Source organism: Mesocricetus auratus, unplaced genomic scaffold, assembly GCF_017639785.1.
Source record: "Mesocricetus auratus isolate SY011 unplaced genomic scaffold, BCM_Maur_2.0 Super-Scaffold_100707, whole genome shotgun sequence".
Taxonomy (NCBI): domain Eukaryota; kingdom Metazoa; phylum Chordata; class Mammalia; order Rodentia; family Cricetidae; genus Mesocricetus; species Mesocricetus auratus.
This window is the reverse complement of record NW_024429269.1, coordinates 2,757,248-2,901,426: the sequence shown is the minus strand read 5'-3', so window position 1 is coordinate 2,901,426 and position 144,179 is coordinate 2,757,248. Positions and strand designations below refer to the sequence as shown.

The following is a 144,179-nucleotide window of genomic DNA, read 5'->3' as shown; positions in this document are numbered from 1 at the left end:
GAATCCCTCTGAGTAATTAAGACAAGCTGGTGGTTCGTGTGAACTCTCACCCTTCATTTGGGTGCTTTATCTGTTTCTTTGTGTCTGTGCTCAAGCCCAGGGCTTCTGTCTTGTGTTTAGATTTTTGTATAACACCTGCCAAAGGCAACAAATAAGAACTGACACTCTGGCTCATCCAACCATTTTCAGACTGGAGCGGGCACGCAGTCTACCTTCCAAGTTACCCAAGTGACAGTTTCACCAAATGACTTGCCAAAGGTTGCCTTGGCCTGTGATTTCTATTTTTTCACAGCTTGCCCCTCAACTGTCAAATTGGTTTTTATTATTGAGGCTTATCCTTCATACTTAGCAATTTCTTATTAGGGAAAATGCTACTTGCTGAACAGGTACACCCCAACTTTCCATGGTGTGAACAATCATTTTTTTGTTCTGTAACAGTCTAGTTCTTAATGATCATGTAGCTTCTGTTTGATGGATCTGGGATCCCCTCCCCCCACCACCACATGTGCCCCCAGAGACTTTGGGTCTCTCTGTTCCATTCAGTGGACAGAGATGGAGAATGTAGAAAGAATAAAAGCTCATTAAAAGACTTGATCTGAGCCGGGCGTTGGTGGCGCACGCCTTTAATCCCAGCACTCGGGAGGCAGAGGCAGGCGGATCTCTGTGAGTTCGAGGCCAGCCTGGTCTACAAAGTGAGTTCTAGGACAGCCTCCAAAGCCACAGAGAAACCCTGTCTCGAAAAACCAAAAAAAAAAAAAAAAAAAAAAAAAAGACTTGATCTGAAGGTTGGGGTGATGGCACCAGCATGAAGACCTAAGTGGGATCCCCAGCACCTATGTGAAAAACCAGGCAAGTGTTGGTGATCCCAGTGATTGAGGAGGGAGGAAGAGACAAGTAGGACCCCTAAGACTTGCCGACCACTTAAAAATTAAGAGAATGCTGGATTGAGAAAGAGAGAGATAGAGATAGAGAGAGAGAGAGAGAAAGACAGAGACAGAGAGACAGAGACAGAGACCTTGTCTTAAAATATAAAGGGGAGAGCAATAGAGGAAGACATCAACATCAACTCTGGTCTCTGCATGCGTGCACGCACACACGCACGCACACACGCACGCACGCACACACGCACACAACCTAAGGAACTTGGGAGCACAGATATCCTCCCGATCAACCCTGGTCCAGGACTGTGACTGGTGCTCACATCACAGTGCTCAGAGCACAAGTCCCCCAGACACACATACCTGAGGGAAGTCAGAAAGAGAATGAATAAGCTTTGCTGCACACATTCATACCACAGAGCAAGGGTTACCATGACTTTCCTTTTTCTTGTGTTCCTTCCCTGGGGTTTGATGTTTGGGTTAGTTGAGGTTAAGCTGTCGATAAAAGTATAAGATTTGGGTGTGCTTCTCCTTTTCCCCCTTTCTTTGAGGTGTTTGGATAAGATAAAATTCATCTACTCCCTAAAAGATCAGTAGATTTTTTTTTATCGATGCTGACTGTTTCTTCTTTTTCCTTTTGATTCCGTTACTAATCAAGCAATGCTTCATTTTCTTTTATATCAGTTTGGTGGCCCCGCTTTCCTTTAAGGGATTGGTTTGTTTCAGTGAAGCTTTTAGCTCAGAGGGTTTCTTACCAGTACCTGGTTCACACTCATTTTGTTGCTGTCGTCCTGGCCATTGTACTGTGTTCTTCTTTGTTATTTGTTTACCTATTTATTTTACAGGAAGTTACTCCAGGGTGTGCTCTAGAAGAATGAAAGGGTAAACCAGGGAAGAGAAAAACATGCAAACAATGAATTCTGACCCTACATGGCAGAGCAGGAGAGTTCAGGGACAGCTTCGTGGCCCTCGTGAGATAGCTTACTGGGTGGAGCAAGCCTAAGTACCCTAGTTGGCTTAGGGAAACCTACACGTGAAAGGAGACCACGCATTCTTGAAAGTCATCCTGCGATCTCCACACTTGTGCATGGCACGCAGTGACACCTACACATCACAAATAATGAGAACAATAAAGAAAATGATAAAACTGAAAATTTCAGTCATGAGGGAGAAGAGGAGGGTGTGGGGGGGTCTTCTTCAGAGCAAAAGAAGGGGGGAGGGGACGAAACCATGAACACAGAGTACAACCAAAAGGTTGAGGAAAGAGAAAATAGAAGGAAGGATAATTAAGTAAAAAAGGAAGGGAAGTTAGAAAGGAGAACAGAAAAGCCGGCCAGGAAATGTGTAGGTTAACACAAAGTTGGGGCTGGAGAGATGGCTCAGAGGTTAAGAGCATTGGCTGCTCTTCCAGAGGTCCTGAGTTCAATTCCCAGCAACCATCTATAATGAGATATGGTGTCTTCTTCTGGTGTTCAGGCAGGAACAATGTAATCATAACAAATAAATAAAACTTTAAAAAAAGTTAACACAAAGTGTGGTATTATTTTTAAGGAGCTTCTTGTGTACAAGAAGACCTGTTTGTCCTTATAGACCTGTTTGTCTTTATGAAACTAGATCCACGGAGAAATAAATATCAGTTAAACATACCAGTGGCCCAGCATAGGACAGATTTGCATAGAATAGTAATGAAAAACATTTTTACATGATATTCAACGTGTAGAGGGAGCATTTGAGTTAGAAAAGGCTAAAGGACAGGGGTGAACTTAGCAGGCCTTGGAAATATAAACAGGTAGGAATGCAGCAAGGGTCACAGCGTCCTTGTCTACGCGTCCTTTCTTCCTTTAGGATAAATCCCCGGTTTAGTGGGAGGCTGTCAATCTGTGTGTGCGCATCTAAAATTAATAAGCTGTCATCTGGCCCCCTGGGAAATCACATCTGTGTAAACCCTGCTGGGCCGTTTCCCTGCTCCCATCTGCTTCCGCTCCCCCAGAAGTCCTCACACTTCTCACCCATTACGGCATCCTTCTCCAGCATCGGGCTCAGCCGCGGACAGTCCCTCTGTATTACTGCTTATCACATCCGTTTCCCCCCATTGGAGGGAGAGAGAAAGCGCATGTCCTCCATCTATTCTTTTTAGGGACTGGAGGAGAGAGCTCGGTGGTTAAGACCTCATGCTGTTCTTGCAGAAGACCCAGATTTGGTTGCAAACACCCCCCACACTGGTCTCCTTACAATGGTAACTCCAGAACCACGTGATCTGACGCCATCTTCTGGCCTCTTTAGACATCTGCATTCACACATGCATACACACATACAATTAAAGATTTTTTTTTAAATCTTGAGATCGAGGGCCTCCTGATAGATTTTTTTCTTACTTTTAACTTTACGTATAAGGGTGTTTTGCCTACATGTATGTATATCTGTGTATCATGTTTAGGCCTGGTGTCCAAGAAGGATCTCTTTGGACCCGAGTTATGAATGGTTGCGAGCCTCCGTGTGGGTGAGGGAATCGATCCTGGGTTCTCTGCAAGAGAAGTCGACAATCTTCACTACCGAACACCCTTCCAGCCCCTCCTGATGGAGTTTTAGATTATGGCTTCCCCTTGGTTATGAAAGTACTGCATGCTCCCTGCAGAAATAGTCGGAAGCACAGAAAACATGCAGCGGCTGTCAGCTTTTGGGAAGGCTGAAAACACTGGCTACAGCCTTTCAGTGCCCGATCAGCCAGAGCCGAGAAGGAAAAGACAAGAATGTGTTTTCTCTCCGTGTTCACTGCTTGACAGACAAGCATTGGTTTCTCTCTATGATTTTCCCCAAGTGGAGCAACAAGATTTTCCCAGGGTGTGTGTGCCATCGCTGGCACACTTACCGTCCCATTTTCGGCACCATCTTGCCTACCCTCCCTTCTGCCATTGAGCAGCCCATCAGTCACCCGGGACCCACTGTGTGCTGCTTCCTCATGCAGTGAGATCGTTTGGCTGTTTAATTTGGAAGCGTTAATGACTTAAGGATCCAGGGGAAAGTACTGCACTGATGGTGGGTCAGCCGGTGACACTCCATGGCCCCCCATTGTGCAGGAACAAAGGATGCTGCGAAGCCAGGCTCCTAAACACCAGATGGCATGGAGGTACTCCCGCACCCTTTGGAATTGGGCTGAACTTAACCCAAACTCCTTTCCATAGCCAGAGGTGCTAAGCTTCCTCACACTGTCCATCTTACTTTCCTCCACCCGTGACCCCACAGCTCTCACACAAGTGCAACCACTCCGTACGCAGGGACAGGAGCTCTGGTCTTCCAGGCTCCTGCGGGACTCTTGGGGGTTTACTGGCCCTCATTGCCAGACTACCAGTGAGTTACAAAGTGTCTGTCTTGTAAACTGTCCTTCACTGCTAAAAGTCAGAACTCCTCTGGCTAGCTGTGTGTGGGAAGCTGGCAAGGCCACAGCACTTCATTGTTTGGTCAGCCATGAATCTAGGTGCTGCTGGGAGGGATTCTATAGGCCTTGCTGACATCTGTGGTCAGCTGACTGTATTTATTCATGGTACTAGGAATCAAACCGAGGGCTTTGTGCCTGCTAGGCAAATGCTCTATCTACCATAGCGCTAACTTCAAGGTGATTATCCTTGATAAAGGGCAGGCCTCGGCTAACCAGAGACAAGGTGGACTATGCTGTGGGCAACAGAGGTGGTTGTCACTAAAGAGTGTTTAGAGAAACTGAGTTGAAAAGCAGCAGTGGTTACTCACAGCAATAACATGACATTCTATCTGGAGTAAAAATCTGGTAATATGTACTGCAGTCATTTCTTCCAGGCGAACCTGACGGTCACCATCTTGAATTAGAGTGACTGCGATTGCCTTCTGGAGATGTCAGGAGCCTGAGACTGCTAGCTTTCTCTCCCAGAGGGGGAAGAAAGGAAAAGGGAAGAAGGAGAGAGAAAGAAGAAGTAGGAGGAGGTGTAGGCTCACAAGGTCCGTGTCACTCATGAAGGCTTCTGGAGAGCCCCAAGATTGCCTCAGGTAGGACTCCTCTGTGGTAACTTGCTCCACAACTCACCCAAGGGGACTTTTTGGTGATGTAGCCACCCAAGAGTCACCTATGCTCACAGTATCCCCAGTGAGCTGGATTTGGGTGGAGTCCTCTTCCTCTCCTTCCTTCCTTCCTTCCTTCCTTCCTTCCTTCCTTCCTTCCTTCCTTCCTTCCTTCCTTTCTTTTCTTCTTTCTTCCTCCTCCTCCTTGTCCTCCTCCTCCTCCTCCTTCATTTGTTCATTTGTTTTCTGAGACAGGGTTTCCCTATGAAAATTTGGCTGTACTGGAACTTGCTCTGTAGACCAGGCTGGCCTTGAACTCAGAGATCTGCCTGCGGAGGTCTAGGATCAAAGGTTTGCGCCGCCGCCACCTCCACTCTTTATGCCTCCCTAGGAAAAGTCGCACAATAACACAATCTGAAAATAACAAATAATCTTTAAAGGCAAATATTTTAGATAGTAGGAAGAAAATAAATCACACCTCAGCTGTGCTGTGCACAGGTGAACACTGTGAATGCTCTTGGGAACTTCCTTCCAGGTGGTTCAGTGTCTAGTTCCTGTGTTGCAAAATCATGACTAGTGTCTCTACACAACGGTTTCTCTAACACCGCATTATAGACATCATGTGTGTTATTGTAGTTTCCACACGTATCATTTTGAAATTCATAATAACCTAACAGATGAGAATGGCCCTGTTACTGAACACAGGAGTTGCCTTGGATCTCACTGTAGAATGGTCTTTCAGCAAGGCACACCTCCTACAAGTGAAAATTGTGGTGGAAAATTCTAGATGGATGTGGTTGATGCTCCCTGACACTCTTGGATGCTCTTGGATAAAGACGGGGCCAGAAAAGACCCCCTCAGTGGGCCTGTGATGGAAATTCTGGAAATAGTATTTGGAGGCCAGTGGGTATTGGCAGGTCTAAGCTGCACTTTGTTGCAACAGCCAGATAATAACCAGAAATAAAGTAATCAGGATAATTCTAGGCTGACAGCACTTCCAAACATCTCCAGGCCAATTTGAAGGAGAGACTCTTAACACACCCACATTTGCCTTCTCAAAGGCTTTCAAAATGATCACTCTTCCCGAATGCTGAATTTGCCTGATCTTCCAGAGGCTTTCAGACCAAACCTTTCGTGCCCCATTTCCTCAAGGTGAATCACCCAGTGAGCATCAAAATTCAAATTCCCAGACCCACATGCAGGGTGTTGGATTCAAATAGAGCACACTGACCTAACTCCAATGGACATATGATCTGCCTAGTGGGCCATGTGTGGGTGACCTACTATGTAGACTTGGCGGTTCAATTCAGTTCTCCCCTGATGTCTTAGTTAGTAAAATCAATCCAATCTCTACTCACAGAAACAGACTTCAATGAAACATACATTTTTTATCAAGATTATGTTGTGCATGATACTAAAAATTACTGGCTGCCTCTGTGATAGGTATAAATTTTTAATTTCTTTCTTTTTTTAAGCAAAGTTTGCTTATTGAAAGGGGAGGTTTAAGACCTTTTATTTTACAAAATTAATGATAATCTCCCTCGCATCAGACTCTATTCATGGAGTGATTATGCATTGACTAGATCCATCCCTCTCTGGCACACAGGGTGAATATTCCTCTGTTTCCAAATGACATTAAGGAGGACAGAGCTTGTCATCAGGAACAGCCATGTAATACAATGTGGCAGCACTGATCCAAACTGGATGGGTCCTTGTCACTTAGGTACAACATTGGGGATATGAAATTGAACTCTGTGCTGGCTGGTTTTATGTCAACTTGACACAAGCTAAAGTCATCTGAGAGGAGGGAACCTCAGTTAAGAAAAAGCCTCCATAAGATGGGGCTGAAGGCAAGCCGGTAGGGCATTTTCCTAATTAGTGATTGATGGGGAAGGCCCAGTGCCCCAGGGATGGGGCTACTCCTGGGCTCTAGTCCTGGGTTCTATAAGAAAGCTGAACAAGCCATGAGGAGCAAGCCAGCAAGCAGCACTCTTCCATGCCCTCTGCATCAGCTCCTGCCTCCAGGGTCCTGCTCTGTTTGAATTTTCATCCTGACTTCCTCCAACAGATGAACGGTGTAAATAAATAAATAAAAGTGCAAATAAATAAAGTATAAATAAATCGTTTTTCCCCCAGTTGTTTGGTCATGGTGTTTTATCGGGGCAATAGGAGTCCTAGGACAAACCGGAATGGCTAAGTCTTACTAACAGATGAAGACAACTGGGATGAAAATATTCACTGAAGAAACAAATGAACCAAAGAAAGACAATGAACCTAGCTGAAAATGGATGAAGGACTTGTGTAGATCCTTCCCCAAAGAAGCCAAGAAGCACATAAGAGCTGCTACATATCTTAGACTTAGGGCGACCCAGACTGAAGCTAAAGGGAGAGATCATTTTATACCATGAAGATGGCTGCCATTGTCCCACTGAAGAAGGGAAGGAGCCAGTATTGTTGAGGATATGGAGAAAGTGAATTCGTCACTGTTAGGGATGTACTATTATGGAAAACAGCTTGCTTGATGAGTCTTCAAAAAGCCAACTGCAGAATCACCATATAAGCCAGGAAACACAGATTCAAACACATACTTGTATGCCCATGTTCATGGCAATATGGTTTATAATAGTTAAATGATGCCAAAACCCAAGTGTTCATGGAAGAGCAGAAGGAAAAAATACAATATATGCATGTAATGAAATACATTATTTAACCCTATGTACTGATGCTTGCTCCACTGTGGATGGACCTCAGTTACAAAACACCATGTGCTATATAATCCTTATAAATGAAATGCCCTGACTAGTCAGGCCTATAGACAGAAAGTAGATTTGTGTCTGCTTAGGACTAGAGGGGATGTGGGAGATGTGTGTCAAAAACTTTCTGTGTTAGTTTTCATTGTTAACTTATACCACCCCGAGTCACGTGGGAAGAGGGAACCTCAACTGAGAAGTAGTCTCAACCAACATGGTCTGTGGCTGCGTCTGTGAGAGATTATCTTGACTTATGATTGATCTGGGAAGGCCCAGCCCATTTTGGGTGGTTCCACCCTTAGGCAGGCAGGCCTGGGCTTTAAATGGAAGTCAGCAGAGTATGATCCAGTGAGAGAGCCAGAAGCAACATCCTCCATGGTTTCCTTTTCCTTACAGGGCTTCCACTCAAGTCACTGCCTTCAGGTGCCTGCCCTGATGCATTGTGGCCTGGAAGTGTAAGATGAGATAAACCCTTTCCTCTTCGTGCTCTTTGTCCTGGTGTTTATCATAACAACAGAAAGCAAACTAGGACAAGAACTAAGCGGTATGGCGTTTCTGAAATGGGTTGTGCTGATGGCCACACACTTGGACTGTAATAGAAACCACTGAGCTGTGCAAGCCAAGTGGCTGAGTTGTATAGCAGCTAAGTGATATCCCAATAAAACCGTTTTTTACAAAAGAAGATAAAAAAAATAGTATAGATGCAGTTCTAGCTTACATTCCAGAATCTGAAAGACTGACAGATTCAGGCTAATTATTCACATGGCGCTTGGTCTGATTTTACATGTAAGAACAGATTCTTCAAGAAAACAGAACAATAAAAACCTCTGCATCGGTGCGCACCCAACCGTCACCCAAGAAGCAGCAGCTGATGCTGTGTTTCGTCTCTGTGCTCATTAATATTCATATCCTGAGAACCGTGAGGGGAAATGTAAGGCATTTGCATTCCAGCTAAAGGCACACATCCAGGGGGACGTTTTTCTGGCCTTTTATTTCCAGGTGTGCCTGAGTATGTCTCTACGTGTGCTGTTTACATGTACAGCCTGAGCGTCATACAATGTGCACAAGAGTGTGCGACCCTGTGTGTCCTTTAGTTTATTCACATGCATGCATCTACTGCCAGAGACTCTGTCCTTCCTTCAGGGGCATGCTTGTTCTCCTCACTCGCCTCTGACCACGAGGAGATACACCGCTTACCAGATGATTCAAACGCCTGGTTAGAATTGGGGTCCTCTGCCTGAGGTGTCCAAGAAGAATGGATACAAAGGCTCTCAGTCATTAGTCTGCTCTTGCCTCTCTGGTCTGGTGGTTGGTCCTGTCTCTGAGATTCTTGGTGTGGAGCTCTTTTTTTTTTTTTTTTATCACCTCTCTCTGTGTTCATGGGTGTCTAGCATACACCATGGTTATCTGCTCTTGAATACCTCGTGAGTCCCTGTCTGGGTTATGTCGAGATCAAAGGTTGACTTAGAATAGTCAGATAGTAGCAGTATTACATGTTGGCTTACTTACAATGTGCAGGTGCTTCTCCACAAAGGGCCGTACCAGCGTGTTCTCATAATACAGAACAGCGAGCAACTCCTACCTGCTTCTCGTGCACAGCATGCTGAGGTCTCTGGGTTTCATCTCCCGTTTCCCCACGTTTTCTTTAGTCTGGCCAATGTACTTGTTAATCCAACATCAATAACAAAAAAAAGAAATGGTGATAAAAGTTTATACCCTGAGACTAAGAATGGGGCCCAGGAGCCCACGAGCCTGACAGAAGAACAGGAAGAAATATAGAGGACCAAAATCTCAGAAACAAAGACCATGCCCCACACTGAAGGTTTGCTTCGAAAGACTGGGGGACAGCACACACACACATTCTCATGGAGCCAAGCAGTGGAGATGTCCCACCCATGTGGAGAGCAGCTGCATTTGTCTCCACCCCAATGCTGTGGTCACAGGCATGTGCAGCTACGGCCAGCTTTTTACATGGGTGCTCGGGATTTGAACTCAGATCCTCACAGTTGCTTAGTGGCATTCTTATCACCGAATCATCCCCCTGGTTTCCTGTTACGGCTTGTGCCTATTAGCAGTAGTTATTGTCGATGTTTTGGATTTGGTAGTGTCTTCATGTTGGACAGTTCTGTGTGGCTGCCTACCCCAGAGATGGACACTTGGGATTTTTGTTGGAAGGACAAACAGGACAGGTGAGACGGCTCAGCTAATAAACATGCCTGCTGTGAAACTTGATGATCTGAATTTAATTCCTAGGACCCACATGGCGGCAAGAGAGAACTAACTCCTTCAAGTTGTTCTCTGGTCTACACACACACACACACACACACACACACACAGAGAGAGAGAGAGAGAGAGAGAGAGGCACATGTGCCCCTCCTCCACATACACAAAGGAAAAAAGCAACAAAAACATCAAACAATCCTCCTTAATCCCCCTATTCACTCTCCCCAACCCTAACCCCCTGCCAGCTTTCACTGTCTCCTGAGGCCTATCTGGCATTGTCAGCCTATCATGGAGTTGGACTGCCACCTTATGCAGCCTTCCCAGGCTCGTGTTGGGATTTTCTGACACAGTCCCCTTCTCGTTCCCACCAGCCACAAATGAGCTCCCTATTGTTTCCCATCCCCTTAGGTTATTGTCAGTGTTTTGGATTCTGGCCATGCTCACAGGTAAGTGGTGACATCCTTTGCCATTCTGATTTGCAGTCCCGGGAGGATACAGGATGCTAAGCATCCTTGCAGGTGCTTATCTATCGTACATCCTATTTGCTGAGGTATCTGCTTAGTACTTGGTCTGTATTTTAATGAGGCTTTTCTCTTTCTTGTTGCTTGTAGATTTTGGACCTAAGTCCTTGATCAGGTAGCTTTTTGCAAAATGGTCTCTTCCCATCTTGAATTATCATCTGGACATTATCATTTGCAGACCAGAAGCTTTTAATTTTAGCAAAGACTAGCGTATCAACTATTTCCTCTGTGGGTTGTGTTTTTGCTGACGTATTTGGGAAGCCAGTACCACAGTCAAGGCTATCTGCTTTATCTCCTAGGAGTCTTCCTTTTATGTCTTGTGTTTAGCAATGTGGTTTGTTCTAAGCTTACTTTTTATGAAGGGAGGAATGTCTGGATTTGGTTGTTTGCATGTAGATTGCTGGGCATCCTTAACAATTCATGGCTTCAAGGAGGCTTGAGCTTCCCCCATGTGGGCCTTTGCCAAACCATCTTTTCCTGTATCACTCTTAACCAGTTTTCAAACACAGGGAAAGGGCTTTGGTTTCTTTGCCGAGCATCTCAGATGTGGGGCATGAACATCTTGCTTATCTGTAGAAACAGCATGGGCCTGAACCCAGCCCAGATCTGTTTTGTTTGTTGCTGTAGTTGATGAAGATCTGATTTTCTTATCTTTTCTTCTCGGTTAGTAGCCAGGAGAGGAATGGCATTTATCAGTGACAGTCCGCTTCAGGTAAACAATGAGTTAGGGAAAAGGTTAGTGTAGGTGGCAGCCAGTCGCTGTATGGGGGGGGGCAGGATCACAGAAACAGATCCTAAATTGCCCCTGGAAGGGAAATACAAAACAGCAGGCACCAAGCAGCAGGAGCGAGACTGGGTGATTGAGTGTTTTAGGGTTACTTCCGTATGAGTCATCTGCAGAGGCAATGTTCTCCTGGAGATGGAGAGGACTCACGAGAGAGAACAGGACCTGGAAGGTCAAGATGAGCCTACTTCTGCAAAGTTAGTGACACCCAGAGCAGCTGGGCCAGGCCAGAGCCCCTTCCTTGTGCTTGGATGGGCCTAGTGAGGAGAATGGGGTTGTCCCGTGGTGGGCTGTCCTTGGTCAGCAAAGCATCTGGATTTATCTCATGACTCTCACCTTTCTCTGCAGGCTCCTTTCTCCATTTTTCCCTGAAGGGAGCAGATCCTTACCTAACCCCCTGCTTTAGAGGCCCTGGCAAGCTGCAGAAAAAAACTCAGCAACATGTGCTTGCCTGACCTTGCAGGACCTGCCCTAGTCACTAGGAGGTCAGATCCACATGGCAGGGAACCAATCAGATGTTAACTGATGGGTTCTGGATGTGCCTTATGGCAAAAGTGGCCTAACAGTGATGTGCAGAGCATAGCAACTGCTCTGGGAGGGCCTATAGGCCATAACAACCAGTTGACCAATCAACACAGGACAGCTTGCCCAAGCCCAGAAGTGCACCAATCCTGAGACTGTTGAGTACCCTAGACACTCCCCTTCATCTGCCCAGTAAATTCCCCACCTCACGCCCCTGTTGGGGTCTTTCTCATTCCACCCACCATGATGAATGAAGGGCCAGAGTTAAGGCAGTTATCTCGTTAATAATAAAAGACTATTGGCTTTTGCTTTGGAATGGGTCTCTTGGTGATTTTGGGGTTCAGAATTTGGGTACAATATCCCCTCTCTTTGACCCCCTCCATCTTAACCAGTGTTTACTCAGCCCCTCCATGGAGACTGGGATTTTGCCAGAGTCCTCTTTAGACCAGACAGTTGAGTATGCTGACTCTGGGACCCTAGACTAGTACTGGGCCCTAGGGAGAGGGAGCAGAAAGAGAGAAAGAAATGGATTATTATCTCTTTTCACAAGTAGCTGGGAGACGTGTGTATGGTATATTCATACAGTCACTGTTGACATCAGAATGGTGCTTGGGTAAGTGGGTGGGGGTTTTGAGGCAGCATTTGGATGCATAGCCAGGATGGACCCAGCTTGAGATGGTCCAGCCTCAGACTCCTGAGGGCTAGGATGACAGGTCAGCTATCAGGATGATTCTCAGTGTGTATGTGCCGACCAGCACGATGCCAGGAAGCATACCACAAGCACATATGTTATTATGCTTTTACATGAACTCAACAGTTCTGAGAAGACGAGCAGGTGGGGCTCTAGTGTGGGGGCGATGTAAAGGGAACACCCCATGATCAAGCTTTTGCACCTTCGGGGTTTAGTACCAAGCATGTCGGTATTAACTCTTCTTTATTTTGGTTTTTCAAGACAGGGTTTCTTAGCTGTCCTAGAACTCATTCCGCAGAGCAGGCTGACCTTGAACTCACAGAGTTCTGCCTGCCTCTGCCTCCCAAGTGCTGGGACTAAAGGCGTGAGCCAGCACCACCTCCTGGACCACTCCTTTTTGATTGCTGAGACAAAGTACCCAAGCAAAGCAACTTAATCGAGGAAAGATGCATTTTAGTTCATGGTTTGGAGGAAAGTGGTGGGGAAGGCATGGCCACGGGAGGGGGAGGCTGATGGTCACATTGTCCTACAGCCATACGTCTACATTTAAGGTGGGTTTTCCCACCTCAATTACTCTAATCTGGAATATCTCTCACAGACATGTTCAGAGATTTGTGTCCAAAGTGACTCTAGATCTTGTCAAGTTGACAATTTATGTAAAGAAGCACAATGTCTGAGTAAAGAAATAGTTGAGGAAATAAAAGGTTAAAGTCTTACGAGCCACTGATCTGCTCTGTTTCTGAGCATCAACCACTCTCAAAGACAACGAAGGGACAGTGACAGGTCCTGGTAACTAAGAATAAAATAAAATGTGTTGGGCGGTGGTGGCACACGCCTTTAATCCCAGCACTTGGGAGGCAGAGGCAGGTGGATCTCTGTGAGTTCAAGGCTAGCCTGGTCTATAGAGCAAATTCCAGGACAGGTTCCAAAGCTACACAGAGAAACTCTGTCTGGAAACTGCCCCTCCCCACACACACAAAGGAAAGAATCAATGCATTTACATCTTGACATGACTGCAGCCTGCCATGTTAACATGTCACAATACCATGTGAATGGAAGAAAGGAAGAAAGGAGGGAAGGAAGGCAAATGACGTGTGTGTTAAGGATCACACAAGGCCAATAACTAAACTAAGAGATTAAGTTTGTAGAGTAAAAGGTAAATCAGACTAAATTATCTTGGGCTTGCCATACTTGTGTCTGACGTAGCATTTTCATAACTATCAAAACCTTACAATGTATTCTTAGCAGACCACTGACTGTCATCACATATTGACCTATAATGGAGTCTCCCCTACTTTGCTATAACCCACTCATCTGTGGCCCCCACCAATGTATATGGCAAATACTTTGATTTATGACTTTTTTGGCCCATAGATAATGAAAATCTCATGCAACCACTTCTGTAGTGGATCATGGTATTTTGATGGACCCAAATCTGTATTTCTAGGCCATGGCTACTTAAATTTGCTTTCAGGATAAACTCTCTCTTGCTCCCTTTGAGGTGAAAAGTATGCTTCTGTATCAACAAGCACGATGACTCCATCAAGTAAGCCATGCCAGAATGCCACATGTACCTCAGAAGTAGAGGCTCTACTTACACCCCGAGGTTCTGGGAAACACTGAGGGTGTTGTTGCTTTTGCTGCTCACATATATTCACCTGGAGGATGCGCCTGTAGGTGTTTGCACTAACGGAATCCATGTCCCCAAGTCTAGTCATCTTGTCAGCTAACAGGAAAGGGGCCTGATGAATGCAGTCAACAGGAATTGAACCCATCATCTCAAATGGATGGCACTGCCTCAAGCTGGTCAAATAGGAGTCTAACCATCTCCATAGACTCCTCCAGTGATCTGGAACTTTGCTTTATGTCTGTTCCGGCAGTGTTTTGGGCATGCCTGCTAAGAGGGGACAGGAAACGGAAGCATTATGCTTAAACTCAGCAAGATGAAAACCAAAAAGAGGTGGGAGGCAGTTGTCTGCAGCGCAGGGGCTGGGTGAACTACAGAACCAAGCCGAACTTTCCATGTTTGACATGGTGGCAGCTCACAGCCTAGACAGCAGTGAAACCCTACACCTCCATTTCCTTCCTTGTGAGTTTCATCTGTAGAGAGTTGCAACTGTACAGTTAGAGGTGGTGGAGGTCAGGGTGAGCTCAGCTGGGCCCCCAAAGGGCCTGGGTGGGGTTGATTGGGTTGTCCTTAGAGGACAGTGTTGTGGGCTGTTTTTACAATTGTGAGGATGCATTGCTGTGATTGGTGTAATAAAAAGATGAATGGTCAACAGCTAGGCAGGAGGTATACATGGGACTTCCAGGAAGACAGGAATGCTGGGAAGAAGAAATGCAGAGTTGCCAGCCAGCCGCAGAGGAAGCAAAACACGCAGGAGGAGAGGTAACAGCCATGAGCCACATGGCAGGACTTAGATGAACAGAAATGGATTGGTTTGAGTTTTAATAGGCAGTCTCCATGTCATTATTTGGGAGCTGGCTGGCGGGATAGAGGAAGACTTGTTACAGAACAGGACAGGAGGCTGGGGACTTGGGGAGGATTAGTGAGCACTGAGTGCAAGCATGCATGTAAAGATATTAGCTGTTGTACAGCTGCATTCGCTACTCTCACCGGAAGATGGGTCTGATAGGCCCAATTAAAGGCAAGAGGAAATGGAACGGATCAGCTAGGAGGAGCAGGGCTAGTGGAATATAACGTTAAAGTGAGAAGCCAGAGGAAAACCAGAGAAAATGTGAGCTTAGTAATTGGCCACCCACTTGGGGAGGGCGAGATGGGAGCAGAGCAGAGGTGTCTTGGAACTTGGGCACTGGCTGGCAGGAGGAAGTTAGAGCCATTAGCAGCAGTGGGAGTCATGAAGGGCAGTGAGTTTGTGGGGGTGGAGGGGACAGAGTTTAATTTTAGATGACTTTGAGGTGACAGTAGAAATGTCAAGTGTGCAGGTGGAAATGGGTGACTGGCACTCACGCTGAGGGGACAGAGTTGTCACTGGTAGATGGACGATTCATCCTGAGGTGGCACCATCCAGGTAGCAAGGAAGGCAACCTCTTGGTAAGGAGAGATGAGGGAAGGGGGAGCTAGCAGGAAGAGGGGGAGGAGGAGACAGGCAGAGGACGAGAAGGGAGAGGAGCGGGACGAAGAGGGGAAGGAAATGAGAAGAAAGCTGAGGGGCAGGAGGAGGAGAAGGGGGTAGGAGGAAGAGAATAGGAGAGGGAGAAGACGAGGTGCTCATGAGTAATGGTACACACACCAGAAGGGGGCAGGAGCAGCGGGGACACTTGAGTTCAGAGGTCCAGGAGAGTCAAAAACCAGAGGACAGGCCCTGGGCTTTTAAGCATTAGGCTGCTATCAAGTTTTAAAGTACAGAAAACTCGCTTGTTTGGACATTTAAGGTAAACGTTAAAGGCAAGCTAACAACGCAGAACCGGGCAGGGGGACCTGCACGGAAATGACGTAAGCGGGGCCACAGCACACACCACCCTGGTGGAGCTCAGCTTTTCCCTCACTGGGCTGCATCCACCACAGGAGAACAAGGCATTTTCTCTAGATCCTTCCATTTGCCGTCTTCCTCCAAGCCTTCTCAGACTGCCTGATGGGAACCAGAGCTAAGGGGAACAGGTGACCCCCGGCTGAAGCAGCTGTCACAGGAGGCCTGGGGTCTTTCTCATCTGTGCCACTCTGGGCCCTGGTCTCAGACTCTTGTACTCAGTTCTAATAGCCCAGGCTTCAGGGCACTGCCCACTGGCCCTCCCACCTCCCTCTTGCCCATTTGCTGCCCTATTTTGTATCTCTTGGAGCCCCTCACCTCTCACCCTGCCATACTGGGGAAGGAGTGTTAGCACACTTGTCTTTGGGCGTGTGAGCCACATCACCGGCCTTCCCCACAGAGGTCTTCTGGTTCCTTCGCTGAGTGAGCATCACTTCCCTTCTGTATGTGCTCTCGCTGTGGTCAGTTCTGGGTAATTCCTAAGTGGAGTCCATGAGCCTTCACCGAGCAGGCATGCCATGCGGCTTTATCTAGAGTGGCTAGCCTTGCTGGTTGCCTCTCAAGGCCTGAGAAAGACACAAACATAACCAGAACCTACAGTGCTGTGGTTCCCATACCTCCTTAGCCTTGGCATGAGTTATAAATCAACCCCATTTTCAATGTAGTTAACACATTTGCTAGAATGTTTCAAAGCACACTAATAGATTCCTCTCAATTCTGTATGCATAGCTTTGTTTCCAGCACTTGTGATGATTGATTGGGCTTATATGACTTCAATAAGCAAACTGTTTTTGTTGTTGCTTTTGTTTGTTTGTTTTTGAGATAGGGTTTCTCTGTGTAGCCTTGGTTGTCCTGCAACTTGCTTTGTAGACCAGGCTGGCCTCAAACTTACAGAGATCCACCTGCCTCTGCCTCCCGAGCGCTGGGATTACAGGCGTGTGCTGCTACCACCCGGCTTCAATAAGCAAACTGCTACTCAGTAGTTTTTCATGAACTTTCTAAATCAATATATCAGCATTCTAAATATGACATAAATCCCAAGTTTCCTTGACACCCCAGCATTGTTTACAGATATTAAAATCCCTTAGACTTTTCAACTTAAAAGGCTGTCTCTTGCCACTTTGATGACTTTGTTCTGGAGGGACCCTGGCTATATCCAGGAGGGAGATTCACCACACAGAGGCCAAGAAGAATCCTACAGGCAGGCTTTCTGGGGTCCAGCAGCTTCTGACCACAATGTCACACCTCTAGTCTAATTACGTCTCTACATGGCTGTCCATCTTCCATCAAGTCAAAGTGTAAAAAGCCTTCCTCAGTCTGTGGGTCTGCACTATGTGTAGTGACAGGGTGTCTGCCCCCCACAAATAAATACCAAAAATGTCAAATGCCACGAGCTTTATTTGTTGGTGGTTTGTGTTTGTGAGTGTGCTGGTACACCTGTGTGTGTATGTGTGCACTTATGTGTGAGGTTCACATAGAGCCAGAGGACAGCCTTTAGTATTGTTCTTCAGGAGACGTCCAACTTGCTTTTAAGACAGGGTCTCTCTCTGGCCTGGCATGCCAAGTAGGCTAGTGTACTGGCTACCCCGGGGGTCCACCTATCCTCTGCTTTCCAGATGCACATCACCCCTACTTTTGGCTGTTTAATGCAGGCTTGGAGGCTCGAACTCAGGTCCTCATGCCTGCATGACTGGCACTTTACTGACTAATCGTCTTTCCAGCTTCCGAGGGACACTTTAAACACCAATACATATGATCCCTGGGTATTGTGGGAATCTCTGTGATGCTGGGACTCTCTCTTCATTCATTCAGAACTCTCCTAGGTTGAGAACATCACCTACTGTACAATTCCAGGTGAAGAAGTTTCGGCCCCTCTAGTCCCCAGAGAAAAAAATACCAAATCCCATCTGCACCCAAACCTGATAACAGAAGAACCTGTGCATCTTCAAGTGGGGTTACACATTGCTAAAACAAGAAAAATTCGGTATGATTCCATTTATTTTCAATTTGAAGTAGAATCCAGCCTTGTTCATGTGGATGCTGTTGACAGGGCAGGCTGAGGGGACGGAAGGCACACAGCATGCCACTGCTGTTGAAACAGACCCGGCCCATGCTAGGTTCTTGACTCCACTGGCTCCCCTGTGTGGAGGCCATCGTCCTGTGTGCTTTGGGAGGGAGCAGAATATGATGTGTGTTCACTTCCCAGAAACTCCCGTCATTCTGAGACAAGGGCTGCAGAGTCAGTTATCGGACCAGGCCAACTACTCACCTCTGAGTGCTCTCTGCCTTGCCCCACCCACCATACGCACTCAGCTGCTTTTCTTGGTGCAAGTCCTTATGCAGGGGTTCTTTGAAGAATGCATGGCACAGATTGTGCCAAGTGGGGCTTGGACAGGGGGAAGGGGGTGATCTGGTCAGCCAATGTAAGTTCCTTTCTAACCCAGTGGCCAGCTCTAACCCGTGCTGTTATCAGTTCTAGAGACATCATGACTCACAGGTGTGGGTGCCCTTTAACATCGTAAGTCTGACAATGCCAACTTGTTGCCCCCACACCCAACTCCTCAGTGCCTAGTTTGGGGGTCTCAGGTAACCTGCTTCCTGTTTTGAATGGCAGGTTCTCATGTGTCAGGGAGACAATTCCTACTGAGCAGATTCAGCTGCCCAACACACTTCCTTCAGCCCCTCCCCCCCATCTTTCTTCAGGTAGACATGGGTGGGCCAGCAGTTTGCACACCAGGTTGTTCTTCCCAGAGTGGGGGTGGGGGTCCTGGTGCTAAGAGCCTGTGCCCTGCTTGTGGTGGCTGCTGGTGCTGTCAAGTTTCTCTGCAGCTCAGTTTCCAATCATGCAGACAAGAGAGGGGCCTTGAGACAGGAGGATGAACTTCTCTTCGGGGCCTCAGCTGGTGTGGACTATGCTTCCACGAAGCACCTTACATCAGGGTGGGAGAGACAAGGTATGGTCACCTCCGACCTCAATAACAGATCTTCACGCTCCAGCGCCTCCAGCGAACAGGCAGCTTGACATTTTGTATGATGAGATTGTTCACAATTGAATGTGCCACTACCTCAGAATGAAAAAGGCCAAACTCTAGACAGGTCTCCCCCATAACCTTCACAGGGGTGGCTCATGGGTGGGAAAGCGTGGTGGTGGAGCCACTGGGGGGGGACTGTACAGCCCCACGTTTAATGGCCAATTCTGCACACTAATGTGCACTCGAAGGATTTCACACGCATAAGCCTGGCTTACGTGGATCAGAGCACCTTGTCCCAGTTTGTTCTGTGTCCTGTAACAGAAGACCTGAGGCTGGGCAGTTTATTAGTAGCGAAGATCTAGGTCAGTGGTTCTCAATCTGTGGGCGGCAACCCTGTGGGGGCATTGAATGACCCTCTACAGGTGTCACCAAGACCATCAGAAATCACAGATACTTCCATTCAATTCATAAACGGCAGCAAAATTACAGCTATGAAGTAGCAAAGGAAGTAATGCTATGGCTGGGGGTCACCACAACATGAGGAACTGCATTAAAGAGTCACAGTATTAGGAAGGTTGAGAACCACTGGTCTTCGTGTTTGTTTCTTCTTGGTGGTGTTGGGAATCAAACCCAGGATGTTACATATATGCTCTAGCACTGAGTCTTACCTCCATGCCTAGAGATTTCTTATGGTTCTGTTGGCTGGTATGCCCAAGGCCGGAGAGGCCTTCGTGCAGGAAGTACCTATGTGAGAGAGATCCAGCTAACCTGTTTTACCAGGAACTATTGGTGTGATAACTAACCCACTTCCATGACACTAATCCACTAGAAATACAGCCCACATGACCAAGCCACCTCTCACAGGCCCCATCTGTCAACACTGCTGTGTCGGGGATCCTGTTTCTCACAAGTGTCTTTGCGGAACGCAACAGAAGCACACTGGTGGTGGGCAGATCTCTACCGTGGAGCAAGGCCTTAATAAAACCCGCAGAAGAGTCGGATGGGTCCTGTCAGGAATTTTCACAAGCTTAGTTCAGATTTTCCGGACAGACAGCTCTCCCCTTCATCCGAACTGCTGACTGGGAATGCTATAACCAGGTGACAAGCAGGACCTCCCTGATGGGCATGGTGGCGATTGTGGAATGGGAAATTACGTGCACAGTGGGCTGCCCTCATTCACACGGTAGGAATCACAGGTCAGAAAGGAACTCCCTGAGCAAGTATAATACTTCTTCAAAATGGAGATCCCTGCAGCACACTACCTCACCGCACACAGTTCCTGTGTTACTGTCCGGCCCTCTGTTCCATGCAGTGTACTCAGGAAAACTCACTTTTCTTCCTATTTTGCTCACAAGGCAATTCATTTACAACCACTGACCTTTTCCCCACAACCAAGGTGTCCATTCCACATCTACTACATAGAAATGTTTGCTCCAATCATGAAAGGCTGTCAACTTCCTTAAGGGACTTCCAGGGACACTCCTACCAGCTCCACAGCAGACACCCGGCAGCTTCCTAGGCAGCCCTCAGAATGACAGTGGCATTTTCAAATGCTTCTGCTGCTCCTCTAGTTATCTTGTCCCCTATGGCACAAGTGAATGAAAGAGAGGATGCGTCTGGATGACTGAGGTAGTAGCTTGGATGCTAGACACACATGTAGATACTATCTTTGTGACACTTGGAGAATTTCAGAGCCCTTCCAGCAAATGTGGGAGTCCAGGGCCAGGTAAGAAACTCTTGTTGGAGACAGGGACCTGACAGTGTGCCTTCCTAGACATTAGGAACGTGCTTCTAAGAGATTGGCCAACATGGGTTCATCTGAGCCTCACAAACACCCTGAGGGAGGCCAAGTTACTCCCATGTGGTTTCCAGCCCAAGGCACCCATGGTAGGAAAAGCCACTTCATCTGCAGTGACTGTCCTCATGATCCCCGGCTTCTGTGACAGACAGGACCTCCCCTGACTCTTACGCTGTCCAGCAGCAATGGCCACTTAACTGAAACTCAGGAAGTTGAGGGCCTCGTCCTGAATCCTGCAGCTCTCAGCAGTTTCCAGACCAGTTCAGCTCCTCCCATCAATTCAGGCTCCCTCTGGGAGTCAAGGACAAAGTTTGTACTTCTAATTGGGTGATAACCTTAAAAAAAAATACCTTGAGCATCTTTGATGAGAATGGATTTCTTTTAGTATACTTCGTTCTGCAGGGGTGGGAAACAAAAAAAGGGACTTTCCCCCAAATTTAGAAACATTGAGCTGTACCAGGCTCTGTGACAATGGCTTTAATGTATTTCTCTTCAGATAAATTTCAGTATGTTTTTGATACTTGATTTTTAAAAAGTATACGTGTGTGTGCATAGTGCATGCGTACCATGGTACATGTGTGGAAGTCAGAGGCAATTTGGAGTTGTTTCTCACCTTCTGACTTGTTGAGGTATGGTCTTTCTGTCTTTCTGGTTATTTCTGCCGTGCGGCATACTCCTGACTGGCTAACCTGAGCTCCTGTGTAGTTCCTGCCCCTACCTTCAAACACAGTGGGCGTGCTGGGATCGCGGATGCAGGCTGTCCAGGCTGTCCATCTGTTTACCTAGGTTCTGGGGTTCCAATGTCAGCGTTGCCAAGTGCTGCTTTACCCTCTGTGGTGGATTGAATGTAATCGGCCCTCACCAGCTCATAGGCCATGGCACTATTAGGAGGTCCGACATTGTTGGAATGAGTATGGCCTTGTTGGAGGAAGTGTGTCACTGTGGGGGCAGACTTTGAGGTTTCCTATGCTCAGGATACCGCCAAGTGTGTCAACCGACTTCCCGTTGCCTGCAAGATGTAGAACTCTAAGCTACTTCTTCAACACCATGTCTGACTGCAATCCTGATAATGGACTGAACCTCTCAAACTGTAAGTTAGAAACAAGTCACAGATTCGGCAGGTCTGTGAGCCAAGGTGGCAGCTGTTCTTCCTCCCAAGGTGACCTTGGCTTAAACAATAGAGGTCTCAGAAAGGCTGGACCAGTCAAAGTGGCAGCTACACCAAGAGCTCCACAGGCCAGGCACTCTGGTGGTCACAAGAGACACCAGGTCAGAGCCGGCGTTGGTGGCGCACACCTTTAATCCCAGCACTTGGGAGGCAGAGGCAGGTGGATCTCTGTGAGTTCGAGGCCAGCCTGGTCTACAGAGCGAGTTCCAGGACAATCTCCAAAACAATACAGAGAAACCCTGTCTCAAAAAACAAAAACAAAAACAACAACAAAAAAGGGAACCAGGTCAGGAGCTGTAACGACTAGAGGCTTGTGCAGTCTCCAGAGGCTCGTGCCCAGGTGGGTTGAGGGTGAGCTGGGAAGGTCACCTTGGATGTGGGGTTGAATGTCGGATGGAACATTGGGGTCCACAAGAAGGTAGGGTGTCAGAGGACCCTCGGCAGGCTTGCTTTAAATTCTGGCTCTAAATGGCCATCTTTTAAAAGCAAACATGGTATGTGCTTGCTGTCTGGTGGCTTCCTTGAGGTTCTGACTCACTTGGGTGAATGGGAAAGATGAGCGAGCAGAGGCCCAGGAACACTCGGGTGCCTAGTCACGCTGCAGGTAGGGAGCCACAGCCGTCTGCTGGCCCAGCAGGCACCGTCTCCTGTAATGTGAGTGTGAAAGCTGGGGGTGTGCGCTTTATTAGCTTAATACTTTTATATGTTATGGGGGAAATGTATAACTAGAAACAAATTTCCCATCTACATTCTCAGAAAGTGGCTGAGTGCCGTGGAGTGCGCCCGAGAAAGCTCTGCCACTTGCTTTCAGCAGCCTAATGAAATGGCGAATGGCACCCGGGGGAAACACACGGTGTCAGAGTGAAACCTGTAAATTCCTGACAAATGCCATCACATTTATTGGGTAAGGGAAAAAAAGCTCCACACGACTCCTCTTTTATGCTACAGACTTTATTTTCCAGACCTTTCAGAGAACAGCTTTCATTAAACACTGCTGGAAATGGCAGATGCCCAGGTGAGGCAGGCTCAGAGCCTACACTCCTCAGTGAACTAGCTGGATGAAGGAGCCAGGGAGGCTCACCATCCCTCTGCGCAGGTCAGTCTGGTCTGCTTCCACACACTAGTCAAATTCCTACTGTTTCCACACAGTACTGTCAACACCCACCTACAGGATTAGCATGCAGAGAGACACTTCTGAGGATGGACTAGTCTTGATCAGGGCCCTGAGGCTCTGGCTATGCACACTGGACCATGTCCCCCTGGACAGAAGAGCTGGTTGGCGCAGAGCTAGTCCGGCACACGGGAGGTAGCTCATGCCACCCTGCGATGTCAGGGGTGTGGGTGTGAGACAAAGGCTTCTGTGACAGCCAGGGTCAGGGCAGGCCCCTGACAGGAAGGCTGGTGATGGCTGGCGCCAAGCTTATCAATACAACCCACAACCTCAGCTCTTCTTTTCCTAAACACAGCCCAATTCAAGACATGAGCACAGTCACCAAATGATTCCCAGTGCAAATCTCATTTTCTCCATCCCAGGGTGAACGTGCCTGTGGTTAAAGGGCAGAGAGTTCTGTCCACAGCTTTTCTGTGCTGCGGTCGGCTTTCATCTTCCCAGTATATAAATCATCTTCTCCTGAGGCTGCCCCTCAGATGACAATCACAGGTGATGATGGCCAAAGGAGGTGATTTGCTTTTGCCACAGTGTCTGAGCCCAAATGGGCCACCTGCAGCCTTCATGCAGAATTTAGAAACTGGGAAATCGTGTAAGCCTAAAAGCCAGAAGTGACTCCATGGGCACAAGGAGGGAAGGTAGCAGAGGCTAGAGCCGGGAGCTAGCAGTCACAGGGAGGGCAGAGGACTTCACTTGGGGGTGGGATGCACGGGACATGCAGGTCCATCTACTTGCTCAGCCTCTGCTGGGTATTCAAGAGACCCTACTTTTGGTCTTCTGCCAGGGAGGATGCTGCGGCCACTATTTTAGCATCTTTACCATGTAGGGGCCTTGCAACCTGTAGCCAATCTTTCGGTAGTAGTTCCGGGTGCCAACCCCTGCAAGAGAGACAAGGTAAACAGAGCTTTAGTCAGCCTAAGTTTAGTAGCCCTCAGGAGCCAGCCACGGCTCCTCAGCCTCGTGCCTGTCTCTCACTCATACTGCACAGCTGTCCAAACTGAATCTCAGTGTAGCAAATGTATCCCATTTCTATCATGCTCATGTCTAGCTGTATGAACATACAGACTCTGCTGTGTGGGGTGAACACCCTTTCCCAACTGTTAACATGGGATCAGGGCACACGGCATGCACATTTATGTAAGCCACAACAGATGTGCCTAAAGCATGTTTCAGGGTCTGTGTGTACCAGTGTCGTTTAGCACTATGGGAGGGAATGCAGGAGAGGAGAGTTCACATTCGGGAGGCTTGTATTCCGAATGGCTTTCTGGAGGTGAACGAGAAGCTTGTAAAGCAAAAATACGCACAGCTAAACACGCCCCCTGTCCGACGTGCTCAAGTACACAAGGGTCACACTTCAGCTATCACCAGAAGTGGGGTTGATGGAATGGCCCTGGCTCGGGGAACACATGGTTTGTGAAGAGAAAGGTAGGCTTTCTTCCCAAACAACTCTCCAGTTCTCTGTAGATGCCAATTTGTTAGCCCCAATTTAACTCAGTTCTGACAACTACTAAGTTACAGCAGATGATTTGGGGTGAGGGCCCAGCTCCCAGGAATGGCTCAGTCTCAGACATCAGTTGTAAGTACTCCAGTCTTAAACCAACAAAGGACAGAACTCCCCACATTATTGCTCTCCACCCACGCTGGAGTGTTTTAAGTGTTAGAACAGCTGAAGACTGTATGATGGAGGTACAGAACTGATGGATGTTCACTCAGACTAACCCTAAGCAGGGGAACCACGCTGTCTTGCACATTTCTGCTTGCCATGCTATTATGATGACTTCAGTCCAACATGGGCTTGGTGCAGAGCAAGGAGATGGTGGATGTATGAATAATGGGTCGGCTTCCCAAGTTCTGTAGGCATACTGCATGATCCAGCAGTTATCCCCTCAGTGAAAAGAGGGACACTAGACCCAGTGAGTGACATGACATGACATGACATAACATAACACCCCAAGACAAGAGAGAACCCAAATATCTATCAGTAGCAGGTGGCTACAGTCACAAGGGAATATAACATAGCAGTGGAAAAAAAACCAATCATGCCATCTGTATCCATATGGAGAAATTTCCCAGAACTGTGTGGATGGAACCAGATAATGAAACATTCCATTTACTCAAAATTCAGACATGGGAAAGACTCCACAGTTTAGTCAGGTAACAGTTACATTTGAAAGATGGTAGGAGTTCAGGCCTCCATGGAGTTGAATGAAGATGCTGTCACTCATCAGGCAGTGGTTACGCGGGGACACACACTTGCTCCAGAGCTACCTGCTTGACACTTCTGTTCACTACAGGTATATGACACACCTCATTACAGAACCTCAATGGGTACAGCCATTCAATACATACTTTAAAGTGTTTCCAGAGTTCAAACTTGTCTGGAGGAGTCAGCAAAATAAGGCAGAATGAGTGGGGCAGGAGAGGAGGCAGCTAAGAAGCCAATGTGTTCCAGGCACAGACCCAGTCTGTGCCCAGCTCCTTCTAGAACCCTGTTAACCAGAAAGGGAACAGCAAACTATGCCTGACTCACTCTCACTAGACAAAGGACCCTTTAATAGGTGGCATCGACTTGATGAAAGTCAGAGCAGGCACGACTATACAGTAGTTGTCCTTGTGACCCACATGAGCACAGGAAGACAATCCCACTGGTCAAGCAACCATAAAAAAATCAGACCCAGAGCCTAGGATCAGTAATAGCACGTCCTGAAGCTTGAATTCCTGTCTGAAATACAACACAGGTTCTTTCACCCTCTAACCCCTTGGCTTCAGCTCCTGCCTTAAAGGGCAGAATTGGCTGACCCCACTGATCTGCCATGCTCACCCCTATGCAGCCCCTGCCCGCTTGCCCTCCAGTCCCAGCTCAGGCACTGAAGACCGCAGGGATTTCTGTCCTCTAGCCAGAGGCTAGCCCCAGTTACAGGGTTAACACCTTTCCCTCCTGGCCAACAGGATGGGCTTAAATCACAGCGACACTGTTTCAGTATTGCATGCTCTATTCCACTGTGTCTCTGCCTCCCCTCCCAGAGTGTCAGCTCTTTAAGCCAAAGGCTTTTGAAACTGGGGTTATTACACTGACTAGCACATAATCAGGACGTAGTAAATGTCTGGGGACCTATTACACGCTCATTATTTTCATGTTGTGTACACACAGAGAAATGTGCTCCTGCAGAACGCACTGTAGAAAATGAGAGCTGTCTTAGCATTGGGAGCCAGGCGGTGGAAGGACTACACACAGAAGGTGGGAGGGGGGACCCTTTGGAACCTTCCAGATCTCCACCTTGCTGGCATCATTTCCCATGGACTGATTAATGCTGTAAGGGTCTCAAGCATCCAGAAGGGGAGACACAGGTCTACTGAACCTATAAGCCACCAGGTGTCACGTCTGCTGCTCGGCCTGTGTCCGAGAACGTGCGGAGGGTGTCGGGTATTGGCAACACAGAGACTCGTTCAATGATATAAAGAAAACTTTAAACAGGCTCCAAAAAGGTTCAAGAAAAACTTCCTAAGAAAAGCTCCCACCAGAGAAGCTTCTGCTCTCTCCTCTACCCTGGCTGGTTCTGCTCTGACCCAGAGGTGGATGTGTGTGGGTTTTTGAAGGTGCGGTTAGTCTTTAGACAAGGTCGAGGTCAGGGCGGTTTCCGTGGGAAGGCCTTTTCCAGGAACTTATTGTATCGTTTTTTAGTAAACATGTTTTTACTAAACATTGTCTATAGCTGCCTACTCCCAGGCAGAAGGGGAAGTGGGTCTCTCCTCAAGGTCTGGTGTTCCCACAACCAGGCAGCTCCTACAATGGCTGACTCACCCCTGGGGCTCAGCTCCTCACTTTCTAGTTTGGGGAGTCCCAAATGATCCCCTCACATCTACTTAGTTCAGACCTGGACACACATAATTCTGCTCATTTGTATGCTCCCTGCCAAAGCAAGATGGTGGCCTCGTTTTAAGATCTTGAGCTGGGCAAAGTGTTTTTATGTATCACAGGTCCAGATAAGCCTGGATAATCAGGAAGGTGAGTGATGGAGCGAGCTCTAAGTTCCTGGGTAGGTAGGTGGCTAAGACATGGAATTTTCTGGAGCTCATGGGAGCATTTCTCAGCAATGACTCCAAGTGAGCCTCCTGCCCCTAGGGTCTCTACTGCTCCTTCACATAGAACTGGGTCCTTGAGACCAGGTTGGGTAAGGCACTGGACTTTTGTTCGGGCCCTCTTTGGTCAGCTTACTTTTGTTTTCAGGAACATACAACAGCCCAGACGGTTCCTGGGACTCTGAGAAGCTTCAAGTGCTATGGAGAGCCTGGCCTCTGGCTGGTCCAAACTCCAAGCTCTCCCCCTTGCATATCTGATACATCTTGTTTCCTGCCTATTTCTCCAATCTGCCAGACAAACTGGCATATTATGCCTGCCTGTGGCCAGCTGGAAAGAGAATGTCCCGTCACCTGGCTGAAGGCGCTACCTAGCTTCTGCCTCCTCTAAGCCTTTGTGGGGCCCAGGCAAAGTCCTCAGTCACGGTAACTTTCCTTGTGTTAGTCAGCCAGGAGAAAGCAATTACCCTTTGGAGCTGACGTCAGTGGCCTCCTGGACCGTGCTGACGTGCTCGGCTGTCTTGGTCCCAGATCAGCCTGGCTGCCACCGCCTCTCCCCTGCAGAAGAAACACACAGCTGTGCAAGTAGGAGTTCTCCACTCCATCGCTTGCGTGGGCTGCCAAGCAGGAGTCAAGCGCTCTCGGCTGTGGTCTTTGGGGTGCTCACTGTAGAACCCCCAGTTATCAGAGGAGCAGCAAATGTGGGGAGGGGCACAGCCCAAAGTCTGGCTTTGCTTCTCTTTGGTCCACAGACAGAATTTATCCATGTCACAAGGACCTTATTTTTATTGTAGGCAGAGTGAAAATTGATGTTCACTACTTTGCCAGCTGTGACAATGCCAAAATGAGGCAAGAGGAAAAAGAATACCACAAAACCTGTCTAGAGTAATATTCTCACATGTGGTTCTAGTGACCAGTCTCCGTGTTATCTCTTTGGCCTCCACTTCTGCCTTAGGTCTTTTGGGAGAAGGAAATGTGTGTGAACAGACTTAACTGTGCACACTATTAAAATGGCCTCTGCTATCTTCTTTCAAGGGAATGACAACTCAGGCAAAGTGGGAATTAAAGGAAGAGGATATGACTTGGACTATACGAGGGGACACGCAGCATGCAGTGAGGCCTCTGCCCTGTAGGTAGATGATCTCCAGGTTTGGCTGCCAAGAGCCACACGGGAAAGCAGCAGTGAGTGCATCTCGGTCCTTCTCTATGCTGAATGTGCTTAGACTGCAAGTCCCTGGTGTGTTAAGAAGCCCCCTGCTTTCTGATCCCCTCACCCTGGCTTCGTGTGATGCTGCTTAGCTCAAAACACAGCTCTGCCTGCTCTAAGGAGGAAGAGAGGACACTACTCACAAGCTCTTGCTAACTGCCTCAGCCACTGGCTATGGGAGAAGGTTAATTATGGTTGCAAAATGAGGTCTAGTACTGTGTGTGTGTGTGTGTGTGTGTGTGTGTGTGTGTGTGTGATTAAAACAGTTAACCAGAACACAAATAGAAAAACCCAGCTGCTGCTTAAGTTCTACACTACTGAAGATGGTTCAGCAGACAAAGCACAAGCACCTCAGCACCCACGTTAAAAGCTGGCTGTGACTGTGCATGTGTGCTGGGGACGAGGAAGGACAAGGCTGGCTGGCAGCCTCTCTCTAGGTGCAGTGACAGGCCCCCTCCTCGCCGGGATAAAGTTTTCCTCTGGCCACTGCTGCCATGCACATGGGCACCCACTGCCCACACCACAGTTCTATCTTATTCTCTGGAGGAAGGAAGTAGACAGGAGAGGTCCTGTTGATGCCTGCAGCCACTGAAACTCTTTGTTTCTCAGGGGATCGTCTCACACCCAAGAACACAGAAGTAACTACATTTTATGAGGGAATGGTAAATGAAGAGCTGGAAACTTAACTCTATTGAGAGTTAAGGACAATGTGACAGTTGAGGACAAAGAGGAGGGGAGTAAAGCCTCCTCAGCAGCCATGCGCCACTGATGGCAGCAGCACAGAGCTCTGCACATACCAGGCTTTCCAAGACCCGGGGGATGGAGCTGCTGTTCTGAGGGCTTTTCTGAACAGACTGTAACTCAGCTCACAGGAAGAAGAGGAAGAACTGCCCCTTGGGCCCAGGCACCCCAGACACTTTGGGGTTTTCCTGTCACTCCCAGTCTGCTCCACGAGGAGCACACTCTTCCATGCCAGCACAGGGAGGACTTAGCTTGTTGTGACCACCTGAACATTTGTGTCCAGGTCTCAAGGTCTTTTGTGTGACAAACCACTGGAGAAACTGAGAATCAGCCACCTTGCATTTCATTAGAAGGCTCGGAAAGAGACTCAATCGCAGGGAAGGCCAGATAATGGTAGCAGGCAATGCGTTGCTGTCAACAGACCATACCAGGGGAGGACTACCAGAGAGGGGGCGACCTGTGGGAAAAACTTGACAAACTGTGGTCACCACCATATGGAAGATGATGGGATGACACTCAGAGTATGGTGGGAAGAGCAACAGAAAGGTGAAAGAGATGGAAGCCAGACTCTAAGGAAGGGCGGAAGGCCAAGTATTCTTGCCTGAACAGAGAAGAGAACTGGGCTTGATTACCATAGATACGGGATCGGGAATAAGTGTGGACGAAACTTAAATGCTTCAATCTCAAAGCCGTCAGAGTCTTGCAGCTACTAATGATGAGGTGGAAACTGGGACGGCTGTTCTGACTCAGGCAGCTGCCAGTGCAGGAAGGGCAGGGAGATTCACACAGCTTGGTCAGGTGAGTGGCCATGCACCAAAGAGCACCCACTCCAACTTGGGAGTGAGTACAGCAGGCTCACCCACAGGAGCTAGGCCAACCAGCATTCCCAGAGCCTGGGCAAAGGCAAGCAGAAGTCTTCCTTGGAGGTGGCTAACACAGCTAATGTCTAAAGCATTACTGAGAGCAAGTTCTTGTGTAAACTGCTGGGCGATTACGAAAGCAGGAAAAGTACATTAAGACAACACGAGAGAGACAACAGGCTGTAGGTACTCCAGGTGGACGTTACCTGATAAAGGCTCCAAAGGAGTGTGTTCACCACATGAGGAGCTGAATCTAACTAAGCATGTCTACAATCAACTGGAACTCATGAATCATGGTAGGTGAGAGTTGAAAAGACACTGGAATCAAGACAGTGAAAGAAAGTGAGTGGGACGAAGAAGGCCAGGTATGTCTGGGCGCTGGGAAGGCAGAGGAAGACAGATCTCTGTGAGCTCCAGGCCAGCCAGGGCTACACATCCACAGTGAGATCCTGCCCCTAACCTTACCTCCCAAAAAAAGAAGGAAAAGAAAGAGCAGGATGAGGGCATTGTTGGGCAGCAGATTAGACCCAGCAGAATTAGCAGAGTGGAGGTTTGGTCAGAGCCGTCAACAGACCACAGAGAAACCATGTGCTGGGGAGAGGGTATGATATTCAGTGGACATGTAACTGGAGCCTTAGAAGGGGGAGGAGTACTGGAAGCTAACATTAGTTAGAAGATGAAAGCCATTCAGAACTGACTAGAAAAACAAAACACTGCACTAACTAAAGAAGCCAAACAAAGGTGGAGCAGGAAAGCCCTAACAAGGAAACAACATAGTAAACCAGACAGAAAAACAGTCTGATGAAACAAAACAAAACAAAACAATATGATATGCAACCAACAAGAGCGTAAGACCAGAGAGGAGGACCCCTGGAAGACCAGTGCACCACAGCACTGAAAGCCAGAAAGGGAGACTTGGTACAGGAAGGAAACAGTTCCATCCCACGGGGAGCTTCTTTTCCGCCCAAATACCCAGGAGCCTGAGATGAGCCATGGGACATCTGCATCCAGGACCCTGCATTATCAGCAGGAATGCACACACCATAGCACACGCCGACTCAGTCTCAATACAAAGCTGAGCAAACACAGCTAGAGTGGAAAAAATGCAACATAATTCCACCTATTTAAAATTAACACGAAGAACAGTAAACTGCATAGTGAAGGGATGCATAATGACAAGAAAATATCACCTTTTCAAAAAGAACGCATCTTCATCTGCGTGTGGTCACATACAGTGCTCTCTGTCTCAAATGCTCATGCCAAGTTTCATCCCCAGAGCAACAGTGGAAGAGGTGAAGAGGAGGTGATTTTTTTTTAAGATTTATTTATTTATTACATATACACTTTTCTGCCTACAGGCCAGAAGAGGGCATCAGATCTCATTACAGATGGTTGTGAGCCACCATGTGGTTGCTGGGAATTGAACTCAGGACCTCTGGAAGAGCAGTCAGTGCTCTTAACCTCTGAGCCATCTCTCCAGCCCGAAGAGGAGGTGATTAAGCCACAAGGTGAGGCTCTGTGAATGGAATTTGGGCACCTGCAGAGGATTTGAGGGAGCCTGTTTGTCTTTCTGCCCTTCAGCCACGTGAGGACACAAGGTGGTCTCTCATATGAAAGACCTGCACACAACACCAAACACGCGGCTGCTCTGGACCCTCCGTTTTCATCAGATCTGCAGTGAGCAAATCTCTCCTGCTGCTACAAGTCTCAGGGATCGGCTGCAGCAACCTGACAGACTAAGACATATGGGTGTGGCCAAACAATTCAGCCCAACATCAACAGGCTTCCCTTGCTACCTGCTACAGTTTACAGCCAAGCTTATAAAATGAAACTAAAAAGGGGACAGTTACAACTATACGAATGCTTACTAAAACGGGAAAATGAAGCAAGCCTTCACACGGATGGAAACATAAGAGACCTCAGGCTGGGATCCCAGCTGCAAAGGACATGGGATAACGGAACAAAGGAAGAGTAATACCGGGGTTTGAAAGCACATGTGCTCCTGTCGTAGCCTGGTATTCCGAAAGGATAGACAACTTTGGTAAATGATTTAGCCCTTTTAAAGCTGACAAGGAAAAGATTGAAAATCTGGAGGTGTATCTTGCTCATTGACACTTCTTTTCTTGGGGTATGAGGCTGCCCTTGATCATTAGCAATGTTAATTACATTTAATGAATGAAGATTGAGCATCACCATACTCCCACAGCCAAAGTTGAAACGAGAAAGACAATGCCAATCTATCCCATGAAGCTGAAATCTGAATTTAAAAAATTAGATATAAAAGATTGAGATGATGATTTGTCATTTAATAAAAAAATAGGGAAACAGATAAATGTAAAGAAACTGTGTTTCAATTTCTTTCAGTTCAATTAATCAGCTATTTATCAAAGGTTACATATGTGCTGCAGTGTTAATACAGGGAAATATATTCATTAGTTTCAGTCATTTACTATGGAAATGAGACTTTACTGCATCCCATTGATCTAAAAGGATGGCAATATTTCACTCAAAACACACTGACATGGAAGCAGGGGAAAAGCTTTTATTCTCAATATCTGAAAAAGAACCAATTAACTCAATGACCTGAAATCTTTCAGACAATCTCTCTCTCCTGTTCTGCTAAAAAGAAAAAAAATTGCAAAATTGATAAAGGTTAGCCATATAAAACTGAGCTCTTCAAGGTAGCTAGTTATGGCAAGTCATTAATACCCGATTCTTGATGGGAAAAGGGGTACCTGCTACCCAGCAGCCTAAATGTCCTCTGCACATTTGCAAGGGCTCTTTGAAGATTACACAGTGAAAGGAACAAAGATCCAAAGCAAGTAACTTAGACACAGAACTTGGATTTCCACATTCCATCATTTCCCACAGTGGTGTCCAAGCCAGTGACATTGCCTGGCATCCTACAGGCTTTTCTTGAGTCTGACTTGGGATGGAGCACATCATCTTTTTGAAAGTGGAAGTGGCCACCAGAGCAGATGTATGTGATGGCACCAGCCAATCTCACTACCTCCTCTTGTCTCAAACCTCTAAGAGCCAAGGACTATCTACTGCCTGGAGCAGGACAGCTCTCTCTACTGGCGGCTTCTTTGACACAGGCTTTAAGTAGTCGAGTAGGAGGTTCCCGAAGGCAGCCTCCACCGTGACCTCTGGCCAGAAGCTGACTGAGAGGATCAAGGATCCAGAAAGCAGCTAGAGAAATGACTTGGCAACATGTAAGGGGTCTTCACTGTGACTGGCAGTTGACAGAAGAAATAAAGAAGTCTGAACTGTGGGGTCACTTACTAAAACGCTGAAAAGAAAATGACCAGCCAACCAAGAATTCTACATTTGACAAGAACAAAGGAGGAAGGCATTCCCAGACAAACAAAAACTAAGGCGCTTTGTTACTAGACTTGCCTCACAAGAAAGGCTGAAGGAACCTGGAGCAATCAGAACTTAAAGGCACTGGTAAGGGAATCACACAAAGCAAACATAAAAGCCATTAGTTTTAATTTCTAATTTCTCTTCACTTCCCATGGAGTTTAAAAGGCCAATTCATAAAACAATAATTATAAGTCTATGTTGGTGAACACACAAATCTGAAGATACAATCTGTGGCAGAAACAGCACACAGTGGGAGGGACGGATGGGCTAGGGCCCAGTGCTTGCAGGACATCATGCCATGGCCAACGGGAGCACATGGCGTGTTCTGTGGGGAAATCATGTCAGGCCAGAAAAACACTGAAACCAGACAAAATACCCTTTCCTTACCAGAGTGGAATGAAACCAGAAATCAGTAACAGGTGGAAGGGAGATGCTGGAGAAGGAAACGGGCGGGGTGTCTCACATCAACATCTATGATGGGGTGGGACTCTGTGGTGATGCAGCTGTTCTGGGGTCACCTGCTCCTCATATCCACCTCAGAAAATCATGGCACCCATGTACTTGTGAGCTGAAAGCCTCTTAAGACACTGGCTCCTACACTTTGGGTCAGCTGGGGCTTTTCACAGTGTAAAAAGTTCCAGGACAACATACCATGGAGGCTAGGGTTGAGTCTCTACCGATCTCTAAGTGTAGAGGCTTTCTCTCTGCTTTGACCAGGACTTGGTACCAATGTTCAGACCTGGACAATTACTTGTGAGGCTGAAGGCATTTTATTACACACACACACACACACACACACACACACACACACACACACACACACGGTGAAAACTGCAGAACTCATAATAAATATGCGGAAATTTAGTAATATACTCTTAAATGACTAATGGGCCATAGAAGTAATCTCACAGAGCTGGAAACTACCATGAACAACACCGGTGAAGGTCAAGCAGGCGGGTGGCTCACGTCTGTAATTCCAGGGTTCAGAAGGTTGGGGAGGAGAATTGCCATATGCTTGAGCTAGCCTGGAGTACACAGTGCGTTCCAGGCCAATGGCCTCAGAGGAAGACCCCAACCTTTTTTGTTAAAAAACTGAATACATCCCATCTGCAAATTCACTGAGTCCAGCAAAGGCAGCGTTCAGAGGGAAATTTATAGCTGCAAATGGTTATGCTGAAAAGAAATATTGAGAAATGAGGAAGAAAAAAATGAGCAGATTAAACTCAAAGCTAACACAAGAAAGACAATGACAGAAACTAGGGATAAAAAAAAGTGCATTTTTAAAGCTGCCCAATCTTACCTCAGAGAAAATATCTCTAAAACAGAAACAAGTGGGGACATTGCTCACACATACACAAATATAAAACAACAGCACAAGGAGCTGGTGAGACAGCTTAACAGGTAAGGGTGCTGGCCAGCAGGCCTGATGACCTAAGTTCAATCCCTGGGTCTCACAACTCTCAAAAATTGTCCTCTGACCTCCACATATACGCTGTGACACATGCAACTGCCCCTCCCACTAGACAAATACATCAAAAACATTTTTAATAAGAGAGGAGACATTACTACTGTGTTTATAGAAAGAAATACAATTATGAGAGCATACTATGGAAAAAGTGAAAATCACACTGGACAAGCGACACGAAATGGACAAATTCTTCAGAAACACAGACGCTCACAGAGAACAGAGTCCAAACTACAGCAAGGAGAATGAGGCTCACAATCACATGACGTTCCACCCATTTTTAAAGTAAATACATGGCTGGGGAGGCCAGGGTCAAATAGCTGGAGGTAAATTCTATCACACGGATTTAAAAAGAGTAAGTGTCAATTCTTCCTAAGGACTTCCAACCAATGGAGAAGGACTCTTTTCTCTTTGGTGTCAGAACCAAGGTGCTCATGTTGACAATCCTGTCCAGGCTACCCAGGCTCTGAAGCAACTCCAGCTAAGGCCTATCACAGCACAGAGCAGAGAAAAAACATCTCTGTGAGCCGCTCAAGCTCTCACAAAGCATCATTAAGCAGATAAATAATTTCTGCTTAAAAATCTCTAGATTTGAAGTAGGGTTAGCATTGTGTTAGTCAAATAATCTGAACAATCAGGAGCTTACATATGATTCACAGGAAGAAGGAAGGCCTCACAGATCTTGGGGCCCTGGACTGGTATGCTAAACATTCCTAAGGTGGTGGGCACACCAGACAACAGCCATCTGCTCAGGGAGGCAGAACTGGGGTGAGCATCAACAAACTAGCCAACAACTACCACCTTAAATCCTTCGTTTCAGAGAGAGAACTTCTGTCAGAGTCCAGAGCTCAGGCCAAGGATGCCAGAAGAATGAAAATATGCTGTGTGATATGTTGGAAGCAGAAATCCCCAAACTGAAAGGTTCTAAGAACCCCTGGCTTAGAGGGCTGCAGCAATATTTTCAGTATTATTTAGCTATATCTATTTACCTTAAGAGAGAGAATCCTGCCTCTAATAGCTATAAACAATAAAACATTAAATTAAATGAGTTAAGGCAATGTCAAATGTTTATAGAAAAAAAAACTAAATCAATACTGTTTCCAGAAGTTGATAAGGATTAAGATTGCAATAAAGCATTAAGAAAAAGTACAGCTGTCTCTTAGAGAAGGCTTGCTTCCCCAGCAAAACACCTGAGTGGGGCTCACCTTTACAATGAAGGCAGGCAGCTCCCAGAATTTTTAGTGGTATTAGTACAGACCACATGGTACAACCCATTTCTCCTTCTAAGTGAAAGCATACAACCATTACTGCCAATATCCACCAACCAGGAGGAACAGGACTGGGGAGAAACCTGGACTATGGCCATGGAAGCAAGCCTAGCGTTTGGATGGCAGACATTTCTGAAACACAAGGCTAAAAGGTAAATGCCAACAGGCAGTTCTTCCTCTGCTGACAGGTCATCACATCGGTGCCCTTGCTTCTGTTAAGGAATGTTCCCAAGACTCAGAAACCTACAAGATCTAAACGGTAGCTTACTGAGGAATATTGTAAATGTGAACATTAAGGAGGCCATATGATGCTTCGTGTGGAATGGTTTAATGCAAAATGCTACAAAGTGGTACCTCATTCATCTGCAACAAAATGGTACCTGATTCATCTACAAGGGACAAATGTCAAGTCATGGAATAAATACTCCTGAGATGAGCCAGGCTGAACTACAAGAGACACCAATTAGCAAACATGCAGTCAACTTGTTATCTAGCTGAATAGCATTTTATGCCATCAACGCCAGTCTGATTAATAATGATGCTGAAGTCAACAGAGGACTTGTAGAAGTGCAATACTTTATGCTGTATCCATTGTCTTTAAAAGCAAGATGATAGTAATGATAAAAACAAGCCCATTGGAACACATACCAAAAAAGCAACACACATGATCACTGTTAGAATACTAAAGTGGAAGAAGACACGTGGAGGCCAGAAAACGTGCATTTAATTGAGGGATGCTGCAGGGTAATTTACTTAAAAGAAATTATCTGAAGGGTGAAGGAGAGAGCACAAAAGAGGAAACACTCTTCCTTTTTGCTAAGTCCTGTATTAACACACTCGCACATGTGGTACAAACCGGTTTGCATTTGGCAGGCTTCCTGGCCCATTAGCAAATAGTCTGCCATAATAAAGAGATGCTCTTCTGGGGACTCTGGTAGGATTATGAGTCCATTATCAGGCAGAACCAGCTACAAATGGACCCTGCTTTTCAATTAGATTATAATGCAAAGAATAAAATAACCTTGACCCAAAACGGAGAGCCGTGCAGGAGCCTGGGATACAGGTGAGGTTTCTCAGGTCCAGGAAGCAAATCGCAGCTGGTCATAGCCTAAGGAAACAACTGCTATTTTCTGTCCACACAGAACATTATTAATCAGGGGCTTTGGGGCACAAGACCATTAATTTCTGTCCTAGGAAGCCATATTGGATTATATAAGGAACAGACACATTGATTTTTGACTACTGGGGACTGTAGTCACAGCTTTAGGTCACATGGCTTTGAGTAACATGATTAAGAATGACCTCATATCCATAGTGACTGTTTTACTCACCCTGTCTTTAAGTCTCCCCTCCCCTCATCACTGGCATCGTAATAGATTTAAACAACATGGCTATCAGGCTCTGGCTTGAGAGGTTTCTGACATCAAACATTCAGACCTTTTCTCATCCCTCACCATCGCGGTGTGATCTATCAAGCTTGTACAGCTCTTGGCCAATGGCCATATTAATTTTCTACTTGAAAGAACACAAATAGAATACTGCTTATGACGAAGGTAGTCAGGGAGCTTGGGGAATAGCTGCCCATCTTACCGCATAGTAATTAGCTTGGCAAACGGAAACAGTAACATGATTAAATCTGATACCTAGCCAAAACTGCCAAAAGAAAAAAAAAATTCCTCATTCTGTTGAAGGTGTTAAACGGCTTTTTAAACAGTGGCTACGGATGGTTATATTTGCCCTTGCAGAAATGGTATGGGCATTGTGACATCAGAATTCTGGTTTCCATGGTGATTATTAGTGATGGCATTTGCAAGATTGTAGTTAGCTTCCACAGTAGAGGTCCTTTCACCTTCCCCATCCATGAAGGCTGAGATAAACTGCTTCTTGATGTTACAAGGACAGACTGCTCATCACCATATAGGCAAACACCACAGTTTTTAAGTAAACACAATGTTCATCTTAACTAGCTAGGCACCCATAGAAGCAGCATAGGCAAACTGCTAAGACCTGAAGCCTCGAACACAACTGGGATTAACTGCTTTGCAAATGAGCAACAGTTGACTGCTATCTCTTACCTATACATTATTTTATAAGCTAGTTTTTTGTTTGTTTGTTTTTGAGACAGGCTTTCTCTGTATAACAGAACTCACCTTGTAGACCAGGCTGGCCTGGAACTCCCAGAGATCTGCCTTCCTTTGCCTCCCAGGTGCTGTGATTAAAGGTGTGTGCCATCACCGTCTGACTAAACTAGTTTGTTTTTAAGAATACTGATTTGGCCTAAGGAGGAGTCTCACCCCCACCCACGACACATGGAAACAATGGTGGAGACCCAGTTCCCAGAAGGCAGCTCAATATTACACCTCTCCTTCTGAGCCTCTGTAGATCAAGATGGCCTTGAACTCACAGCAATCTTCCAGTCTCCGACTCCCAAGTACTGGCATTAGACAAACTTTTATTTTTCCCCTCAACACACCTAGTGATTTTGATGGTGAGGAAGCTAAATATTTCATTTTTGCTTTTTAAATAATTTTCAGTTTAAGTTGACAGTTAACTTTAAAACTGTTTACTAAGACAATTATGTACTTTAAAAAAGTGAGTAAACTTGATTGTCTCTTAGAAAGTACTTCATCTGACTAATTGCTTAAAGCAGGTTTAATTTTTCTCATGCAGCTATGTTCACCAAGCACACGGTATACAGCTTTCAATAAATACACAGAGGTAACAGATAAGAACAATGTTTAGAAATAGGGAAATTAAGAATACATAGAACCTTTCTGACTAGTGGTTCAAGTCAGGTCTACAGCGAAGTTACCTGTACTGTCTAGAGGTAGAGCACCAGATTATAAATCTGGTAACAGAAAACTAGCAGGTAAGATGAGGGAAGTCACAATATGCATTACTCTTACAGCCAGGCCAATGAAATGACAAATGATTCCCTCTCTCCTTTCCTCATGTCAAGACAGAACAGTCATGCCACCCCTGTATGTGACTTAGAAGAAAGCCATGAACACAGAGAGCAGAGTTACGAGCTGAGGACAATGTCAGAGAGAACAGAGTAGTTCTGCATCCACAACCCATGGCTGGGATCAACTGCCTATGGGAACTTTAGCATCATCAAATACCTAGCTGAGAATGAGAGTGGAGTCCATTACTGAAAAATTAAAGAGTCATCTATGGTGTCAGAGATGGGGCTGGTAAAGTATAATCAGCACAACCTAAGCTGTCCTGTTGAGAACCAAGAAGCCAGATGTGGTGATCTGAACAGGAATGGTTTCCATAGTCTTCTGTTTAAATGCTTAGCTCATAGGCAGTGGCACTATTAGGAGGAATGGAAGTGTGTCACCGTGGGGGCAGGCTTTGAAGTCTCATATATTCAAGTCAAGCCCAGTGTGGTACAAAGTTGTCCTGCTGCCTGTGCATCATGATGTAGAACTCTCAGCTCCCTCTGCAGCACCATGTCCTCCTGCCCACTGCCATACTTTCTACATGACGATAATGACTAGGCCTCTGTACTGTAAGCCAGCCCCAATTAAATGTTTTCCCTTATAAGAGCTTGCCATGGTCATGGTGTCTCCTCACAGTAATAGACCCTAACCAAGACACCAGACTAGAATGGTCCAAGATAATCTGATGTACCTGGTCTTAATAAAGATGAATAAAGACCATGAAGTTCATTAGATCACAAGGAGAGTGGTTGGCAAGGCAGGAATGGAGCCCTGGCTCCCTGCACACTCCTCACCAGCCATGCTTTTTCTGTGCTACCTCTAATGGTGCCATTCATGAAATACACCCCACAAACAGCAGTACTGTGTATCATTAGGGTTTTGTTTTAAGAATCAATGTACAGAGAGCAACTTTTTGACTTTTTATAAATGCCATTTAAAACGCACATGTGGGGCTGGAGAGATGCTCTTGGCTGGAGAGAGGGCTCAGCAGTTAAGAGCGTTTGCTGCTCTTCCAGAGGACTCGGGTTCAATTCCCAGCACCCACATGACAGTTCACAACTGTCTGTAACTCTAGTTCCAGGAGATCTAACATCCTCACAAAGACATATATGCAGGCAAAATACTAATGCACATGAGATAAAAATAAATTAAATAAAAACATGTGAGCATGTGTACACAGACACACACACACATACACACATATCACCACCATATTTAGAAAAACTGAAAGGAAAAAGCAACATTAATACATGGCACAATAATAAACACTTGCTACCTACTTTCCCTAAGCTCTGAACAATAGCTCTCTCAGACCCATGATACATTGCTAAGTAAGAGAAATAAAATGCACCTGCCACATATGCAAATGTGTTCAGTGTTTCCTTGTGAAGGGAGATCAGAGTCAAACAGGAAGTCAAGAAGGCCTTAAGTGGTTTTCCTTACTACAGTGGTGAGGCTCCCAGGTCAGAGGCCAGGAAACAATGCTCACCAACCTTTCTCCCAAAGACTCACTTTAGTTCCAAGAAGTCCTTCTAGGGCTGTTCCTACAGAAACCCGTTCTGGCCGAAGAACCCTCTGCAGGCAGGGTGCCAGGGAGGAGACCCAGCAATGCAGCGGAGAGAAAAGTTCTCTTGCCTGCTTCTCTAAGTAAGTCGCTTCTTGTTAGTTTCAAAATTCAACATGCAGATAACATGAAATTGAGCTATCATTTAGATTATGATAAAAAGCTGTTGAGGACACATGCTGACTCCTACTTAGAAAGACACCCTGCTCAGAAAAAAACAGAGGCTCTTATATGTAATTGGATTTGACCTCAGGCAAGTCAGGGGCCCCCGATGGATACTTCTGAGGGAAAAGGGATGTCAGGAAGGCAGTGATGGAAAATGGAAACCTGATTAAGTTCCCAAAGACACCATAAAAATCATGTGCTTCAATGCCATCTTGGAGTGTAGGGCTGCAGATCAGACAGTCAAGGTCACTTTAATGACTGGGAAGAGAGCATGGCATTCGGATAATACTCAAGTCTAGCCTCTCAGTGGTCTGAAGACAGTCAGAGGCAGCACACTGGCTGGTTAGCAATTATGGGCTCTCAGCCCCCTACTAGACCAGAATGTACTAAAATGATTTTAGCCAGTTCTGTGGGTGACTCTAAGCACACGAAAACCTGAGTTTGAGGTGCTGTTGCCACGTCCAGATGCACAGGCAGAAGGCATTCTGAAGCAGGCTGCCCTTTACTGGTACCCCAGGCTAAGTACAGGGTATGCCAGGAGAAAGAAACACTTTCTGTAACTCATCAATATTGGCCAGGCAGCCTCAGCCAGGCACTTCCTTGTGAGATTAAAATAATGGAGAAAAACAGAAAAAGCTACACATGGTAAGAGATATATTATGTATCTGGGTAACATCAAAACCCAAGCCAGACTAAATGATTAAGTGAGCCTGTGTGATTATATTTCTATAATTGTAATCATGAAAAGCTGGGCACCAGTATTGATTTATTGACTGACAACTTCTTAATGATTTTTCTTTTAAAAACCTCATTTCAGCTTTAATTTTCAGAAAAGAGTATTTCTCAGGACATAGGTAAGTTTCTAGAATGTAGTAGTCAAACAGGAAAATATAATACATTATGGGGGTATAAATTTTGATTCTACCTTTTGTCATCTTAGATTCCTTACTAGTAATTAGTAATTTTTTCTTATAGGGATACCACACTGAAGAGTAAGGGGTTGTCCCTCATCTCTTGCCCAACCCCCAATCTCCTTTCATGTTTCCTCTCTGTCAGTGGGTGGGGAGAGTGCTTTTTTTATAAATAATTTGCTTATTTTATGTGCATTGATATAAAGGTGTCATATCCCCTAGAACTGAAGTTACAGACAGTTAAAAGCTGCCACATAGGTGTTGGGAATTGAACCCAGGTCCTCTAGAAGAACAGTCAGTGCTCTTAACCACTGTGCCATCTCTCGAGCCCCAGGAATCCTCCAGGATTCAGAATATACAAATCCATTAGGTGCCTTGGAAAAAAACTGGAGGAACTGAGAACATGGCAAGTTCAGGAAGGGCTTGGACCTTCCCCTGCCCTACCTTCCTGAAGACCCCTCCAGTCCATGCTGGAGGGAAGAGCATCCTTACCTCTAAGGATGGAGAGGTACCAAGAGGAACCAACAGGCTGTGGTAAGCGTCCCTCAGTTTATTACTCTTGGCCCACATCCTTCCCCCTATCATATCTGCCCATGACTTTCCAGGCTTCATCATCAGAACACCCAGGTTTACAACCTTCTCCCAGTCTTCATTTCCCCATGAAGGCTCCCGCGTCTTACTCATTTTATATCAATTTGCATACCTTCCTCCTGTTAATTTGTCTTTGCCTATTTAATTTTCAGATCTGGCCTGGGACCCTAAGAGGGCAGAGGAAAACTTCTTCCCTTCAACTTGCAAATGAAAAGGCTGTCACTCAGGAGCAAAGGCAACAGCAGCATTAGGGAAAGGGCAAGAACTACACTCTGCCTTCAATCGCCCTGAACCAACAACTCAGGTACTACACTGTTCACATTTCCTTAGGCCCATAATACCAAACTCCATTTCCACAGAGAGAGCTGCTGGTACCAAGCACAACAGAGAAGCTGACCACAATGACCAGAGGTCAGACAAGCAAAGAACACACACAGGTTACTGGCCTGTGCTCTGAGGAGCAGAGTGCTTCCAGAAGCTCATGTTGACCCAACTGCTCTCAGAAAGTTCCTGAAGGTTTGAGCCTAAGTCCTTCACTTGTCAGCCTGACCAGTTTTGAACAGAGTGATCATACAGAGGCAAGAGAGTGAATCTCATTGTGGTGACAAGTGTGAAATGTGAATGGACGAATCATGAACTCGTCTCTGCCGTCACCTGATATAACTGCGATTTTCCCCGATCCATGCTCTTCCAGAGCTATTCTTTCTGCTTCCTCCATCAGCAGCATGCCGAACCCCTAGGAGGAGCATAAAGGAGTTCATGGATTAATAAGGGAAGCAAGCCCACTAAGAATTGGCCACAAAACACAGTAGTTGGCAAATGTCTTAAAAAGACCAATAAAAATCTACTGATGAGTAAGGAAAAGGAAACCACTGGACCTGCCCAGAGCACACTATGCGACTTAATGAAAGGCAGCATTGCGACAAGAGCCAGCTACGGCATTCTGGGTGATGGGGTTGGGTCTTTCCCTTTAGGTAAGGTCTAGGCAACCCCAGCTGACTGGAGGCTGGAGTAACAGTTCTTATTTAATCGAGCCATCTTCACTTTTTAAATGTGGCAAAATTCTTTCCTACTATCACTGTTTTAATATACTTTCCTGAAACTAAAGACACAGATTTCTAAGTTTAGGTTGCTGGGGGTTAGAACAGGGCTTCATACATATCACACAACGTACAGCTGTGAAGCCCAGTCTCGCCATTACCTCATTTGATTCTGCAGGAAGTGAAACAGTTTTAATTAGACATACTAGGTGCATCTGTTGTCCTCTGACACCCATGGAACCACAAGGGAGCAACATGGAGATGAAATGCCCCTTAACAACGGAAATAAACCCTTGTTCCTATGTTCTTTCCCATACTATCTCTTCCTTTCCTCCCCACTCACTGCTTTTATCTTCTCCTATTTCAGGCAATTTTTCAACTATAAACCGATAAGAAGCAGGACGCAGAGTACCTGATGCTGAAATTTAGAGGGATCCCGGCTGCTCACGGGGACTACACTTCCATACACATGTAGCTCTCGGACTATGGAAACGCCTCCACCCAATTCAAATCGGAAGGTCTCCTCAGAGCACTTCCGTAGCCTCAGAAGGCCAATCAGAATGTCCTGATCAGGATCTTCATAGGACAGGAAGGTTTCCCAGCCGCCATTGGCAACATAATCTCTCCGTACCAACTCAATCTGTTGGAGAAAAAGTCACGAAAAACCGCATTCAGAATTAGAGACCAAGCTCATTTTTATAATTGCATAGATGTGTTTAGGCTAATGTTCAGCTAGGAACAAAGAATGAATCAACACTAATTATGGTTTTTATTTGCCTCCTCTCAAGTAGCACAAGATTAAACAAGAGTTCATGCCTTGTTCATGGACTATTATAAACGGAGAACAATTTTACAAATATTTGAACTTAATTAACCTTGAGATTCTTACAGATATCCAGCTCAGTGACTGCTTCTATGTAAATTTATGATGTCCTATGAATTGTCTTTAAGATAAAATTACAGATTAAATCACATGTGTGGCTTTTAGAATGCCTTTCATCTCCTGTTTTGTCAGATATTCAATGGTTTCCTTGTCTAGTCCTTACTTCTTCCACTAAAACCTACTTTGTACATATGTTCATGCGTTGTTTGTGTGTGTGTGTGTGTGATCCTTGTATCTTGTTTCTCAATAGAATTTAAGAAAAGTATTAATATTGCACAGGGTTTGTGAAATATGCCTAGTGAAGGGATGAGAAGGTTAAAAGTCCAGTTGCTAGAGTGAAGTTTCTCAAAGAGGGATGGATGATAAAAGGATGGGGGACTTCAGTGATAGGAATTGATTCTGACTCTTCAACCCACTGCACAGATGCTTCTATGAACACTATGGGGCAAGAGGTGTACATTCAGAATTCTACATACACACCCTATAAATGGGGGGAACATACTCAAAGCAAAAGAAATAACACTCAGATTAAGTTTGGTATATAATTAGATTAAGAATTTGCCAAAATGATCAGCTGTGTCGGGTCTAGTTTTTCCCCTCAAAAGGCCCTTTAATGTCAAACAGAGTTCATGCTAAGAACAGAAACACTGATGCAGAGATCATCTATTCCAGCCTTTCTCACAATTCTTGGGGTTACCAAGAATTGCGCCCCATAGAAAATGTTGCACCAAGTTACACATTTTAGATGCATGAAAGAAAAGTTACCCGAAAGCCTCAATCAGGGCATTGGGAAACCAGTTAGCTGAATTGTCATCTGCTCACTGAGTCATTACCAAAAGACAAGAACTTGACGGTCACATAGAGGCTATCAGCAACACTCTCCACAAAAGGCAGCCCCTAGTCATAGGCAGCTACTCACACTTGAATGCATTCAAATCAAATGGTTGGAACTCTGAGTTCCTTGTTGTGCCCTTCAGAGTCCTTGCAGAGACTAGTGGCAGTGTAGAGCAACTTCACCACAGAAGACTTTCCACACTGCAGTGCTGATGAAAAACAAGGCAAGCCTTGAATTCCCAAACCTGGTTCTTCCATAACTCAGTGACTCTCATGCCTGGCTTTCCTGACTTGCTACTCTCTGTTCTGCTGAGTTATTCACTGATTTCTAGGGTTTGCTATGTGAGCGGGTGGGGTTCAAGCTTGGGACGGATTTAAAGGAGACTAACCTGGTATGGCCGGACTTTGTGATGAATTTCTTGGATTCCAACCTCCCTGGTTCTCACATCTCGGCACTGCCAAAAAAAAAAAAAAAAAAAAAAAAATCAAAAATAGTGACTCACTCACTCAATGTTCATTTAAAATAAAGCCTGAGCTCAAAATCAAGTCTGAACATGATTTATACTGCAACAAAAGAATGAAAACTTAGAAAAGCCATCTTCACTAAACTTGAGGATAGGACTTCGTAAAGGGACAGTTTTCCTTTTAAAATGAAGTCAGACTTCAAAGAGACCATATATAATATTGGGGAATAAAGAAGAATAAGTTAGAAAATAGTTTTGCCCAAGAGATTTAACTGCTTAAAACACAACCCAAAAATATGAATGAAAATACAGTCACAAAATATGATCACAGAAGAGCAAAAACAAATTCATAAATTTTTAAAACTTTCACTGTGTATGAAATTAATATGTTCAATATCATATTATTTTAGATATGTTAAAAGGTGCATATTGAAGGTATGTCTCCCTTTCGAAGAAAGGCATTGTGGGAGAATGAACTGAAAGGAGAAGGGAGGGGAAGATGGAGAAGGAACCTAGAGTCATATGTGATGTAAGTTGAACCTCAACTACAGATGCTCTTGGACATGCCCTGTTGGTAGCTTCTGGGAGACAATGTCAATGCAACGCCTTGTCTGCATGGCCAGGATCCGTAACAACCCTTACTCCTACTCCTCAACCCAGTGCGCATCCTATACAGCCTGACACATCATTACAAAATCCTTGCATTCATTATCCAGTGATATGTCCTATGGCATATTCTTCCCCTACAGAATAAAACATAAATGTATTTTCAGGATTCTAATACTTCCTACCAGGGAGACAGGATCATGCTAGAAAATCTGACAATATCATGCAAGCAATTTTACTAACAATGCATGTATAAGAGCTCAGTATTCAGTTTTGCAAAAACAAAGATATTTTAATGCTTTGGGAAACCCATCCAGGATACTCTGCTGATGTGGCCATCAGATCCTGTAGCTTATCTACTAAGAGCAGATTCTTGCTTCCAGGCCAGCTCTATACAGGAGACTATGTGTGGCTGAGTTACCTGCCAGTCAACAGGTACCTACTGCTTCTACTTCTTGTTCTTTCCTGGGGCATGGTTTTGTTTGTTTTTTTTAATAAGGCAGAGATGATATGTACTTTCTGGTAAGAACATTGCCTATGGGACTTGGGTCTTTGGATTCAATCCTGGACCACATAGCAGAGGTTAGCTAGCAAGGATCAGGTGGGACAGGGTTAAAGAAGAACAACAGATAGGGAAACTGCCAGTAGACAGGACTGCAGGTTCCCTAGAGTGGGTTCTTAGGAGGCCAGAGATGGAGACTGAGGACAGCTAGAGAGTGGGGAGCAGAACAGACACACACACAATCCTGTATGGAGCTGCTAATCTTCCTACATGTAGTTGCTTATTTCTAAAACTGAAAAGTTGTCTATTACATTTAATTAAGTGCTATATTATTTTTTGGTGTTGAATAAACCAATGACATTAAAAAAATCCTCTTTTGGACCATGTTTCAGATTTTTTTCCTTCATGATAAGTGGAGTTAAGTGTAAAATAAGTCATGGACAAGTCCACAAATGTGTGCTGTGCTGGCCTTGGAACTATCTCTCTGAAAGCATGGTCCATGCTTGAACACACACAGTCAACAGATCCCCTCAACCTCTGCCAACCAGTGGCATTTCAAAGGTAGAGCCTAACCCCTGTTACCCTGGCCAGGCACCACTCCTGGCTTATCTTTTCAGAAGCCCTAAGAAGTTTCTAGGCTGCTTCATTTCGAACTCACTACTACCTCTAGAGACTGTCAAATTAACAGCATCCTTCATTCTGTTAGGGTCAAGAGAGAGAAGCTGCTTCGTAAATAGAAAGCCAACAGGTCACAGAAGTCAGAGGAGGACACAGGGACAGCAGCAGCCTTTGTCACCACCCACTTCAGCTTCTACATGCTACACAGAACACCTCTAACATATGTAAGCTTTCTGACCCAACTGGTCCCAGCAATGCCCAAGAGTGAGAGCCCTGGGGACACGTGTGATCAGATTTCTTTTTTCCGTACAGTATACCTGGCAGCCACATTTACTCATACCTGTATTCCAAGGTCTTTCATTCGCGCGAATGCCAGCTCTCGCAGGTTGCCATGCTCTACCCCTGAGCTGACAAGGGGCATCGGGATGTCTCTGTAGGGGAAGAAAAATCAGTTGTAGAAAATGTAAGCCATTCTCCACAGCAGTATGGCAGGGAGATTTAAAAACCAAACAAACTGAAAAACAATGAAAAGTCACAAAGCCATGGAGCAGAAAGCAGAAGCAGAATATCCTAAGGGGAGAGGGAGCAAGGTTGAGAGTACCCCTACACCCCAGTTTCCCCATTTCCAAAGCTGATTCCACCCACCTCTCCTCTCAGGGGGTTTGTGAAACCATCTAATGGAAATCACATTAGAGAACAAAACATAGTATCTGCCCAAATGCCTGGGAGCTCTTAGGAAGGATTTGGGGTTCATGTGACAACTGTACTAAATGAAACAAGAATTAAAAGAAATAAACCTCAACTTAAAGAAGAGAAGTAACAATTTTGATTCATACACCACTTTGTAAAGACTTTCCCTCCCACATAGTAGCAGAAAGTCGCCAAGAAGGTCAAAAGCCTGGTTTCGCTATAACTGCTCTCACAGATCCTACCCCGTCCCCCAAATCTAAACCGGAAGAGACTCTGCTTTAGGGAATAACATCTTGCCTAAGGATGAGGAAATGAGATTTATCTTCTACACTGGTAATGCAGAGTGCCAGACATCAAGGAGACACCAATCAGAAGCTAGATTTAGGGGTTATATTGTACTAGCTCCTGAAAGTGGATCAAAGAGCACAAAGAACCATTTCACAGATCTATCAGGCTCTAGAATCCAGAGGGCTCCATTAAGATAACTATGAAGAGAAACACACCAGGAGGCCAAAGTGAGAGTGGCCTAAGAAATTTATGTTTTTGACTAACTAGCTAGCATACATCATTTATGTAGTTTTTAGCAAAATGATTCTTAATTTTAGAATTTTTAGTCTCTTAAATTCAATATATGTTTCAAAGTTGGTAATCAGATATAATCACAAATCACACAAAGGTTATGAGTAAAAATTACTTAGCAAGGAATACATACATTGCTTAAAATCTTTCTGCTTATATTACATAAGCCAAATATAAAATCAAAGTGCCCCCTTTTAACATGGAGATATTTTATAATAATTTGTAAGTGTGTGGAATATATAACTATCATCATATGAACATACTAAATATTTTAAAACTTAAAATACACTTCCAAACACTTGTTTACATGGTCTGAAATTAACCCGAGATGATCAGCAGAGGTCATGCTAATAATAACTGACAAATACCTTTTGTGTCTTATTATTCATGGTAGTTATGTCCTATAAGGTTGCTATGAACAATGAACTAAACAAAACTAGAGTAACTGCTCCTAGGATATGCAGGGCTAGGGCTAATTCAAACCATTAGAGCATAACCTTGCTTTGTATGTGTTTGTGTTAAAATAACCATGATGCATTTCATTTATCAGGAGGTTGCTGCATAATTTGTGGAACCCAGTAAAAGTGAGAACATGTAGTTTCTTATTATAAAATTATTAACAATTTCAAGATGGTGATAGATAGCAAGCCAGGTGCTATGCCCATTAGACCACATAGGCAGCAAGCTCTTGTAGATGCTGATTACCAGAGAGGTAACACAGGGCCTTACAAGAATGCCACCAGTTCATAAAGTCCTGAATTTATGTTTGTCACTATAAAAATGAAACACAGCTTTAATGGCCTTTGGTAGGGACACGCCTAGAGCAGAGCAGATGGAAGCTCTCAGTCATTAAGGAACAGAAATGTGGCAAATGCAACTCTCAACAATAGCATTCTTCACTGGAACTGAGGGACACAATTCTGCACTGGGCAAGCATCTTCTACATGCAGAGCAGTGCATGATGGGTCTCAACTCCATACTCAGACTGGGTTACAACTCTCTGGACAAGCAGAACCTGGGCCAGGCTGCGGAAGCGGCTGACCTTGTTGCCTCATCCAGGCAGGAGTTAAAATTCCTTTTAGGTTTCTCTAAGTAATTCAATATAGTCTCTTTCCTGGCATGAAGAGAGATTCACACGCGGATATTGGCTCAACGGGTAATATTTCAAGCTTAGAGGTGCTAATATTTACAATTTTCTCATCAAAAACCTTTCCAAGTCGTGTTTAGAGCTGTTTCTGTCTGAAGTTTCTCATGCACCAGAAGCATGCTTTGGTTGCAAATTGGTATTCCTAGTCTGACGCCTCACAGTGATTTAATATCATATTGAGGCAGACAGCTGTCAAATAGCCCCGGGGCAGCAGCGCTCTAATGCAGAACCCATCACGTGCCTGGACAGAATTTTACACTTAATCACTGACTACACTCCTTGGGGCTAGAATGCACAACCTTCCAGCAGGATGTGCTTCATAAAAACACCCAGGAAGAAGCTTCTGATTCAACTATCAGAAAGCCAAAATGTATGAGACAGTCAAGAGGCAAGCAGGCAGGGGCGGGGCGTAGGAAATAACCAATGGGAACATCAAGCAATCAATTACTAAGGCAGACAAGCAGAAGGAAACCTAAAATATGGTGCTTTCACTTGCATTACCTCCTTTTAGAGACTTGCCTAAAACAGTCTCTAACTCTTTTCACCATGGGAAGCCTGCAAAAGCTCACCTTTGCAAGCCAGCTGTGGCGGGTAGAGGTTCTGAGGCGGAATGACAGAAATGGGCTGAGTTCCAAAAGGACCAGGGCAGAAAAGACACCTGTGACTTCCACTGACTACACTACCCAACAAAAACAAAGGAGGTACAGGGTTCCCCAGGAGGAGGCTTTTCTTGGTCATCAGGGGCTTCTTTCCACTAGCCTGACAGTCAGTCTCCTCATTAGAGTGAGGAGCTGAAGGCATGCCTGGATCAGCAGCAGTGTTCTGACCCGCACAACTAGCCTAAAACTTTGAGACTAAAGCTAGAAGAAACCATCTGAGTGAAATACCACCTCTCTCAGTCACTTCACTGTTCAACACCCAGCCTTCCCCATGTACCTTCTACTTGACTATGTATATGCGTGTTTTTTTGTGTGTTGCTATGTGCACACAAGTGCAGTGCCCAAGGAGGGGTCAGATTCCCTGGAACTGGAGTTCAGGCAGCAGTGAGATGCCTGATATGGATGCTGGCATCCTCTGGTCCTCTGCAATAGCAGTTCTTATGCATAATGGGCTGAGCTATCTCCTAGGCACCTCTGTAATAAGGTTTATACTGCTCATTTACATTTTCATTTAAAGGTTCAGACATAACAAATTCTACCTCAGTCTGAGTATAAATTTTAATACTTCTTGAAATGAAACTTCAGGGTTTTAAACACACTCGACGCTATTTCACACCAGGAATGTTGCTGTCAGATGATCTTACACTCCAGTGTCCCATTCGGGAAGGAACTGTCAGTTTTCTCTTTAGCTTCCAGGTAAGAGGATTCAAAGTGAGTTAACATTTACAAATTCTTTTTTGGGGGGAGGGTGTTATCTCCATAAAAGCACTGCTCTCTCTCTCTCGTAATCTGGATCCCATGACTTGTAAATCAGACACAAGCAAGTCATGTAAGAAAGAGCACAAGCTACGATCAGATACAAGGCAAGAGCTAATCCCCACTAATGGGAAATGCAAATCATACCCTCAATGTAAACAGTTAAAGGCATGCAATGTTACAGAGGATGAGATAAAACAGGAATGATTTACATGAATTGGCATAATCTCTCTAGAAACACTTATTAATTGTATCCATATACAAAGTAAACTCCATCCCGTTTATAATTCTTTTTTCAAAAATGACTTAAAGCATTAAAATGATGATTAGAAAAATACATAGATCCCTTACCACATGTAATTCTTTCCATGGGTTATACTACTATAACAGAAGTGAAAATTTGGATTCACATTGATTTTAGCTATAACGGAGACTAGGATACTAGTGAAAGGGTGGGGGGAAGATGAGACACTGGGGATGAAAAGAGACTTGAGTGATGGTTAATGTCAACTGTCAATCTGATGAGCTCTAGAACCACTTGGGACAGGCCTCTTGATTAGGTAGACTGAGGTTGAAACAGCTGCCCACTGTAGGCGGCACCATTCCCTATGGTAAGAGCCTTTACTGCATTAAAAAGGAGAAAGTGAGAGGAGCACAAACAATCACCACTTTCTGCAGCTGCCATGACTTCCTTGACATGTTGGACTGTAGCCTGGAACTAAATGTCTTCCTAACAATGAGACAAATTACTACGTAAGACAAACGGATATGAGACTATTATGCTGCCATTAACGTATAGTCCTGAAAATGATCTTAATCTTTTTTTGTATATGAAAGCTTTTAATTAGCTATATATAAGCTTATTTTTCATTTTTTAAAAACTATGGAACGCTTCACAAATTTACGTGTCATCCTTGCTCAGGGGCCATGCTAATCTTCTCTGCATCATTCCAATTTTGGTATATGTGCTGTCAAAACAAGCACAAGCTTTTTTTTTTTTGATGAAATATTTTTATTTTTTAATTTAAATTAGAAACAAGGTTGCTTCACACGTCAATCCCAGGTCCCTCTTCCTTTCCCTCCTCTCCTTCCACGCCCTCCCACAAGAGTCCAGAGTGAGAGTGCATCTCTCACTGGGGGATGGGCACCCAAAGTCCATTTGTATACCCGGGATAAATACTAATCTACTACCCAAGGCTCAATAGATTACTTAGGTAGGCCTCCTCACTGACACCCACATTCAGGGGGTCTTGATCAGTCTCATGCTGGATTCCCAGACATCAGTCTGGGATTCAAGAGCTAACCCTTGTCAGGTCAGCTGTTTCTGGGGGGGTTAAACCAGCCCAGTCTTAACCCCTTTGCTCATCAGTTCTCCATCTCTGTCACCGGGTTCCTTGAGTTCAGCTCAGTGCTTAGCTGTGGGTGTCTGCCTCTGCTTCCATCAGTCATTCGCTGAAGGTTCTGTTTCCCAGACTTTCTGGCTGAAGCACAAGCTTTTTTTTTTTTTTTTTTTTTTGGTTTTTCGAGACAGGGTTTCTCTGTTTTGTTTTGGAGGCTGTCCTGGAACTCACTCGGTAGACCAGGCTGGCCTGGAACTCACAGAGATCTGCCTGCCTCTGCCTCCCGAGTGCTGGGATTAAAGGCGTGCGCCACCAATGCCCGGCGAGCTTTTAATATCTATATATAAACAGGTCTCAATGTGATGCTCTGATATATCAACATATTGTAGAAGGTTTATCACATTGTTAGCATATCCATCCCCCAGTATCAATTCTTTGAGACAAGAACACTCAGAACTCTCTCTTATCATAATTGCCTTTGTTGTGGGGGGGCAGTGGGGCTAGGACTGACTCCTGGGCCCTACTTGCTGAACAAATGTTAGGGCTGGGCTATATATATATATTTCAGCCTCATTTCCTTGACATATGCAACTTTACAGCCCTAGCCAGGCTACTGCATCAACAGAGAAGCCACCCCTCCCACTTAACTGTATTTTGTTTCAGTTGATGAATGACGACCTAAGAGAGCCAGCCTGGATCTACTTCATACTTGTGTGGGATCAGTTTGTTTAGATTCTACACACTAGTGAGATACTGCGGTGTTTGGTTCTCTGTATCTGGCTTATTTCATGTAAACACTGTCATATTTACCAGTCTCTGCAAAGATGAATTCCCATCAAACAAGGAGGCTTTTGTAAACAATATAAGCTCATTGTTAATATGTGTTGAAGGAATTGTAAGTTCTAAGACATTATTGTATCATGTAGACAGAGTATTATGTGGCTAGCTATGAAGGCATTATACATTTTGAACATTAACATATCATACTTTGCTGGAGCCAAAGAAAGCACTGCATGGTTGCAAAGCAATGTATGAAGCAAAAACCACACCATGTAAACATGGACCAACATATGTAATCCTACACACTACTTCAGAATTACACAAGTAGAGGCTAAATTTCCAATGATTATTGAGGACAAATGGGAACTTATAGTCTATATATTAAGTTTGAATAATTATTAAATGCTTTACAGTATCCCTCAATAAGAGGCTGGGTCCAGCATCACCTGCAGATACTACAAAATGCTTGTTGCCTTGAGGATGATGCCATATACATAGGCTTCAAACCATCACACCTAGTGCAAGGTAAATGTTGGGGAGTGGCTGCTACACTGTTGTTAAAGAACAACGGCAGGAGAAAAGTGTTTGTGTGCTCAGTGTAGCTTCTCCCTGGGAAATTTTTAACTGGGGTTGGTTGAGGCCACGGGTATAGAACTAAAGAGACATAGAAAGCCAAATAGCAGAATGTTGAGAGGGCTTAAAAGTGCCTAGTAACTTGAGTTCGATTCCTGGAACCCATGGAAGAAAGAGAACTGACTCCTGAAAGCTGTCCTCTGACTCCCACATACATGCTCACAGGGACACATGTGTGTAGACACCACACACACACACATACAAACACACACACACATACAGACTCCTGAAAGCTGTCCTCTGACCCCCATATGCTCACAGGGATATATATGTATAGACATCACACACACAAAGATAATAAAAGCAAGTAGCAAAATATAAAAAATAAAAGTTTCCATGCAGATAGTCACACTAACATTTCAGCAATAATATCCAACAAAACACATAAAATCAAAATATCTTGAAGAAATAAATTCTCCCCATGTTTACCAAAACCAATGTTTTATTGGACTAATTAGTCCATAGTAAGTTACATAAACCAAAACCTGTATGGATGAAAACTTGTATAATAAGTATCATAGTTAAATTTTAAAACCATCAAAATAAAAAATAGTTTAAAGAGATAAAATGGAAAACATTATAAAAAATATTGTCTAGAATTAAACCAGCAAAGCCTTAGCTTCAAAGTCAGGTAGGTCACCAGCTCCAAAGCATGAAACCCTGACCCTATGCTGGTGCTTCACTGAGCATATACTGCGTGGACCCTTGCTCTCTTCAAACAGCTGTCCTTGGACTCAAAGGCATCCTGACTCCACCCCTTCAAGAAACTCACCATCCCTGTGTTTGTGATACAGAGGGCAATCTTCAAAGCCAGAAGGCTGCATACTTCATGGTCCCTCTCCCTTAGACACTTAAAAGATGGGGTTGCTGTCACCTCCCCCCCAAATCTTTGTCTCAGTTGGTGCAGGCAGGAAAATGGTCCGTGACTCTATTTGCTAAGGTCCCTGAAATGAAGCTTTTCATGTGACACACAAGTCTCTGCTGCCTCTGACTCAGGAGGAAGGAAACAGGAGGCTTTGCCATCATTAGCTCCTTTCATTTGAAGCCCTGGTTCTCAGGACTGGGTGGAGGTGGAACTGGCCTCTTCTGTGACTTGTGTGGCCAAGTCAGACACACATGGCCTCTTGCCCTTGCCTCTGTGACTGCTCTTGCAGTGTCTCTCTTTCCTGCTGTACTAATTCACATCTTGGGAAACAATCTCCAAGTCACAGAAGAAGTTCAAATAACTGTGGTTCCTGATTCACCCAAGAGTAAGAAGTAAGACTTGCTAAGACTTGGAACACTCGGGCATTTCATGTGAACAGATTGTGTCACAACCACAAACCTGCCCCAACAGACACTCTGCTGTTGCTCTTTGACCCCAACAGAGTTGCACCAGCATCTTAACACATCTTTCAAGCAAAAGGACCCAGTCCCTATCTTGTACTTAGCTGTCATGTTTCTTCAGTCTCCATCAAAAAGAACTAACTCCCTGACTCCAATACTTGGAGAGATGAAGCTCTAGACGTCGAGAATGTGTGTCTACTTGGGGCTGTATAACGTTGGCTCATGATTAGACTCAGTTACAGATGCTAGACTACAGTGATGCTGTGGTGTTAATCAGTCCTAGCAGGTGGCACACAACTCACTTCATCGGTTTTGGATAATGCTCACCCCAGTTAGTGGCCAGGCTTCTCCTGGCCACGTAGTTCTTTTCTACTGTGTAGTAAGTATATAGTGGGGAGACACTTCCAATTCGTGGTCACTTCTAGCTCTTTGTTGGTGAGCAGTCAGCAGGTAATTTCATTCTTTCAGGTTTCCACCAACACTGAAGTGAACCAGACCCACTGCTCCTACAGAGCACACAGGGTTAGGTGGCCATGAGCCCCTCCTGCCAGATCAGTAAGTAAGTGCCTGTCCTCTGCGGGTCTGTTTAAACACACCTTATTTAATATATATATACTTGATGGATTCACAATGAACTCACGGCCAACAGTTCTCTCTTGGGCCTTCTCAATAAAGGTTCCCCAGCACAGGCTATTCCTCTGTAAGTCACTTCACAGCCCTCCAGCACTTAGGAGCAATAGACAGCACTTGAGCGCTGTGTTTGGAGGTCATTTTAAACAGCCAATTCATAACTAGCTCACAAAAATCTGAGAAATGTAGCATTAAGCAGAGTGCAAACAGCACTCTCGTTTACAGTGTGAGGGCTGGGAAAGGCAGAGAGGCACTGTTCTGTCCTCGGCTAAGTGTGTACATGAGCAACCCAAAATGTTCACTGTTCTCAGAATGACTTACGGCAAATATGTTACAGGGATAGAGTCTGAGTCACACAATTTTCTAGTGGGGAAATTTGCAAATATAGAATCTACGTGTAATGAAGACTGCTGATATTATGTTTCTGAGGCGTACAAATTACTGACCTAAGAAAGAAGGACTCCTACTTTATCCATTTGGTTATAACTTATTAACACATGCACACGATCTACAAGTCTATAATGTGTGTGCATGTACATGGAGGCCAGAGACCAACCTCTGGTGTGGTTCCTCAGGGGCTGCCCACATTCTTTTTGGGACAGACTTGCAGTGGTCTAGAATTCACCAAGTAAGCTAGGCTGGCTGGCCCGAGCCCCCAGGGCCTACCCGTGTCTCTCCCCAGTGCTGGGATTGCAAGCATGTGTGACCTCACTGGCTGGGCTTTCTTTACCTGGGTGCTGGGGATCACAGTCAGGTCCTCATGCTTGCACGGCAAGTACTTTACTGACTGACCCATCTCCCCAGCCCCCCAAATATTCATTTTGATGTTCAAATTGTCCTAGATTTTGCCCAGGGGACCCCTTCAAGTTGTTCTTACTTTCCTGGCTCATAGATAAAGGGATGCTGAATAAATATAAGTATTGGCAATGAGGCCTAGGCACACTGTTCTATTTTACACACACAGCATTCCCGATATTCTCTTGCTATCAAAGCAGACCGCTCCTTTAAAGAATATCCGTTATACGGGACTGAAAGGTAACACACACCTTTGCACTCGGTACACACGAGTCCATGGGGGCACGAGGGCTAGGATCCGAGCCACCAGCTCGACCAGGTCACTGGGAGAATAGCTCCTGTATCTTCCTGATTTCCACAGCTCATACAGCCCAGTTCCACGGATCACCAGGGTAGGATACAGCTTCAAACCATCAGGACGAAAAGCAGGGTTCTCAAAAAATTCCTATGGATGGAGAACCAAAAATTACCCCTCCATTAGTTCTGCGCCCACAGGGAAGGCTCATGCTCATGTCAGCTCCCCCCACTTGCAGCAAGCCTGGAGCTGCCTGCGCTTCGTCAAGAAGTGAACATGGGGACGGCAAGACGTCACTGTTCACTAACCCCAGACCGTGCTGCCCTACGCAGACTGTGGCTGCCACCAGTCTCACAATGAGTGATACTCTTTGGAAAGGCTACCCTACTTCCTTCCAGACCACAACATCATTAATACTAGATATGACTGTTTTAACTTTTGAAAAATTGTAGAAAAAGCATTTAAGTCTTACTAAAACCTACAATGTCAATAAAGGGAGAACAAACAAACAAATCTACAATGTCTACAACAGGGCCAGGGCCCTTTACAGAGAAGGCCAGCTGATCCCTGGATGTCACACTTTTGTCCTCAGGCCAGCTGGCGCCACTTCTATCTAACGTGTGCTACACAGTCCACTTGTTATCTGGACACTGAGCAGCTCACCTGGCTCTTCTACTTTTGGCACAGACCTCTTCCATCTTACAGCCCCACCAGCTGCTCCTTTATCTGGGAGGCAGCTGGGAGACACCAGGCTTTGTCCTTTCCAGGACTTTGAATGGAACTGACTCTAATCTCGACTGTACATCACTGTACTGGACAGAGGTGGGTTCAGAGTCCCCTCCTTCCCACTCCTGCACCCCTAACAGCATCTATCCAGTCAGCAGTGCTCTAGCTCTGGAAATTTCAAAGTGTGCTTTAAAATCTCTGGTTACACTGTCCTCTCAAACTTCCCATTGTTTAGCTTGCTTTTCAAGCAAATGTTACTATAGGTTTTAGATTTCACTGACTGTCACCTCTTGAATGTTGTATTCTTGTTGCGCCACGGTCTTGGAGACATTTATTCATAACTGTGTGATTTCTTTTGTAACAATCATATTTTACAGATTCACCAAGTCTTTAATAAATTCTCTGCCTAACCTGAATCTACACTGAGCATAACGTCGGAAGAGTTCTCATTCCAGGAGATACATGGGCTGCTATGTTCCTTTTGTAAGGACGGAGCTAGACAACTGATCCTGGACCCATGATTAAACAGGGAGAGTTAAAACATGAGTTTCTCGCTTTCTCCTCTAAAATCATAGGGCAAGATGAAACATTTTCAAGGAAGTATAAACTTAGAAGAACAAAGAACAAGAAAGGGGGGCGGGGTATGGACTGGCACCACGATTTGAAAACAGAGAACAGATCAAGCCTGGCACATAATTGTGAAAAGGAAAAAACTCCACGTTAAGAGACTGATGAAGGCCAGTTCATCACATCATAGTCTTATAAAGCTCACATACCAAATGCTCAGGAGACACGCAGAGTAGAACAGACATGGAGTAAAAACAGACACTGGATCCCTGGCTGCACACAGAGGCACTTGTCTCTACTCCCTATGCTGGCTGAGAAGGTTTTCTTTTTTTTTCCCTCTGGGGACATAGGACTATAGGATTCAGGCCACAAAGAATGAGGACAGAAAAGCCAGTATCCTAACTGACAGGCCCTGTGCCTTACCTATCCACCTGCCACCACGTGGAAACGTCGCCTCCTGTGACATTTAAAAAAAAAAACTACATCAAGAAAAAGCTACTTCATCTACATGTAATATGAGCATGCCTATGTTACATGTGCATAAACAACCTCAGTTCCCCAAAGCCTAAAAAAACTATTTTTTAATTATGTTTGTCTACATGTTTGGCTGTATACCATATGCGTGCCTAGTGTCCAGGGAGGCCAGAAGGTGTTGGGTCCCTGGAACTGGAGTTACAGACAGATAAAAGCCACCATGTGGGTGCTGGGATTAGAACCCAGGTCTTCTAGAAAAGTTAACCATTGAGCCATCTCTTCAGCCCCAAGCCTAGGCATTTTAAAGTCTGAAAAGAATATCAAAATACAGTTTGTCTGACAATGGGGAGGTGGGTAACCATTCTTCATTGTGTTTCTAATATTTTGGAACAGGTTTTATAGCTTTAAGAATGGAAAACACACACACAAAAACAAACAAGCAAGAGCAGAGAGGTGCAGAAAGCATGCAGAGGAAATCTGGGTCCACGGACTCAAGGCCATACTTACTATAAACTGCTCAATGTCTCTTTCTAGTCCCACGTTCGGCAGGTCAGGCATCATATGAGCCACCACTTTAAAACCACAGTCTTTGGCCAGGTGGAATGATTCACATGTCGCCTTCACAGTGTGGCCCCTGGGAAGAAAACGGACAATTAAGTTAGTGGGGGTGGAGGTGAGGCAAGGGGAGGGGGGTGAAGGAGGAGGAAAACAATCCACGAGACAAGTCACTTGGCTGGGAACAGAACTCCAGAAGTCACTTTTACATGGCACTAGGAGGCCTGGAGGAAAACCACTGTGCTTCTAAGACACTGCTCTGAAATCTCTTATACACCGTGTACCCAGATGACACGGCTCAACACCATCTGTGAAATCAGCTTATTACTCTAGAATCAGCATTAAACAAGGTCCACACAGAAGCCAGGCATGGCTGACACTCACTCAGAGTCCTAGCACTTGGGAGGTGGAGGCAGGAGGATTCAAGATCGCCCTTGGCTCCATTCCCGGTTTGGGGACATACTGGGCAACAAAAAAAAAAAAACAAAAACAAAAAACAAAAAAAACAAAAACAAACTATGAAGGAGCTTTGACTTGTAGCATTTCATTTAGTATTATGAAATATTGGTAGAGGAAGGGAAGAAACTACAATATGAAGCAGACTTCAACAGTGTGGTCAAAGGGTCCATCAGAGAAAGGTTTTGCTGTCACAGGGTCAGATCAATTCTCTTAGCATTCCTTCTCCTGCCACATCCAAGCAGGAAGTAGACCTTGATCACAGTTGGGGTAACTAACAATTGAAACCTTGTGACAATTCCTTCTACCACCAAGATGCTCCCACTTAGCAGATAAAGATCTCAGAAGTCATGGGGTCTATCAGACTCCCTTTGGATACCCCACTTATTCCTATGGTCCCACTCTCATTTCTAGTTAGTTCTGAATTCTGCACTCCATTGTTCTACTTCAAAGTTACTATACAATGTGGCCACAACTATGTGTATGTGGCTTTAAAAATCAAATTACAAGGAAATATGTATTTCCTCAGCTGGACTGTGTTACAGGTATGGAAAGTGGTGACCCAGTGGAACATTCTACTGGCTATCTCTGCTCTAAGACACACTTTTAGCCCAAAGTGAAACCTTTCCCCTCCAAGGCTCCTGGACCTCCTTTCCTCCCAGCTGTCACCAAACAACACTCACTGCTTTCCAGAACTCCAGGGTTTCCTGCTTAAATTACTCCAACAGTGGAGGCCCAGGCCGTGTCCCTTCAGCCCCCCTTTGAACCATCACCCACATTGGAACAAAAGGTCTCTTACTTCAGTGCAGGCATGCTCCTATCTTAGCTCCCAGCTTGCCTCCTGACTAAAGCTCAGGCTCTTGGGGCTGACTTCCCGGACCCTCATAACACAGTCCTCTGCCACTATGTGCTCCTAACCTCACACAGCTGTCCTCCGGTGGACGCAAGCAACTCTGAGTCTCCTCTGAGCCTCAGCGTAGGTGCCATTTCTTCAGGAAGCTTCCCTGACCCTCTCCACAGGGACTCCCTAGCACAGCTTGTAATACTACAGTTTCCAAGCAGTTTTCCTGTGTGAGGCTTTCCCTACACCAGTTTGCTTTGCTCAGACTCCCCTTTTATAGATACAATGCCCAGTAGATTTTCCCCTGTCTGAAAATATTAACAGATCTCTGTTACTTAAAGGACAAAGTACTAGCCTGCCGTCCTCTAGGCTGCTTCTCAGTATGGACCAGTGTTTTCTTAGCTCCCCTTTACAACCCTGGTCAGTGGTGGTGCTGAAACCCTGATTTCTCTGCTCTTCTACCCAGGGGGCAGTTATTCACACGGTTTCTGATACACTTCTAGATGGAAGAGAGCATCAGACGCCTACACTGAACATGAAGGCACCAGCAGATGGTCTGAAGAGCATGGCTGGAAGAAGAGGTTAAAAAGCCGACACCTCACACTTTTCTCTAAGACTGGGCTCAAGGAAGAAACCTGAGCCCAGAGACAGACACGTCAGGGGTCAGAGCCACCCATCTCACCTGTTGGTGTCTCTGGCCACATCTTCATAGACACTCTGCACCCCGATCTCCAGCCTCGTGCATCCGTACGTCAACATGTCGCTTAGGTGCCGCTTCATGCAATAATCAGGTCTGGTCTCAATTGTAATTCCAACACACTTTGTGAGGCTTCTCTCAGAATACCTGCAGAGCAGAACTAAAGTGACTACACCTGCCACAGTCTGGAGTCATTTCTTCCCAGCCCACCTTCTCTTAGTCTTCCCAGGATGAAAAAGTAGCTAAGTGCGGGGGCTCTGGAGTCAGACAGGGTAAGTTCAAATTCCAGCTCTGCTACTTCCTCACCAGGCAAACAGTAATTCTATTAACCTTCTCTGGCCTTGGCATCTTCATCTGCAAAACGATGGCAACAATGGTGCCCACACTTCACAGAGCTGACACACTGCACTGGCACATCTTCATGCCATTACCATTATCATTATTATTCATGCGCAGTTAGCTGCAGCCATAATCATCGTGAAAACAGTGATTTCAACTGTGAAAAGCTATTTCTCAATTCCTAACAACCGATTTCACGTAAGTAAAATCCATCTGCATTACTTATTTCTCACTGCATCATAGAGCCATTGTAAATACAAGAAACAAAGGGGAGCGGGGAGCAGCACAGGCAGGCTGCAGGGATCACTCGGGTGAAACGTCTTCTGTGTACCCAGAAGCCTAGCTTCCAGAAATGCACAAAATTAGGGAGCATTTTTTTTTGTCTCAACAAGTCTAGATACAAGATAGTGAAGACCACCTTGGATTTAAGTTAAATGAGACAATGGCCTTACAGCCGGCCCAAGGTTATACTGTCTGTTAGAGGGCTGGTCGAGGCCGGGTGGCATCACTGAGTTAGTGATGACGGTCACTGGGGTCAACACTGGCCACCTGACAATCAACTGAGAGGTGTTCTATCATTCCATATACCACACGAAGACACTGAAGCTCAAATGGAATAGACATCTTATTCAAGATACAAGGTGGATAGAATCCAAGTTAGGAGCTGAAGGTAGGTCTGTCTGTCTGAGACTGGGATGGTAGCCTCTGTCTGTCTCGGCATCTCTAACCTAACTATTCTTCAATCCTTTCCACACTGTTCTCACCAGGTGGGTGGGAAGACCAGGGGAAACCTTTTGCAAGTATTTATTTCTCTTCTCTCTAAAGAGGTTTTGAAAAGCAGACATCATAATGATTTAAAACTTAGTTCCGTTTCTTCATATGTGTCAATTAAAATGATAAGAATTACTCAGCACACGAAGCATCACTGAGCTGCAGGACTGCTGCACAGTGTCATCTAACACACTGGAAGTCTTTTGTGAGACGTGACATCGGTGGAAACATGGAGGAAGGAGAAAATGTAAGAAATGAATTATGGAGGGTTCTTAGCTGGTCAAGTGCTGTTTAAGACAGGGCAGTAACTCCTCCATCCTCTCTCAAACTTCTCACAAAGTCTTGTGCCTGCCAAACAGTGGGCATCAGGGCATGGAGGACAGGAAGTACATAATGGCACATGATAAACACAACTCATCTGCTTCCAACAGCGATTACGGACTTTAGGAAATTATCTAAAATTAAAAGAAGAAAAAAGGAAAGAAAGAAACCACTGTGGCGAAAGCCAGCCATATGGATGGATGAAGGACAGAAGGTAGAAAGCTCTGAGCACATTTCAAAAAGTAACTGAGGACACCCTAAAATCCAGACTCTAACATGTGCCACACACCTCCTATTAATTGGTATTTCTCAAAAGCAATGGCCCCAGGCGAGAGAGCCTGGACATGGTGACAGCTCCATCACTGGGAAAAACTAGAGAGTTGGCAGCAACAGCAGCAGCAGGGACCTGCCCAGAGGGAAGGGAAAACCTATGAATTAATCTGTCTGTTACAGAGCACACGCCTTTAATCCTAGCCCTTGGGAGGCAGAGGATCTCTATGAGTTCAAGACCAGCCTGGCCTATAAGAGCTAGTTCCAGGACAGGCTCCCAAGCTATACAGGGAAACCCTGTCTTGAAAATTAAACAAACAAACAAACAAAAAAACTCATCAACAAAAAAACAAACTTAACTCCATCTCAAAAATGCCTTTCCTCTGGAGAAATGTGGAGAAAGAGAAAATAACTCACACTTACACTTTAAAAAGTCAATGGTAGTACACACCTTTAATCCCAGCAGAGGCAAGGCAGAGGCAGAGGCAGGTGGATCTTTGAATTTGAGGCCAGCCTGGTCTACAGAGTGAGTTCCAGGTTAGACCGAGCTACAGAGAAACCCTGTCTCAAAAAAAAAAAAAATCAAACAAAAGGGACAGTGTTTTAGATTTCCTTTCAGAGCTGTATTTTCATCTGAAAAGCAATGAAGTGGAAATTCTAATCAGATGTGAACAATAAAAACAACAGTGTCGTATCTTTTGTGATCTGCAGTGACTTTGCTGTTGCTGTGTGTAATCCGCTACCTTAGTAAATGTGCTACCTCATTTAAGAGATGTAAGAATGTCTATGGAACTATTCTTTCTCATATGCTAGTATGTGTAGACAAGATGTTACTTAGTCTGAGCAGTTCAGGGTCTGCTCCGTACCCACCCACCATTAGCCAGCCATTTAGCAAGTGAGCCTCTCTTTCAGGACTGCAGTCAACACCTTACAGACGTCCTAGGCTTCAGGGCAGAGAGGAGCGTTTTACCTTCTAAGAGACAGAGCCAGGACTTGGATTCAGTTTTCCTGCCAGGTCTACTGCTTCTTAATACAACTACAGGTTGTCTTAGGAAGGCTGCAGGACTGCACTGAACTCTTAAGTTTCCTGCAGGTTACAGCTATGTAAGAAGCTCACACCCTCTAACAAACACAAGTCAATAATGTACGGTATCAGAACTGTTCACAGTGGGCAGGCAGCAAGGAGGTGAGGAGATCCTTACCTTAGAAATTAAAAGCAGACAAAACCCACGCCATCTAGTCCTCAACTTGGCTCAAAGATATTTCTCTTCCCGTGACATCTCAGAACCCTTGGTAAGAGCTCCATGTTCACCCATACTACAAAGTTAGTCTGTTATTTATGGGCATGTCTGCTTCTCTTTTTAGACAGGGAGCTGCTAGGACTAATAGGTTAGGAGTTCTGTACTAACTCCTCCAATCAAAACAAAGAAATGAACATGAAGAATCAGTAAGTGAAACCTGGTGTGGTTGGGACAAAGGGGGACTCTCTCCCTTCCCACAGTCTCTAGATGACCTTGCTGGCTATCATCCCTCTTGCAAACAGCAGAGATGCCTTGCATTAGGTCAGAGATTCTGTACAAACTAAAAATCCAGTTTTTATTCCAGAGCCGCTTTACAGTCAAGCTAAACAGAGAAGTAGATGAGGGCACAGAGAACTCTCTCCATCATCTAGAGGCCCCAAATGAGTCGTTCTTTGGGCTGATGAAGACTTGCTCGGACTACTGACACAGAATGTCTCAGAACCACAAGCACAGAACAAAGGTTCTTTTATAAACTATTACCATACCTGGAAACTCCCTCAATAAAATCTGATACTTCTCACAGTTAGTGAAGCTCTAGACTTAAGCCAGTGGGCTTAGAGGATTCACCCACTCCTTTATGAGATCATAGTCCAATTTCTTTCTAGAGACTGGTTATGTTAATAGGATCTAAAAACCAATAGTCTCTGCCCAATATAATTGAAAAAGTCAAAGAGAACCCATGATTTTTAAGTGAGTACTACCAAGAAAAGCTGAGCGGGTGACACTGAAGAGTAGAGAAAACCAGGTACCCTATCACACTAGTCAACAAGGCTGATGATACACTACAGCATCCCTTGACATTTTTGCTTCTGACTCTTCCCACAGCTTAATGTTTTATAGTCATGATCAGATGGCTGAGGGACCAACAGAAAAACTCACAGGTATGGCACGCTCGTATCATGCACACACTGGAACTCAGGGTTACATGCACAGGAGTGTCCCCACAGAAGGTGATGGCTAAGTGAAACACAAAGTGGGAACACACCTTTGAGACAAACATCCGAGAAGATCCCACTGCTTCATTTTTATGACACTAGGGAAACTAAAGCAGGTGACAATGCAAAGTGAGCAGAGAAGTCTACCAGGCACCGAGGAAGGTCCTCCTTACTTGCAGCTACCTGGGCAGCTGAGGCAGAAGCTGGCCAGGAGCCCAGAGTCCCGGATCAACCTAGTATGGAAATTTAATGAAGGTGTTTCCACTTTCCCCTCTTCACACCCACCAAGTGCCTCTACCCTTCAGACACATGGGTCCTTACTTCTTCCTCTTAAGATGGTCTCTAGCAAGGGATGCAGAGAAAACCAACCATACAGAATTATACAAGAATGAAATCATCATCCTCTGATAGTGGAAACTAAAGTCTGGGGGTGATTAAATCAGTAGACATAAATCCAATCAATATAAACTAATTACGGCTAATTACACCAAATGTTAATACTACCAAACACTGCAATTAAATGGCATACATTATCAAAATGGGCAACTCTGCCCACTCCCCCCGCTCCCAACACGACTTAAGTACGCTAGGTTTCTGTCTGGAGGAAACCCAGTTGCTCTATAAAGGCACGTAAAGGTGGGAAGTAAGCGAATGGAAAGATATCCAGGGCTGACAGGAAGCACAAGGCTGTATGGTAGAGCTAACAAGAAATAAGGAGTCTAATGGAGGATATCAGGTCACTGAGGGCTGCCCTTGAAGGGCTGTATAACTTTGCTTTCTCCACCACGAGGTGGCAGGTTTGCCCTCCCACATTCTTCCTATCACGTGCTAAAACTGTAGTCTGGAACCTCTAAAACCAAGGGGAAAGACAACAGACCTTTCCTGCCTAAGCTGATATGCTGGTGTTGCAGCGCTGCATAGCTCACTAACATACCATCAGAGCAATGCTAACACACTAGGCTGATTTGTACACAGCAGGATTTACTTCCTTTCCAGCACACATGCCATGATTCACTAAAAGGGAGCATACACCCCGGTCCATAAAACAAGTCTCCTCATATTGAAAAAGAACAATAAAAAACAAATCTGAAATTGAACTGAAAAGGCACTCTAAACAAAATGAAAATCAGAAATCAGTAAGGTTTCAAACAAAACCTCACTCTTCTAATATATAGAAATTGAACAATTTCCATATAATCCCTGGAACGGAATAGAAAAGCTATTATGTAAAAACTTACCCAGAATAATTAAAATATAATACAATAATATAAAATATGAAAACACATGATATTTGCATAAAGAAATGCCTAGAAGCTTGGCAGACAGATCTCCGGTCTACATGGTGAGATCCTATCTCAAAAAAGAAAAAGAGAAACCATATTTATATTGAATATTTATATTAGAAAAGAAAAATGATAGACAAGATTCTATATCTTACTTAAGTCACTAGAAAAAGAATAGCCCCGGGGCTGGAGATATGGCTCTGGAGGATCATAAAGCTAAAAGCACATACTGCTCTTGCAGAGGGCGTAAGTTCAGTTCCCAGCACCCCTTACTCCAGTTCCAGGAGATCTGACATACTTTTCTGGCTTCTGTGGGCAGCAAGCACATGCACATACATACACACATGCAGACATATGTATAATATAAAAATAAAAATCATAAAAAAGTAAAAGCAGTAAATGTCTTTACTAAAGATTGCTAATGGAAATTTAAGGAAATCTAAATAAATGAGGAGAAAGGCCATTTTATGACTGACTACACTGTCAACTCTCTTCTTAGAACCTTTGTCCTACCATTTAAAAATACCCTAACTATCAACTTTGTAAGAATACTGGCCAGCTCCAGCTGATTCTGAATTTTACAAAGACATGAAAGGGCTCAGACTATCTACAGCAATCTTGGGAACCAATCATAAAGTTGGAAGATATATATATTATTTGTCTTCAAGACACACTATAAAGCTGCAGTGATCAAAAGCAGCGTGGTACTAGCCTACAAACCAAAATCTGCCACTGGCATTGCACTTTGTGATCCATGTGTATGGTCCTTTGAACTTTAACAAAGGGTTGATAAAATAGAAATGGGAATGGAGAGTTTTTTAAAAAATCATCTTGAGCCAGGCGATGGTGGTGCACGCCTTTAATCCCAGCACTCAGGTGGCAGAGACAGGTGAATCCCTGTGAGTTCGAGACCAGCCTGGTCTACTGAGCGAGTTCCAGGACAGGCTCCAAACAATACAGAGAAACCATGCCTTGAAAAAACCAAAATAAATAAATAATCATCTTGAAACAATTCACTCTCCATACTGGAAAAGAAAGAAACCTTGACTCCCACCTCATAGTATACATAAAAATTAATTCAAGGGGGAATCAGAGAGCTAACTAAGAAAACTGAATTTTAACTAGACGACAACATAGGATACTAACTTTGTGCCCTGGGAACACGTGGTAGTTTATTAGTGGTAATACAGAAAGCAAAGGTAAGAAAGAAAAAATTAGTCATATTAATTCTGCCCTAAAAAAATTATCAACAGAATAAATATTCAGGCTGTAGATAGGATTCTCAATCAAGGACATGTAAGAGCCCAATCCCCCCCAAAGAAACAGATTAAACACTTCACAAAGGAAAAATAATCAGACAGCACAAGCGTACACTCAAGTGCTCAATGACATTAGTCATCAGGAAAATGCAAATTAAAACCACAATAGATGCCATTACACACCCACCAGAATGGCTAAAATTAAAAGGACTGACAACAGCATGTACTGGTGCGGATGCAGAACCACCAAGTGCTCGCCCATCAGGGGTGGGAGTAGAAACAGCACAACCGTTTCTGGCTGGCAGTTTTTCATAAAACATTAACAACAAACCTAGCAATTCCCGTTACTACCCAAGAGCAATACATACATTTAACCATAAAATGACTTGAACAAAAATGGTCACAGAGTTCTATTCATAAAGCTGTAAACTACAAGCTGTCCCACTGATAGAAGGATCGACACACACTGTGGTTTATGTACCCAACAGGATACTGTTTGGCACTAAAAGTGACCAACTATAGACACACCTAACAACACTGGAGAACCTCAAGTAATATTCACAGGAGACTATGATGAACAGTTCCATTTATATGAAGTTCTATAATGGGCATACTTCATCTAGGGCAAGTGAAAGAAACCTATTTTCACAGGGTCTTGTTAAGTAGCCCAGGTTGGCCTCAAATTTAAGATTCCCCTGCTTCTGCCTCTTGGTTGCTGGGATTACACCAGAGTTGGCAATGTTCTGAATCTTAACAGTGTTTTTTGTTACACAGGTCTGTCAAAACAAATCAAGGGTATGTTAAGTCTGTGTATTTGGCTGTATATAAACTTGCTTCACGGGGAAAAACCATCAAACTGAATGCTAGTCAATACAATGCATGGCAGAGCACCTGCAGAGGATTGCAGAGGCAGCCAGTTGGTTCCAGGCATCTGGAGGCTGCTTTTGTTTCCTTCACAGCCCAGGCAAGAACATGGAATTATCTTTGGGATACCCAGCATTACCTAGCATTCTAGTTTCCCAGGATATGCAAGGGCACAGTTGGAGGATTTAAAGCCATTGATGAGGGGAGGGAAAAAGAGGAAGGAACGGAAATGAATTTAAAATTCCACAAGAAGGTATGACTCATTGGTTTCTTGATGGGTAACTACCCTTTTAAAATTGCATTTTGTGAAAACAGCCAAGGAGCACTGGATGTAAAGCTGCTTCTGGGCAGAGCTGATTAAAAAGGAATAAAACTCCTTTAAAAGACTGTTCTGAGGTATCTGGCAACATTCACACTCTGGCAAATGGGTGACTCAGACGTACTATGGTCTTTTCTCCCAAGTGAAGATTTTTTATGGGCTGACAGTCATCAGTAATCACTAGTCTCTGGAGACCTGAAGAGGCTCAGTCGATGGGACGAGTGATTATCAATGCTGGCTTGATACCATAGCCTTTCCAGGGGCCAGGCCTGTGATGTCCTCAACAGACCTGTGTTCCTCCATTTTCATAGACTTCTGGCAAACAATTGGCCACAAATAATAACCAGGATCACTCTGTGGGGCTTTTTTTTCTTTATGAAGTCTAATCCTAATCTTTTCAGTAGAAAACTAAAATAAACCTCTAACTGCCCAGGTTAGACATAGGAAGACAAAGGAGGGACACTTGAGCCTGTAGTGTGGCCCTAAAGATGCTTAGCTTTCGACACTGGTGGCTCGCCTGCTACCTCATGGAACTGTTAGCCTTGTTTAAAATGAACCCTTGAAAAATATCCTATCCTACTGAGCAAACATCAGCGGTACAGCTGATGAGGAAATGTCTACCATGGCTCAGGCAGGAGTGAACCAGCTCCATGAAGGGATGTGGGCTAATCTGGGAAACAACTACTTTCCAAACATCCTCTTTTGAGAGAACAGACATGTTCTGAAAAGAACACATCAGACCAAAACCAGTTTTCCTGGGCTTATCTTTCATTCACAATGATGCTAACATTTGAAAATAATTTTGTTTCTAGTTCAGTTCAGAAACTACTGCCTCAAATGACACAAAATTTCCCCTAAACACTTTATTATAGGGCGCTGTATGAAGACTTTACCTCAACAAAGCAAACAAGAGCTCACAAATCGGCACTTTTCATATTGCCTCACTAAGTGCAGAGACCAGGGAGAGCGAGCATGACACCAGCCCAGTGGGCTGCAGAATGGAGTTCCACACTGAGGCTGCTTTATGGTTCCTGGCTCGTACTTTTATTACTTCCTATGAGCCATTCATGAGATTTGCTGCAATGAAGGCTCAAGTCAGAGATACGTCTTTTTAAGATAAAGACAGAGTGCCCTCTTGAGGTAAAGAACAGAACAAACCTGTGCTGGCCCTGGCCAGGCTTTGCTCCCTCGTGGGCTTTTTGAACAAACACATTGTGATCTGCATGGAGTGAGTTCTAACATAAAATCCCATTTTTATCACAAAAATAGATGACTTATGGCCAAAGACTATGAGGCAGCAGAACATTATGCACCAAAACTGTAGCAAGATTGTCAGTGTTTCAATTGATGAAAATGCCAAAGCAGCACCCTTAGTTAGCCTGCTCCAAAAATGCCCAGGGCTCAACCCCACATGGAAAAGCTCAGAGCATACAGGAGAGGTGAACGCCACATATAAACACACACACACACACACACACACACACACACACACACACACACACACACACACACACACACCTTCAACACAGGAAACCTGGTGCAGGCTTTAATCCCAGCACTCAAGAGCCAGAAGCAGGCAGATCTCTGCGAGTTTGAGTCTAGAGAGTGAGGTCCAGGACAGCTAGGACTGTTACACAGAGAAACCCTGCCTCGAAAAACCAAAACAAGAAAAAAAGAAACGTGTGTTGAGAAAAGAGGTCTATATGTATATAAGCTTGGGAAGATTTATTTGCTTTCATTAAATACTTTAAAATTATTTTTAAAATTTATTATTGTGTGTGTATGTGTTGAGTTCATATGTGAGTATGGACAGGTATATACCACGGTGCTTATGTAGCAGTCAAAGGACAACTTTCAGTCCTCTGCTTCCACTGCTGAGGCAACAGCCTCCAGGCCGCTAAGGAGCGGCACATTTCAGGCTAGCCAGCCTTCAAGCTTCCAGATGACCCTTGTCTGCTTCTCATCTCACAGCAGAAAAGCTGGAATTACAGATACATGGCACAGATGAACCATCTTGTCAATCACGTTTACAGTGTTTGTGTGTGTGTGCTCACATGTATGTGCAGGTGAGTCTGTACATGTGACAAGAAGATTATTCAGTGGTACTGAAGAAAACACTGCTGGGGTTTAGAGGTGAAGAGCGCAGCTGGGAACTCCGAATTGCTGCTGCCACTATAATACTCAGAGCCTTGGACTAACGGAGGCTACTCTCCCAAATCACATTTTATCTAAATTTATCACATCTGACTCTTCAGTATGAAGAGGAATGAGTTGAGTTACATCATTACTCCTCTAAAGTTTGGAAAATGCCGGGCTTCACTAAGCATGATTCATATTAATGAATGATCAACGTTTTAAATAAATAGTAAAAATAGATGCCATCTCATCTAGCTACTGAGGTCCCTGTGGGATAAGTCACATACCTAAAAGTCTGGATTCCGGGATATAGAATTTACCTGTATTTATCAGTCAAACAGAAGTCCTTGCTCATTACACATTCTTCCAGAGGATAAATCCTTTTGTGCAGCCCTCATGGTACCCCTATTTTTATTAATTTATGAAAAACCTTCTTTATTTAAAGTTTCACAAACCCAAAGGAAAGCAACAGGGGAAGAAGGGACATACCAAGGCATAAGCTCAGTTCCAGGAGGCCACCCTACCGAGGTTATCGCTGTTATCTCCGATGGCACAGAGTGACCACTCAAAGTCCATTCTCGTGTGTACTCAGGCTTTAGCTACAGGTCACACACAGAGCTCCCCTCAGGTCCATGCCCAACTGACCCTATTTATCACCACACAAAAGTCCAAGAGGCAGCACTCTTTCACCCACCTTGGAATTAGCCATATGACATTCTCCTTCCCTTTCACAAAAGAGCAGCCAAAGTCCAATGGGGACAGGGGCGTCAGACAGAGAAACCACGCTCCTTTCAATATTCTGATGATTCACACACATGGATGCATTAACAGTTTTACACCTAGCAATTTCTACCATTATAGCAAATTTCAGGCTCTGAAGGTAGCCTGGACTTTCTAGTCCCACTCTGCCGTCAACTGCCCGTGTTAAGTCTGGGCATCCTCGAATGTAAAGCAGAGGAAATCTCCACTCAAAGGCTTACTGACAATGGCCCAATGCACACTGGACACACAGCAAATGTAAGCTTCCTTTATTCCCAGCTCTTCCCCAGTGACCGATCGTCTTGGTCTGTGATGACCACACAGACAGGCATGAATAGACAGGACCCTACAGGACAAACTGTTCTGAACATTTCTTTTTGTCTTAGCACACCTTGAAGATGCAAAACTCTCCCAGTAGGTGGCATCATCCCTCCATGAGGCTATGGATATCATCCATGATTGAAAATCTCCACTGTGTACCTGCAGTCAACACCTCTTTTGCTGGACCCGGCCAGCCATCAATTTCCTCCCTCAAACCTGAACTTCCTTCCCTATGGCTTTTCCATCTTAGCATATGGCATTCTCATCCAACAAAGGCTTGGCCTTCATTGTCCCTAATTATCCTCTTCTCCATTACCACTGCCATCACCTTGATGAACCATGGTGATCAAGGCTTCTCCCATCGTCATGTTAATCCTCTAAGCTGTCAGTCAGAAGACAGGCCGATGACCTTGCTTGCTAACAAAGATGAGTCACTACCCCTATGGCTTGAAACAAACTACTTTTGTGTTTCATACGAACTCCAGCTCCGTGAAAGAGTACATGATCTGGCCTATGTTCAGACTTTCAATGTTACCTGAGGACATTCTCTTGCTCACTGGAGTATAACCCAGTGGCCTGTGGAAGCCACGGCTGTTTTCCTTCTCAGTGTTCTCATTCTGCCCTTCCTAAGGAAGGCCTCAGGCTCCTCTTCCTACAGTAGGTCTCTGTCCCAGCAGTCCCTTCCCACCACAGCCGTTCCTCTGTAAGACACTGCTATCAAAGGATAGTGCCACAAGGACACACAGCTCTATCTTGGTCTTGCTCACCATGTTATGCCCGGTGCCTGTAACCGCATGGGCGGTGTGCTGGTCTGAATAAGAATGGCCCCCAAGGGCTCATGTATTCGAATGTTTGGTCACCAGGAAAGTGGAACTCTTTGAAAGGATTAGAATAATTAGGAGGTATGGCTCCATGAAAACAACTGCTTTCCACATATACACACAAAGAAAAGTACAAGAAATTCAGAATATATACACAGAACAGATCAAATCCCCACAGACAGCTACTAGGAGGATGAACAGACAACCATTCAGAGAGTGAAAACTAGGGCTTCTTACTTGATTGCCTCATAAATATTGTTTGAAGTGTGGCCGGATAAAGCATCATGCAAACTTCGGATAAAATAATCTCTGTATTCTTCTGGAAGGGCCATGAATGTTCCCCCCATCACGATGAACTCCACCTTATCCACACTGTGACCAAGCTGCTTCAGCTGGAAGAAACACGCATCCATCAGAGCATTCGCTAGAGATGCTGCACAATTTCCAAGTTCATTTTGTAGTCGCATTAGCACAGTTTACAATAAAACACATTTTGCTAATTCTGTGCATTTAAAAAAAGAAATGTCTAAAAGAAAAATAATTTCTGCTCCAAAAAGATGGGAGAGTAAAAATTAAAACTAAAACAGAAGCCAGACTTCAATGCTGACAGTTAAGTAGAAACTTAACAGGAAGAGTTTAAGACATATAAAACAGGTACACAGAATATAATAGATAAAAACCAACATAACGTAGTATCAGATATTGCAAAAATTTACCAATCATATGTTTTATGTTTAATTTCATGGTAAAAGCACAGTTGTGAGTGAACTATAACCTGAACTTAATGCACAGGGAAAAAGATGAATACTAGATTAGAGCAAGACTTTAAGATGCAATTTAAAGCTGATTGTGGGCACAGGCCCTCAAGCTGCTCTTGGAAAACCAAAGTACATAAATGATTGCCTCAAAATGAAAATATCCCATCTCCTCTACGTCAGGGCGGAATGGCACAATCATCCACCACGCCAACTACAACAAGCCATGCTTCGAAGTTTTAAAAACAAGTTTTTAAATTTCTTGCTATATATTAGGTATATGAAAGCCAGGGTCAAATACCAAATTACGAACTATAATATACCATGTAATGAATATCTCATGGAACATTTTAAAACTGGTTATTTCTGCAAATAGCAAACAGCAACTACTGTTATTGTGTCTATGTATCTGAGTGAGCATGGGTATGCCTTCCCATTAACACTACATGACTCTTCTGTCCATGGCTGCATAAGGGGTAGCATCACCTACAAAACCTCCTGCTAGGACTCCCAGCCAAACTCCACCTCTATCTTCAGAGGTGGAGACCCACCCCTTTGTCACTATGCCACTAAGTTTCACAGATGACTCTACTGCACTTAGGTAGAAAAGAATTGTTATTCTAGGTAACAAAGAAAAGAATTGTTATTCTATGTGACAAACCTAATCTCTAAACCTAAGATCTTCAAACATTTTTAGTAAATATAAACATTTCATACTCTATTAAATAGTTTCCCATCTTGTGATGGTTATTCTTGGTTGTCAACTTGATTACATCTGGAATTAACCAAAACCAGAAAGACTAGGCACACCTGTGAGGGATTTTTTTTCTTAATTAAATCATCTGAAGTAGATAATTTATTTAACTCAGACCTTTGAGGTGGGAAGATCTGTGCCACACCTTCTGTGCCTATATAAAGGACATGGAGAAAGGAGCTCTCTCTCTCTCTCTCTCTCTCTCTCTCTCTCTCTCTCTCTCTCTCTCTCGCCTGCTTGCACTTGCTCTCGCTGGCAAGTCCATCCCTTCATTAGCTTCAGGGCCCATTTCTTTGGGGTTCCACCATATACTAATGGCCAGCCGAGACACCAGCTTTGTGGACTGAACTACTGGACTCTTGGGTCTTCCAGTCATAGGCAGCTATTGTTGGATTAGCTGGGCCAGACTGTAAGTCATTCTAACACACCCCCTTTCTTTGTACAGGGGGATTCATTCTATAAGTTCTGTTCTTCTAGAGAACCCTAAGTAATACTCATCTTAAATGAGTTACAGACCATACCTAAAAACAAAAATGAGGTCAAAGTCAGTTTTCCCAAGCTATGTGGGGTCCTCTCCTACTGCCAACACTCCTGCCCTATACATCATATGCTTGAGTGACAACAAAGTGAACACTAGAACTGGGTGGGGTTCAATAATGAACAGACACACAAACCCAGAAGCAAGTTATATACTACACAGCCCCTTCTATTTTAGATCTTCTATTTATCTTGCCATATTAACTACCGTAACAACTACAGATGGTGCTCACACTCTAACACTTGCAAAGTATGCTTAGACTCCTTGAGAAACTAGTTCAAGATCACCTACAGAATACTAATTTTTAACCAGTTATGTTAATGTATAATTTATATGCAATAAAATCCACTCTCTTTGAACTCAGTTAGAGAGTTGTGCACCACCACAGTCATGACATGGAACAAGCCCTCAAAACCCAAACAGCCACGCAAACACTTTGCTGTAAATTGCCTGTTTTCATTGAGCAAGCCTACCTCAACACTTCTTTACCTGGCTCTGGAAGCTGAAGTTCAATCCCTTGTTTGTTGACTGTTAAAGAACTTTTATGCACTTTCATAAGTGACTTCCTTCAAACTGAAAGGAGTACATAGAATCTAAAACCCTCAAAGGAGACAACAGTCTCTAAGGAGTGTAAGTCTGACCACTCACAGCTTAAGTCTCTCCTTCAGATGAGCATAAAACCATGCTCTTCTTGTCTTCACAATGACTCCAAATCAAGCAATGGCATGGCAATCTTTGAAGCAAAAAAAAACAATTTAAAAAGCCTCTTTACCTGCTCTATCCGGTGTCTTGTTTGCAGAAAAGGATCATATCTAGCACGGATAGCTCGCATGGAAGTTGGCTACATAAATAAGGGAAAAAATTGTGTTATAAGCCATATCAAATAAAAAAAATACCAAAGGAGTGAAGGGTTGTATTAAATTACTCCAGGGTTTTGAACACTAAAACCATGCCCCATATGCCACCTTCCTTTCTCAGTTTTAGCAAGGTTCAGACCATCACTATCCTCTCCCACACTGTCAAGGGTACCTCAACAGCAGGGCAACTTACTGGGTCACATTCACCTTCTGTGGAAATCTAATGGCATCCAAAGTGTAGGTGCTCTCACACAAATGGGCACACATACTCAAGAAAGTCATGTAGCAGAATGATCTTTGTATAAGGTCCTAATAATTACACAGCTCAGCAAATGGTCTTGATGGCACTATCACATTGGAATCCCCTTCCATGTTGAAGTGGCTTCCTAGCAGAAAAGGTTCTCTGATGAGCGTCTTTTCTGCAGTAGGTAGAAGCTGTTACAGAGACCCACAACTGGTCAGAACACAGAAAGTAAGTGACAGCTGATACATCCACAGCACAACCTCTACACCTAAGGCTCAGGGAGAGGTGGGCAGAAGACCAGGCCGTGTCTTCTAGACATGACAGGAATAAAACACTCACGAGATCACGACAAATGACTGTCTAAACAAGACCTGCACAATGACATCACTAGCTGACATGTCAACGTGGATGGGTGGATTTCCTAAGGCCCTACCATTAGGTAATGAGCTACAGGAAATCAATGGTACTAAGAAAAGGAGAATCAGTTTTCTCCAGGGACGAGCTCTCTGACAGACTATCCAATTCTCAATTGGTCAACCCTAAACATGTAAGCCCTTGTGGGTAGGAGGCTGAGACAGGAATACTATTAAAAGGTTGAAGCCAATCTGAGTTACAATGAGACATGTCTAAAAAAACAAACATATAATATGTATATAAAAATTAATGTGGGCCAAGATACAAAAGAAAAAATAATAATAATAAATTGGGGCCATGGAAAACATGGGTCAGAGTGGCTGCTCACCAAGTGTCTCCCTGCCAGTTCTTAAGCCTCTAATGCCTCAAATTCCTCACGGTAAAACTGAGACAATCATAGTACCCCCTCCCAAACACTGCTGCAAGGCTTAGAGTGCCAGAGACCTTGGGACAGTGGTTGAAAATAATGGTAAGAAACATTCATGTTGACATTTCTCTGGTGGCTTGGCACATAGAAGGCACTTGAGGACACACAGCCCAAGTATTTGGCAAATAGCTTTCTAGTCAGGAAAAAAGCCCAAGCTTATAATAATGTTGGCACTTGTCACGCCACACTCTGGATGGTAGCACTTTGTTAGGACCAAGTCAAAGGCTTTACCTCATAGCCTGTGTAAGACTGGGTTGAGTACTCAAAATCTGAGTCAGGTCCTCCAGGGCAGTATCTGGACACAACGACAGAACAGGGAGGGCAGATAAAAAACTCAGTTCAGAAAATCCTGCTACCAAAGCAGTTTCGCCATCAACCAAACAGCAGTCCTCCCTCGCAGCATTGTTTACCAGCAACAGACAGGACAGTAAGTGAAGGAACTCGACAACACGCAGGCCCAGGACACTGCAGGCACAGATCTTTACAGGCTTAATGTGGGAGCCCCGCTGTCCAGTTTGGATGATTCTAGGCTTTCCTGGGACCCTCCCATTTAATCTTCCTACCTCAGTAATGCATTTGCATCCATGAATTCTTCCCAATACCTCAATTAGAGAAATCTAACTGCTATTTATAAGAATAATTTAAAACGGTTTTGATACTTTTCTGGTCCAAATCCATTTTAAATTTGATGCTGGAATCCAGGGAACCTGCATTTCCATGTTTAATTTTCCTAGGTAACAGGTGTCCATCATTTCAAGTTCATAACCTATGAGTATGTCAGCACTGCAGCACTGCCTGTTCCCTTTCAAAGTGCTGAAATACCTTACCAAAGCTACAATTCAGTCAACATTTTAGTATCATCAGCCTGTACTGGCCAGGGCACTAGGGAATTTACTTACTAGTTTAACTGAACACACACACATCAACTTATCAAAATCATACTTACACACATATATTCCCTGTAAAACTGATGTGTGGACATCTGTGGGGTTTGCACATCACAGCCACAACAGCAATCTATAAAAGAAAGATAATCAAGAAGCTATCATTGGAAAACTAACCAAACTCTACAGTGGTTATCTTAATGAGGAGCAGAGCAGAGAAGGGAACACAACACCACACAGTGGTCTTCAGCATGAAAAGGGAGAGACTGATTAGATCGGAAAAGAAACCTGGGCATCTCCCTTGAGACATGGATGCTGCTACACCCTAAAGCCACGCTCTTTTACGCTGATAATATTTAGAATGTTTATATAAATTGCATATATGAGCTTTGTACTTAGTTTTACGGTAAGTACAGAATAAGGAACTATTATTGATTTGTGATACTTCTTTGGCACTCTACCACTGAGCTATAAGGCCAGACCTGGGAATTGATTTTAAGGTCATGGTGATTCTTACACCTGACAATGGTCACTTTATATAATATTGTAAATAAACCTAATCATTATTATTCGAATTCCAAGAACACTCTAGATTTCAATCTATAGCAGGAAGCAGGAAGTTAGGGAACACCCTGATCCAGAGTCTGTGTGCAGTATCTCAGAGCCCCGACAGAATCCAGGCTGGGTGGGGAAAGTACCTGCTTGAGAGAAGTCTGGCAGCAGACATAGTAATGCTCTTAAGGTATTAACACAGGAGGTAGGTGACCAGACAGAGCCACACTAAGGCTAACATGAGCTGGATTTCTCATGGACAGAGAGGAAGCTTGTAAACAGTCATGTACAACTGGCAAAGAAACCAAATAACAAGAAAGAACTCCAGGTGTCTGCAGGGTGGTGATGTGAGCAGGACAAGTTTTCAGAAGGTTAGTCTAGATACGGCATGCACAGTAGTTCAAAAGCATAAGGCCATGGTGGATACTCTTGTTCTAACCTCTGCGAAGCATTAATTAAGGGGCTGAATTGAGACCGAGGCTCTAGGACCCAAAGGCTGAGTGTTAAGGAATGGGCAGGGGCAGGATCCACTGGAAAGGGGTTCCAGTGTTGAAGTCCATGTTCCTCATGTGAATCCGCATGAGGGGTCTGCTGTCTGGATTAGGATATGATATTTCTAGTGCTTGTGCCCCCGGTTTTCTCAAATGAACTCGGTGTGGGTTCAAGGCCATTGTGGCCTATACAATGAGACTGTCAAATGAACTCTTGAGTTCCCCCAGTCTGCTGCACTCCCTGTCAGTGCCTGCCAGGCTCTCCAAGCCCCTCCTACCTCTGTGTTCCTTTCCTGCCCCCAGCACCCTAAGCCTGATCCCCACACCATACAAGCATACTCACAGGTCAGGAAAATGCTATGCCTTCTGCCTTTTTCTGGGGGGTGAGGAGTGGCTGTCTCTGGACACCCACAGTGCATCCTATTAGGAGATTTACTCTACAATCATTACATATAAAACTACTCTGCTGGGCTGGAGAGATGGCTCAGTGGTTCAGAGCACTGGCTGCCCTTTCAGGGGACCTGGGTTCAATTCCCAGAACCCACATGACGGTTCATGACTGTCTGTAACCCCAGCTCCAAGGAATATGACACACTCACACATACATACAGGTAAAACACCAATGTATACAAAAACAAACCCCCCCCCCAAAAAAAGAAAAAAAAAACACAAAAAATACCCTATCTACCCTATCCTGCACCATAATATGCCTTTTAGAAGCACCGACTGGAAGCTATCAGCATAAGAGGGTCAACATCTGTCATACTGTTAAGTGACCAAGTCTCAATCTTTAAAGACACTACATGTATTCCTTTAAGTACACTAACTAGCTGGCTCCTCCTGTGCCCTTTCAGCATCGTGGCCACACCTCCTTTATTCGAGCACACAGCACGACAGACTCAGGGGTCTGAACTCCCCACCTCTGCCTCGCTATCTCTGTCACCAGTTCAGTCACTCACCCCACTGGCAGTCCTGACGGGTTTTGCCTTTAGCTTGGGAATCAAGGCCTTTCGATAGAAGGGAGGGACTGCAGCGATGATATCCACCAGGCGGGGCTGGGACGAAAGGCCATACTTGGAAGCTATCTTGGTTTTCAGCCTGGAAGCAAAGCATTTAGTGTTATAAGGATCACAGCATTTCGGTTAAAAGGATGATGTGTGCACAAATCATTAACATCTGCCACTCCTCTACCCTTCACCAAGCGACAAGAGTGGCTTAGCAATCAATCTGTGAACATCAAGGAAATAAAGGACAAAATCTGTTAGTAACCAACTTGCTTTACTTAACCCTAAACACCGGGAAGTAAACCAGGACCGGGGACCCCAGGATGACGGCACAGTGAAGGTCTCCTTCCAAACTGCACTCCAGCCTCCACCCTAAAGAACTGCCCTGACCCTCTCAGCCTCACTGCCGGCATTTGGGACTGTGTGTGGAAGGCTGTCTAGACATTGCCACGTGTCCCCTGGGAAGAATTCACCCTGATCAAGGACTACTTTCTTGAATAAAATATACAAAAGCAACAACAAATCAAAACCAGAATAAAAATTCTAGAACCTGCCTTAACTATTAAACAAAGCAAACGCTATCCTCTCTTGCGTATGACCTTATCTGTAACCACAAAGGCATCCTTTGCTCAAATAATTACTAATTCTTAAACCCCTCTCCCTTTTGTCTTGCTATACCCAGGTTGCTTTGAACTCTCCCTCTACCCCGAATGCTGAGATACAGGTGTGTGCCACCATGTCCAGCTTATTCCTTAATTTTCTCTACAATCTGGCTAGCTGTCCCCTTCTTTGTGCCCACTAGCCAAATCCTATCAGTCACACAGTCTTCTAATTGACCCACCTAGAAATATCTGTGGGTTGCTCACATTGTTTTCAATAAATGCTAACTGAACAGCTAGCGTGCACAGGCGACTGCCCACATATGTGGTATGTCAGATGTGAGGCACAGCCCTTTCATGTGATGTGTTTGTTGTGGCTAAGGTCACATACATACCCTCCACATGCAAGGGTTGCTTCCAGAATGCAGGAAGAACTTTAACATGTGCTGGGAAAGTTAGGGAAGGCAGACCCAGAAGAGCGCTCGGGTCTCAGGCAGTAGACACAGGGATGTCACTGTAAGATACTGTAGAAAAAGCTATAGGATACTTTTATAGTCAAAAGAGGACAATTACTGACTCACTTATCCTCTAGCATATATATGCTTTCTAAAAGTGTTCAAAGAAAAAGGCTGGGTACAGGCATCTTAAGAAACAGAGAGCTGGGTCTACAAGACGTCACGGATGTGGTGATTACACGTCATGGCGGGGAGAACCCTTTCTCTGTGAGCATATATAAAGAGCAAATGCAGTCAAGAAGATGAGAAGCAGAATGAAGGGCCACTCATTCGGGGGTGTAACAAAGACCAAGCTGAACATGAACGTGTGGAAGAGGTTCTACGGCAGGGATGGCTGGGAGTAGATTCAGGGCACCAGAGAGAGTGCTTCCACAGAGACAGGAGGAGAGTAGGGTGTGAAATGATGGCTCAAAGAAAGAACCGGGCTTTGGAGGCTCTAACTGTCACTCTGCCAATGCCTCCTCACCCAGGGGGACTTCCTTAACCTCTCTACTTCTCATGTCACCTGTCTGTTGGGTGAGGGTGACACCAGCACCTACCCCACACTGTTTTGTTTAAGTTTAATTCTGTTTTTTAAATATGTGTGCACGTGCCTGTGTCCACGTGTCACTGGGCAGTATAGAGTAAGAGGACAGCTTTTGGGAGTTGGTTTCCTTCACCCACTATACTTTTACTTACTAGAACATCTTGCTGACCCCTTGTTCAGGCTAACTTTATTTAAATTTGACACAGGCTAGAGTCATCAGAGAGGAAAAAACTCTAGTTCAGAAAATGCCTCCCTAAGATTGGGCTGTAGGCAATCCTGTAGGGTATTTTCTTAATTAGTAATTCTTAAGATGGCTGTACCCACCCCTTCCTTGAACACCATGCTTAGACAGCATTTACTAAAGGAGAAGTGAGCCAGTAATTGTCCTCTTTTGTCTACGAAAGTATTCTGTTCTATAGCTTTTCCTACAGCTCATTATGGGTAGTACCACCCCTGGGCTGATGAACCTGGGTTCAGTAAGAAAGCAGGTTGAGCTGGGCATTGGCGACGCACACCTATAATCCCAGTACTCAGAAGGCAGAGGCAGATAGATCTCTGTGAGTTTGAGGCTAGCCTGGTCTACAGAGTGAGTTCTAGGACAACCTCCAAAGCAATACAGAGAAACCCTGTCTCTGAAAAATAAAAAAAAAAAAAAAGAAAAGAAAAGAAAAGAAAGCAGGCTTAGCAAACCATGGGAGCAAGCCAGTAAGCAGCACCCCTCCATGGCCTCTGCATCAGCTCCTGCCTCCAGGTTCCTGCTTTGTTTGAGTTCCTGCCCTGGCTTCCCTCAGTGATAGACAGTTACCTGGAAGTGTAAGCTAAATAAACTCTTACCTCCTCAAGTTTCTTTGGTCTCAGTGTTTCATCACAGCAACCCAAACTAAGACACCCCTCAACCAGTTTCTGCGAGGGTTAACTCAGCTATCACCTGTAGTGCCCTCATAACAATGCCTGGAAGACTGGGAGTGCCCAATAAAGGCTGGAGGCAATTAGATCAGAGACTCATTTTATCAACATGAAATGAAGTAAGTGACAGGATGAGGCAGAAAGCTGCAATTTTTTTTTTTTTTTTTTTTTTTTTGAGACAGGGTTTCTCTGTGTAGCTTTGGAGGCTGTCCTGGAACTCACTTTGTAGACTATGCTGGCCTCAAACTCATAGAGATCCATCTGCCTCTGCCTCCCGAGTGCTGAAATTAAAGGAATGTGCCACCACCTCCCAAAAGCTGTGATTCTTAACCACTACACACAGAAAACAGGTAGTGTTAGATCGGTTCACAAAATAACTCCCCAGGCGTGGTGAGGCATGCCAGGAATTCCAGTACTTGGAAGGCTTAGGCAAGAGGAATGGCTTCAATGTGAGGACAGCTTGGACGACAAAGTGACACTGTGTGGCAGACAGACAGACAAGACAGACAGCCTGTTACTTGAGACCAAGACTGCAAGAGTTCCCTCTTAAAGATGCACTTACTTATTTAGATCGACGTCTTTCCCCTGTTCATGGGCCTCAATCAGCTGCTTGATAACCTCTCCTATCGTCAGCATCATCAGCTCAGCAGTGCTGAAATCTCCTGCAAAGATTTTCAACAACAGCAAAAATCTCATCTGGACTTTTCTACATTTATTTATTTATTTGTATGTGTGTGTTTATGTAACACATGGGCGCGTGCGCGCACACACACACACACACACACACACACACACACACACACACACACACACACACACACTTTAAGTGTGGAGGTCAGGAGTTGGTTCTTTCCTTCCACTACATGGGTTCTTGGCTTTTCAGGTCTGGTGGAAAGCACCCTTACCACGGAGCCATTGTGCCAGCCCTCAGGAAAGATGTAACAATCTTGCTTCCCAAATCATCTCAAGCTAGACGCTCGGGGCAGGAGCATCTGGCTTCTAAAACAATTTCAAACATGCCAAACACATAGCTCAAGAACAGGAGACACTAAATTTGATTGTTCACAATCCAAACACATCTTTCGTATTTTCAATTAATGCCTCCCCCCAACAACAAACCCATGTGGGGAAAGCTCCCTATAGAAGCACAGGACTGAAAGAATATTGCAGACAGATAGAGGAAAAAAAAGAGGAAAGACCACTGTAGAAACAATCATGAACAAAAAGAACCTATTAGCCCAGGTCAGGACAAAGTAACTAAATGCCCGGCCCTTGGCTGCAGAGTAGCAATGATGTTCACCAGTAAGTGCACAGAGATCATTAAGATGCATTAATTCAATCTCAGAATGGTGAGGGAGATGGAGCAGGAACTTGCCTGTCCCATAATGCACTAACTTAACCTCAGAACAGACTGAACAGACGGGACAGGACCACCTGCCCATTCCATAAAGATGCACCCATGGGCCTTTGGCTTTCTTCTCATTACAGCTCAGACAGACTTGAATTTGCTATTAGTCCAGGTGGGCCTTGAACCTCAGCCTTAGCCGCTTCAGTGCTGAGCTTATATAGCATGTACTACCTTGCCTGGCCTATCTAAGAGCCACATGTCTAAGATACCATCTGTAGACCTGCATAACCCTGTCTTTCATCCCCAGAAACAGGAGATGCTGACATATTTGTCATATCATCTTATTGTTAATCACAAACGGCTCATTCAAGCATGGGCACCAATCCAAGCTAGGACAATCTCAGCTCTTTTTTTAAGACTCAAGGGAGCCCATCTTTTTTTTACTTGCTGACAACAGTGGTGTGGTGTCTTAGCTTGGGCAATGGCACCTTCTGCCTGCTGGTGTGAAAAAAAAAATAAAGGACTCATCACATCATAGAAGTGTGGCTAAAAAAGGCAGCCATGGAAGCTACTGAGACCTTTCATTTAGTCCCATTTGAAACTTACTTACTTCTGCATAACACTTCGATGAGAGGGCAGAATAATGCAGGGCTGGTAAAAACAAAGATGTGAGAAACTATCTGGGAATAAGCAGGATGGAACAGTGCCAGGCATAAGAATGACCTATTTTTGTGAAAGGAGATCTGTCTAACTTGAACTCAGGCTGCCTGAACAGAACTCAATAAGCAGATAGAACACTGGCCACTAGACAAAGGCATTAAAGACATCAGTAGAGAATTATACATTCTCAGCTCTGTAACTTAAGAAATGAAAGTAGTTTTTAAAGAAAGTGAGGTTACCAACATAAACAGTAAGTCAAAAAGGGAAAGAAGATACAATCAATTTGGATGCTAAACAAGAGGCTTTTGAACAGTACACTAAAAACCCACGTATATGAGGCCCCAAGTTTGAATCCCAGCACCCATGTTAAAAGCTAGGCATGGGGCTGGAGAGATGGCTCAGAGGTTAAGAGCACTGGCAGCTCTTCCAGAGGTTTTGAGTTCAATTCCCAGCAACCACATGGTGGCTCACAACCATCCGTAATGAGATCTGGTGCCCTCTTCTGGCGAGCAGATATACATGGAGGCAAGATGTTGTATTCATAATAAATAAATAAATCTTTAAAAAAAAAAAAAGCTAGCCATGGCCAAATTACTGCCTGTAGACCTAGAATGTGCGAAAGCGGGGGCCATGGAGGACATAACACCGGACTACAGCAGGAGGACTGTTGGGCTTGCCGGCTGCCAGCCTAACTACAAGTTCTTGTCTCAAGGGCCTAAAGTGGCATGTGACAGACTAGGATATGAGAACTCCTCCTCCTCAGGCCTGTGCACCCATCCACACATATGCCAATACCGCACACCTGTGCACATACAAGGAAAAAAAATCTACAAGACAGACACCAGCCCTTACAGACAAATCTCAGAAGACAGATGCTATGAGTCAACAAAAATAAATGTACACGAAAGCAAAACACGGTACAGGGAATGAGCGTAAGTGAATTTAAGATTTCAAGGTAAGAACTAAGGTGTGGGTGACAGTTAAAGCCCCCAAACCAGTAAAGCTGTGTGGCCCAAACAACCAAGAAGGGACAAGTCACAGCAGGGTAAGAACAAATGAATCTAGTGCATGTTGTGTTTGATGTGACAAGGATGTGCGACTTGTTGCTTGTAAGGGAAATTCCAGTTAATGCCAAGAAGCAGTGACCAACAACACATTTAGTTTTCATTTGATGCTTCGGGGGTCACAGGCACACCATGGACAGTCAGCTCCACAGACTAAGTATAAATTTAGGTGACACAACTCCAAAATGGCTGGTAAAGGCTCAAGACACGGCTATTATTCTGACAACCAACAAGCATTATGAGACCAATGGCTCAAGGGCAGTACGGAGATAAGAGTGGAAGCTGTTACAAATCTAAAGCGCACGCCTTTACTCCCAGCACTCGGGAGGCGGAGGCAGGCGGATCTCTGTGAGTTCGAAGCCAGGCAGGCAGATCTCTGCGAGTTCGAAGCCAGCCTGGTCTACAGATCGAGTGCCAGAACAGCTTCCAAAACAATACAGAGAAACCCTGTCTCGAAAAAACCTAAATAAATAAATAAATAAACGTTTTTGAAAATGACTTCATTCTGTTGAAAACATGCACAGAATCGCTCCAGGTTACTCGGGAGGTAAAATAAATGGGAGTATGTTCACGTCAAGGTGTTGCACAAATTGCACGGATAATTCCTACTTTAAGTACCAACGCCTTTCCTACTTTAGGATTCAAAACTACGCAAACACATAACGCCCAACAAGTCTCCACAAATTAAACTGCATCGCGTTAAGTCTACTCACCACCTTAACGCCTCTGAGACCTATCTTGGAATGAATATAACGGTACCATTCACCCATCTACACAAAAGACACCAAGTAGTCACTTCCAAAGAGGAAGAGAGAAGACGCTGTTTTACACAGCACGCAGATAAAGGGAGGCCAAGCCGACCCCAGGCCGCGGGGGTCCGGATCCCAAAGCAGATTCCCGTGGAAAAGTGGGGACCAGCCGGTGGCCGCCGCGGGACATTCGCCGCCTCCCTTACCGCCTCGTCCCAGTTTTCTCCTTGCACCTTTCCTCTTCTGCCTCATAATTGCGCGTAGTAGGAGGATGCCTCCACGTTATTGTAGCTCAGACCGCAGACAAAGTTAGCAGCCGTAAAGCAAGGCGGCACTGTCGTGAAAGGCGGCCGTACCATAAAGCTCTTCCCAGAAGGCGACGCGCGACGCCCCGCCCAGTCTAGGCGGCGGCTCCCGGCTCAGACTGGGAGGGGCTGGCTGCGCATCCAGATTCTGTGGGAGGGTGGCGAATCCTTGGGGACCAGCAAGCTGGACCTGACTAGTACCGACCGGACAGTTTATTCAAAGAAGCTGCTCAGAGAAGCTGGGACGAGAGTGAAGTGTAACCTGAGTTCTTTAAGCAAAAGCCTGCGCTCTGACCATTTCCACAAGCAAGGCTGGACCACGTGTCACTAGTAGAGCCAACCATGTTGGGAAGAGGAACAGATAGAGGAGACCAATGATTTCCCCCCACCCCCACCCCTTCCCACACGCTCAAGTCTGTCTTTGGGATGTTGACATAAGCGTTAATTTTTAAAGGTTATGGAAGAATTGAGGGCAGGCGACAAGAGGTATATTTATTTACGCAATCAGTTATTTAAGCATCAGTTGATCGTTCTGGTTTGCAAGGCGGCAAACGTCTTTATTGCTGACCTCCCTCTAGGAGATCCATCTGGCTCCTACAAGATGATCACTTAATGCTCCCGGGTGCAGCCCCGACGTCACTGCTAATGGTTCTTATGTGGTGAGGAGTCACCCTTTGAGGCTTTGCTTTCTCTGGAGCTAAGGTAACTGCAGGTTTAGGACAGTGATTTATCTTTGTACATTCAGCCGAAGTAAAGGAGACAGACACAAAATGAAGGCAGATAATGGGCCTTTATCCTGCATGTTGTTACTTGTGGGTTCAAGGGAACTCAATGCTTTTCTTTTTTCTTTTCTTTTTTTCCCCCAAAGCATCAAAGGGCCTATTTCAAGAATGTGGATATGAGTGGTCCTTGCGTGGGGGGCTTAGGAGCCCAGGTACATCACACGAAGGGGGAGACTAGATAAAATCCCATACACCATGAAAATTAAACCATCACTGTGATGAAAGCTAAGGTCTGATTTTCCCGAAAGACACCAGGCAAGAAACAAGTATTAGCTTGATCTGGCAGGCATTGCAGCCTGTAGGTTCCCGGAGTCTCAAGTGAATGATACATCTCTCTTGATAACCGTCACAAAAACACTGGGTGAGACACCATGGACAATATTTTGCAACATCAGAAGATAGGACTTGGAATAACTTTTTCTTGAAATCCTTCCAAGAGCTCCTTTGTCCACAGGCCAGATATTAAGAATTCTTCGAATTAATAAAGGTGTGATGTCTCTAATTCCTTACTTCCCTCTAGAGTTGAGGTAGCTCTGTTTTTGGTGCCACCACTGCACTGAAACTGTTCTGGTCAAGACTGAGATTCTTTTTAGCGTACCAAATTATCTTCATAGCACCCTCCTGCTAACAAAAAATAAATTAGCTACCCTGAAAATATTTTAGGATTAGGGTCCCCACTCTAGAATTTTCTATTATTTTTCCAGACTCTTGTGGATGCCTCTGTCTCATGTCAGGATACTGACTGGTCTTCACGAGTCACTTGATCCTGTCTCTTTCTAGTGACTCCCAGAGTTCCATGATTTTAAATATCACCTCTCTACTATCAGATTTATAGTCCAACCCCAACCTCTTCCCTATTTGTCATCTTGTGAGATTTTGATGTCAATACATACCTCACAGTTAGCATGTACCAAAAGAAATCCACTATGACTCTGTGCTGGCTAGTCTATGTCAATTTGACACACAAACTAGAGTTGTCTGAAAGGGGAGAACATCAGTTGAGAAAAATGCCTCCATAAGATCCAACTGTAAAGTATTTTCATAATTAGTGATTGAAGGGGAGGGCCCAGTCCAATTTGGGTGGTGCCGTCCCTAGGCTGGTCGTCTTGGATTCTATAAGAAAGCAGACTGGCCGGGCGTTGGTGGCGCACACCTTTAATCCCAGCACTTGGGAGGCAGAGGCAGGCGGATCTCTGTGAGTTCAAGGCCAGCCTGGTCTACCAAGGGAGTTCCAGGACAGCCTCCAAGACAATACAGAGAAACCCTGTCTCGAAAAACCAAAAAAAAAAAAAAAAAAAAAAAAAGAAAAAGAAAGCAGACTGAACAAGCCATGGGAAGCAAGTGAGTAAGCAGCACTCTAACATGGTTTCTGCATCTGCTCTTACCTCCGGGTTCCTGCCCTGTTTGAGTTCCTGTTCTTTCTTCCTTTGGTGATGATGTATGATGTGGAAATATAAGTCAAATAAACTCTTTCCTCCCCAACTTGCTTTTGGTCATGGTGTTTCATCTCAGCAATAGAAACCCTAACTAAGACAGACTTGAATGCCGTCAAGGTTTGGGAACCAGTGAATAAGGCAAAATATTATTGTGCCCCAAATCAGGGTAGGAAGCCATGGATGTGGTAAGACTTGTTCAGATTCTGAAAACGTTTTTGATGATTTCAATAGGGCCTCCACTCAGTGTGGGATAATGGGGGGGGCATCAGTATTATGCATGAGACCACAGCTTTTGAATCAAGAAAGGGAATGATGTAGTTGTCATTATCTGATATGAGGTGTTTCAGAGGGGCTGGCTTTGGGTCTATTCTATTTGAGATGCCTAGAGAGTGGCACACCATGAAGGAGACTAAAGCTTGAGATCCACGTTAAAGAGTTTTAGGTGTTTACAGTTGTGAAACAGGGTAAAAGAAGACGCTGAAATCTAAGCCTTGGTGTGTTCTATTATTAACAGGTCAGAGACAAGACTAATAACTAACATGGAGACTGGCCTGGTACATCTAGAAGGCTGGAGGAAAACCAGAAGGGTGTGAGAGACCTAGGAGCCAAGTAAACAATGTCAAGGAGCTGGGAATTATCAGCAGGGTCAGACACTGCTGAGGAGTCAAGGAAAATGAGGACTGAGTTGATCAGGATCATTGAGGGACCATGATGAGATCAGTTTGGGAGGACAAGGAAGGATCCCAGCTTGACTGGAGTAGATTTATGTGATTGCTAGACTTTGTTATCAACTTGACACCATTGAAAGAGGGAACTTCATTGAAGAATTGTCTCTATCAGATTGGCCTGTGGGGTATTTTCTTGATGGCTAATTGATGGAAGAGGGCCCAACACACTTGCATGGCACCATCCAGAGCAGGCGGGCCTGTATAAGATAGGTAGCTGGATGTGAGCCTGGGAGCAAGCCAGTAAGCAGCATTCCTCAATTGCTTCTGCTTTACTTCCTGCTCAAACGCATGCTCTGAATTTCCTTGTTGCCGAACTGTGACCTAGACTTGTAAACCAAATGAACCTTTCCTCCTGAAGTTCTTTGGTTAGGGTATTATCACAACAACAGAATACAAACTAGGACACTTCAAAATAGATACATGGGAGAGGGTGGGGGAGTTAAAAAAAAATTGAGATTGGTCAAAAGCAAGGACAGATAAATGGAGTAGTAGCTAGCAAGGAGTCTGAGGCCAAGGGGTGGTGCAAAATGACAGTGGGTTTGCATGTAGACCCTGTGTTGAGGGAGGGATTTGATGGATCAAGAGGCAGAAGTGTTCTACTTAATCTTTAGGTGTGAGTTCTGATGCAGAAGAGCACAGAGCAGTGATGGGGATAGGGTGTGATGATGTTTTGATTGCCTTTGATGCTTTCATTGGGTTCAATGGAAATTCAGCCTGGCAGAGTGACCAAACTTCTAACTGGCCTGTCATCCAGGTATCCAGTGTCAGGTGCTAAGGACTGCCATAAAAAACCCAGCTATCTTTAACAGCTGCCTAACCCATTTAAAAATTATTTAATAGCACTTCTCAATGTAGTTGTTATTGAGACAAGAAAAACACCAGTAGGGGGCAAGCTAAGCTCATGTTGTGTGATTGTAAGCGGTGATCCTGTGATACTCATGTTGAATTTTTCTGGTTTGGAATTTATATTGGCAAAAATATAAAAAGAAAATGCAAAAAACACAAGGGGAAAAGTCTCTGAAATTTATATTGATATTTCAGTATCTTGTTCATGTAGGGAGGACCCATCCTGTCAAAACTTCAAAGCAGTTTCTCAGATATTCTAATTATTTGTCTTTAATACTGCTCACATTATGACTTTGTTACTTTCTGACGACCATTTTGGACTAAAAACACACCTAGAGTCCATGAGCATTGTCCTGGTAATGATCAAACTAGTATCCAGGAGCAACAGCCCACAGCTTGAGGTTGAACGAATGTGCTTTCCCATGTCCTCAGTCTGATGACAGGGTAGCCAACCTTCACAAGGGGACAGCTTTTATTTCCTTCCCTTCTCTACTGGGCATTACTCTAAAAATATTTGTTTTTAAACATAAGGATATTGTAAATTTAAGACCAATCTAGGCTACATAGTAAGACACACTGCCTTTTAAAAAATACAAAATTTTAATAATGAAAAAAGATCTAAAGCTTAATTTCTCAAAAGAATTATTTGAATCTGGCTTTCCACTTTTTTCTTATTGATTGCATTTAGGGGTAACGTTGAGTTTCTGTCAAAATTGGTTTTTAGTGGCCGTGTCCTGAACTCCACCTTCCTCAGTCATGCACATTTCGGGATCTGGGAGCCAGCCCTTTGTTTCGCCTGTCCTGGATCCATCTGGATGTCAGTTACCCTCAGACAAAGTGTGCGGTGGCAGGATGCTGAAATCTGTTTGGGAAGGAAAAGTGGTCAAGTCCTGCCTGACTGTGGGAAGACAGCAGGGAGGGGCGCACGATCCCCAGTTCACAGGCAATTGAAGTTTAAATGAAAATAGAAGTCAGCGTATCTCCATATTGAGGGAGGAAGTTGAGGTAACCAGCCTAAGGTGGTTAGTTTCACTTCCTCTGTGTTTGTAAATGTGGCTTCGTGACTGTGACCACCGAGGGCCTTATCCAGTGGGTCCCTGGTGTCTGCACCATTGGTATCGATGTGTCTCTGTTAGCTACTGCTTCACTTGTGGACTCCTTTTGCTTTTTATTTTCTGTTCAGCAGCATCTGGTAAGTTGTTTTCCTTATGTATTCTGTGCTGTGCTATGATTGTGGAATTTTTATTAATAATAGAGGTTTAAAAATGAAGTTTTAGATGTACAGAAAACTTGAGAAAATAGTTTGCGTAACCTGCCCTCAATGACCCTGATTATCCTGGAGTGGCACATTGGTTATGAATGAACACGCAGACATATTGAGCACGTGAGTGTTAAGGAATGTCTGTTTCTTAATGAATGAAGGTTCTGAGTTTATATCTAAGGTCCATATGCTATTGGACCCCATCTGGGACAACGTGTCACACTTGGCCATTCTGTCTCTGTAGCTTCCTCTTGCCTGTCACCTGAGGCTTTTCTTGTTTTTGATGATATTTACAATTTTGAAGGGTATTGATCTGGTACTTTGTAATATCCTCTGCTAATGGCATTTTCTGATGTTTTCCTCATAGTTAGATTAGGATTAAGGGTTGGGGGAAGAAGACCACAGAGGTGAAGTCATTCTCATCATACCTTGAGGAAAGGAGAGTAAACAGCATCTCCTTGAGCCGTTGGTGCTGAGCTGGATCACCTGGCTGGGGTGGTTTTGGGCAAATTACTCCTCTCCCTCCTGTTTCCATATTGTACTCCTCAGAAGGAAGTCAGTACACAAAATGTCCCAAGGAGAAGGGGATTGTGTTTTGGCCCATGAGGATGGGGTAGTCACATAAATGCTGGGATTCCTCTGCATGGGACACTTGTCTCTTCTGTGGACTGAGTTTCTAAAAGTGAGTAACGGGTTTCGAGTTTTCCACCTTGCTGAGGAAGGGTCTCTTGCGTCTTCCACTGTTCTGCTCAGTGCGCTCCAGGCTAGCAGCTGCCTGGGAGCTTTCAGCTGAGTCTCCCAACTCCACCGCCCACCTCCCTGTGAAAGCGCCAGAGCTGAAGACACAGCTGCTTGCTACATCCTTGCTTGTTACACATGCTCTAAGGGTGGAACTTGCTGCAGCTTGAGCAGCAAGCCGGTGACTACTGAGCCATCTCCTTGTCCAAGATGAGTTATTTCCTAAGAGAAAATGAATTTTACCTTCCTGCTTGTGTGAGGGAACTTTAATAGAATTGGAAGAATAAAAATTTAGTTTGATTTTTTTAAAGTAAAACATCATTTTAGGCAAGCCAGACCATTCTTCACAATATAAAACAGATAGTACAGGCAACGTTGGGGTCATATGGATTCATGACAAGGAGAAATATTGGTCTTGTTACTGTGACAAGTTTGGGAGAGGAAAACAAAAGGTTGAATTTTGTTTCATCAGAATTGGATGTATCTGCATAAGTCCTCACTTATTTACCTAGGAGGAACATTGGCAGAAAAGCATGTCATCCCATGCCCTTTCTGCCTCTGGCAGGTATAAAACTTTGGGCATATTGGCAGTTAAGTGACAACCACCTCTTTTCCTCCAGGAATTTGAAGGTTTTCATATGTTTAATTGCTCTTGATCTTGCTGTCTGGTGACCATTACCTCACTGTGTGGCTGTGGACAAATTCCTTCCCCTCTCTGTGCTTCTGAGTGCATGTCTGTGAACTAAAAGCCCTGACTGACAGTCTTTCTTCAATTCCATGCTCCACAGCTACTCTCTTGTTGGGATGATGAGTTTGTATCCCTTCTCTCACTGTCTGTGTATAAAGATGTCGTTAGTAAATGCAAATAAAAGAAAGGAGGGTGACAGAGGCAAGAATAACTGCCAAAAGTCAGTTATTTAACAGGAAATCAGCACCAGGCAGCCACCCCGTGTCTAGCATAACCTGCCGAGCATCATTTAAAAGATGCTATTCTTGGGCTCAGGGCATGTGAATGTAAATAAGCTCTAAAAGCAAAACGAGAGGGCCGGGCATGCAGCTGAGGCACAAATGAGATGAGCTGTGCTTGCAGGAGTCTGTAGGCTTGGACTGCCTTGGATTGCTTCTTCAGAGAAACCAATCAGATTTTCCCTCCATGCCCCACTATTATTACCTCCCTCTGCAGGGGAGTAGATTCTGGCATTGGCTGAGTCGTGCTGCTCCGCTCTGTAGGAGCCCTAATCACTGCTATGCTGTTGATGGCATTTCGAAATGAGGACTGCCGTCCATTCAGTATCTGTTCACACCAGGGAGCACACCTTCTGCTTTCAGATGGCAAGCCCAAGGCCCAGGGTGGCTAGGGGACTAGTGGGAAGTCCCACCGCTCCACGGCTCTTTTGGTTGGTAGCAGAATGAGAAGCAGAGTGGCCTTTGTCACTACAGCAGTCAGTTCCATATTGATTGGCTATCCTCTTAGAGGTTTTCATTTTGCTCCCCTTCTAGAGGATTTCTGTCCATTTCCTAGTGTCTTAGTTTGTCAACCAAATGGCCCCTTCCTCATAGTCTTTGAACTTGGCAGAAGGAATATGAAACTTAAATTCCTATAAGTCCATTTCAAGACATCCCATTATTTCTACAAGTCAGTTAGAGATCACAAATTCCTTGTGTACTGGTATTGTGGCTGCTGTTTTGGTGGAAGCCTTTGTGTGTGTGTGTGTGTGTGTGTGTGTGTGTGTGTGTGTGTGTGTGAGTGGCTCACAGTTTGGTGTCTGCACTGATGCAGCTAAACCCTGCCTAACCCTGGACATACATGTGCCAACAGATTTTTCTGAACATCATGTGCTGTTGATGTAGTAAATGAAGCCAGTTGAACTTTCCCCTGACCCCGAAAGAAGCCCAAACCACTGCTAGTACTCCAGAATCCAGTGAGCATGCCTGCTTCTTCTCCCAACGCTGTGTACTTTTATAAATGTGCTTTGATCCACCTCCCTCTGAAATGGAAGGGCCTTAGTTTCCACATGAATCTTAAAGCATCTTCAAATCTAGGAGCCTGAGAAATGTGCATGTATGCCGAGGATAGCATGGCAACAGTGGTCCATGTGTTCTCTTGGGTTTTGTTTGGACTCACTAGTCCCACTGTCCCTGGAATATGAACTCTAGAACACAGACTGTCCTGGCAAACCACAGAATTTTGTCCAACACTGAGACCATAGGTTTTCTTGCTCTGCAGTGTTCACAGTGGCAACATAATGGCTAATGTTCTGTGTGAAGATGGCTACCATTCTTTAGAACGCAACAGGGCTTTCTGTTACTTCCTCATTTTGTACCAAAAGCCAGACAGACCTCACTGTAGAGTGACTGTGTTGTAGTTCATCGCCTTTTCTGCACTCACTCATTTTGTTCCTGACATTGTTTGGTGTTTTTAGTGTTTGTAACAGTGATTTTTAAACTATTTATTTACTTTTATGTGTGTGGTTGTTTTGCCTGTGTACATGCCTGTGCACTATGTGTGTGCCCACTACCCACAAAGGCCAGAAGGGGGCGCTGTTTCTCCCGGGACCAGAGTTAAGGATGGTCAGGAGTTAACCCTGGTCCTCTGCAAGAATAGCCAGTGCTCTTAAGTGCTGAGTCACCTCTCCAGTTCTAAGTATTTCAAGGCAGAAGTCGCTGTCTCTCGTGAAATGTGACTTGAGCGTTTCCCCTCCCAGCTTTTCTGCTTTGCCCTTCACCTAAGAGCTCAGAATCTCCGCATTTGAAGGTGAGTCCATTGCCAGATGGTCATACACATAGGTGCTGTTTTTCAGACTTCTCCAGTATCAGAAAACCTTGAAGAACTCATAGTTCAGTAAGGAGGAGGAAACATAAACCATGGTTACTGAGCTGAGCATAGTGCTACACAACCATAATTCCAGCACTCCAGGGTCTGAGCAAAGAGAGTCATGAGTTGGAGGCTAATCTGGGCCTAAGCGGCATAGAAAGATATTGTGGAAAGAGGTGGGGAAGGGGGAGAGAAAGGGAGAGGGAGGGAGAGAGGACAGAAATAAAAGTCATCATAATTGGGCCATTTACAGGACAGCAGGGACCTGAGAAGGGAATGATTAGGAATTCATGCACCTTATTAGAGAAAAACAATTTCAAGAACACAATCTTGCATAAGTTCACATGGAAGAAAGGGACAGGGCATCCCGATGTGCCAGGTTTGTAGAAGTTCACCAGATCTCCCTTCCCTGGAGAACCATGGAGGGCTTGGGTGGCCCGAGAGAGGGTGAGGGAGAGGGGGGTGGTGTCCTGAAGTGCTTCTGGCCTTGCTTCTGACCAGCATCCCACCACAGTCAACCAAGCCTGGAAGTCGGTCAGCTCTGCAAGCTAACCTAAGAGTGGATCACTTCAATTCACGAGCTGTGGCTTTAATTGGGGGGGGGGGTCATGTGCAAATAAGGCTCAGTCTGCCTTACTTAGTGAGTCTGTCCCACCAAGGCCCAGAGACTAGTGGAGGCTGACACATCAGGAAGCTTTTGCATATCTCAGAAGAGCCGTGGCTCTGGTTTTGAAGTGCACGCTGAGTGCTCCCCAACAGAAGCAGTGGCTATGGAGAGTAAGGACACTGGGTGCTCCCCCTGAAGCAGTGGCTATGGAGAGTAAGGACACTGGGTGCTCCCCCTGGTGTTCCCTGGTGTTCCCTGGATTCTCATCTATGTGGGCAGAGAAGGGGACCCAGGACAGTGTATGCCCATCTGCTCTGCACAGTGTTCTTCATTCCAAGCCTCCACAGGGCCCTGAATCTTCTTCATGTACGTGCCCAAACTTGTCTGCTGGTGACCTAGACACGCCAGCTGTGACACTTCCTTTCTCTCATACTACTTACGGACCCCCCTTGCGGATGCCCCATGCTTCAGGGCTACATATAATCAACCCCCAGTCAGGTGTCTTCCTGCTGAAATGGGACGAGGAAGGTTCATAAGACTGAATCACTGGACCCCTCCTTCCCTGCTCAGTACATAGCCACGAAACTCCAGTCCTGAGAAATGGCATGTAGACATCCCAGCTTCAAGCTGACTCTTGCTGGAAATAAATGTCATTGGCACAAGTTCAAGTTCACCTGACTGGGGCACTGACCTTGCCCAAAGCAGCCAATGTGTAGAACTTGACATCCACAGCTCTGGTCACCAGAGGTTTATTCTCATTTCAGAATGAGTTATCCTAAAGATCTCAGGCAATATCAAATGAAACTACCCCAGATAATGTGTGTGATGGAGAACCAATGATCACACATTGATCTTTTCCACATCTGATGTCAATGAGTGATGCATGAGGCACTGTGTTTCAAAGAGACGCGAGAATGCTTACCCTGCTCTTTCAGAACATTGGAAGCTAGTGGAAGACACAAACACAAACATATTTCTGTATGCTCACTTTAGGAGGTCTGTATGTTTTTTTTCAGTGAGACATGGTGTCTTGCTGTGTAGCCCAGACTGGCCTTGAACTTGTGGTTCTCTTGCTTCAATCTTTCAAGTCGTGGGATTATTACTCTGCCCAACTGCTCTTTGTACTTTTAATGTGTGCATTTCTCCTCTTTGCTCTTTGTCTTTCCAGGCTGGTTTTCCCAAGCAGGCACAAGGAGCAACAGACTTAGCAGGAAATGGCAGAAACGGAGGCTTTGGCGGGTGTGATGCCACACTCAGGTAACGCCCGTGAAATGACCTTAAGTAGGACCTGGTCACTGCTGTCTGGTCAAAGGCTGAGACTGTTCCCACAACTGTCATTCCTTGCTCTTTAGTTGGATGCTGTTTTCTAATGACAAGTAGTAAGACATGCATGTCAATCTTTTTTAAAACAATAACTAAAGTAGCCTATTCAAAGCAAAGCAAGCTGTTTGACAATCAGTTGTATATGTGAGGCTTCCTACCTTAAAAAAATCATTTATAGAATATGAGCTTGGACTCTCTGAAATCCAAAGAGGTGATGTGAGGCCCTTGGAATAGTAGCAGGTAGTTTTCTCAGAAGGGGAGAGATGGGCCCAAGAAGTGTCTTGTTGAAGGATGAGTCTATTGGAGTCAGTGTGGGTAAACTTCCTCCCTCAGGGGGCCTGTGGAAGGTCTCTTGGGCCACAGCGAGTGCCTTTTTGAGGAAGCCAAGAGGGGGTAGCTCCCAAGTCCTGGAACAAGGGTATATCAAATCATCCTTGTTTTCAAAACCGAGGAGGAAAAAATCCTCCTCATCACTATGGAAACAACTCCCTTATGGGAAAAGGAGCCAATATTTCCAGGTCCGTGTGGATAGCAGCCATCACAATGAAGCCTGGCAGAACACACACACACACACACACACACACACACACACACACACACACACACACACACACACAAACCCTGCAACTTCTGGGTCCCTCAGGCTGCGCTCAGAGCTAAGGAGGGGACCCTTTGCTTAGCAATGGTCCCAAATTGACCATAGAGAGGCATCTGTTGAGGATCAGTTTTCAAAAGTGACACCTCCTGATGCAATCCACCCCTCTTTGCTCTTTACTACAATTCAATGTAGCTGGAAAAATGACAAGTGGATGGCCAAGCAATTGTAGGGGATAATAAGAACTACGGTCCACGTTCAGGCCAGCTCATTCCAGTTACAGTTTAATAGACCCATTCACAGTATAAATGCAAGATGGAATATTTTATCTTTTCCAGGTGGTTTTTCATTTTTGGAACCGAGAAAAGACTTGTAAGCCTGCTATTTTATCTGAATTCTTACCCCTAGCTCCCACCCATATCAGATTAACTGCCAGGTCTTACAACATTGAAGCAAGGGCTTTGGATAGATGGGTTTGTTCCTTGTTCGATGTGCATGGCTAAGAGACTGTGCGAATGTTGTTCACACAGAGCACCTGAGTTACAAAGCAGGCGTGTGTGTGTGTGTGTGTGTGTGTGTGTGTGTGTGTGCATCCTGGCCTTCTGAGCTGCCCCCGGGCTTCAGCGCTTGACCGACAACTGGCCCAGGCCTTCGAATAGCATGTTCTTTTCTTTTCTGCCTCTCCTTCTCTGGCTGAAGCCACAAAGCCAGCGACCACTTGGTATTTAGTTCTAATGCAGTCCTGACGCTGAGCCAGCAAGGATGCTTGCAGTTGAGAGCAGCCACTTCCTGGGACAGAAGGATCTAGTGAGCAAGCTTGTCATCTTCCCAGCAGAAGCGTGAAGTGTCAGCTGCCCGAGTGTTGGCACTGTGTGGCTCTGCACCGGCACATGCATGTCTCTGCACTGGCACACACGTGACTCTGCACTGGCACATGTGTGGCTCTGCACCAGCACACGCGTGGCTCTGCACTGGCTTTGCACAGTGTGGGAAACCCACATCTGGAGTCCAGTAATGCAATTGGGGCCTTCTGCTTAGGCCGCTACCCTGGGTCCCCTCTGAAGTGCTGCATTAGCCTGTCATGGAGCTTGACCTTCCTAGGCCACACTCAGCTTTGGAGCCTTATATGCTCTTTATATGAGCTCAGGGTGGCATCTCTTTGGACCTGTTCCATGTCACTTCATGGCTGTTTCCCTGGTCATCAGCAAGCCCCAGGAGCACTGGGTTAGGATCATTTCCAGTAACTTTTGCTCCAGTGACCAAGCTGTTACCCCCTTTCTATCCAGGCAACACTAATGAGGTGTGCTTTCTAAATCTAAAACACAGCTTTCCTTAGGTTTACGACCCCTACCAGCCTTTCACCTCATAATCAAGTCATCATGTAAGTGAATGAATGATTCCTGCAGACTTCAAAGCTCTTCTCCTGATTTCTTTTTTTTTTCTGCTGCAAATATCTGTAGGTGAAGAAGCGAGGGCCAGGGGTGTTTTCCTCAATTTAATATCCAAAAGGCATCATTTTATTTTATCTTCTTGTGGCATTGGGATTGAACCCGGGACATCATGTATGCTAGTTAAGTAATCTAGCACTGAGTTGTATCCCCATGCCTTTTTAAATTTTCAACTTGTGTATGTAGGAATGATGTATGCATCTACATGTGCTCATGTGGGTGTGGGTTTGTATGTGTGCATGCGTGCATGTGCGTGGGTATGCACGCTTGAATATACATATGGAAGCCAGAAGTAAATGTAGGCTGTTTTCCTCAGTAGCTGTTCACCTTATTTTTATTTTTAAATCTTATAAAATCTTTACTGACAAATAATTCACATAGTATACAGTTTGCCTGTTTGCACAATTTGACAGACTTTAGTCCAGCATCCTCATAGGCCCGTGACATTATCATCACTTTCTATTTTAGAAATTGTTGTCCTCCATTTTATATGCACATATAATGTATTGTGATTACATTCCACCTTTTTTGTTTTTTGTTTTTTTTTTTTTTTTGAGAAAGAGTCTCTCACTGAACCTGGAGCTGACCAGTTAAGCGAGGCTGACCAGGGAGCTCCAGAGATCTGTCTGTCTCTGCCTCCACCGTGCTGGGATTGAAGCTGGTCCATCACAGTTTTCATATAGGTGCTAGTGATTGAACCCTGGTCCTCATGCTGCGCCATAAGCACCTTACTTGCCGTCTCCCAGTACTGATTTTTAACCTTTCATTCTGAGAGACGTCTTTACTAGATGCCCCAGGCCGGTCTAGATGCCATCACCTCCCTGCCTCAGCCTCCTGAGTAGCTGGGATTGTAGCTATGCACCACCAGGCCCAGCTGGAAGGCATCCAGTGTATAGGAAACCCCCTCACGCTGTTTCAATGCTTCTGCTTTACCACCCTTTCGGCTTTCAGATGAAGAAAGACTCTGAGACAGAGCAGGAGATGCTTGACCTGGTTGCATGCTTGCTTTCCCCGCTGCTCTGTTTCTGAGGGGGTCTGAAAGGCCTGTCTGTTCCCTGCCCTGAACCTGCTTTGAGCTTTCCCTTCCTCCGTCAGTGCATTTCCTAAAACTTGCATTTGGCAAACAGTATCCAGCTACTTCGGCTTCCGAGGACATGCAAATAGAAGTTTGCATCTGGAGAGTGATGTTGGAACCGGATGTGTAATGGTTAATATTGATAGTCAGCTTGGCAGGACCCAGAATCACCTGGAGGCTGGCCTAGAAGGTCTGTGAGGGAGTTCCTAGACTGAGGTGGGACCCACCCTGAATGTGGGTGGCACCAGTCCCTATGCCAGGGTCCTGAAGTGACAAAAGTGACCTGTGCCCCGGTACACATTACTCCCCGCTTCCTGACTGCTGATACCGTGTGACCCTCACAGGAGCCAAAATAAATCCTTCCTTCCTTAAGTGCTTTTTATCAGGATACTTTGTCACAGATAACACAGAAGTAACTGATGTAACATGCAGCAAGTGCAGTAACCCTGAGAATTAGTTACTAAATTGAGACAACCCCTCAGAGCAGGTAGAGCTGGCCAGGGTGCTCTGAAGCCTCTTCATTGTGTGCATTGGCAGGGGTGAGGCAAGGATCCTCTGCCTGCCCGCAACCTGTAATTCTCTATACCCTCTGTTTATCCCTAGTTGACTGTGATCTGTTTAAAGAACCCGTGAAGAAAAGACGCAGGTCACATCGAGACCAGCAGTTCCAAGCATTTCCCTCTGCAGAGCAAAGTGCTCTTAAGGAATGTGAGTGTTGGGAAACGCTGGTGTAGCTCATGGCAACACGGCTCCATCTTTTGCTAACAGGTGCAGATGCTCTGAGGGAAGAGGTTAAGTTCTGGAGACCAGGGAATGTCTCCTCGCGCCTTTGCTCCTTATAGTCTCCACAGAGATATGTAATTTGTCCATTTATGTCCAGGCTGCACTGAAGAGAAGGTCGTTATCCAAATAGCCTTTTCCAGATGAGAAGACAGTCTATAGAAGGTTAGCTAGGTGCTCTGGTGGGTGTTTACGCAGAATCCACAGGAGAGATGGCTCTAGAAGTCCATAGCAACACACATATAAGTTCTGTGGTAAGGGGAGTGCAGAGGGTGCTGGTCTCTTGAGGTGATCGCATCAGACAGACACTGGCTGTCGATGAATACTTATCTCCAGCGGCAGAGAGCTTGCTCCTTGGTTTAATTGACTTCTCATTTGGCTGAGTTTTCTTCCTTCCCTGCAGTATTCAGTAGGTTCCTTTGGGGATCTCTTTCTTTGCCGGTAAACCCCCGATAACCCATTTCTGTTGATTCCAGATGAAAAACTGGAGTCTCGGACCAGGAGGGTTTTGAGCAACACCTATCAGAAGATGATTCAGTCTGTCTTCCTGGATGACAGCATTCCCAGTGGACTCAAGTATCTCATGTGAGTCTGGAATTTGCACCCTCTAATCCTGTGCTACACCCCTACCAGGAAAAACAAAAAGTGCTTACAAATGGAAACAGCATGAAGGGATGGGGGGAAAAATCTCATGGAGCAAAGTCACACTTGGATAAGTGGAAATGCTCCAAACCCAGCCAAGCCAAGTGTCACTGATTTTATCAGCTGTTGGTACAGAATTGACTCGAAGGTCCCCAAGCAAGACAATGATGTGGTTGACCTTGCTCAAGGGATTCTGGGTTACTCTTTGGATTTTTCTGCATGGGTTTTATTAGAGGTGAGAACATGGATCACAAACAGGGATGTTTCACATCTATGTAGACAGCATAACGTTTGTGGAGAATTATGTTTAGTGAGCATTTTTGCCTAGTCCTGTTTGCTCCCCAGCCAAGACTATGTGGTCAATAGGGAGCAATAATACCCCTTCACCAAAGAAAGGGAGGATACAGTGAGTTGCCGAGGATCAGGACTTAATTTCTTTGCATTCTGTTCTGATGTGCTTTGTTTCATACTTAATGTGCATTCTGAAATGGATGCAGAAACCGACTTCTGGCCTTGATTGAAAAGCCTCCCCTGGAGCCGATCTATGTTGGATTCTTGGGAAGCACAGGCGCTGGCAAAAGCTCTCTGATCAATGCCCTCATCCAGCAAGCCATGTTCCTGCCAGTGTCTGGAGAAAGCATTTGCACGTCCTGCATTGTACAAGTGAGCTCTGGCTGCTGTGAGCAGTATGAGGCCAAAATCCACCTTCTGTCTGATCAGGTATACCAGTCGGCCCTCCTGCCCTCCCCCCCTTTTAAAAATCTCTTCCCTCCTCTCCTTTCTCTTTTTCTTCTTCTTTTCCTTTCTTCCCTGAATTTTTCCTCTCCGCACCACCAGAGATTATAATTATATCATTACAAATGCAGCACAGGGGGTGGGGAGATGGCTTGTTGGAAAAGTGTTTGCTGGGCAAGCATGAGGGCTCAAGTTTGGACCACTAGCATCCATGGAGGGTAAAAAGCCAGGTGGGACTGTAATCCCAGTACTGGGGAGACAGAGATACTGATGGGCACTTGCTAGCGAGCTGAATTGATGAGCTCAGGTTCAGTGAGAAATGCTGTCTCAATACGAACAAACACGGTGGAGAAGGGGTTGAGGAAACATCTGATATCAACCCTGCCTTCGCACATGTGTGTGCACACAGACACATATGCATAGACATGTGCACACACAGATACTTATAGGTCACTTACCTAATGGAACTTATTTCAGTGAAAATGGTCTGCAGGGTGAGATGGGGGCCCTGACCCAGGTCCTGAGGCAATTCCCTGTGAGACACCTAGGCCAGCCATCCCCTCCTCAAGCCCCTGCTTCCCCATTGCTCCAGTTTCTTTCCTGCTGCTGTGACAAACACCACGACAGAGAATAAATGAGGGGAGGAAAGGGTTTAATTGTCTTATACTTCTAGGTCACAGTCTGTCATTGAGGGAAGTCAGGAAGGAACTCAAAGGCAGAAGCCATGGGGGACTGCTGCCTGTTGGCATGCTCTCTAGCTGGCTCATAGGCTCAGCCTCAGTTTGCTTAGTATGTAGCTTGGGACCATTTGCCCCAAAATGGCATCACACACAGTGAACTTGACCCCTTTCTGTCAATTCAGGAAGTCAGGACAGTCCCTCACAGCCACAGCCATAGATGATCTGAGTGACACAGTTCCGTAGCTGATGCTTCTTGTCTCAGATGGTGCCAGGCTGTATCAAGTTGATAGGCCAACCATTTTTTTTTTTACAGGACGCTCATTTATAGGACAAGGTGTTTGAGTAGCTACTTGAAACTCCTGGCCCTTCTCAGGTCCCTGTGCTCTGCCCACTCCCTTGTTACCATTCCCTCTGTCTGTCATGAGCGGTGTGGCTTGCTCTGCCTTGGCAGGAGTGGAAGGCGGAGCTGAAGGACTTGACTACACTCCTGCACAGGGCAGCCGGGCCCAGGGGAGAAGAAGAGGACCTGTGGGCCAGGGATGACGCAGTAGAAGAAGCGGCCCAGAAGCTACAGATGCTGTATGGCCGCGGGGCAGAAAGGAGGCCCTATGAGGATTTGCTAAGGACCAAGCTCAGAGGGAGGATCCCCAGTTCCAGAACCATCACTCTTAAGGCAGAGGAGGTAATGTCAAGACTTAGTTCTCTGTATTGTTAGTCTTAAATATAACAGTTGAGTACATCCAGGGGAATTGTCCAAGGTTCAGTTTTTTGATTGGAAAAAAAACGGGTATCCAAATCAGAATTACCACTATCCAAGTTATTTTTCATTATTTATGCCTATAGATGGTAACCTTTGATTTCCAAATGGAGTTTTATGCTACAGTTAGTTGAGGATTAATTTGGGATGGCTTTGAGTGAAAATGAATATATATATCCATTATATATTATATTATTCATTATATATATTATATTTAAATATATTCATTATATAATATATTGTAAATATATTGCATATATATATCAAGACTTAAGCAAATGAAGTTAATTCATTTGGAGGCAACAGGGTCATAGATTGGTTTAGTGACTCAGCTGTGTCAAATTAAACATCTCTGTGGTCTTCCATGGTGCTTGTTGCCTCTTAGTCATAAAGTTGCTGCTGAAATGCCAGACATTGCAGCTAGTCTCATGGAAAGAAGTAGATGAATGTTGGCAACAAACACATCTCCCATTTCAGGAAGTGGAAACATTCCCATAAACACCCTTGATAACTTAGTGTGGATTTCATTGTTCAGAACTGGGCTGAATGGCTCTTCTTAGCTGTTAGAAGGCGGCAACCTGACTTGCCCTGATTAGATCAACCTCACTCCCTTGGCTCCCAAACAGATGGACATCCAGGTTGGTATGAATGAAGATTGGGATGCTCGTCCACTTTCAGAATTGGCATACATTCTATTATGCTGAAATTCAGAATCTATATTAAGACAAAATACCTGTGAAACCAACATTCAGCTTATAAATATTGTACATTAAAAAAAAACTGCCGGGCGTTGGTGGCGCACGCCTTTAATCCCAGCACTTGGGAGGCAGAGGCAGGTGGATCTCTGTGAGTTCGAGGCCAGCCTGGTCTACAAGAGCTAGTTCCAGGACAGCCTCCAAAGCCACAGAGAAACCCTGTCTCGAAAAACCAAAAAAATAAAAAATAAAAATAAAAATAAAAACCTCAGTTTCCCAAGGTGGGGCAAGTGAAATGGCCCAGCAGGTAAGGTACTTAGGAACTTGCCATCAAGCATGACAACCTGAATTTGATCTCCAAGAATCACAAAGTGGAAGGCGAGAGCTGATTCCTGCAAGTTGTCCTCTGACTTCCCTGTGTGCCTGTGGCATGCATATGTGTAACTTATATGTGTGTGTGTGTCATTCTTTCTTGCTTTCTTTCTGGACCTTTCTGTAGACATTGATCAGTAATGACTACCATAGATCCTAGCTTTTCTGCTCTCTGAAGTGTTCCAGTTGAGAATTGCTGCCCTGTCACTGTTCCCAGGTGTGGCTAAGCAGAAACAGTAGACTGGAATCTCCCCCTGCCCCGAGTCCACTCACTGTTGTTGAAATGTTCTGGAAAAGCCTACATATCAAATATCAAACACACACACACACACACACACACACACACACACACACACGCAGGCACGCAGGCATGCAGGCGCGCGTGTGCACGCACACACACACACACACACACACAGAGAATTTATTTATATCTATATATGTGTGTGTATCTACTTGGAAGTTTGTTTGCTTGTTTGTTTTTGAGACAGCCTCTCCTGGCACTCACTCTGTAGCCCAGGGTGGCCTCAAACCTCAAACTCACCAAGTCTGCTTGCCTTTGCCTCCCAAGTGCTGGGATTAAAGGTGTGTGCCACCACCATCTGGCTATACTTGGGAAGATTTTTAAAAATAAAAGCCTTTTAAAAGGTCCATTTTCTGATCAATTTTTAATTTGGAAACTATGATCATTGTGTCATGATTGATTTTCTGTAATTATATATGAGGTTTCCAGTAACTAAATTCTCTACAGTTGCCTTTTGCCATGTGGGGAAAATATGCTCAAAGCAAAATTTAGAAAATTGCATCAATTTTAGAAGCAAATGGAATCTGGGAGATAAATCTAGCATCCTGTCACTTTTCTGGAGTCCTCTTCCATCAGACTTGGGCTATATCATCTGAAAGTTAGGGAGCTTTCTTATATTCTGAACTGCCTTGAACTCACTGTGTAGTCAAAGATGGTCTTGAACTCTTAATCCTCCTGTCTCTAGCTCCTGAGTTCTAGGATTACAAGCATGCACCACCACGCTCAGTTTATGCAGTGCTGCGGCCAAAATCAGGGCTTTATACTTGCTGGATAAGCACTCTAGTAATTGAGCTACATTCCCAGCCCCACTGAGTTCTAATATTTATTTATTTTATTTGTGTGTGTGTGTGTGTGTGTGTGTGTGTGTGTGTGTGAAAGAGAGAGGCAGAAACAGAGAGACTTACACACAGAGGGATTGCTTGGAGCTGGAGTTACAGGCAGCTTTGAACTGCCCTGTGTGGGTGCTGGGGATCTGAACTTTGAGCGTCATGATTGAGCAACAAGTGCTCTTATCCACTGAAGCCAACTCTCCAGCCCCGACTATGTGAAGGAGCTTGAACTTGTTGGTCTCCGGAGTCTTCACAGACTCACAGCTCCTTGAAGAGACCATTCTGTGCTTCCTGATGATGTCTGCAGTCTAAGAGCTTCTCACCATCCCTCATCATTCCTTCAATGACTGCATCACAGTGAACCCAGGACAAAGAGCCATCAGCATGGTTGGTATGCACAACCTGTCCTTCTTCTTCAGGCAGGAGAGCTATCTGTCAAGCTGGACCCTTACATCCGGACTCAGAGGAGAGACTGGGATGGAGAATCGGCTGAAACACAAATCTGGCCCTTGATCAAATATGTGGAAGTGATTCTTCCCAAATCCTCACTGATTCCAGAAGGGGTTGTCCTGGTGGACATTCCAGGCACAGGTGACTTCAACAGCAAGAGGGATGAGATGTGGAAAAAGGTGATTCTTTTTCACAGGCTTATCCTTCTTCTCTCTACTCCTTCTCCCCTTCAGAGAAATGAGTCAGGATTTTGTGAGCTTTCTGACATTAAATTCTCTCATTTCTCTGTGTTCTTGTGTTGAACGGTCACGGAAACCGGGGAGGAGGGACTGCAGGGAGCGTGTGTAGCTGGAACAAGAGTGTGTGACGTAGAGAGTTGCCTAGAGAAGCAGAGGAGAGGCCTACAGAGGCTGTGAGCACAAGCACGGCTGTGCTACTTACTTTTCTGTTGCTGTAACAGAGTGTCCTGACAAAAAGCTGCTTAGGGGAGAAAGGACTGGTTTGTTGGCTACAATTCCAGAGGGGTACAGTCCACCATGATGGAGAAAGCCTGGAGGCAGGTGCATGGGGCCTGTCTGACAGTCCAGACGCAGAGTGATCAGACTTTATCCTCACACAAGAAAGAGAAATGGAGACAGACAGACATGTGGACATGTGAAGGAGTGAGTGAGAGAGAGAGAGAGAGAGAGAGGGAGGAGGAGGAGGAGGGAGAGAGACAGAGAGACAGACAGACAGACAGAGAGAGAGGGGAGAGAGAGAGAGGGAGGAGGAGGAGGGAGAGAGACAGACAGACAGAGAGAGAGAGAGGGAGAGAGAGAGAGGGAGGAGGAGGAGGAGGAGGGAGACAGACAGAGAGAGAGAGAGAGAGAGAGAGAGAGAGAGAGAGAGAGAGAGAGAGAGAGAGAGAGAGAGAGAGAGAGAGAGAGAGAGAGAGAGGACTAATAAGACCAGAAAGTGCTGGGAACCAATTGCTCAAACCCATGAGCCTGTGGGAGGCATTTCCTATCCAAATCATAACAGAGGCCAAAGGTGCAAGGTACAGAAGTCACCCACTAAGGAACCAAGAGTCTGCCTCTGTATTGGCAAGGTGGGGAAGCATGATGCTCCTTGGGAACAGAGGGAGGGTCATTCTCTAAAGAAAGAGATGGTGTCGGGGGAGCGCAGGACCCCAGCTAGAGGAGGATAGGGATGGAGAGGTGCAGGACTCCATCTAGATAGGGACAGGATGGGGAGACACTGAACCCTAGCTAGATGGGGACAGGGATGGAGGAATGCAGGACCTCAGCTAGACAGGGACAGGGATGGAGGAATGCAGGGCACGTGCTAGATGGGGACAGGGATGGATGAGCAGTGTCATCAACATCTGTTAGTAACAGAGCAACTATTATGAAGAACTCTTGCAGCTCGGCCAGTGAACACTCAGTGAATGTAGAGCCCAACTCTACAGCTGAACAAAGTAACTTGTCCAATGCTAGCTAGTGACAGAGATTCAGTGATAATAAACAGGTTTCTTTTTCTTTCTTTTGTTTTTGTTTTTTGAGACAGGGTTTCTCTGTATTGCTTTGGAGCCTGTCCTGGAACTCACTCTGTAGACCAGGTTGGCCTTGAACTCACAGAGATCCACCTGTCTCTGCCTCTTGAACTCTGGAATTAAAGGCGTGTGCCACCAATGCCCAACTGATAATCAGATTTCTTAACTGATCCACTGGACTCCATGCTCCTCACCCTGTCCTTTTCCCCTCTCCTTAGCACGAGACAGTCCGTGTCCTTCTCTCTAGTCTGGCTTAGGACTGGTCATGGGAACTGTAGTTTCTCCCAGGTCTTAACCCCAAGGCCTTGGCTAGTTTCAGGCCAAACAGAGAGAGTGACGGCTGAAGAGGGGCTGGCTCTTCCCTTGGGTGGAACATGGCTGCAGCTAGTTTAGATATATCAAGCAGCCTATCAAAGCCAGTAGATGTGGCCTGAATCACACTCTGAGGAGGCTGGCTAGAGGGGCAGGCTGGCTCCCAGAGAGCTCTGCCTGGCCTTGCTCCCTCGCATTCCTGAGGTTTTTTGAAAGCCTCTCACAGGAAGCAACTGAAGGCCCCCTCTTCCCAGGGAGAGCTGACTGCAAGGACAAGGCTCATTGCCACCAGCTCTGCTCAAATTTAGATGTCCTTGCTCTTCCACCCAGATGTCATTGTGGGACATTGGGCATTGTCACCTAACCCTTGGATGCTCATTTCCATCTTTGGGAGGGATGAGGGTCGGATTGACAGCTTGCTACCTCATCCCTCCTCTGAGATCTGGTTGGGTTTGTTTTAAGTGTGTGTGTGTGTGTGTGTGTGTGTGTGTGTGTCTGTGTCTGTGTCTGTGTGTGTGTGTTCCACAGCTGCAACTATGTCAGATCCTGGTAGTTAGGAGCTTAGTGTGGGGCCTGACATTTAAGTGCAGCAACTTTTTAAGACTGCCATCATTTCCCCTTAGTACATGTTTGTTGAGTGCCTGTAGCTTGCTTAGACATGGAGAAGACAAGGGTGAAAGAGGCTCTGTCCTCAAGGGGTTCCCAGCCTGATGGCCTACAGTCTTCCATACTAAAGAACACACAATATCCACAGTGGTCACTGAAGGACCCCAAGCAGCTCTAAGTTGACTCTAATTTTGGAACCAGGAGGAGGAGGCAACTAGCATTTTTATATTGGTATCTAAATGTGAGTCCATTCCAAACAGATGAGGGTCAGGGTCCAGATGTGTGTGACTGCTTTACTTCTCAGGACCTGGTTTCTTCTCTTTAGAGGGCTTTGTCTAACTCACAGCACATATTCTTTAAGCCATGATGTATGGAACAAAAGACTCGGGGTCAGGGAGGCATGAGCAAATGATGTCACCAGATACTCCATTCCCACACAACCAGAGCAGTACCATGTTTAAAATCAAGCACCCTGGCCCGCTCAAAGGCATTTGCCATGAGCTAGGGTCTGAGTAAGGGGAAGACACTATGGCTGCCTTTTCACCAATGGGATGCCTTAGAACAGCGGGGACAGCGCACAGGGACCAGCAGGCAACTTAGGAAACTGGCCTAACCACAAATTCTGCCACTCATTAGTTGTGTGGCCTTAGGGAAAACTAATTTGAAACTCTATTAACTCAAGGTCTCTCCACCTTGTAACATTTGGGGCCAGATAATTCTTTGTTATAAGAAGATCTTCTGGGCTTTGCAAGGTATTTAGTCTTTAGCTTTCAGGATCCAAAGTTGTAACAATTAAAAATATCTTCAGAGGCACTGGAGAGATGGCTCAGAGGCTAAGAGCACTTGCACTGTTCTTGCAGAGGACTCAATTCAGTGGTCAGCATCCATGTCTTGGGCTCACAAGTACTTGTAAGTCCAGCTCCAGAGCATCAGATACTCTCTTCTTGCCTGTGTAGGCACCCATACATACATGGGGCGTGCATGCCTACACACACACACACACACACACACACACACACACACACATGCACATTCTTTAAAAATATCTTCAGTTATGTCCAGGTACCCTCTGGGGTATAGGATTTCTACTAGCTAACACAATTGGTATGAATGAGAACAACGAGAATAATAATTCTCAAGTCACACATCAGTCATATCTTTATGTGCAACTTACCTGTGTTGAAAAATTGAGAATCTACATGGTGTCTGAGTCAGATCAGCATTTCACATTTACAGAGATGAGACAGACAATACAGTGAGAAACAGGTCACAAGGCCATGCATAATTATCACACAAAGATGAGCACTTAAGAAAGCAGTGTTATGTTCATTGGCCTTTAAAACACGAATTATAGGGCATCTAGCTTCTTGCTAGGTATCCACAGGTAGTTTTGAAGAGCCCTCCTCTAAAGTGTAAGTGGGGTGCCACATGTGACTGATGGGTCTGGGCCCAGAGGGCCGATTTTTAGAACTCTGTCAATAATTCTGCAGCAAACTGGGAGTTCTGGTGGGTCATGTGCTTGAGGTTCTATGGACTCTAAGATGCAAGGCAAAGAGATCCTCTTCTCTCTAGGTGCCAGAGAACTGCCCTGAACAGTCTGAGAGTAGGTATGTAGTAGGGAGGTGAGGTGTATACGATGTCCAAGCGAGGTGCTCTGTTCATCTGTGGCAATCCGGTTCAGAGCCTTGACAGACAAATGGAGGCCCAACTAAGTGTGTAGCTAGTGCACACATGAGGGTTCACGAGGCGCTGCCTTGGCTGGTGCAGAGAGTAGAGTGGAGCCGTGAGTGAGGGGCAGGAGTGGAGAAGGTAGTGTGAAGCATCCATCACTGAACTGTAGTCTCTCTGCCTGAGATGCCATCCACCTTCTGATCCTTGCTTGGGCATGTTCTGCAGACCATTGATAAGTGTTCTGTCATCTGGGTGATCAGCGATATAGAGCGAGTCTCTGGAGGAAAGGCCCATGAGGACCTTCTGAACGAGAGCATCAAAGCCTGCCAGCGTGGCTTCTGCAAGGACATCGCCCTGGTGGTCACCAAGACTGACAAGCTCCACCTGTGGGAATATCTCAGGTATTGTGCTGAGTGTGCAAGGTTGTGGGTCTTCCTGCCATGGACTCTTTTCCTAGGTCCTGGCTGTGAACATTACAATATAACGTCATCTCAGGCTGACTGTTGGAGATGAAAGAAAAGTCTCTGTGACTTGTCGAGATGTCAGGATGCCTGGGTGGGTTGTCTCAAGACTCTGAGCCATGTGACACTCCTAGGACAGGTGTTCTGTGCTCAGTCACTGCTTTGTTTATGAAAATCTGAGGGTGCCACTCATATGCACAATATGGAGAGAGTGATTCCTGTCCCCAGAAATGTAGGTTTCCCGCCACTAGGCACATGCAATATCCAGACTTTACTTAAGTTCTGTTAACCTTAAAAGTTTTTTAAACTCAAAACTTGAGAATTTTGGCCCAAAGGTTTTAGAGTGCCAGTCTAATGACTAAGAATGAAAGCTATGTACTAGGGATCTTGGGTTGGAGAGCTTAGTGGAAATTAATAGGTGTCTTAGTTTCCACATAGCTCTGTCCCCCAATAACTAGGGAGAGGCAGACTTGCCTTCCATACTGGGAAACTGTTGAGAGTGAAAAAGGAACCAGCCAAACAAGCACAAACAGCTGTGCTGAGCACGCAGCATGAGGTCACAGGATGCAATGGCGGTGTCATTGGGTCGTTGGTACGTCTCTTGCAGTTCCGAGCTAGCTTCTTCACCTGTCCCCTCCACATTCCTCCCAGGCTCACCAAAACTCAAGCCTGGTGGTTTTCTCTAGAACTTCCTTTTCTCTAATGGTCTAGGTCAGAATTCTCACTTCATTCCTCGCCCCTCCAATTTGTCTTGCCCTACTCCCTGCCACAGAGTATCGGAAGCTCACCTTTTCCAGTGCCAACACTGAAACTGGGCATCATTAAATCTGCTGGGCGCTGAGAATTGCCTCATTTCTGAGACCGCTGTCTAAAAGAGGGATAAAAGCTGAGAGTGGCAAGCCCAGTGTCGTGGGAACTCAGACTGAGAGGGCCACCTTCTGCCTGGGACAGGAAGAGAGTATATAGGACATTCCTTACCATTGAGAAATGAAGGCCCTCTCCAAGATACTAGAAGAGGATCAGGAATGAGGGTAGAGTCAAAAGGAGATTATACAAAGGACGGGGCATATCTGTCTGTCTGTCTGTCTGTGCTGCTTGCCAGAAAAGCTGGAAATGTGCAAGGACACAAAATAAAAGTTTAGTCATTGTGCCATTTTTCTTATTTCATTTCAGGGAAAGAAAGATGGGAAATGTAAGTATGGACTAGTTAATTATGTATACGTGTGTGTGTGTGTGTGTGTGTGGTGTGAGTATGTGGTATGAACATGTGTGAGTGTGTGTGCACACACATTTGCATGCATATACTATATAAGTACAGATGCCTATGGAGGCTGAAAGAGGGCATCATATCCCTGGAGCTGGAGTTACAGGCAGTTGTGGTCCACAGAAGTAGGTGCTGGGAAACCACACACAAGTCATCTGAAAGAGCAACAAGTGCTCTCCACCACGGAGCCATCTCTTCAGCATCTGGACCAGTAATTTAGTTGTTATTGGCTTATTTTGTTTTGTTTTTAGAGACAGGGTTTCTCTGGGTAGCCCCTGCTGCCCTTGATCTTACTCTGTAGACCAGGCTGGCCCTGAACCCACAGAGATCCACCTGCCTCTGCCTCCTGAGTGCTGGGATTAAAGGCGTGTGCCACCACTACCCTGGTCTGGACCAGTAGTTTTTAAATAATGCCTTTGTGATTGGTAGTGCATTATCATACTGTGTGAGTACTTGTATTTCTGGGCCAAATGAAAGCAGCTAAAATAACAAGTACTGATCACCTCACCACTGCCAATATTTTCTGTCTTAATCCAGCAAGCTATTCAAAGTCAGAGAGAGGCTGTTTTGCAAAGAAACGAAATAATCAAGCTACAGAGAAATAGAACTCTCAAGGAGAAATTGAAGGTGAGTTTGTGGTTTTGCTGTGCGTTCTTCGGCTTCTTAGTCCCCAGATACTGAGAAGCACAGGCGCGTTTGGCCCTCTGTGGTAGCAAGGTTAAGAGCTTTGGAGTAGACAAGTTGGACTTAAGTAAGTCCTGCTGCTTGATTACCTCTGTGATCTTAGACATGTTATAGTGTCTCTTTGAACATCTACTTTCTTGTCTATAAAATGGAGGAGCTAGTACTGTGCCCCTTGCAATCACTGGAATGACTAAATGAGGATATTGTCTCCCAGAAAAGTCAGGGTTGACTAAGTATAGTGTGTGGGTGCTTCCCAAGGAACCAGCTCTGTGGGAAGAAGTGTCCAAGCCCCATCGGAAGAGGTGATGATACTAGGGAAAGGATGGGGGGAAATTCCTAGCTTCTTGGGAATAACTGAAAAACAAATAAACAATAGTCTCAGGCTGGGAAGATGGCTTAGTCATAAAACTCTGCTCTGCAAGCACCGAGGAAGGAACTGCGTTTGGATCCCCGACATCCATATAAAAGCTGATGTGACTGCAGGCATCTGTAGCCTATATAACCCCAGCTATGTGGGCCAAGACATGCAGATCCCAGGGGCTTGCTGGCCAACTAGTCTAGCTGAGACAGTAATCTCCAGGTTCAGTGAGAGACCCTGCCTTTAAAAAAAAGGTGGAGAGCAATAGAGAAGAAAGCCCATGTGTGTGCTGGTAGCACACCTCCCATCTACATGTGTATAACACACACACACACACACACACACACACACACACACGAGGAGGGAGAGGGAAAGAGAGATGAACCAATAGTCTTCAGGACGGGGTACATGGAACAGGGGCAAGCATACAATGGCTGGGTGGTGGTGGCGCACGCCTTTAGTCCCAGCACTCAAGAGGGAGAGGCAGGTGGATCTCTGCGAGTTTGAGACCAGCCTGGTCTACAGAGCTTGTTCTGGGACATCCAGAGCTACACAAAGAGACCCTGTCTCAAAAGAAAAAAAAAGACAAAACAAAACAAAACAACAACAAATAAAACACACTAGCAAACACAACAAAAAACAAAACAAAAAATACAATGGCAACAGGTGGCCATGTTTGACAAATTGCACAGTAAGGCTGGAGCTACGATAATCCTATGGGAACCTTAGTGCTTTATTCAATTATTATTTTTTTTTTTTGGTTTTACGAGACAGGGTTTCTCTGTATTGTTGTGGAGGCTGTCGGTCCAGCCTGGCCTCGAACTCACAGAGATCCGCCTGCCTCTGCCTCCTGAGTGCTGGGATTAAAGGCGTGCACCACCACCGCCCGGCTATTCAATTATTTTTGATACTTTATTAATAAAATAGCACAAGCATAAACTTATCCTAATAGTCTCATATAACTGTAAAATCAGAAATCTACTTGAACATAAAATCTAACCACCGCGGCACAAATGGTGTGTCTTCCACAAATGGATGCATACTACTATAGTTGTTATAGTTTGCCCAAATGAAATCTTCAGTTCCACTGTCAACAGCAACATCTGGCTTCTGTCCAGTTTAGTAAATAGCTTTACGTGTCTTGACTTCCACAACATGGAAGCAGACAATGCATGCTGTGCCACATAGAATCAGAGATGCCAAAGCTTATGTGCCAACTCTGGATGACCAGGCTTCCTGCATGAGCTGAAGTCTTATGCTGAACAATAGGATGCCAGTTTCCATGAGGCGATAACTCAGCAAGGCTGTTCTTAATTTCTTAAATGTTCCTGCTGGCATGAAAAGAACATGCATTTTATGAGGTTCTAATCAGATTATCTCGGGAAGTGGAAAGGCGTAATACTTCAATGCTCAATTCACAACTATGTTTATTGCTAATAAACATGGCAAATTGATTCGCATGAGTTGGGATCTGGGCAGCAGTGTGCCAGGGTTGCTGTGGTTCTTGGTGTTGGAATTCAAGGTCTTTTGAGTCTGCAACCCACGCAGATCCACACTGATGGCTAAGTGATGGATCAATTCTCCACCCACTCTGAACCTTCATTTGTACTATACGCCTTTGGAGCAGATTTCATTTTCCTCCTTGAAAATATGAGACGGGAGCTGAATAAGGTAGTCATTTTTATAGCTAGAGGCCAATTGGTTTTAAGTTCCAGAAATCAGAATTAGAAAAAAGTTAGGCAAAAGTCTCCGGAGGAGATGGGAGTAAAGACTCAGGAGTGAGTGTGTCAGGAGAAAGTGAGAGAAGTGAGAAGGGGAGAAGAAGAGAGTTTAAAGGAGAACACACACTTTCAGCACGGCAGAGAAGGTTTGAAGGGCAAAGGAAAGGCTGGGGACAGGTTAGAAGGTCTCCATGAGCATTCTTCAGGGGAAGACTGTGAGAAACAGGACTGTGGTGCATCCCACCAGCTGGGGCTGGAGAGGAGAGGTGGAGAGGGGGCATTCTCTCTCTCTCTCTCTCTCTCTCTCTCTCTGTCTCTCTCTCTCTCTCTCTCTCTGTCTCTGTCTCTGTCTGTGTGTGTGTGTGTGTGTGTGTGTGTGTGTGTCTCAAATACACTGTTGTGCACACACTGCCCTCCTGTTTGAAGCAGCACTTTCCTGGAGTACTAGTGAGAAAGGAGACTAGGCACCTCGTACGCTATTCAGTTCCTTTCTTCTCCCCTCTAACTCTTCTGAGACTTACAACACGTCTTAGGCTAACTGGGCTGCTATGGTGAAAATGGCATTAGAAATAACAGGCATGTATTTCTCAGAGGTCTGGAGTCTGGAAATGCCAAGTTCAAGGGAATGGCATATGTGGTGTCTGAGGAACATTCACTTTCTGCTTCACAGTGTCCTAATGTGATAGGACGGGTGTGGACTGTCTGAAATATTTTTACAAGGATATCAATCCTATTCATATGGGCTCCACCCCCATATCTTTTTTTTTTTTTTTTTTGGTTTTACGAGACAAGGTTTCTCTGTATTGTTTTGGAGGCTGTCGGTCCAGCCTGGCCTTGAACTCACAGAGATCCGCCTGCCTCTGCCTCCCGAGTGCTGGGATTAAAGGCGTGTGCCACCACCGCCCGGCTCCACCCCCATATCTTAACCACTTCATAATCATTCTACCTCCTAAAACCATCACTTTGGGGGTCAGATTTCAACTTATGAATTCCTGTTTCACTAATTTTTATACTTCAGTTTTCTCTCTCCAGGCCTTTCTTTGTAAACAAGAGTCTTTTTAGTGCTAAGTGTGGACACAATCTTCTTAAAGACATTTAAAGGACTTTTGTTGTTTTGTTTTTACATCCCAACCAGAGTTTCCCATCCCTTCTCTCCTCCAAGTTCCTCTCCCTCAACTCCCCCACCCCACCCATTCCTCCCCCTCTGTTTCCCCTCACATGAGGGCAGACTTCCCATAGGTATTAGTCAGCCATGGTAATATGAAGGTGCAGTGAGACTAGGCACCTCCTCTTCTGTTAAGGCTTGATGAGGAATCCAGTAGGAGGAAAGGGTCCCAAAAGCAGGCAACAGAGTCAAAGACAGCCCCTGCTCCCCCTGTTAGGAGTGTCATAAGAAGACCAAATTACAGTTATAACAGATATGCAGAGGGCCTAGGTCGATTCAATACAGGCTCCCTGGTTATTGGTTCAGTCTCTCTCTGTGAGGCCCTATGAGCCCAGGTTAGTTGATTCTGTGAATTTTCTTGTGATGTCCTTGACCCCTCTGACTCCTACAATCCTTCCTCCCCTTCTTCAGCAGGATTCCCTGAACTCTGCCTAATGTTTGGCTGTGGTTCTCTGCATCTGTTTCCACCAGTTGCTGGCTGAAGCCTCTCCGATGACAGCTGGGCTAGGCATGAGTATTAGGAATCATTTCAATGTTTCAATGACTTTTCTTTCCAGTTGTGTGTGGTTCTATCCTAGATCTCTGGGATATCCAGACCTGGGTCCTGGCCATCCAGGCGGTGTCAGGGATGAGCTCCCTCTCATGGGCTTTCAAACTGGACCAGTCATTAGTTGGTCACTTCCATAATTTCTATGCCATCTTTACCCCAGCACATCTTGTAAGCAGGACAATTATAAGTCAAAGGTTTGTGGCTGGGTTGATGTCCCTGGAAGTATTGTCTGGTTACAGGTTCAGGTTCTGTATCCCCTATTGCTAGGAGTGTTAGCTGGGGTCACCCTCATATTACTGGGAGTTTCCATTGTTCTAGGTTTCTAGCTCATCCCAGAGATGACCACAGATTCCAGCTGTCTTCCCAGTACTCTTCCCCTCCATCCTTTCCCCACCTGATCCCTCCTGTTCCCATCACGATTCCCCCTTACAACCCCTCCCCCAATCCACTGGCAATGTCCATTCTATTTCCCCTCCACAGTGGGATTCATGCATCCTCCCCCATGAGCCCTCCTCATTATTTAGCTTCTCTGGGTCTATGGATTGTAGCCTGATTATCCTTTTCTTTACTGCTGATATCTACCTATTAGCGAGTACTTACCATGTTTGTCTTTCTGGGTTTGGATTACCTCACTCACGTACGATCTTTTCTAGTTCCATCCAGTTGCCAGCATATTTCCTAATGTCATCATTTTTAACAACTGTAAATGAACCATATTTTCTTTGTCCATTCTTCAGTTGAGGAGCATCTAGGTTGTTTCCAGTTTCTGGGTATTACAAGTAGAGCTGCTATGAACATAGTTGAGCAAGGGTTCTTGTGGTATGATTGAGCATCCTTTGGGAATATGCCCAGGACTGGTGTAGATGGATCTTGAGGTAAATTGGTTCCTAATTTTCTGAGAAACCACCACATTGACTTCCAAAGTGGCTGTACAAGTTTGCACTCCCACCAGCAATGGAAGAGTGTTCCCTTGCTCCACATCCTCTCCAGCATAAGCTGTCACTTGTGTTTTTTATCTTAACCATTTTGATAGGTATAAGACGGATCTCGGAATTGTTTTGACTTGCATATCCGTGATGTCTAAGGATGTTGAACATTTCTTCAAGTACAATTTATCATTTATACAGAGAATGGCTACTGATTTTTTTAGTTAATTTTGTATCCAGCAACTCCAATTAAGGTATTTATCAGCTGTGGGAGTTCCCTGGCAGAATTTTTGGGGTTGCTTATGTATGCTATCATATCATCTGCAAATATCCATACTTTGACTTGTTCCTTTCCAATTTGTATCCCCTTAATCTCTTTTATCTGTTTTATTGTTCTAGCTAAAACTTCAAGTACTATATTGAATAAATATGGGAAGAGTGGACAGCCTTGTCTTGTTCCTGATTTTAGTAGAATTGCTTTAAATTTCTCTCCACTTAACTTGTTGTATATTGCCTTTATTATGATTAGGCATGTTCCTTTTATCCCTGAACTCTCCAAGATCTTTATCATGAAAGGGTGCTGGATTTTGTCAAAGGCATTTTCAGATTCTAGTGAGATGATCATGTGGTTTTTTTCTTTCAGTTTGTTTACATGGTGGATTAAATTGACAGATTTTTCTATGTTAAATCTCTGAGATTAAGCCTATTTGATTGTGGTTAATGATCTTTTTGATGTATTCTTACATTCGGTTTTTGAGTATTTTACTGAGTGTTTTTGTCGCTATATTCATAAGGGTAATATATCTATAACTCTTTCTTGGTTGAGTCTTTGTGTGTTTTGGGTATCAGAGTAACTGTGACCTCACAAAATGAATTTGGCAATGTCCCTTCTGTTTCTATTTTGTAGAACAATTTGAGGAGAATTGGTATTAGCTCAATTTTGAAGATCTGGTAGTATAACGATATTTGATACTATATAGGGAAAAAACAATATATTTATTTATCAGGGAGAGAGAGTCGCACTGACCAGGAGTCAGAAGTGTGGCTGGCTTCCAGGAGAAACAAAGGGGGTTCCTTCTTCTTTCACTTCCTTTTATATCTACCTGTGTCAGTTTACATGTCTCCGCCCTCATGGGTGGATAGCTTTCTGGGGTTCACTCCTACATGGTAGAATTTTGCTCTAAAACCATCTGGCCCTGGGCCTTTTCTGATTGGGAGACTTAAAACTTGCTTCTGTTTCCTTGGGGGTTATAGATCTATTTAAATTGTTTACCTGCTTTTGATTTGACTCTGGTAAGTGCTATCTGTTGAGAAAATTGTCTATTTCCTTTAGATTTTACAATTTTGTGGAGTACAGGTTTTTGAAGTATGACCTGATGTTTCTCTGATTTCCCCTTTCTGTTGTTATGTCCCTCTTTTTGTTTCTAATTTTGTTAATTTGCATATTCTCTCTTCCTTTTAGTTAGTTTGGATAACAGTTTGTCTATCTTGTTTATTTTCTCAAAGAACCAACTATTTATTCCATTGATTCTTTGTATTATTCTCTTTGTTTCTTTTGTATTGATTTTAACCCTGAGTTTGATTATTTCCTGCCATCTACTCCTCTTGTCTGCTTCTTTTTCTTCTAGAGCTTTCAGGTGTGATGTTAAGTCATTGAGAATCCTCTAATTTCTTTAGGCAGACATTAGTGCTATGACCTTTCATCTTAGCGCTGCTTTTGTTGTATCAAAGGAGTTTTAAATTGAGCAGCACCAATGAAATGCTTATAAATTGACTTCAAGAACACATTTTTAAAAAACCAATTCATTTCATCCCAGAGACCCAAGCACGGTTTCACATATGTAAATCAATACCGTAATTTACCACCTACGAGACTGGAGAACAGAAACCACATGATTATCCCACTAGATGCAGAAAAGGTCTTTAATAAATTCCAACATCTCTTCATGATAAAATCTCAGAGAATTTAGGCATATAGGTGCATATCTCAACACTAAGAATATTGAAATAGGTATGATTATTCAGTAAGATACTTTTATGGATCTGGGAGAAGTTAGGAGTTGTGGGTAAATATGATCAAAATACATTTATGACCAGGCATGGTGGCATGTGCTTTTAATCCCAGCACTCATGAGTCAGAGGCAGGTGAATGTGGGTCTCTTTGAGTTTGAGGCTAGCCTGGTATACAAAAGTAGTTCCAGGACAGCCAGGGCTACTGCAGAGAGAAACCCTGTCTTGAAAAACAAACAAACAAACCAAAACCCCAACACATTATATATATATAATGCCGTAAACAGCCCTGGCACTGTCAGCCTGCTCACTAGGGCCACTCAGGCAGAGGTGGGAAGCCAGGTGACAACCAGTGCTGAGAAGTGGGACTACATCTGTGTCAGCTTGCCTCTGCCAATGGCGCTTTTTTGTGCTTTCAGTGTTTGGTTTGGGAACTTAACCCAGGGCCTCACACGTGCTAAGCACACACTCCACTGCTGAGCCCCCACCCCAATCCCAGGTTACTTAGGAACATTTATCTTCCTAAAAAGGATCCTCCTCTACACACTTACATCTGAGTCATTTTCTCTATGCATTTCCTGCTATAATTGAAATTTGAACTTCATAGTTAAGAGAATATTGTCCACACATCAGTTTCCTTGTGACCCTGCTAAGAGCAGACAGCTGGCAAAACTTAACATAGGAAGAATGTTGGCTGGAGAGGTGACTCACTTGGTAAAGTCCTTACTATGCAAAGCAAGGAGGTCTGGCTTTGGATCCCCCGTGCCTGAAATCCTGGTGCTGGAAGGCAGAGATAGCAGGAGCCCTGAGGCCGACTGATGGCCATTATATCTGAATCTGTGAGCTTCCATTTCAGTGAGAGGTTGTGACTCAGTTAATAGTAATTAGTAGTAATAATAGCAATTGTAATTGTATTAGTAATAACAATGTGGAAAGCAATTAAGGAAAATGCTTAACATCACCCCTGATCTCAACACACACACACACACACACACACACACACACACACACACACACACACAGCTGAAGGTGAATTAGCTGAGGCTGCCTACAGTGCCTCTGAGGCCTCTGTGGTGCTTCTTTCCCTGCCCTTGACCTGTTCTGCTGTCTATTGTCTCCCCTACTGCAGAGAAAACTGCCAGCCGACTCCAAGCTTCTGGAAGCCTCCGATCTGGTGTACACAGTCAGTGCTCATGAGTACTGGCAGCAGGCCCTCCTTACTGAGGAAGAAAGTGGTAATTCCTTTTTTTTTTAACCTTAACCATTAATACTTGAAAGAATAAGCTTGGCACTCTAAGCATCCTGCTCTAGAATGTCCATGCCACAGAAAAGTTTTATTCCCACTTAACCACAGTTTCTATACCTACTGGTACATATTATATGCTGTGTGAGTGTGTGTGAGTGTGAGTGTGTGTGCGTGTGCACACACACATAATCAGTTTGTTACCTCTTTGCATTGCTGTGTGTCTGAGATCAAAATTCTCTCTTCCAAATTTTATCAGAATTAGTAAGAGTCAAGACACTGGGTTATCCTTAGTGTATGGCTTGTGATTCTTTAATTACACAGTTACAGGTATCAGGCATAGTTAATGAATGTGTATTGCATGCTTGTCTGTGAGGTAGGGAAAACAGGAGGCTTGGCTCCTTTCTCTGCACAAGTTTGAGTCTAAATAAGGAGCTGATAAGCATCCATGTGCAAAGATGAAAGGGAAAGTCAGTCTTAGATGGTGGTGGCCATGAGCACAAAGGAAGACTAGAGAAACCTGAGGCCCATGGGCACCCCAGGGCTCTTGGTAGTCAGACAAGGGTTCAAGTTGGGGCTTAGCCTGAGCCTAATGGGGTTATGTCTACACAGGTCTTAACAGATGTGTCCATAGTTGAATGAATGGTGGTTCAGGAGCAGAAGTGTGACATGTTCCCCGGGCCAGGGAAACTGCTTCATGAACTACCTTTATGAATTTTATTGTTATAAATGCCTCGTCTTTTCAATATTATTTGTGCTGCTTGTTAATTCCAGAAATCCCCAAGTTAAGAGAATATATTAGAAAAAGGCTCTTGGACAAGAAGAGGAAGCTGGTGACCAAGTATGTCACTGAAGCCTTTGGCCTATTGCTCCTCACAGACACTTTCAACTCGGAGGAAAGCCTGCTGGTAAGGAAGACCCCTGGGTTGTCTTCCACTCCACTGGAACAGATCTAAGTTAGGTCACCTCTGCTGACCTAGGACCACCTAGCTGCCTTCACCTGATATGAATCTCATCTGCCTTTGCACAATCCCTCCTCCTTTCCTGGCATGGGGGAATGGACCTCACAGCATACCAGGACACAAAGGGACTCCAGGCTTTTAAACTGCAAGTCTTGTCTTTAAGGTGATAAAAGACAGATTGTCTACAAGCCAAGTCACACAGCCATCATTTAAATACATCTCATCTTGGTTAAGTTTCAGGAAAATGCCCCATGTCCAAAGGATTCCACAGCCTCCCCAAACAGCCCCACCAGGTAGGGACTAGTGCTTCAAACATAGAAGCTTGTAGGGGACAAGTCTCATTGGATTGTCACAGGAAGTGTAATGATAATTTGAAAGAAAGGGGATTGGAGGGGAGGAGTTCCAGCAAAAGTCTAGATATTTATCTTCACAGTCTAGAACGCAGACCTTTGGATGTTCATTTAAAAATTATGCTTTGTCGCAGAAATGGACAGGTGTCTCTTTGATAGATGACCCCCACACACACATGCACACACCAGAAGGGAGTTAACTGCCAAAGTAGAGTCTTGTAGACTTAGGGAGAAAAACCAGCCCTTTCACTGAATCACTGTGTTGTTTCTTTCTAAGAGACTGTGTATTCAGACAGCAACCAGACTGCATATGAAAACGGAACCCAGACTCACACCCTACTCTAAGGTGTCCAGCAAACCAACTCCTACCCTCTGCACCCAGTCAGGAAGCTAGCCCTCTGTTTCCAAGTCTGAACGTTTGCCAGAGATCAGATGGCTCTCTCTAGTAACAATCCAGGAAGCTGGACACCTTCTGTAGCCAACAGTTCCAATTGGCCAGGCCTTGATGAGGAGTTTCCCTAACCTTTAACCAGGCACAGGGAGCCAATTACGATTCCTTAACTAACCACACAGGGCTTCTCCCCACACTGAAGCTACGGCAGTTCTGAGTAAACAGAGCATGCTTTTCTCCCTCAGTTTTCTGTTGTGTGTTTCCACACATCTATGTGACCAACTAGTCCAGGAAAGGGAGGGGCTAAGCAGGCTCTTGGAAGAGGTCCTGGGCTGGTCCTGCACTGGGGAAGAGTAGGCAGAGAAGAGACCTGACCTCAGTGTGAAAATAAGCAGAGTGGCAGGTTGGCCCCATAATTCATCTGAAAGACTCTGTGGAGTGGGGAATGGAACACAGCTGTTTATTTGTCACACTTCTCAGGCTTTGTTCTGGCTTAGCTGCATGAGACAAAACAAAGCGAAATTCCAGGCATCTGAGAAGGTTTTTTTTTTTCCTTTTCCTTTTCTGATTTGACTATTGTCCTCTGAAATAGCTGGGGAAAGGTTTGACCTTCCAACTCCCTGAAAAAGTTCTGCGGGGTGAAATATGTCTTTTTGCCCAACACAAGATTGCTTTTGGAAGTGCCGATGGAAAATAAATCAAACGTGATGCCGTGTGTGGGTGGGCGTGTGTTTTACAAACACAAGGTCAGGGTATTTTGGGACCAAACCGGGAAGTGTCTGTCCCTGTTTGCTGTTCTTTGCCTACTCAGGGGTGCATGCAGCCCCTGGGGGCTCATCCCTGCCTCCAAACCTAAGCCATACAAGACACGGGCAGAGGCTGATGAGAATGTCACTGGGGAGGTCTCCAGGAATTTCAGCAGCTTTCCTCAAAATTCCTTGGCCTCCGGTAATGGTCTTAATTCTTTGATGGAAAGTTGGAAGACAAGAGTTCCATCAGTGCCTTTGGATTCCTGAAAAAGAAAGGAATCAACTCTAAAATGTGTGTGCTTTATCATTTTTTTTAAGATTGTGTTTCTAACCAAAAGTTTAGATCTGGGAGTGGCTAGTGATGTTAGGTGAAGTAATTATTTTTAGGATCAGTAGTAAGTAGCTCATGACATTTCAATGTCAAATGAACCCTGGACTTACTCATATAAAGTTCCAGCTTCCCCTCTTACTGTTCTTTATATCTACCACTCTACAGCAAGGATTTGTTCTGAGAAATATGTCCTTACCAACCTTATCATTGCATAAACCTCATAGTGTGTCCTTTCATGAATACAGGACAGCTTCTCACATATCTCCGCCCTGTCAAATCACCCTGTAATGAGGTCACTATCATCTGTGTAGTTCATGGTTGTGTAAAACATCGTCATACAATGCATGCCTGAGTGTGTTGTTTTTCCTCATCGGCAGCATTCTTCAAGAAAATGGGAGCATGGCTTTATTTCTATGATCTTATAGCTTTGCTCTTCAAAGTTTGGCTGAAGGTCCACATCAGTTCTGTAGCTGGTTGCTTTTTTTCTTTTTTACTCTTTTGGCTATTTGGGGGCCTACCACCCAGCTTCCAAATAAATCACATGGAGTCATATTATTACTTAGAAATGCTCAGTCTTAGTCTGACTTGTTTCTTGCCAGCTTTTCTTAAATTATCCTGTCCTTCTTTTGCCTCTGGGCTTTTACTTTTTTCTATCTCTGTATACCTTCCTTTATTTTTTACTCTGTGGGTGGCTGGCCAATGGAGTTCTCTCTCTTTTCTTGTTCCTAGATCTCCTTCTTCCTCTTATTTATTCTCTCTGCTTGCCAGCTCTGCCTATCCTTTCTCCTGCCTCTCTATTGGCTGTTCAGCTCTTTATTAGACCAATCAAGTGTTTTAGACAGGCAAAGTAACACAGCTTCACAGAGTTAAACAGATGCAACATAAAAGGATGAAACATATCTTTGCATCATTTAAACAAACATTCCACAGCATAAACAAATCTAACACATCTTAAGATAATATTCCACAACACAGTTCACTTAGAGGCTGACTAGGAACAAAGAATCTTAGGCCTTCAGATTTTAAAATTGAAGGCACATTGAAGTCCAAGGAACAATACCTTCAAAAACTGTTTTGTGTAAAGCCAAAGACCATTAGGACCATCCAATGCTAGTCAATTCAGATGACATTGAGAAAATCTGTTTTCTTTTTAAAATATTTTCACATTTTATATTAGTATTTATTAATCATTCATGCTAATGAGTTTCATTATGACATTTCATGCATGCATATAATATATTTTTATCGTATTCACCCCAGTGCCCTGTCTTGTCTTGATTCTACTCCAAATTTTGCTTTCATAATAATTGAATTGTCATTTGGTAAAAGATGAAAGATTTCTTCAACATAAAGAGCAACCAGTGTATAGACAGTTATTTTTAGTCAGTTATTTCCTCCAATAGCCTTCAACAGGCATTTTTGTTCTGTTTTCCATGCTAAGAGACCCAAGGATGTCTGTGCACTGAGGAAGCCCTCTGGGATCAGCCAGGGTGAATCTACTCTGGGTGAACTGCAAAATCTTGTGCTGGTGACGGGTTTTCCTGGCAACAGGGTTCCAGGAATCTGATGCTCTTTGTGACCTTGTCCCTAGACGGAGCACTTGAACGTGGGTGGCCTGAGGCGATTTGTGGAGGAGAAGATGGAGCTGCTGGGGAAGAGTATTGAGCAGTGCTTTGCTCGAATGGAGCAGCCCCTACAGGCAGGGGTCCAAGTGGCCAGGGCTTCCTACCGCCGTATCCTCAGCACATGCCTGGTGGTGAGTGGCCTTTTCCAGGGAACACCTGTGCTCTTCAGTAAGGTCAGCATGATCTCCAAATGCCTCTTACATTATCACCTTGCTTTTTAGAAAGATCTAGAAGAAAGCAAGACATGGCTTGCTCATGCCCATAATCTTACCATTCTGGGGGATTGCTGTGAAGTTTCGGGGTATGTAGTAAGCTCCCAAGTAATCTGGGGGAGATAAAGAGTAAGCACCTATCTGAAAAACTCCAAATGAAAATCAAGCAAGCAAACAAGCAAACAGCAGCAGGGAAAGAGTGAAAATTCGATGTAGGGAATCCTCTGCATGGAGGATTGTACCCCTGTGGCTGTGTGGGAAGTTAAGTCTGCAGTTCAATAGGAGGTCTGGGCTTCATGGTTTGAGTTTCTTAGTTTGAGTGTCGGTTCCACTAAACATCTGGGCAAGGCACAAACCATTCAGCATGTTAAGCCCATTTAGAGATTTCTTGATCATCTCTCCCATAGGATGGGGATGCTAAGTGTCTGTCTGCCCTACGTATCTCTCAGCATTGGTGCTATTATCAGTTATGTTAGACAGAAGGAGCATCTTGCAAGCCCCTTGCTTGGAATAAATAGTTTTATAGATCAGTCAGTTGTGTGGGGTTTCTCAAAGATGGAGCTGTAAATGTGGGGTAGAATTCTGTAAGACTAGGGGTGAAAGAGTTCTGTCAGGCAGCCATGACAGGATAGCACAGGCATAAGGTCAGATGTTGGCAGTGTTTGCTGAGACATATTTTCCCGACTTGGAGACAGTGGCCTGCTCATGGACCTTACATTCTCTCTCTCTCTCTCTCTCTCTCTCTCTCTCTCTCTCTCTCTCTCTCTCTCTCTCTCTCTCTGTCTCTGTCTCTGTATCTCTATCTCTGTCTCTCTCTCTCTCTGTGTGTGTGTGTGTGTGTGTGTGTGTGTGTGTGTGTACATGCTGCATAACCAGTGTCTTTCTCATAAGGACTCCCATCCTATTGAATATGGGTTCTATCTTTGAGATCTCACTTACCCTTAATCCCTTAATAGCCCCTTTAATGGTCCCACTTCTAAATAGGGTGATATTGGGTATTAGAAACCCAATGCCTAAGCTTTGGAAGGGGCACAGTTTAGTATATAATGTCCATCAACTTAAGGAGTGGTAGTGACCTAGCCACATAGCAGGATGAGATGGAAGATTCTAGTTCTGGAAGTAAGGCTCCAGTAATATGTTGTAGCTGTTTTTAAAATGACTTTGACATTAGTAGTGAAAATGTATGGCAGGGTTGTGAGCTTCCTGTGTGGAGAGGAGTGACATCTCCCACTGGCGGTGAAAAGCAGGACCCTTGGAAATATATCCTTCCGCCTCATTCAGACGTCTGTAATGCCAATCATACCAGACTAGCTTCAGGAAAAGCCCTGAATAACGTATGACTTCACACATTATTCTCCTGAGGCTGGGAAGCGACTTAAGCGGGGAGGGCCTTGTTCTGGCTTACAGTTTAGAGGGTACAGTCCACCATGGCAAGGACCTAGGGCTTCTCTTTGGATGATGGTGGTGGGAACTCGAAGCATAGCCTTTCACATCTTGATGGATCAGAAAACAGAGGCAAATGTCACTCTTGAGAACCGGCTCCAGTGGCTAAGCCACACATTTGAGAAGCTGTACAACTGCCTTAGACAGCACCACCAGCCGGGGGCCAAGTGTCTGGAATGTATTTAGGAAGAGAGGAGACAGGGAAGGAGAGATATTACAATGTATAGCACCATATATTATACATATTGGTGTAGCTCTTTTCTTAAGATAAATCACTGTTTAAAGCTCATGATGTCTGCCGGGCGGTGGTGGCACACGCCTTTAATCCCAGCACTCGGGAGGCAGAGGCAGGCGGATCTCTGTGAGTTCGAGGCCGGGCTGGACTGACAGCCTCCAAAACAATACAGAGAAACCCTGTCTCGTAAAAACAAAACAAACAAACAAACAAACAAAAAAGCTCATGATGTCCTACAGAACTTTTAGCAAACACGTTTTTATTGTCTTCACTTGATCGCTATCTAGATAAAACTGATTGATATTTCTTATAGCTCTAACTATAATAATAATAATTTCTCCTTCTTATCTCTGGACTTACTAGCCTGGGGGAAATGCCAAATATAAATAAATCCAATTGTATTTCATTAAATAGTCAACAAAATTTGCACTGTTCCTCAGGGATTCCAAGATGTATACTTACCGTTAGTCTGCAGCACATTGTTTTTCATTTATCCCATAGTTGTTCATTTAAAAATAGTTGTCAGTCACTATTTGAGTCATTGTCAGATGTGAACATAAAGATGGGTGAAGTTCTGGGCCTGAGCTCAACAAATCTGACTCTCCGGTGTCAGAGAGTGACAAGTGAGGAGACTAACAAATGAGGAATTGTCTGGCAAGGCCAGATAGTGTGCTGGTGACAAAACAGCGGTGAGAAACTTGAGGAAGGAAGGGCTTGCTTTGACTCACAGTCTGAGGGCACAGTCCCTCTTGGCAGGGAAAGCATGGCTTCAGGAGCATGAGGCAGCTGCTCGCATTGAATCCGCAGCCGAGAAGTAGAGAGAGATGAACGCTGGTGCCTCGCTTGCTTAGTCCTTTGTATTCATTCTGGGACCACAGTGGATAGAATGGTGCCATCCACATCTAGTGTTGGTTTTCCTGCCCAGTTAATTTAACCTAGAGTTAGGTTAAGCATGCCCAGAATTTTGTATCCTAAGTGATTCTAGAGTCTGTCAAGTTGACAGTATAAGTCATCACAGAGGCTTATAATTGGCATGAACCAGAGACCTTTGGAAGCCCAGGCAGGGCCTCCCAGTCAACCTAGAGATGTGACCATGATTGATTAATGCCTTAAGGACACATTTAAAGACCATGCTGTCTCATTTCCATCCCACAGATTCTTAGTAATGAACTTTGGCCAATAACAATGAGAATGTGACCTTATGACTTCCCAGTTAATTCCTACTGACTTGTTAATTCATTGTTTATCTAGAGGAGTAGAGGAAACCAAGGTTTTCACCAGACCCTGAAAGCTGTTTGCCTGAAAAATGGCGTCTATGCCTCCAGGACTCTGGCCAGGATTGACCTGAACGGAGCCCTGTCTCAGCCTATCTATGACCAGATTGACCCTGTGTTTGGAGACATTTTTAGGTAAAGAATCTTTCATCTTTCTCTCTTATAAATACACATCTGCAGGACATCAAGCCAGAGTCTCGGATTTAAGAATTTATTTTCTTGGCTCTGAAAGTGTAAAGAGTAGCTGGTCATTCGAGAAGGAAAGCTTAGCTTCTGGCACAACACAAAAGCTGTCTTGGTTTGGTTAACTTAAAATTTTCCCATGGTGACCCAAGGTGCAGATGAAGATGTTGCTTGTAGACTAATATTGTGATTGCCATTATTTTTCAAATACCTCCTATGTGCAGCAGGGGGTTTGTTTTCTTAGGGATCTGAGCCCTCGGACAGGGTATTTTGATTGGAGATTGTGGAATAGAGCAGGCACAAAGCCTTCAGAACTTTCCCCAAGTCTTAAAAGAAAAAGTGGCTCAGAGAGGGTGCTGCCTGCTTCTGGTGCATGCTCATGAACATGAATTGTGGGCAGGGTCCCTTCCCCGGGTCTCTTCCCTGACCTCTAACTCTCCCTCTACCAACAGAAAGAGGGTCTTCAGATGCCCAGTGCAGCAGCCTGTCCCTGGGTCTCTTCCCTGACCTCTAACTCTCCCTCCACCGACAGAAAGAGGGTCTTCAGATCCCCAGTGCAGCAACCTGTCCCCACCATTCTTTAAACACATCTGGGCCATCTTCTACCCCGCCCTGTCAGACACACTTAGAACACTACTCAGTACAGCCTCCTCTGCTGTGCTCATCAACATTTGTGTCTTCAAATGCTTCCTGTGACTCTACAGAGTGGCTTTGGTCCTTGACACGTGAGCAAGCAGATCATGCAGACCTGTGAGACCTTCCCAGTGTCACTAGATCATGAAAAAAACCCCAGGATTCAAAACTCAGGCGATTTTCTTGGTAGCCTGCTGCTTCTTCCTTCTCAGATATGCTGAAGGGGAGAACACCCCCTTCTTTTTACTGCCTTACACCTCACCGGTCTCTGAAGGCTCAAGTCCCACCCTCCCTAATGCTAGCACTGGCAATCCACAGACAGTGAATTTTGAGGTGAGCCCAGTCTCTGCCTCTTACTAGTTGTGTGATCTCGGGAATGTCCGCCATCCTCTCTGTACCCCAATTTTCTCATCTCATCAAGGGACTACATAGGTCTTGAGGCCAAAGGCCTAGAGCAGCCCAGGATCTGGCACACTATGGGTGATCTGACATCGTTGTTTTTTTCTTTTGTTTCATGCTTGTCTTGTCCCCACGGTCACCATCGTGACTTCTTAACCGGATGCATTGCTTTCTTCCATAGGGATGGGAAGCCAGCTGGCTCTGCTTTCATGTTGCACGTAGATGCTTTCAAACATTCCCTGGAGGAGAGAATGACAGAAATCGGGATAAGAAATGGCTGGAAATACGATGGGTACAAGAGAGGCTTCCTGATCCAGGAGGTGTGTTCCTCAAAGAGAGTGGAAAAGATGATCCACAGCTGTCTTCTCCCTGGGTTGTCTATGGACTAGATGCTTCTCTTCAGGGCCCTGTGAGATGTAAGATATGGCAGGATGAGCATGAGAGAAGAGGACCTAAGACCACCATGGAGGCCTAGGACACTCAGGAGAGCTTTGTTCCATGGAGAAGCAATTAGCCAGGGCATCTGAAGTGGTGAAGTTGGCACAGACCCCGGGATATTCATGGAACACGTAAATGTATAAGAATGTGCATCCCATCATAAGATTGGCACTAACCTCTCCATCATTTCTGCCAATTTTATGAAGGAGCCAAGAAGCAAAGCTTAGAGGAGTCAGACATTATCATCATCATCATCATCATTGTTATTATTATTATTATCATTATTTTAGGTTATTTGCTAGTGTTGACAACTCCAGGCCTAACTAGAATCACATGACGATGCTAGGAATTACTCTGGTGCCCCTGACCTCTCAAAGACCTTCTCTGGGTCTGTGTTCTACTTAATACACACTTTGTAGAGTGCGAGTCTTTGTCCAAGTATTGTAGGATTCCTTTAGGGAATAATGATGCTCTAGGTAGAGGTCTTGCCCACGGGGATCTGGCAGCTGAGCTGTTGGTATGGCATGTGGATAGCTGTATTAGCTACTTTTCCCAATAAAAATCCTGACAAAAGAAAATTAAAGAAGGAAGGAAGGAAGGAAAGAAGGAAGGAAGGGTTTATCTTGGCCCACAGTTTGAGGGTACATCCATCACTGAGGGAAAATCATGGCCGCAGCTGCTCACATTGCACCCACATTCAGGAAGCAGTAAATGATGAAGGTGGGTGCTACAGTGAATGATGAATATGGGTGCTAACCTTGCTTTCTCCTTTTGATGCATGCCCCACTGAATGTAGTGGTGCTACCCACATTTAATATATGATTGCTATAGATTCGTTAACCAGAAATTTCATATATGATTTCTACAGGTCATTTAATCTGATCTATATAATTCTCACAGATATTCGCAGAGGCTTGTGTCCTTGGATATTGTAGATTCTGTCAAGGCAACACTATTCGTCAACACAACAGCCAATCCTAACATAAGGCAGGGGTTGGGGTGACATACACTCAGACACACCTGAGAGCCTCTGCCAGAGGAACCATGCCAAATGGCCTTGTGTTTACATGCTTTCTCAGATAAGCGCCATCCTGGGAGGCCTGGAGAGTCACATCTTCCGTAGGAAGAGGAAGATCTACGAGTCTGTCACCATCTCCATCCAAAATGACCTGAAGCCCTGCTACGAAGGTGGCCCCAGAGAGATACTTCCTCTTCCTGGTTTTCTGGGATCCTACTTCCTACCAGCTTCCTGCTCTGCTGGGTCTTTATAAGAACTCATCCCTCCAACCTAAGTTCTTGTAACGCTCTCAGCCTACACACCAAAACAGCTGGAGGATGCAGGGAAGGGAACCGAGGGGCCTCTCTATCTGCAAGTTGCCTGAGCCCCTGGCCTGTAGCTTAGGACACAGTTCTTATTTGTGCCTTCTTTAGATGCTCGTGGATCAACTCTCAGGACCCTTCTTGAGTTTATTTTAGGAAATGATTTTGTAGCCTGCTTAATTCAGTCATTGGGTTTTCTGAATTCTGGGTGTGTTTTTTGTTTTAACATGAGATATATATGTACACATGTGTTTTTCTGCTTGCTTGCATGCCTGACTTTTCTTCTGATGTCATAGGTTTTGAAGCAAGCCCCTGCTGTCATGTGACTGTGGCTATCTGTTTTTTGTTTGTTTGTTGTCAGAGGCAGCTCAGATCACTGGCAAAAAAGCATGTGAGAGAATGAAGGATGCCATCAGAAGAGGGGTGGAACGGCAGGTGGCCGAAGGCATGTTTGAGAGGGCTCAAGAGAGAATGTGGCACCAGTTTCGACAGTTGAAGGTACCCTACATTTGCAGGGGGAGGTCCGGTCCTGGGGAGGGCAAGTGGGGAACTGGCGGAGGAGAAATAGTAGACACCTGGGCCAGGTAGAGCTGGATGCCTTCTGTCCCAGGCCTAGCCAGTGCCCACAGAGCCAACCTCCTTTCTCCCCTGCCACCAAGCACTACTGCTGGCTACATCACAGGCCTGTGACTTTAGAAACAAAGTCATCCATTGGACAGTCATCCACAGTAGTTAGCTGAGTGCTTGGGTCTTTGCAAGCATTTCCTCACTGAATCCCCAGCAAGTCTGTGAGGTGGGTACTATTGTTGTAGCCCTTTTATGCATTAACAAACCCAGTGGAAGAGATGAGTCAAGAGACCACAGCTACTGAGAGGCAGAGCTAGATAGAGTTCAGGATCAGGTGACGCGGTGCCCATATCTCCAACAGTAGCATAATCTGAAGCTATCTTATTTTTTAATAAGGAAGATGGCTCAGCTCCATACAATTTTGGTAAGTAGAAGTCAGAACATAACCAACCGTAGGTCAGTGAGTGGTAGAACCTGGCACAGATTCAAGTTCAAATCCATCTGTTTCTGAAATGGTCCCTAAAAGTCCTCTTGGGGAGGAGCAATAATGTGAGCAAAGGAGTCAAGACCATGATGGAGAAACCCACAGAAAAGCTGACCCAAGCTAGTGGGAGCTCACTGACTCCAGACTGACAGCTGGGGAACCTGCATAGGACTGAACCCTCTGAATGTGGGTGGCAGTTGTGTGGCTTGGGCAGTTTATGGGGCCCCTGGCAGTGGGACCAAGATTTATCCATAGGGCATGAGCTGGCTTTTTGGAGCCCATTCCCTTTGGAGAGATACCCTCTCAGTCTAGATACAGGGGGCAGGGCCTTTGTCCTGCCTCAATGTGATGTGACAGACTTTGTTGACTCCCCATCGGAGGCCTTGTCCTCCCTGGGGAGTGGATGGGGGTGGCTTGGGGGATGATAGGAGCTGGAGGAGGGAAGGGCGGGGGAACTGGGATTGGTATGTAAAATAAAAAAGATTATTTGAAAGATTTTTTAAAAGTTAAAAAGAAAAAGTCCTCTTGGACTTAAGTATCTGGTCAGGTGTAGGTGTCAGGTGTGTGTGTGTGTGTGTGTGTGTGACTTGGTTCTGCGTCTGTCTCTTGGCTTGCTACCTTCTCCCATCCAAGTGACAGAAAACATTCCTCTTAGTCTCATTAGCCCCTCCCTGGCCAAGCATGACTTCAAAGTCTTCTGTCATCATTCAGGCTTAACTGACCTCCATCCCACCCACCACAGGAAGCTAGCTAGTGGCAGCATCAGACCAACTCTTCACTAACCTCCCTGAGATGGCCTGTCCTACTTTTCCCCAAGTCTCCCCACTTCAGTTTTAGAAAACCCAGTCTCTGCTGTATAAAGCATGGAACTTCCCTTGGACTAGGTGGGAGCTATCTTGTTTATTTGCAGCTGTTGTGTCTACTCAGTTAACATGGTATCATAGTCCAGAAGTACATGTGGAATACCGACCAAGCTCTATAGAGTTGATTGCCACCGAGTTAGTAGAAACTGGTGCTCAATGAAACATTGCCACTGAAAAGGGACTAATATCCTGACCAAGTGCATATACAACTTAAATCACAAAAATGTAGACAGATAAGAATGAATAAGATTATTTTGTACTCTGTCCTCTGACTTTTTTCAAAACTTGAGAATATTAGTCAATTTTTAACTATTTAAATATCTTTCTTTTACCAAATGAATGGAATTTTGTTTTACACATATTTAATGTGAGATAAGTTCCTTAAAAACTAATCTCTGGGCTGATGAGACAGCTCAGCAAGTAAAGGCACTTGCTGCCAAACCTGGTGACCCAAGTTTGATCCCTGACCTACATGGTAAAAGGAGAGACTGATTCCTACAAGTAGTCTTCTGGTTCTACATGTGTGCTGGCACATGTGTCCCCTCCCTCTCCAAACTAGGTAACTAACTGTCCAACTAACTAAAAATGAAAATAAGTGGATCCCTTTATAATGTTCTTAGAAAATGAAGAGCAGAAGATTATTCTACTGAATTATTGGTCAGTCTCTGCTAAATTGATCAGCTATGCAGTGTCTTAGTTGGGTTTCTATTGCTGCGAAGAGACACCATGACCACAGCAACTCTTATAAAGGAAAACATTTAATTGGGGCTGGGCTTACAGTTCAGAGGTCTAGTCCATTATCATCATGGCAGACAGCATGGTGCTGAAGAGGTAGCTAGCTGAGAGTTCTACGTTCCCTTAGGCTGCCTCATCCTAACCCATCTACTGTTCTTGTCATGTAGCATGGAATCACAGAGAAGGTCAAGGGAAGTATCGCTACCATGCTGACCCTTGCTTCCCCCCAGGGAGATGGTCTCTACAAGGAGCTTGCAGGTGAGTAGAAAGGCTTTTGCATGGAAGGCAAGTGTGTAGTTGTCCCTGGTTGAATTCAAAGACATCAAAGTGGGACTGGAGAGATGGCTCAGCAGTTAAGAGCACTGGCTGCTTTGCTAGAGGACTTGAGTTCAACTCCCAGCACCCACATGGTGATTCACAGCTATCTGTATCTCTAGCCCTAGGAGATCCAATGCCCTCTTTTGACTCCTGTGGGTACTGCACACACATGGTGTACACACAAGTATGTAGTCAAAACACAAATGTATTAAAATAAGTAATAAAAATTTAAAAGCATAGATATCAAGGTGAGAATTTCTAGAACAAGTCATGCAGATGATGGTTTTAACTGTCCCACTCTGCTGAGGACCCAACAGAGACTAGTGCTCAGACTCAGTGGGTGCTGTCTTGTCTAAGTCTCCCAAGTCATAGAGATGCTAGCCACTGCTCTGTCTTTTTGATGCAGTAAAAGAGACAGCCTAGGCCATGCTTACTCCCGAGTTTCCATATCTGGCAACTGGCAAATAGTAACCCACAAACCCCCCTCTGTCCCCACAACCTTTCTTCCAAGGTGTTGCCTCCTTAGAGAAGATACCATTTCCTGGTGGCAGAGGAAAAAGATTCCCCTGATATACCAAACCCTGAGAATGTAGCTCTGCCTCCCTTCCCCGCCCAGAGCCTCATCCAACTACCTTGTATAAATGAGATGGTGGCCAAGTGTGTGTGTGTGTGGGGGAGTAATTGAGAAATTTCTGGCAAAACTTACCCTGTGCTTCGGCTCAGCATCCCAGGAATCTAGGAATTAGCCCTCTCAGCAGCCTCATGTGGGCACAAAATGGCACAGACAGGGTTATGAGAGCTGCAGTAAGTGTGGTATCACAAGGTAAGACAGGGTTATCCGAGCTGCAGTAAATGTGGTATCACAAGGTAAGACAGGGTTATCAGAGCTGCAGTAAGTGTGGTATCACAAGGTAAGACAGGGTTATCCGAGCTGCAGTAAGTGTGGTATCACAAGATAAGACAGGGTTATCAGAGCTGCAGTATGTGAGTGTGGCACAGGCTATGGTAGACGCGTGGCTAGCTGGCAGTGGAGCAACCGCTGGAAGCCATGAAACACCCCATCCCAGGACACAGCAGTAAAAAGCCATGCCCAGCATGTGTTGGAGAGAGGAAGAAAGCATGCATGGCATGTACTCATTTGTGAAGGACGTCTCCATGAGGACTTAACATAGTCACTGTATCACTGATTGCCTTTAAGGAAATCTCATACTTGCTGAAGGTCTTCCAAACTGTCCAGGCCTTCTGGACAGGGTACTGCCCCAGGTTTGATCTAAGTTCTACCTGCCTAGATGAAGCATATCATAAAAGAAGAGTGTGCCAGATGCCAAGGTTATAAAGAGGATCAAATGGCAAACTGTGCATTCCAGTATTGCCTGGTTTGTCAGAATGGAACCTTCAAAACTGGAGGGTTTTTTTTCACTTAACAATAGATTAGCGTCACATTCAAGGGGCTCCCAGGAGAGAGACAGGGAATAGCAAACCAGCAAGTAGAATATATGGGGAAGGTGCCCAAGGAAGGTCTCATCCGGAATGACACTTGAGACCTGAGGGGAGGATTCACTATAGTAGCAAACAGTTATTATAGTTGCTGCCAAGGAGAGATGGTTCAGGCTAGACACTGGGGAAGCTGTGTTAGCCAAGTTCTAGAGGGTAGCTTTGAATGGTGGCCACCTATGCAGGATTGAAGAGCAATGGGGAGGGAGGCCTTCCAGAGATTCATCAAGGCAGAGACCTTCCAGAGATTCATCAAGGCAGAGACTTGGGTTCTTACTCACCTCCTGGTCATGGATTCCAGAGCAGGCCAGGCTCAGGCAGGTTCATCCACGGATGGTCAGCTAATGACAGACAGCTGGAGTCAGACCTAAGGTTAAACTGATGTTTCTCCTCTGAGGACTGTGTGGGCCAGAGTTCTCCAGAAAACCAGAACACAGAGAGTGTGTGTGGATATGGAAAGGGCTACATTTGAAGAATTGGTCCACTCGGTTGTGGGTGTCATGTTCATCAAACATTTGGTGGAAGAGCGCAGCAGGCTGGTGACTCTGGAAAGAGCTTGAGTTCAAAGGTGGTCTGTGCAGAACCATGAACTGACGGCACCGGTGAAGACCAGGGTGATCAGAGAAGCTCGTCTTACTCAGAGGGAGGGCCGCCTTCAGTTTGTGGCATGCCACATTAAGGGGAGGTGGTGGCTTTACTCGAGGTTCACCCATTTAAAAAGTAGCTCACAGACAGTCAGACTAATCTGACAAATGTCCATACACTGTGGCCTGGACAAATTACCCATCATAACCGAGCCTGGCGGCACATGCCAGCAGTTCCTGCACTTGGGAGGCTGAGGCTGGAGGATTGCCTGGATTTAAAAAGTGATCCACACTGTTTCAAAACAAAAACGTTAAAACACACAAATAACTAACCAAACAAATCAAAAACAAAACAAAACAAAACAAACATATAAAACAAATACCAAACTAACCACAGTGAAGACATAATCAGAATGCAGATTGGAAAATGAAAATCTTTGATGCCAAAACAGAGCAAGGCAAGTTCACTGGGAATAGAGGTTGGGCAAGAAAGGCAGTCTAGGGGAAAGAGATGTGCCTGGAAGTGGTACGGGCCGATCTGACTGTGTCCTCTGCCTTGTGTCTCCTTCACTGGGCTCTCAGGAGGCCTAAGAGAAGATCAGAAGGTTTTTTCTAAGACAGTGTGTGTGTGTGTGTGTGTGTGTGTGTGTGTGTGTGTGTGTGTGTGTGTGTGTGTGTGTGTGTGTACTCACATAAGTGCAGGTGTCCAGGATGACCAGAGGCATGGGATTTCCCTGGAGGCTGTGTACTGCCCAGTGTGAATTCTGGAACCTGAGATGGGATCCTCTGCAAGGGCCATAATCCCCTTTAGCCACTGAGCCAACTTTCCAGCCTCCCAAGGCTTTTTAAGTGGCCCTTTTAAGGGTGACCTCCTCATCCATGCTGAGATGAGACTTCAAGTAACAAAGAGATTCCCTGACTTGACTGGATTGTTTATAAAACAAGGAGACCGGATTATCTTGATTCTTCCAGATCTTATACCCTTATAAGTGACAGGGTTGCTCAGGGCTTCATCAGGAGGGGCCGGTCTCTGTTCTTGAGACAATGTTGACTGCGCATACCTGTCTGCTTCACTCTAGATGTCAGGAGTGAACAGAAGGAGATGGAAAAGCTCCACAGAAGCCTGAGGGAGGTGGCTGAGAACGCACAGCTTCGGAGGGGCATGCAAGATTTCCTCCTACGAATGTCCCCCAGCAAAGCAGGCCCGCATGGAACAAAACTTTAGTTTGGGGAACTTAAACCTGAAGTGATGAAAATAAGCCTGGAACCAAATAACCAAAATTGTTGCTGCTTTTGTTTTTGTTTTATTTTGTTTGAAGCAGAATAAAAATCATTCCTCATCTTTTGGACTTTCTATGTAACATAAAACCAGTACATCATTATTTCTGGTACAATTTTCTTTTACAGCCCCAAACCTGTCATCCTGAGTCCTGAGTAGACTCTTGAAGTCTAAGGACAAGGACCATATACATCACCGTAGACAAATATTTATACCTTTGAAAGCTTAAACATCAAGCAGAAAGTTTTAAATTTCAGCCTCAGGTACCAGGTTGTGTCTCGCTTTAACAGTGCCGAGGCTTTGGAGAAAGAGGTAATGCTGTCCTGTGGAAATAAACCTAAGACCAGGGTGTTATTTACTTTTTGGCGGTTGTGGTAACATACCCTTGCAAAAGCAACTTACAGGAGGAATGTTATGTTGGTTCAGAGTCTAGTGTCTGATCCACGGTGGCAGGGAACTCGTGTCTAAAGGACTGAGGGTCCCTGCTCACATCCTCCGCAGTCAGAAAACAGGGTGATGAACGCTGGTATTCGATTTCCCGCTAAATGAGACTTAGTTGGACCCCCATAGTGCTCTACTCTTTGTGGTTGGTATTTAAATTTAAAGAAAATTTCACTTCACACAGACAAATACATAGCTGGAATATGGGGAAATGGTTTTTAATATCTATTTTAATTTATCAGTGGGTTAGTTCTTTAATTCTATGGCCTTGAAGACTGGTGGCTTATTTTTTAAATGTACTTTATTTTTTAATGTATGTGGATGTTTTGCCCACACATATGTGGGTGCACCTGTGTGTCTGATGCCCATGGAGGTAAGAAGGGGGCACTGGATCACCTAAAACTGGAGTCACAGATGACTGCGAGCCACCATATGGGTGCTAGGAATTGAACCTGGATTCTCTTCAGGAGCAACCTGTGCTCTTAACCACTGAGCCATATCCCCAGTACCCAAGAATGGTGCTTTCTTAAAGGCCGGTCGCAGTGTAGGAGCTGAAACTGAATCAGTGAATTTTGTCTTCAAATTCTGTTACACTAAAATCCATTGTGTTATTTTACACACACACACACACACACACACAGAGAGAGAGAGAGAGAGAGAGAGAGAGAGAGAGAGAGAGAGAGAGAGAGAGAGAGACAGGCCCTTCTCTTTTCTCTTTTCTAAACTCATCTGCCTCAGCTCCTAAATTCCAGAATTACATGTGTGTGACACTCCATGTGGATTATCTTATGTACTGTGAATGCATTTTTTAAAACTGGTGCATGATCTTATACTTAAGGCGTTTTGAAAATACTTGTCCACTAGGTTAAGCAGATATTCTAAGTGTTGAGACCTTTTATCACACAATATCACCAAGTCATATTTCTTCAGTAGAGTCACCAGGAAAGTCCTGAAGTAGTGGGCAGCTGTGACACTCACAGTAGTGAGCACAAATTGGAATACAGCTTTGGTTTTCTCCTAAGGGCTCATCTCCTCATTGGCCACAGATACTGACAGTTGTTTGAAGTGAAAGGTTTGTATTCAAGCCAGTTTCCACTGTATAATCACATATAATCAATCAGTTTGTTCATCATGTCAAGTAAAAATGAACTTCATGAGGACAGTGTCACACTCAGTCCCACAAGTACTTGTCTCGGAAGCAGCAGAAATGTTTCAAGCATGTTCCCTGTTTTCCTACACAGAGTTAATAAAAAGGCACCCATGTAAATCATTAGTAGAATTAACAAGTTAGTCCATTGCTTTGGGGGATGCTTTTTTTGAAACTGTTTTTTGCTTGTTTCAGATTGAAAATTTATAGTAATAAAAGAAACAGCAATATGAATATAGCTTGAGGTCACTATCTTAACCGTAGCTTGAGGCAACTGCCCTTAGTTGCTAGTAAGGTACAGGTGGCTCTACTCTCTTTTTCTTTTCTTTTTTTTTCTTTTGAGACACGGTTTCTCTGTATTGTTTTGGAGGCTGTCCTAGAACTCACTTTGTAGACCAGGCTGGCCTTGAACTCACAGAGATCTGCCTGCCTCTGCCTCCCAAGTGCTGGGATTAAAGGCGTGCACCAGCAACACCCGGCTCCTCTTTTTCTCCCCACTTTTATATTTAAATTAGAAACAATCTTGTTTAATATGTCAATCCCAGTTCCCTCTCCCTCCTCTCCTCCCCTGCCCCCCACTTACCCCCTATCCCATTACCTTTGTGCTCCCCAGGGAGGGTGAGACCTTCCATGGGGGATCATCAAAGTCTGTCACATCATTTGGAGCAGGGCCTAGGCCATCCCCTGTGTGTCTAGACTGAGAGAGTGTACCTCTAGGTGGAGTGGGCTCCCAAAGTCCTTTTGTATACTAGGGATAAATACTGATCCACTGCCAGAGGCCCATAGATTAACCACACCTCCAAACTGACATCCTCATTCAAGAAGTCTGGAACAGTCCTATGCTGGCTTCCCAGCTATCTGCCTGGGGTCCATGAGCTCCCCCTTGTTCAGGTCATCTGTTTCTGTGGGTTTCTCCAGCCTGGTCTTGACCTCTTTGCTCATCACTCCTCCTCTCTACAACTGGATTCCAGAGTTCAGCTCAGTGTTTAGATGTGGGTGTCTGCTTCTGCTTCCATCAGCTGCTGGATGAAGGCTCTAGGATGGTATATAAGGTAGTCATCCATCTCATTATTGGAGAAGGGCATTTAAGGTAGCCTTTAACTATTGATTAGATTGTTAGTTTGTGTCAACCTTGTAGTTCTCTGGACATTTCCCTAGTGCCAGATTTCTCTTTAAACCTATTCCATCTATTAAGGTATCTCTTTTCTTGCTCTCCTCTATTCTTCCCCTGACTCAATCTTCCTGCTCCTCTCATGTCATCCTCTCCCCTCCTCTTCTTCCCTTCTCTTTCTCCTAACTTCCTCTTCCCTCTCCCCATGCTCCCAATTAGCTCAGGAGATCTTGTCACTTTCCCCTTCTCTGGGGACCATGTATGTCTCTCTTAGGGTCCTCATTGTTTCCTAGCTTCTCTGGTAGTGTGGATTGTAGGCTGATAATCTTTGCTCTGTGTCTAAAATCCTTATATGAGTGAGTACATACCATGTTTGTCTTTTTGTGACTGGGTTACCTCACTCAGGATGGTTTCTTCTCATGCCATCCATTTACCTGCAAATTTCAAGATTCCCTGTTTTCCCCCTGCTGAGTAGTACTCCATTGTGTAAATGGACCACATTTTCTCCATCCATTCTTCAGTTGAGGGACATCTAGGTTGCTTCCATTTAAATATTTCAAATAATGCTGCTATGAACATAGTGGACCAGATGTCCTTGTTGTATGAATGTGCATCTTTTGGGCATATGCCTAAGAGTGTAATTGCTGGATCTTGTGGTAGGTTGATTCCCATTTTCCTGAGGAACCGCCATACTGATTTCCAAAGAGGCTGTACTGAGTTTACACTCCCACCAGCAGTGGAGGAGTGTTCCCCTTTCTCCACATCCTCTCCATCATAAACTGTCATTGGTGTTTTTGATTTTAAACATTCTGAGAGGAGTAAGATGACATCTCAGAGTTGTTTTGATTTGCATTTCCCTGATGGCTAGTGATGTTGACCACTTTCTCATGTGTCTCTCAGCCATTTAAATTCCTCTATTGAAAATTCTCTATTTAGTTCTGTAGCCCACTTTTAAATTGTATTATTTGGTGTTTTGGTGAGTAACTTCTTGAGTTCTTTGTGTATTTTGGAAATCAGTCGTCTGTCAGATGTGGGGTTGGTGAATATCTGCCATTTTGTCTTGTTGACTGTGTCCTTTGCCTTACAGAAGCTTCTCAGTTTCAGGAGGCCCCATTTATTAATTGTCGATCTCAGTGTCTGTGTAGGAAGTGGTCTCCTGTACCAATTCGTTCCAGGGTACCACCTACCTTCTCTTCTAAGAGGTTCAGTGTGGCTGGATTTATGTTGAGGTCTTTGATCCATTTGGACTTAAGTTTTGTGCATGGCGATAGATATGGATCTATCTGTAGTCTTCTACATGCCAATATCCAGTTATGTTAGCACCATTTGTTGAAAAATCTCTTTTCTCCATTGTATAATTTTAACTTCTTTGTCAAAAATCAGGTATTCCTATGTGTGTGGGTCCATATCAGGGCTTTCAATTTGATTCCATTGGTCTACCTCTCTATTTTTGTACCAATACCAAACCGTTTTCAGGACTATAGCTCTATAATAGAGCTTGAAGTCAGGGATGGTGATGCCTCTGGATGCTCCTTTATTGTACAGGGTTGTTTGGCTATCCTTGGTCTTTTGTTTTTCCATATAAAGTTGAGATTTGTTCTTTCAAGGTCTGTAAAAAATTGTGCTGGGATTTTGATGGGGATTGCATTGAATCTGTAGATTGCTTTTGGCAAGATTGCCATTCTTACTACATTGATCCTACCTATCCAACAGCATAGGAGATGTTTCCATTTTCTGGTATCTTCTTTAATTTCTTTCTTTAAAGACTCAAAGTTCTTGCTGTACAGGTCTTTCACTTGTTTGGTTAGCATTACCCCAAGGTATTTTATGTTGTTTGTGGCAATTGTAAAGGGTGTTGTTTCTCTGATTTCTTATTCAGCCCATTTATCTTCTGTATATAGTAAGGCTACTGATTTTTTTAGTTAATCTTGCATCCTGCCACTTTGCTGAAGGTGTTTATCAGCTGTAGGAGTTGCCTGGTAGAGTTTTTCCAGTCACTTATGTAAACTATCATATCATCTGCAAATAGTGAAAGTTTGACCTCTTCCTTTCCAATTCATATCCCCTTGATCTCCTTTTGTTCTCTTATTGCTGTAGCTAGAACTTCAAGTATAATATTGAAGAGACATGGAGAGAGTGGACAACCCTGTCTTGCTTCTGTTTTAGAGGAATCGCATTGAGTTTCTCTCCATTTAGTTTGATGTTGGCTGTTGGTGAGTAATGTTGATTGTCAATTTGACAAAATCTAAAGTTGTGCAGGAGAAAGCCTGTGTCCTTTCAGGGGTTTCTAGAGTGAGTTAACTGAAGAAAGAAGAGCCATTATAAGTGTGGTGGCAGTGTTCCAAAGAAGAGAAAGGGAGTTAAGCATCAGCATTCATCTCTATGTTTCCCAACTGTGGACACCATGTGACAAGCTGCCTTCCTTCAGGCTACCATGACTCTCCACATTTGTGGACTGTACCCTTGAAACTTGAGTCCAAATAAGCCCTTTGTTAGGTATTTGATCATAACAATGACAATGAAGACGATGCTGACAATGCCGACAATTAATACAGGTAGCAAAGAGAAAGAGTCAAGAGTCCCAGATCCAGTGTCTACCTCTGCCTGGTCACCTGGAAAAATGACCTCTTTGAGCTATAGCCTCACATTCTAAGAGACCAAGCTTCAGTGTGCCAAAGGCTAGGGACTTTCTTTTGGAGTGAGAGTGGGATTGGGTTACAAAAAAAAAAAACAGGGAGTAAAGCACAGACAGAGGCCCTGCATCACTCTAGGGCCAGCAATTTCCAGAAAATGCTGAGGCTGTACCACTTTGGACTCACACACCTGAGCAGCCCCAGAGCAGCCTGGGAGACCCTTCCAGTTCTTCCAGCTAATTCTCCCACTCCCGAGTTCCCACTGGGAGCGAACTGCTGTGTCCTTGAAGGGTCAGTGATCTCCAGCATCCAGCTAATGACAGCCCCACCCCAGGCCCCCGGGCAGTGCTGTTGCCTCTTCATCATAAAGGATTGGCCTTAAAGAAGACCTGAGGGCTGGGAGGGGAGCTTGGGAGCCACTCTGTGGTCTCTGAGCAAATGCCAGGCTCCCACAGTAATATGAGACTGTGTGATTGCCTGTGTTGGCCTGAGACTTGGAATGTTAGCCTGAAGAGGCCCTGGAAGGCTGCGGGGCTCAGAGTGGCCATCAGTGTGGGCTTGGAATGCCACACTGCATCAGTTTCAGTCCTCTGCAGTGTGCCCAGAGCCTGCTGGGATGTTGTCATCAGCTTGGAGACCAGTCACACAGTGTGTTGGTTCTGTGCCCAACTTTAGGAGATGTAGCTGGGAGAGGACTCCTCAGAGAAGAAGCCATGCAAAGAATCCCCTGCAGGCAACAATGCCCTCTTTCTCCAGAACTAAGAGGAATGTACTGCCTTTTCAAGGACTCATGTCTCTTTAGAGAGTCTACTATTAGATATTGTATTTCTATTTATTTATTTTCATGTGTATGACTGCTTTGCCTTTGTGGTGGTATGAATTAGAATGGCCTCCATAGGTTCATATATTTGAATGCTTGATCCATAGATGTTGGAACTCTTTGGGAAGGATTATGAGGAGGTGTGTCAGTGTGACAGGCTTTGAGGTTTCAAAAGACTGCTACCATTCCCAGTGTCTCTTTCTACCCTTTGCTTGCAGATGGAGATGTGAGCTCTCAGCTGTTCCTGCTACCATACTTTTGCTCCACCATCATGGACTCTAACCCTGTGAAACTGTAAGCCCAATTAAACACATTCTTTTACAAGTTGCCTTGTTCATGGTACTTTATCACATCAATAGAAGAGTAACTAATGTAGCCCACCTGTGTGTCTATGTACCATTTGTGTGCCTGGCACCTGCAG

The 144,179-nt window shown here is 44.8% G+C and overlaps 2 protein-coding genes and 1 non-coding gene across 3 annotated transcripts; 1 reads left to right on the top strand and 2 right to left on the bottom strand.

Annotated features, from left to right (window-relative positions):
- Positions 1–22,762: 22,762 nt before the first annotated feature.
- Elp3 (elongator acetyltransferase complex subunit 3) lies at positions 22,763–86,393 on the bottom strand. Its single transcript, XM_040740531.1, has 15 exons — positions 86,241–86,393; positions 82,776–82,875; positions 79,623–79,761; positions 77,683–77,753; positions 76,968–77,031; positions 75,567–75,635; positions 72,985–73,139; positions 61,034–61,195; positions 59,007–59,133; positions 56,689–56,882; positions 47,443–47,533; positions 45,302–45,367; positions 43,608–43,835; positions 42,810–42,891; positions 22,763–23,873 (listed from the first exon to the last, which is right to left on the bottom strand). Exons 1-15 carry the CDS (start codon positions 86,284–86,286, stop codon positions 23,797–23,799), a joined length of 1,671 nt encoding a protein of 556 aa, XP_040596465.1. The 5' UTR covers positions 86,287–86,393; the 3' UTR covers positions 22,763–23,796.
- LOC121137890 lies at positions 51,811–51,917 on the bottom strand. The gene has a single exon (XR_005875157.1). It is a non-coding gene; the product is annotated as a U6 spliceosomal RNA (small nuclear RNA).
- A 10,373-nt stretch (positions 86,394–96,766) lies between the features above and the next one.
- Nuggc (nuclear GTPase, germinal center associated) lies at positions 96,767–137,612 on the top strand. Its single transcript, XM_040740677.1, has 18 exons — positions 96,767–96,809; positions 100,597–100,701; positions 101,250–101,358; positions 101,913–102,135; positions 103,282–103,512; positions 106,205–106,414; positions 110,581–110,756; positions 111,990–112,008; positions 112,618–112,707; positions 120,624–120,729; positions 121,512–121,645; positions 125,112–125,276; positions 128,287–128,444; positions 129,706–129,844; positions 131,042–131,150; positions 131,644–131,780; positions 134,099–134,189; positions 137,407–137,612. Exons 1-18 carry the CDS (start codon positions 96,767–96,769, stop codon positions 137,550–137,552), a joined length of 2,391 nt encoding a protein of 796 aa, XP_040596611.1. The 3' UTR covers positions 137,553–137,612.
- Positions 137,613–144,179: the final 6,567 nt, after the last annotated feature.

Excerpts from the sequence above, each read along its gene's own strand:
- Elp3 (XM_040740531.1), bottom strand. The coding sequence starts at position 86,286 with ATGAGGCAGAAGAGGAAAGGTGCAAGGAGAAAACTGGGACGAGGCG. Across the intron at positions 75,636-76,967 it reads AGTCTTACACAGGCTATGAG|CCAACTTCCATGCGAGCTAT; the intron begins GTAAAGCCTTTG and ends TTATTTATGTAG. Across the intron at positions 43,836-45,301 it reads ACAAAGTCCGGCCATACCAG|ATTGAGTTGGTACGGAGAGA; the intron begins GTTAGTCTCCTT and ends TTTCTCCAACAG.
- Nuggc (XM_040740677.1), top strand. The coding sequence starts at position 96,767 with ATGGCAGAAACGGAGGCTTTGGCGGGTGTGATGCCACACTCAG. Across the intron at positions 112,708-120,623 it reads CTCTCAAGGAGAAATTGAAG|AGAAAACTGCCAGCCGACTC; the intron begins GTGAGTTTGTGG and ends CCCCTACTGCAG. Across the intron at positions 134,190-137,406 it reads TCTCTACAAGGAGCTTGCAG|ATGTCAGGAGTGAACAGAAG; the intron begins GTGAGTAGAAAG and ends GCTTCACTCTAG.